Genomic DNA, 144,179 nt, shown 5'->3' on the forward strand with positions numbered 1-144,179 from the left:
ACATAGTCAACGCCTAGAGACGATGGTACAGGAGTATCTCCAAGTAAACATTGAAGCCACGACTGTGTCACTGGACCCTTGCTCTTTTTGGGCTTCCAATCTGGATAAATGGCCGGAGCTAGCCACTTACGCCTTGGAGATCTTGTCATGCCCCGCAGCCAGCGTTCTGTCTGAACGTGTGTTCAGCGCTGCTGGTGGTGTGCTGACAGATAAGCGCACGCGGCTCTCCACTGATAATGTAGACAGACTCACGTTCATAAAGATGAACAAATCATGGATCCGAAACGACTTTTCTACCCCTGTGTCATCCTGGGGAGAGTAAAAGCATGATGATTGGTTAAAATCACCCTACCAACCGTTTTAAGCTTTCAAATTACTAATCATGTTTATCTGTATCTTGACTGGAAAATAATTTGGGCTTTGTAGCAGTGTGCAGCACTGATCCTATTAGGCCATCTATAATAAGCTTCACCAGATTTAAAATTAAAAATAATTTTTAGCTGCATCTAGCCCGGAAAATAATTTTGGGGCTCCGAGATGCGCAAGACACATAAGTGCCTTCTTGCTGCACTACCTGCAGCATGACCCTCATATTGTCAGAATTCGAAGTAATCATGACTACTGGGTTGCCACACTCTTAGATCCCCCAAACTTTTCGATCAACCTTTTCATTTTAATAAAGACCAAAAAAATGGTCATTTTTGAAATTATAAGCATTAGCAGGTTGTTGGAAACTGAAATCAAACAGTTTTCAACTCAAAACTTTATTCTAGGTGATATTACATTTTCACATAGGACCCCTTGTTCGAAAGGAGCTTCTGAACTCTCTCGTCCATTGAATTTGTCAGGTTTTGGATGGTTTCTGCTTCAATTGTTTTGCATGAGGACAGAATACCCTCCCAGAGCTGTTGCTTAGATGTGAACTGCCTCCCGCCATCATAGACACTCCTTTTAATGATGCTCCAAAGGTTCTGAATGGGGTAGAGGTCAGGGGAGCATGGGGGTCACACCATAAGTTTGTCCCCTTTTATGCCCATATCAGCCAGAGATGCAGATGTTTTATGTGCAGCCTGAGATGGTGCATTATCATGCAGAAAAATGATCTTGCTGTGAAATACACGGTTCTTCTTCTTGAACCATGGCAGGAAGTGCTGTTTGAGAAAATCCACATACATTATGGAGTTCATCTTTAGCGCCTTCAGGGATCCTAAAGGGGCCGACAATCTCTCTCCCCATGATTCCAGCCCAAAACATTACTCCACCTCCTCCTTGTTGGCGCTGTAGCCGTGTTTGCGTGGGGTGTCCATCAACCAGCCATCCTCCACTCCATTCATCTGGACCATCGAGCGCTGCACGGCACTCATCCGTGAACAAAACAGTTTTGAAATCAGTCTTCATGTAATGTTTGGCCCACTGGAGCCGTTTCTGCTTGTGTGAAGTGGATAGAGGAGGTCGACAGGATGGCGTATGCACAGCTGCAAACCTCTGAAGGACCCTGCATCTTATTGTTCGGGGGACGTTGGAGGCACAAGCAGCTTCAAAAACTTGTCTGCTGCTATGACAAGGCTTTTTTGCCGCTGCTCTTTCAACCTGACGTAATTGCCTGTAGGAAAGAGTCCTCAATTTGCCCTTATCAGCACGCACACGTGTGTACTGTGAATCAGCTACATACTTCTTGATTGCCAAGACACTTCATCCTGATCATCGCACAATGTTGATTGTAGTCATGCCTTGACCTAAACACTCCACAATTTGTTGCTTCTCAGCAGCCGACACATCCTTTTTCTTTCCCATTTTGGCAGAAAATGTAGGCTGCTTAATAATGTGAGAGAGCCTTCTTAAGTAGTCTTGCCTTTCATTGGACACACCTGCCAAACTAATTAGCACAGGTGTCTGCAATTGCTTACAGTGATATAAAGAGCCCTGACACACATCACCATCAATGAGTTGAACTGACAAACAAACAAATTCTTCCCTTATCACTCCTAAACACTTTTTGCATAATAAATTGGAACGCGGTGTACATGTGCTTTTCCACAAAACACCAGTGGTTCACGTAGTGAATCTTACAGTTCTAACTTGCCAACCGTGGTCTGTATGGAATTGTTCAATAAAGGGCCCAAAATTAAGATAACATAGATGGGAGAGGTCTCTATGAATAGGAATTCCTAAGTATTTGATACCCTGTGAGGGCCAGGCAAAGGGAAAGTTGGACTGGATGGAATCCTATATGGATTTAGGGAGGGAGACATCGAGGGCCTCAGACTTCGCTGCATTGATTTTAAAATTTTACCATGTAACAAAGTGATCTATTTCAGCCATAACAGCAGGGATGGATATATGTGATTGAGTGATATATACTAGGACATCATCAGCAAATAGAGAGCACTTGTACTCGGTGCCTCCCACCTCAATCCACCTAATATTGGGGTTATGGCGAATTGATGAGAGCAGGTGCTCCGTCACTAGGATGTATAAGAGAGGGGACAGAGGACATCCCTGCCTTGTCCCATTGGTGATTGTGAAAGGTGATGAAAATGTTCTGACGCACCCCCTGGGCCTTGGGACACCCGGAGCCGGACCCTTTTTGGTGGATGCTGGTGGTTGTAGTCTTCGTGGCGGCGATCCGGTTCCGTGGCTCAGGGCGGTCAAACCAGTGGCGGAACTATTTATGTGGTTTTGATGTTTAAATGTCCGACTACGCCACCCGTGGATTGCGGTCAGAGTGAACCGCCGCTACAGGGCAGACCGCTAAGGCTGGTGTTGTGGGTGCAGCAGAGCGTAGCATAACTCCCCACGGGAGGAGTATAGCCTCAGGGCAGTGTATGCGGAGGATGGGGGTGATGGTGCAGGGCTGCAGCAGTAACGACACTGAGTCAGTGATGCAGTTCAGGGCCTTTACTCACAGTTCTTATTATCCAGACCACGTCTGCAGGTAACGGCTGCCCACGTCGTACTGTGCTCACCAGGTGAGGGGCTCAGACAACTCCCAGATAACTTTGGAGCGCTTCACAGGACCCCCTTTGTGTGTCCTTTGTCTGGCCTTTCTTACCAACACTTCTGTCCGGCTGCCTCGGGCCTCCTCTTGGTAAACTTGGCGCCAGTTTCCCTGACCCTATGTGGTGCCTTCCTAGCGGGTGGAGCAAGGGGCTGCGCCACATAAAATGTCAGAGCCTCCGGTTTCTAGCTGAGGATCGTTTCCTGCCTCCACTAATTCGGGGACCGGTCTCCCCCTTTGGCCTGACCCCTCCACGCAGGTGGATTCGGGCGTGCGGTGGCGACTCGCCCGTCCGCACCCCTGGGATCCCTTCATTCCTCGTTCCTGGAGCCTTCTCCGCTCCTCTTCCTTCCTTCTCCCTCTTGCAGGCCTGGGCCTCTGTTACTAGGCCCGCCTCCGGAGCAGAGCTCATGCAGAGCCCCTGCTCCCTGCCACTTCTGCTCAGACTTCTCTGCACTGAACTAAGATGGTGCCCACCTTTTATACTCCCTTCTCAATGCACCCAGGAACTGCTTCCTCCCTGCTCCTGCACTGCAGGGTTCCCCTTCCTCAGTGTTCCCTCCCCCCACTCCAGCCAGGGACAGGGACTGTCGTGCCCATCTCAGGGGCATATTGGTCGCCCTGCCCCACGGCAATGTGGTGTAATGCATGCAGGTGTCGGGTCCTGATCCACACTCCATCCTTATCTGAGAGTGTGATATCACACCTCTGGGTGAGGTGCAATACGTCTGTAGCAACCGAGCCCTCGGTGCTACAGTTCCATTTATCTTCAGCCTAGGTGACGTATTGTGATACAGGGCCGTGATTTTGGCTATAAAAGGGTCCCCTAGACCCCTACCCCAAGCTTTTTAAGAGAATCATATAAGGCGTGCCAGGAGACTCTATGGAATGCTTTCTCAGCATCCAACGAGAGTATCTACTTACAAATTTTTAACTGCATCTAGCCCAGGAAATACTTTGTGCCTAGTAGCAGTGTCTGCTAGTCAGCGGATTATCCCGGCTGTTAAGCAAGCTACACCACCTGTAGTTTGGACACTTAATTTTTTCAAAGGAAATGCTTCGGGACCACGGGATACTCAGTGAAGAGCATCAGGAGGCACCCCAAGGCATAGGGGCTGGGACTGGCACTAGGATGCCTTGCGGTGGACAGCCGAGCTCGATCCTTATAAAAGCTTTTTAACTGCAGCAGCTTTAGTGGACGCTACTGGAGCTGGAATTACGCGGCTGCTGGCATGAGACTTGCCCTCCAATAGATCCTTGTAAATGGATTTAAAGTGTATTCATTCAAATTAGAGGGACAATTTAAATTAAAAAGCTTAGAGCTGCCTCCACCACAGGGGGGCTCTCTCGACCCACCAGCGGACAGGCACCAGTATTGGGAGAGGGGGGCTGGCCATCAGGGTTCACCGCGGCTCTGGCACAAACCCGGCGACACGGAGGTGGCACGGGCAGGAGCGGACTGGCCGTCTCGGCTTCTCACTTTTTGGATTTTAGAAGGGCATGACATGCCTATATCTGTGTCTCCCCCTCCTTTTACTCCTCCACCTCTTTTCTTTTCGCATGACTATATGTACTTGTCACTTTTCCATGTGTTAGTTGTGTCTTCTGAGCAGTTTGTCAGCTTTTGGACACCTTTGAAGGTGTTTTCTATGTGTTTCTATGTGTTTTTGTTTGCCTGCCATTGGTTTTAACGGTGTTCGAAGGTGTTCGACGAACAGTTCGACGAACAGTTCGGCGAACACACGGGTGTTCGACGAACCGAACCGAACTCGAACTCTACGGGGGTGGCTCAACACTAGTCATGATTACTTCGAATTCTGACAATATGAGGGTCATGTTGCAGGTAGTGCAGCAAGAAGGCACTTATGTGTCTTGCGCATCTCGGAGCCCCAAAATTATTTTCCGGGCTAGATGCAGCTAAAAATTATTATTAATTTTAAATCTGGTGGAGCTTAGTATAGATGGCCTAATAGGATCAGTGCTGCACACTGCTACAAAGCCCAAATTATTTTCCAGCCAAGATACAGATAAACATGATTAGTAATTTTAAATCTGGTGGAGCTTATTATAGATGGCCTAATAGAATCAGTGCTGCACACTGCTACAAAGCCCAAATTATTTTCCAGCCAAGATACAGATAAACATGATTAATAATTTGAAAGCTTAAAACGGTTGGTAGGGTGATTTTAACCAATCATCAAGCTTTTACTCTCCCCAGGATGACACAGGGGTAGAAAAGTCGTTTCGGATCCATGATTTGTTCATCTTTATGAACGTGAGTCTGTCTACATTATCAGTGGAGAGCCACGTGTGCTTATCTGTCAGCACACCACCAGCAGCGCTGAACACACGTTCAGACAGAACGCTGGCTGCGGGGCATGACAAGATCTCCAAGGCGTAAGTGGCTAGCTCCGGCCATTTATCCAGATTGGAAGCCCAAAAAGAGCAAGGGTCCAGTGACACAGTCATGGCTTCAAAGTTTACTTGGAGATACTCCTGTACCATCGTCTCTAGGCGTTGACTATGTGTCAGACTTCTTGTCTCCTGTGGCCTTGCAAAGGATGGGCTAAAAAAGTGGTGAAATGATTCCGCAAAATTGATGTTACCAGCAGATACTGTGGTTCTGTTACGGTTTGAGTGCTGAACACTTGACGGTCCCACGGTTGGCAAGTTGGAACTGTGAGATTCACTACGTGCGCCACTGGTGTTTTGTGGAAAAGCACATGTAAGATTCTGCAACAGTCTCTGCTGATACTCCTGCATGCGTGCATCCCTTTCTATGGCAGGAATAATTTCGGTAAATTTACTTTTGTACCGGGGATCTAACAGTGTGGCAACCCAGTAGTCAGGATTATTTCTAATTCTCACAATTCGAGGGTCATGTTGCAGGTAGTGCAGCAAGAAGGCACTCATGTGTGTTGCGCATCCAGGAGCACCAAGTCCCTGTTGTGTTGGTGGTGAGGTAACAATCATGCTTCCTTCCTCTGTCCTCTCCCCCCAACCTCGCACAACAGAAATGTGATCAAGGTCTCCCTCATCTGATGAGTCTTCCATCAGTTCGTCCTCCACTTGTTCCTGGGCTCCTGCACCTTCCTCACTAGTTTGGCTGCTACCATGCGCCCTGGTAAAACCATCTCCCCCACCCTCACATGCCTGCCGCCTTGGTGCTGCCGACCGTCTGGACCTTGCAGATGTTAGCCCTTCCGCATACAACTCCTCCTCCTCTACTTCCTCCACCTCCTCTTGTGCCACTACCTGACTCCGAATTCTGTTTAACATGTGCTCCAGCATGTAAATCACCGGAATAGTCATGCTGATAATGGCATCGTCAGCACTAAACATCTTCGTCGCCATTTCAAAACTGTGCAGAAGGGTGCATAGGTCCCTGATCTGAGACCACTCCTCCAGCGTGATTTGCCCCACCTCTGGATCTCGTTGGCCCAGGCTATACGTCAGAACGTATTGCACCAGGGCTTGTCGGTGCTGCCACAGTCGCTGCAACATGTGCAGAGTTGAATTCCACCAGGTAGGCACATCGCATTTTAGCCGGTGAAGTGGCAGGCCCAACGACTTCTGTAGAGATGTAAGTCGCTGAGCTGCGGGATGCGAACGGCGGAAGTGAGCACACAGAGACCGTGCCCTCTGCAGAAGGCCATCTAGTCTGGGATAGTGGGCTAAAAATTGCTGGACAACCAGGTTCAACACGTGAGCCATACAAGGCACGTGTGTGACATTGCCCCGGCGAAGGGCCGCACCCAGGTTTGCAGCATTGTCGCACACGGCCTTCCCTGGTTTCAGGTCCAGTGGAGACAACCATTCATGAAATTGGTTCTCCAGAGCTGACCACAACTCCTCAGCTGTGTGACTCACATTTCCCAGACATTTCAAAGTAAAAACCGCCTGATGACGTTGAGCCCTACTGCCAGCATAGTAAGGAGGTGTGCAGGATCCCTTCTGCGCAGTTAGAAAGCTTGTGGCATGACCAGACAGGCTTTGTGTGCAGGTTGAAGACCGAGAGGAGGTTGAGGAGGCAGAAGCAGTGGAGGAACTTTGACATAAAGAGGATTGACGCACAACTCGTGGGGACGGCAAGTCTTGGACAGCAGCCCCTTGTCCTGCTGTCACCATAGTTACCCAGTGCCCAGTCAGCGACATGTAACGCCCCTGTCCATGCCTACTCGTCCAAGTGTCTGTGGTGAAATGCTCCCTGTCACACACAGAGTTTCTCAAAGAAGCGGTGATGTTGTGTGCGACATGCTGGTGGAGCGCAGGCACACCTTTCTTTGAGAAGTAGTGCCGACTGGGCATCTGGTACTGGGGCACTGCGACGGACATAAGGTCTCGAAAATCCTCTGTGTCCACCAGGCGGAAAGGCAGCATTTCTGTAGCCAAGAGCTTGCAGATGGTGAAATTCAACCTCTTAGCTTTCTCATGGCTAGGAGGAAATGGTCTTTTACTTGTCCACATCTGAGGGACCGAGGGCTGGCTATTGTGCTTAGACGGGGTTGATAAGGGTGTCCCCGGCAAACTGCCGGTCTGTGAGGAAGATGCAGGCGGACATGTTAGGTTGCCTTGATCCAAAGGTGGTGCTATCGATGTCGGACAGCGCTCAACACCAGCTGGTGTTACCACCTCCAAAGAAAATGATGACCTGCCAATCACGCTGGCTGTTGCGGGTAAAGAGGTGGCAGGTCTGCGCCCCAAAACAGGTGTGACTGCTGTCCCCCCAGTCACAGAGGATGAAGAGGCCGCGGATGCACAAGATATGGCAGACGGTGGTTGGCCCGGCCGGCTAGGCCGCATTGTAGCACACTGAGCTTCCCACTGCAACTTATGCTTCATGTCCATGTGCCGGTTCATGCATGAAGTACTCAAACTATGTATTTTTTGGCCTCTACTTAGCTTTTGCTGACAAATGTTACAGATAACACGAGTTGGGTCATCTTTATCAATCTGAAAAAATGCCCAGGCTATGCAAGGCTTAGCACCCATGCGACCTGAAGAGCCACCAAGACTTGTGGTGAGAGGCAGAGTTGTGTTTGAGGATGCAGTTGTTGACGTGCTTCCAGTACTACGTCTCTGTCCAGGAAGGCACAACCTGACCTCGTCGTCACTAGCATCTTCCTCCACCTCCTCTGCTGACCTCATCTCTTGGCTGACTGTGGGTTGACAGTAAGTGGGATCTCCAACCTCATCATCATCACCCTGTGCGTTATCACACCCGTCGTCCTCAGAGCCAACCTGTTCCTGCCCTGACAAAAAACTAAAGTTGTCGCTCCAATCAGGTATTTGAGTATCATCATCGTCTTCCTCATTGTCTCCACCAACAGGAGTTACAGTTTGGGAATGAGGGTCTACATTATGGTCAGATCCTTCTGCGTCTGGTCCTGGATCCGACTCATAAAGATTCTGGGCATCAGTGCAGATCATTTCCTCGTCTGGATTCACAGAAGCGCTGGAGTCGACCTCTGATTCCCAGGCTATAGTATGAGTAAACAGCTCTGCAGACTCAACCATCTGTTCTACCTCATACTCAGACAGGCAGCTGGAGATTTGGGAGCTGTGAGGAAGCAAGTGCGATTTGGGTGACACCTTTGAAGACTGGAGTATTTGTGATGTTGAAGTTGATGTGGAGGAGAGCCCACTTAACGGAGCACTTGATATCCGTTGAAGCACCTGCTGTTTTTGTGCCTCATCTGGAATTTGTAGCGATTGGCGTGGCCGTAAGAAAGGGATCTTATCACATTGTCCGCTAAAAGAAGTAGACATTTTAGTTTGGCTGGAAGATGGTCTTTCTTCTGCAGATGTTACTGTTGCTTTAACAGCTACCCCACGGACACAACCTTTTTTCCCCTTCCCAACACGCCTATTCCCCTTTCCACCAGCAGCAGGCCTTTTTCCACTCATTTTGGTGGTTAACTAATTCACAACTCTGGAGTTGTTTGCACAAAAAAACAATGGATGGTAACCGAGCAGAGCTGAGTGGCCAAACTGTGGTATTAGGCCAAAACTATTGGCTGGGTTAGATGCAGAAAAAAATTATTTTTAATTTGCAACCTGATGGAGGTCAGTATAGATGGACTAATAGACCAAGTCCCACACACCGCTAGAAGCCCAAATATTTTTTCAGAGCTAGATGCAGAAAATTTTTTTATTCAATTTGCAACCTGATGGAGGTCAGTATAGATGGACTAATAGACCAAGTCCCACACACTGCTAGAAGCCCAAATATTTTTTCAGAGCTAGATGCAGAAAAAAATTATTTTTAATTTGCAACCTGATGGAGGTCAGTATAGATGGACTAATAGACCAAGTCCCACACACTGCTAGAAGCCCAAATATTTTTTCAGAGCTAGATGCAGAAAAAAATTATTTTTAATTTGCAACCTGATGGAGGTCAGTATAGATGGACTAATAGACCAAGTCCCACACACTGCTAGAAGCCCAAATATTTTTTCAGAGCTAGATGCAGAAAAAAATTATTTTTAATTTGCAACCTGATGGAGGTCAGTATAGATGGACTAATAGACCAAGTCCCACACACCGCTAGAAGCCCAAATATTTTTTCAGAGCTAGATGCAGAAAAAAATTATATTCAATTTGCAACCTGATGGAGGTCAGTATAGATGGACTAATAGAACAAGTCCCACACACAGCTAGAAGCCCAAATATTTTTTCAGAGGTAGAGTAAGATAAAAATTATTTTTAATTTGCAACCTGATGGAGGTCAGTATAGAGGGACTAATAGAGAAAGTCCCACACACTGCTAGAAGGCCAAATATTTTTTCAGAGCTAGATGCAGAAAAAAATTATATTCAGTTTGCAACCTGATGGAGGTCAGTATAGATGGACTAATAGAACAAGTCCCACACACTGCTAGAAGCCCAAATATTTTTTCAGAGCTAGATGCAGAAAAAATTATATTCAATTTGCAACCTGATGGAGGTCAGTATAGATGGACTAATAGAATGATGCTATGCCCAAAAGATTTTACTTCACTAGGTGCAGTAAAAAAATTGGTATTCTATACACAGGTGGTATATCTTGCAACACAGATAGCCTACTCCACTGACTAACACACTCTGCAATAGGCCAAAAAGGATTAGCTTTGCTAGATTCAGCCAAATGCTGTGAAAAAAACTTGCACAGCACTGGCACAGACCTGCCTGGCAAAAACTGATAGGAACTCATGTAACCTAGTCCTGAAAAGGACTCCAATTACAATTAGTCTTTACTCCCACAATCTATCTATTTAAGAGCACAGACCTGCCTGATAAAAGTCGTAGGAAATGCTGTAACCTAGTCCTTAAAAGGACTGCAATCACAACTCTTCCCTACTCCCAAGCTATCTGTAGATTTGTGCGAAAATTGGCTTGAAATTAACAAGGTATAGCGCACACAGCAACAGCGGTGCCGTCTAACACGCAGCTGCAGCAGTGAGAAAATGGTGGCGACGGGGAAAATGGCTTGGTCTTATAGGGCAAGGACATGTGACATACACTGCCAATGACACATGCCCTTGCTTGTGTGAAAAACAGCAGTTCGCTCCATGTGTGCACTGCTGATAGGCTGACAGACTGCACCTCCCCACTGCAAATGCGGGAAAGAGAAAAAAAAATGGAGATCTTCATTATTCCTGCAGAGATCCATCCCCTGCCCCTCCCCAGGCCCCGCTGTACACTCAAACTGCGTATTAACATTAATTTTCATCATTACTGAGAAAAAATCCAGTTATGATTTTGATGCACGAACAGTTACCGAACATAACCTCGAACAGCCGAATTTTTCTCAAATCGTTTGTGTTCGCCGAACGGCTCGAACAACGCTCAAAACAGCTCGAATTTGAGATTGGCGAACAGTTCGAGTAGAACAACGCTCATCTCTAATAAACACAGTGATTTCACAGTACAGAGATTATACACACAGTGATGGCACAGTACAGGGATAGTACACACAGTGATGTCATAGTACAGGGATAGTAAACACAGTGATGTCACAGCACAGAGGAAATATACACAGTGATGTCACAACAGAAGGAAAATGAACACAGTGAAGCAACAGTACAGAAATAATATGTACAGGGATAATAAACAGTGATGTCACAGTACAGAGATAATATACACAGTGATGTCACAGTACAGAGATAATATACACAGTGATGTCACTGGACAGGGATAATATACACAGTGATGTCACAGAACAGAGATAATAAACAATGATGTCACAATACAGAGATAATACACACAATGATGTCAGAGTACCGAGATAATACATACAGTGAAGTTACAGTACAGGGATAATACACAATGATGTCACAGTACAGAGATAACACACAGTGATGTCACAGTGCAGTGATAATACACAGTAATGTCAGAGTACAGAGGTAATAAACACAGTGATGTCACAGTATAGGGATCATACACACAGTGATCTCACAGTACAGAGATAATAAACAATGATGTCCCAGTTCAGAGATAATAATCACAGTGATGTCACAGTACAGGGATAATACACACAGTGATGTCACAGTACAGATATAATAAACACAGTGCTGTCAACGTACAGAGATAAAACACACAGTGATGTCATAGTACAGGGATAATGCACAATGATGTCACAGTACAGAGATAATAAACAATGATGTCACAGTACAGGGATAATAAACACAGTGACGTCACAGTATAGGGATAATATACACAGTGATGTAACAGAACAGGGATAATACACACTGTGATGTCACAGTACAGGGAGAATAAACACAGTGATGTCACAGTACAGGGATAATGCACAAAGTTATATCACAGTACAGGGATAATAAGCACAGTGATGTCACAGTAAAGAAATAATAAACACAGTGATGTCACAGTATAGGGATAATAATCACAGCGATGTCACAGTACAGAGATAATATACACAGTGATTTCACAGTACAGGGATAATAAACACAGTGAGGTCACAGTATGGAGATAATACACACAGTAATGTCACAGTACAGAGATAGTGAACACAGTGATATCACAGTGCAGGGATAATAATTACAGTGATGTCACAGTACAGGGACAATAAACACAGTGATGTCACAGTACAGGGAAAATACACAAAGTGATGTCACAGCACAGAGAAAATAAACAATGATGTCAGAGTACAGAGATAATAATCACAGTGATGTCACAGTAAAGGGATAACACACAATGATGTCATAGTACAGAGATAATACACACAGTGATGTCATAGTACAGGGATAATACACACAGTGATATCACAGTACAGAGATAATAAACAATGATGTCAGAGTACAAAGATAATAATCACAGTGATGTCACAGTACAGGGGTAATACACACAGTGATGTCACAGTACACAGATAAAAGACACAATGATGTCACAGTACAGAGATAAAAAACACAGTGATGTCAGAGTACAAAGATAATACACACAGTGATGTCACAGTGCAGGTATTACAAACACAGTGATGTCACAGTACAGAGGTAATACACACAGTGATGTCACAGTACAGACATAATACACAGTGATGTCAGAGTACAGGGATAATAAACAATGATGTCACAGTACAGAGATAATACACACAGTGATGTCACAGTACAGACATAATACACAGTGATGTCAGAGTACAGGGATAATAAACAATGATGTCACAGTACAGAGATAATATGCACAGTGATGTCACAGTGCATGTATATAAATCACAGTGATGTCACAGTACACAGATAAAAGACACAATGATGTCACAGTACAGAGACAAAAAACACAGTGATGTCAGAGTACAAAGATAATACACACAGTGATGTCACAGTGCAGGTATAATACACACAGTGATTTCACAGTACAGGGATAATGCACAATGTTGTCACAGTACAGAGATAATACACACAGTGATGTCACAGTACAGGGATAATAAACAATGATGTCACAGTACAGAGATAATAATCACAGTGATGTCACAGTAAAGGGATATTACACACAGTGATGTCACAGTACAGAGATAATATGCACAGTGATGTCACAGTGCAGGTATATAAATCACAGTGATGTCACAGTGCACAGATAAAAGACACAATGATGTCACAGTACAGAGATAAAAAACATAGTGATGTCAGAGTACAAAGATAATACACACAGTGATGTCACAGTGCAGGTATAATAAACACAGTGATGTCACAGTACAGGGATAAAGGACACAGTGATGTCACAGTACAGAGATAATACACACAGTGATTTCACAGCACAGGGATAATGTACAATGTTGTCACAGTACAGAGATAATACACACAGTGATGTCACAGTACAGAGATAATACACAGTGATGTCAGAGTACAGAGATAATACACAGTGATGTCAGAGTACAGAGATAATAAACACAGTGATGTCACAGTACAGGGATAATACACAATGATGTCACAGTACAGAGATAATAAACAAATAAAGTAGCACACTGTAACACTGAGTATATAGATATGAAATGTGAAATATGAATAGCTTAACTGCTGTAGAAAATAGAAATAAATGAAAAAAATTTTTTGAAAATTTTTTTTGCGCATGTAAATATGAAGTATGGAAAATGAATAGCATTACTGCTGTAAATAAATGAGAAATCTTAGCGCATAAATTGGCCAATTCATGTGTACCTGACAGCCGCGGTAAGGCGTTTCTCGATGTCAGGACCTATAATGTGAATACCTCTCTAAGAGACCTCCGTCTGCTTATGTATGGGAAAGACAGATCCTGATGCATTTAAAACCACCTGCGGCATGGGGGTGGGGGTGGAGTGCTCAGTCAACGCTAAATCTAGTAACAAAGAAAATGACGGCACTTCCACTACAAAAACTAGGTGTGAACAGGTGCTTACTAAGAGCAGCTACCTCCATATATAATGAACAAATAAAGTAGCACACTGTAACACTGAGTATATAGATATGAAATATGAAATATGAATAGCTTAACTGCTGTATAAAATAGAAATAAATGAAAAAAATTTTTTGAAAATTTTTTTTGCGCATGTAAATATGAAGTATGGAAAATGAATAGCATTACTGCTGTAAATAAATGAGAAATCTTAGCGCATAAATTGGCCAATTCATGTGTACCTGACAGCCGCGGTAAGGCGTTTCTCGATGTCAGGACCTATAATGTGAATACCTCTCTAAGAGACCTCCGTCTGCTTATGTATGGGAAAGACAGATCCTGATGCATTTAAAACCACCTGCGGCATGGGGGTGGGGGTGGAGTGCTCAGTCAACGCTAAATCTAGTAACAAAGAAAATGACGGCACTTCCACTACAAAAACTAGGTGTGAACAGGTGCTTACTAAGAGCAGCTACCTCCATATATAATGAACAAATAAAGTAGCACACTGTAACACTGAGTATATAGATATGAAATATGAAATATGAATAGCTTAACTGCTGTAGAAAATAGAACAGAGATAAGATACACAGTAATGTCACAGCACAGTGATAATAAACACAGTGATTTCACAGTACAGAGATAATATACACAGTGATGTCACAGCACAGGGAAAATAAACACAGTGATGTCACAGTACAGGGATAATACACACAGTGATGTCACAGTACAGGGATAATAAACACAGTGAAGTCACAGTACAGAGATAATACGTACAGGGATAATAAACATAGTGATGTCACAGTACAGAGATTATATACACAGTGATGTCACAGTACAGAAATAATATACACAGTGATGTCACAGGACAGGGAAAATAAACACAGAGATGTCACAGTACAGGGATAATAAACACAGTGATGTCACAGTACAGAGATAATAATCACAGTGATGTCACACTACAGGGATAATAAACACAGCGATGTCACTGTACAGAGATAATAAACATTGATGTCACAGTACAGAGATAATAATCACAGTGATGTCACAGTACAGGGATAACACACACAGTGATGTCACAGTACAGAGATAATACACACAGTGATGTCACAGTGCAGGTATTACAAACACAGTGATGTCACAGTACAGAGATAATATATACAGTGATGTCACAGTACAGGGATAACAAACAGTGATGTCACAGTGCAGGGATAAAAAACATAGTGATGTCACAGTACAGAGATAATGTACACAGTGATGTCACAGTACAGGGATAATATACACAGTGATGTCACAGTGCAGGGATAATAAACAATGATGTAACAATACAGAGATAATAATAACAGTTTTGTCACAGTACAGGGATAATACACTCAGTGATGTCACGGTACAGGGATAATACACACAGTGATGTCACAGTACAGGGATAATAAACAATGATGTCACAGTACAGAGATAATAATCACAGTGATGTCACAGTACAGGGATAATACACACAGAGATTTCACAGAACACAGTTAATATACACAGTGATGTCACAGTGCAGGTATAATAAACACAGTGGTGTCACAGTACAGAGATAATACACACAGTGATGTCACAGTACAGAGATAACAAACACAGTGATGTCAGAGTACAGAGATAATACACACAGTGATGTCACAGCACAGGGATAATACACATTGATGTCACAAAACAAAGATAATACACAAAGTGATGTCACAGAACAGAGATACTAAACACTGTGATGTCAGAGTACAGAGATAATACACACAGTGATGTCACAGTACAGGAATAATACAAAATGATGTCACAGTACAGAGATAATACACACAGTAATATCACAGTGCAGGTATTACAAACACAGTGATGTCACAGTACAGAGATAATATATACAGTGATGTCACAGTACAGAGATAAGATACACAGTAATGTCACAGCACAGTGATAATAAACACAGTGATGTCACAGTACAGAGATAATATACACAGTGATGTCACAGCACAGGGAAAATAAACACAGTGATGTCACAGTACAGGGATAATACACACAGTGATGTCACAGTACAGGGATAATAAACACAGTGAAGTCACAGTACAGAGATAATAAGTACAGGGATAATAAACATAGTGATGTCACAGTACAGAAATAATATACACAGTGATGTCACAGTACAGAGATAATAAACACAGTGATGTCACAGTACAGGGACAATACACACAGGGATGTCACTGTACAGGGATAATATACACAGTGATGACAACAATAAAAGGGATATTATAAGGAGTGATGTCACAGTACAGGATAATATACACAGTGATGTCACAGTATAGGGAAAATACACACAGTGATGTCACAGTGCAGGGATAATAAACAGTGATGTCACAGTACAGGGAAAATACACACAGTGATGTCACAGTATTGGGATAATAAACACAGCAATGTCACAGTACAGAGATAATATACACAGTGATGTCACAGTACAGGGATAATACACACAGTGATGTCACAGTACAGGGATAATACACACAGTGATGTCACAGTACAGGGATAATACAAACAGCGATGTCACAGTACAGGGATAATACACACAGCGATGCAATAGTACAGGGATAATAAACACAGTGATGTCACAGTACAGGTATAATACACACAGTGATGTCACAGTACAGAGATAATAACCACAGTGATGTCACAGTACAGGGATAATACACACAGTGATGTCACAGTACAGGGATAATAAACACAGTGATGTCACAGTACAAGGATAATAGAAACATTAATGTCACTGTACAGAGATAATAAACACAGTGATGTCACAGTACAGGGATAATACACACAGTGATGTCACAGCACATAGATAAAAAACACAGTGATGTCACATCACAGAGAAAATATACACAGTGATGTCACATCACAGAGATAACATACACAGTGATGTCACAGCACAGGGATAATAAACACAGTGATGTCACAGTACAGAGATAATACAAACAGTGATGTCACTGCACAGGGACAATGAAAACAGTTATGTCACAGTACAGGGATAACAAATATAGTGATGTCACAGTACAGAGATAATAAACAGATTGATGTCACAGTACAGAGATAATGCACACAGTGATGTCACAGTATAGAGATAATAAACATAGTGATGTCACAGTACAGAGATAAAATATACAGTGATGTAACAGAACAGGGATAATACACACAGTGATGTCAGAGTACAGGGACAATAATTACAGTGAAGTCACAGTACAGGGACAATAAACATAGTGATGTCACAGTTCAGGGATAATAAACACAGTGATGTCACAGTACAGGGATAATCCACACAGTGATGTCACAGTACAGGGATAATAAACACAGTGATGTCACAGTACAGAAATATTAAACACAGTGATGTCAGAGTTCATAGATAATAAACACAGTGATGTCACAGTACAGGGATAATAAACACAGTGATGACACAGTACAGGGATAGTACGCACAGTGATGTCACAGTACAGAGATAATAAACAGAGTGATGTTAAAGTGTAGAGATAATGTACACAGTGATGTCACAGCAAAGGAGTAATAAACACAGCGATGTCACAGTAGAGATAATAAACACAGTGATGTCACAGCACAGAGATACTATACACAGTGAGGTCACAGCACAGGGAAAATAAACACAGTGAAGGAACAGTACAGAGATAATACGTTCAGGGATAATAAACATTGTGATGTCACAGTACAGACATAATATACACAGTGTTGTCACAGGACAGGGAAAATAAACACAGTGATGTCACAGTACAGGGATAATAAACACAGTGATGTCACAGTACAGGGAAAATACACAGTGATGTCACATTACAGAGATAATCAACAATGATGTCACTGTACAGAGATAATAATCACAGTGATGTTACAGTACAGGGATAATAAACACAGTGATGTCACAGTACAGAGATAATAAACAATGATGTCACAGTGCAGAGATAATAATCACAGTTATGTCACAGTACAGGGATAATACACATAGTGATGTCACAGTACAGAGATAATATATACAGTGATGTCACAGTACAGGGATAACAAAGAGTGATGTCATAGTACAGCGATAAAAACACATTGATGTCACAGTACACAGAAAATATACACAGTGATGTCACAGCACAGGGATAATATACACATTGATGTCACAGTGCAGGTAAAATAAAAAATGATGTGACAGCATAGAGATAATAATCACAGTGTTGTCACAGTACAGGGAAAATACACACATTGATGTCACAGTACATGGATAATACACACAGTGAAGTCACAGTACAGAGATAATAAACAATGATTTCACAATACAGAGATAATAATCACAGTGATGTCACAGAACAGGGATAATACACACAGTGATGTCACAGTACAGAGATAATACACACAGTGATGTCACAGTGCAGAGATAATAAACACAGTGATGTCAGAGTACAGAGATAATACAAACAGTTATGTCACAGTACAGGGAAAATACACAGTGATGTCACAATAGAGATATAATACACACAGTGATGTCACAGTACAGAGATAATACACACAGTAATGTCAGAGCACAGAGATAACACACACAGTGATGTCAAAGTGCAGAGATAATACACAATGTTGTCACAGTACAGAGATAATACACACAGTGATGTAACAGTACAGGGATAATACACACAGTGATGTCACAGTACAGGGATAATACACAAAGTTATGTCACAGTGCAGGGATAATAAACACAGTTATGTCACTGTAAAGAAATAATAAACACAGTGATGTCACAGTACAGGGATAATAAACACAGTGATATCACAGTACAGGGAAAATACAAACAGTGATGTCACAGTATAGGGATAAGAAACACAGCGATGTCACAGTACAGAGATAACAGTACAGGGATAATACACACAGTGATGTCACAGTACAGGGATAATACACAAAGTTATGTCACAGTGCAGGGATAATAAACACAGTTATTTCACAGTAAAGAAATAATAAACACAGTGATGTCACAGTACAGGGATAATAAACACAGTGATATCACAGTACAGGGAAAATACAAACAGTGATGTCACAGTATAGGGATAAGAAACACAGCGATGTCACAGTACAGAGATAACATACACAGTGATGTCACAGTACAGGCATAATACACACAGTGATGTCACAGTACAGGAATAATAAACACAGTGATGTCACAGTAAAGGGATAATACACACAGCGATGTCACAGTACAGGGATAATACACACAGCGATGTCACAGTTCAGGGGTAATACACACAGTGATGTCATAGTACAGGGATAATAAACACAGTGATGTCACAGTATAAAGATAATACACACAGTAATGTCACAGTACAGAGATAATAAACACATTGATGTCAAAGTACAGGGACAATAATTTCAGTGAAGTCACAGTACAGGGACAATAAACACAGTGATGTCACAGTACATGGATAATAAACACAGTGATGTCACATTACAGGTATAATACACACAGTGATGTCACAGTACAGGGATAATACACACAGTGATTTCACAGTACAGGGATAATAAACACAGTGATGTCACAGTACAGAGATAATAAAAACAGTGATCTCACAGTACAGAGAAAATAAACACAGTGATGTCACAGTACAGGGATAATAAACACAGTAATGACACAGTACAGAGATAATACACACAGTGATGGAAAAGTACAGGGATAGTACGCACAGTGATGTCATAGTACAGGGATAATATACACAGTGATGTCACAGTACAGAGATAATAAACACAGTGATGTCACAGTACAGAGATAATATACACAGTGATGTCACAGCACAGGGATAATAAACACAGTGAAGTCACAGCACCGAGATAATAAACACAGTGATGTTACAGCACAGAGATAATATACACAGTGATGTCACAGCACAGGGATAATAAACACAGTGATGTCACAGTACAGAGATAATAAACACAGTGATGTCACAGCACAGAGATAATATACACAGTGATGTCACAGCACAGGGATAATAAACATAGTGTTGTCACATTACAGAGATAATATAAACAGTGATGTCACAGTAGAGAGATAATAGACACAGTGATGTCACAGGACAGGGAAAATAAACACAGTGATGTCACAGTACAGGGATAATAAACACAGTGATGTCACAGTACAGGGATAATACACAATGATGTCACATTACACTAATAATAAACATAGTGATGTCACAGTACAGAGATAATAAACAATGATGTCACAGTGCAGAGATAATAATCACAGTGATGTCACAGTACAGGGATAATACACACAGTGATGTGAAAGTACAGATATAATACACACAGTGATGTCACAGTGCAGGGATAATACACACAGTGATGTCACAGTACAGGGATAATACACATAGTGATGTGAAAGTACAGAGATAATAAACACAGTGATGTCACAGTACAGAGATAATATACACAGTGAAGTTACAGCACAGGGATAATAAACACAGTGAAGTCACAGCACCGAGATAATAAACACAGTGATGTTACAGCACAGAGATAATATACACAGTGATGTCACAGCACAGGGATAATAAACACAGTGATGTCACAGTACAGAGATAATAAACACAGTGATGTCACAGCACAGAGATAATATACACAGTGATGTCACAGTACAGGGATAATAAACATAGTGTTGTCACATTACAGAGATAATATAAACAGTGATGTCACAGTAGAGAGATAATATACACAGTGATGTCACAGGACAGGGAAAATAAACACAGTGATGTCACAGTACAGGGATAATAAACACAGTGATGTCACAGTACAGGGATAATACACAGTGATGTCACATTACACTAATAATAAACATAGTGATGTCACAGTACAGGGATAATACACACAGTGATGTGAAAGTACAGAGATAATACACACAGTGATGTGACAGTGCAGGGATAATACACACAGTGATGTCATAGTACAGGGAAAATAAACACAGTGTTGTCACAGTATAAAGATAATACACACAGTAATGTCACAGTACAGAGATAATAAACACAGTGATGTCACAGTACAGGGGCAATAATAACAGTGAAATCACAGTACAGGGACAATAAACACAGTGATGTCACAGTACAGGGATAATAAACACAGTGATGTCACAGTACAGGGATAATACACACAGTGATGTCACAGTACAGGGATAATAAACACAGTGATGTCACAGTACAGAGATAATAAACACAGTGATGTCACAGTACAGAGATAATAAAAACAGTGATGTCACAGTACAGGGATAATAAACACAGTGATGACACAGTACAGAGTTAATACACACAGTGATGGCACAGTAAAGGGATAGTACGCACAGTGATGTCATAGTGCAGGGATAATATACACAGTGATGTCACAGTTCAGAGATAATAAACAAAGTGATGTCACAGTACAGGGAAAATACACAAAGTGATGTCACAGCACAGAGAAAATAAAAAATGATGTCAGAGTACAGAGATAATAATCACAGTGATGTCACAGTAAAGGGATAACACACAATGATGTCATAGTACAGAGATAATACACACAGTGATGTCATAGTACAGGGATAATACACACAGTGATATCACAGTACAGAGATAATAAACAATGATGTCAGAGTACAAAGATAATAATCACAGTGATGTCACAGTACAGGGGTAATACACACAGTGATGTCACAGTACACAGATAAAAGACACAATGATGTCACAGTACAGAGATAAAAAACACAGTGATGTCAGAGTACAAAGATAATACACACAGTGATGTCACAGTGCAGGTATTACAAACACAGTGATGTCACAGTACAGAGATAATACACACAGTGATGTCACAGTACAGACATAATACACAGTGATGTCAGAGTACAGGGATAATAAACAATGATGTCACAGTACAGAGATAATACACACAGTGATGTCACAGTACAGACATAATACACAGTGATGTCACAGTACAGACATAATACACAGTGATGTCAGAGTACAGGGATAATAAACAATGATGTCACAGTACAGAGATAATATGCACAGTGATGTCACAGTGCATGTATATAAATCACAGTGATGTCACAGTACACAGATAAAAGACACAATGATGTCACAGTACAGAGATAAAAAACACAGTGATGTCAGAGTACAAAGATAATACACACAGTGATGTCACAGTGCAGGTATAATACACACAGTGATTTCACAGTACAGGAATAATGCACAATGTTGTCACAGTACAGAGATAATACACACAGTGATGTCAGAGTACAGAGATAATAAACACAGTGATGTCACAGTACAGGGATAATAAACAATGATGTCACAGTACAGAGATAATAATCACAGTGATGTCACAGTAAAGGGATATTACACACAGTGATGTCACAGTACAGAGATAATATGCACAGTGATGTCACAGTGCAGGTATATAAATCACAGTGATGTCACAGTGCACAGATAAAAGACACAATGATGTCACAGTACAGAGATAAAAAACATAGTGATGTCAGAGTACAAAGATAATACACACAGTGATGTCACAGTGCAGGTATAATAAACACAGTGATGTCACAGTACAGGGATAAAGGACACAGTGATGTCACAGTACAGAGATAATACACACAGTGATTTCACAGCACAGGGATAATGTACAATGTTGTCACAGTACAGAGATAATACACACAGTGATGTCACAGTACAGAGATAATAAACACAGTGATGTCACAGTACAGGGATAATACACAATGATGTCACAGTACAGAGATAATAAACAAATAAAGTAGCACACTGTAACACTGAGTATATAGATATGAAATGTGAAATATGAATAGCTTAACTGCTGTAGAAAATAGAAATAAATGAAAAAAATTTTTTGAAAAATTTTTTTGCGCATGTAAATATGAAGTATGGAAAATAAATAGCATTACTGCTGTAAATAAATGAGAAATCTTAGCGCATAAATTGGCCAATTCATGTGTACCTGACAGCCGCGGTAAGGCGTTTCTCGATGTCAGGACCTATAATGTGAATACCTCTCTAAGAGACCTCCGTCTGCTTATGTATGGGAAAGACAGATCCTGATGCATTTAAAACCACCTGCGGCATGGGGGTGGGGGTGGAGTGCTCAGTCAACGCTAAATCTAGTAACAAAGAAAATGACGGCACTTCCACTACAAAAACTAGGTGTGAACAGGTGCTTACTAAGAGCAGCTACCTCCATATATAATGAACAAATAAAGTAGCACACTGTAACACTGAGTATATAGATATGAAATATGAAATATGAATAGCTTAACTGCTGTATAAAATAGAAATAAATGAAAAAAATTTTTTGAAAAATTTTTTTGCGCATGTAAATATGAAGTATGGAAAATGAATAGCATTACTGCTGTAAATAAATGAGAAATCTTAGCGCATAAATTGGCCAATTCATGTGTACCTGACAGCCGCGGTAAGGCGTTTCTCGATGTCAGGACCTATAATGTGAATACCTCTCTAAGAGACCTCCGTCTGCTTATGTATGGGAAAGACAGATCCTGATGCATTTAAAACCACCTGCGGCATGGGGATGGGGGTGGGGGTGGAGTGCTCAGTCAACGCTAAATCTAGTAACAAAGAAAATGACGGCACTTCCACTACAAAAACTAGGTGTGAACAGGTGCTTACTAAGAGCAGCTACTTCCATATATAATGAACAAATAAAGTAGCACACTGTAACACTGAGTATATAGATATGAAATATGAAATATGAATAGCTTAACTGCTGTAGAAAATAGAACAGAGATAAGATACACAGTAATGTCACAGCACAGTGATAATAAACACAGTGATTTCACAGTACAGAGATAATATACACAGTGATGTCACAGCACAGGGAAAATAAACACAGTGATGTCACAGTACAGGGATAATACACACAGTGATGTCACAGTACAGGGATAATAAACACAGTGAAGTCACAGTACAGGGATAATACACACAGTGATGTCACAGTACAGGGATAATAAACAGAGTGAAGTCACAGTACAGAGATAATACGTACAGGGATAATAAACATAGTGATGTCACAGTACAGAGATTATATACACAGTGATGTCACAGTACAGAAATAATATACACAGTGATGTCACAGGACAGGGAAAATAAACACAGAGATGTCACAGTACAGGGATAATAAACACAGTGATGTCACAGTACAGAGATAATACACACAGTGATGTCACTCTACAGAGATAATAAACAATGATGTCACAGTACAGAGATAATAATCACAGTGATGTCACACTACAGGGATAATAAACACAGCGATGTCACTGTACAGAGATAATAAACATTGATGTCACAGTACAGAGATAATAATCACAGTGATGTCACAGTACAGGGATAACACACACAGTGATGTCACAGTACAGAGATAATACACACAGTGATGTCACAGTGCAGGTATTACAAACACAGTGATGTCACAGTACAGAGATAATATATACAGTGATGTCACAGTACAGGGATAATATACACAGTGATGTCACAGTGCAGGGATAATAAACAATGATGTAACAATACAGAGATAATAATAACAGTTTTGTCACAGTACAGGGATAATACACTCAGTGATGTCACGGTACAGGGATAATACACACAGTGATGTCACAGTACAGGGATAATAAACAATGATGTCACAGTACAGAGATAATAATCACAGTGATGTCACAGTACAGGGATAATACACACAGAGATTTCACAGAACACAGTTAATATACACAGTGATGTCACAGTGCAGGTATAATAAACACAGTGGTGTCACAGTACAGAGATAATACACACAGTGATGTCACAGTACAGAGATAACAAACACAGTGATGTCAGAGTACAGAGATAATACACACAGTGATGTCACAGCACAGGGATAATACACATTGATGTCACAAAACAAAGATAATACACACAGTGATGTCACAGAACAGAGATACTAAACACTGTGATGTCAGAGTACAGAGATAATACACACAGTGATGTCACAGTACAGGAATAATACAAAATGATGTCACAGTACAGAGATAATACACACAGTAATATCACAGTGCAGGTATTACAAACACAGTGATGTCACAGTACAGAGATAATATATACAGTGATGTCACAGTACAGAGATAAGATACACAGTAATGTCACAGCACAGTGATAATAAACACAGTGATGTCACAGTACAGAGATAATATACACAGTGATGTCACAGCACAGGGAAAATAAACACAGTGATGTCACAGTACAGGGATAATACACACAGTGATGTCACAGTACAGGGATAATAAACACAGTGAAGTCACAGTACAGAGATATTAAGTACAGGGATAATAAACATAGTGATGTCACAGTACAGAAATAATATACACAGTGATGTCACAGTACAGAGATAATATACACAGTGATGTCACAGGACAGGGAAAATAAACACAGAGATGTCACAGTACAGGGATAATAAACACAGTGATGTCACAATTCAGGGATAATACACACAGTGATGTCACAATACAGAGATAATAAACAATGATGTCACAGTACAGAGATAATAATCACAGTGATGTCACAGTACAGGGATAATGCACACAGTGATGTCACAATACAGAGATAATAAAAAATGATGTCACAGTACAGAGATAATAAACACAGTGATGTCACAGTACAGGGATAATGCACACAGTGATGTCACAGTAGAGAGATAATACACACAGTGATGTCACAGTGCAGTTACAATAAACACAGTGATGTCACAGTACAGAGATAAAACACAACGTGATGTCACAGTGCTGGTATAATAAACACAGTGATTTCACAGTAGACGGGTTAATGCACAATGATGTCACAGTACAGAGGTAATACATAGTGATGTCACAACACAGAGATAATACACAATGATGTCAGAGTACAGAGATAATAAACACAGTGATGTCACAGTACAGGGACAATACACACAGGGATGTCACAGTACAGAGATAATAAACAATGATGTCACAGTACAGAGTTAATAATCACAGTGATTTCCCAGTATAGGTATAATACACACAGTGATGTCACAGTACAAAGATAATACACACAGTGATATCAGAGTACAGAGATATTAAACACAGTGATGTTAGAGTACAGAGATAATACACACAGTGATGTCACAGTACAGTTATAATAAACACAGTGATGTCACATTACAGAGATTATACACACAGTGATGTCACAGTACAGAGATAATAAACACAGTGATGTCAGAGTACAGAGATAATACACACAGTGATGTCACACTGCAGGGATAATGCAAAATGATGTCACAGTACAAAGATAATACACACAGTGATGTCACAGTACAGGATATTACACAGTGATGTCATAGTACAGAGATAATAAACACAGTGATGTCACAGTACAGGGATAATACACACAGTGATGTCACAGTACAGAGATAATAAACTATGATGTCACAGTACAGAGATAATAATCATAATGATGTCACAGCACAGGGATAATAAACACAGTGATGTCAGAGTACAGAGATAATACACATAGTGATGTCACAGTACAGGGATATTACACATTGATGTCAGAGTACAGAGATAATATACACAGTGATGTCACAGTGCATGTATAATAAACACAGTGATGTCACAGTACAGAGATAATACTCAACGTGATGTCACAGTGCAGGTATAATAAACACAGTGATGTCACAGTACAGAGATAATACACAACGTGATGTCTTAGTACTGGGTTAATGCACAATGATGTCACAGTACAGATAATACACAGTGATGTCACAATACAGAGATAATACACAGTGAGTTCAGAGTACAGAGATAATAAACACATTGATGTCACAGTACAGGGATAATACACACAGTAATGTCACAGTACAGAGATAGCACACACCGTGATGTCAGAGTACAGAGATAATAAACACAGTGATGTCATAGTACAGGGATAATATACACAGTGATGTCACAGTACAGAGATAATATACACAGTGATGTCACAGCACAGGGATAATAAACACAGTGAAGTCACAGCACCGAGATAATAAACACAGTGATGTTACAGCACAGAGATAATATACACAGTGATGTCACAGCACAGGGATAATAAACACAGTGATGTCACAGTACAGAGATAATAAACACAGTGATGTCACAGCACAGAGATAATATACACAGTGATGTCACAGCACAGGGATAATAAACATAGTGTTGTCACATTACAGAGATAATATAAACAGTGATGTCACAGTAGAGAGATAATAGACACAGTGATGTCACAGGACAGGGAAAATAAACACAGTGATGTCACAGTACAGGGATAATAAACACAGTGATGTCACAGTACAGGGATAATACACAATGATGTCACATTACACTAATAATAAACATAGTGATGTCACAGTACAGAGATAATAAACAATGATGTCACAGTGCAGAGATAATAATCACAGTGATGTCACAGTACAGGGATAATACACACAGTGATGTGAAAGTACAGATATAATACACACAGTGATGTCACAGTGCAGGGATAATACACACAGTGATGTCATAGTACAGGGAAAATAAACACAGTGATGTCACAGTATAAAGATAATACACACAGTAATGTCACAGTACAGAGATAATAAACACAGTGATGTCACAGTACAGGGATAATACACACAGTGATGTGAAAGTACAGAGATAATAAACACAGTGATGTCACAGTACAGAGATAATATACACAGTGAAGTTACAGCACAGGGATAATAAACACAGTGAAGTCACAGCACCGAGATAATAAACACAGTGATGTTACAGCACAGAGATAATATACACAGTGATGTCACAGCACAGGGATAATAAACACAGTGATGTCACAGTACAGAGATAATAAACACAGTGATGTCACAGCACAGAGATAATATACACAGTGATGTCACAGTACAGGGATAATAAACAGTGTTGTCACATTACAGAGATAATATAAACAGTGATGTCACAGTAGAGAGATAATATACACAGTGATGTCACAGGACAGGGAAAATAAACACAGTGATGTCACAGTACAGGGATAATAAACACAGTGATGTCACAGTACAGGGATAATACACAGTGATGTCACATTACACTAATAATAAACATAGTGATGTCACAGTACAGGGATAATACACACAGTGATGTGAAAGTACAGAGATAATACACACAGTGATGTGACAGTGCAGGGATAATACACACAGTGATGTCATAGTACAGGGAAAATAAACACAGTGTTGTCACAGTATAAAGATAATACACACAGTAATGTCACAGTACAGAGATAATAAAAACAGTGATGTCACAGTACAGGGGCAATAATAACAGTGAAATCACAGTACAGGGACAATAAACACAGTGATGTCACAGTACAGGGATAATAAACACAGTGATGTCACAGTACAGGGATAATACACACAGTGATGTCACAGTACAGGGATAATAAACACAGTGATGTCACAGTACAGAGATAATAAACACAGTGATGTCACAGTACAGAGATAATAAAAACAGTGATGTCACAGTACAGGGATAATAAACACAGTGATGACACAGTACAGAGTTAATACACACAGTGATGGCACAGTAAAGGGATAGTACACACAGTGATGTCATAGTGCAGGGATAATAAACAAAGTGATGTCACAGTACAGAGATAATAAAAAGAGTGATGTCACAGTGCAGAGAAAATGTACACAGTGATGTCACAGCACAGGGATAATAAACACAGCGATGTCACAGCACAGATATAATACACACAGTGATGTTACAGCACGGAGATAATATACACAGTGATGTCATAGCACAGGGATAATAAACACAGTGATGTCACAGTAGAGATAATAAACACAGTGATTTCACAGCACAGAGATAATATACACAGTGATGTCACAGCACAGGGAAAATAAACACAGTGAAGTCAAAGTACAGAGATAATACGTATAGGGACATTAAACATAGTGAAGTCACAGTACAGAGATAATATAAACAGTGATGTCACAGTACAGAGATAATATACACAGTGATGTCACAGGACAGGGAAAATAAACACAGTGATGTCACAGTACAGGGATAATAAACACAATGATGTCACAGTACAGGGATAATACACAGTGATGTCACAATACAGAGATAATAAACAATGATGTCACAGTACAGAGATAATAATCACAGTGATGTCACAGTACAGGGATAATAAACACAGTGATGTCACAGTACAGAGATAACAAACAATGATGTCACAGTGCATAGATAATAATCACAGTTATGTCACAGTACAGGGATAATACACACAGTGATGTCACAGTACCGAGATAATACACACAGTGATGTCACAGTGCAGGTATAATAAACACAGTGATGTCACAGTACAGAGATAATATATACAGTGATGTCACAGTACAGGGATAACAAACAGTGATGTCACAGTATAGCGATAAAAACACAGTGATGTCACAGTACACAGATAATATACACAGTGATGTGACAGTACAGGGATAACATACACATTTATGTCAAAGTGCAAGTAAAATAAACACAGTGATGTCACAGTACAGAGATAATAAACAATGATTTCACAGTACAGAGATAATAATCACAGTGATGTCACAGTACAGGGATAATACACACAGTGATGTCACAGTACAGAGATAATACACACAGTGATGTCACAGTGCAGGTATAATAAACACAGTGATGTCACAGTACGGAGATAATATACACAGTGATGTCACAGTACAGAGATAATAAACGCAGTGAAGTCATAGTACAGTGATAACACACACAGTGATGTCACAGTACAGGGAAAATACAGAGTGATGTCACAATAGAGAGATAATACGCACAGTGATGTCAAAGTACAGGGAAAATACACAGTGATGTCATAATAGAGAGATAATACACACAGTGATGTCACAGTACAGAGATAATACACACAGTAATGTCAGGGCACAGGGATAATGCACACAGTGATGTCACAGTACAGGGATAATACACAATGTTGTCACAGTACAGAGATAATACACACAGTAATGTCACAGTACAGGGATAATACCCAGTGATGTCAGAGTATAGAGATAATAAACACAGTGATGTCACAGTACAGGGATAATACACACAGTGATGTCACAGTACAAAGATAATAAACAATGATGTCACAGTACAGAGGTAATAATCACAGTGATGTCACAGTACAGGGATAATACACACAGTGATGTCACAGTACAGAGATAATAAACACATTGATGTCACAGTACAGAGAAAATACACAACGTGATGTCACAGTACAGAGATAATAAACACAGTGATGTCAGAGTGCAGAGATAATAAACACAGTGATGTCACAGTACAGGGTTAATGCATAATGATGTCACTGTACAGAGATAATACACAGTGATCTCACAGTACAAAGATGATACACAGTGATGTCAGAGTACAGGGATAATAAACACAGTGATGTCACAGTACAGGAATAATACACACAGTGATGTCACAGAACAGAGATAATGAACAATTATGTCACAGTACAGAGATAATAATAACAGTGATGTCACAGGACAGGGATGATAAACACAGTGATGTCACAGTACAGAGATAATAAACAATAATGTCACAGTACAGAGATAATAGTCACAGTGATGTCACAGTACAGGGATAATACATACAGTGATGTCACAGTACAGAGATAATACATACAGTGATGTCACAGTACAGCTATAATACACAGTGATGTCACAGTACAGAGATAATACACACAGTGATGTCACAGAGCAGAGATAATAAACACAGTGATGTCAGAGTACAGAAATAATACATACAGTGATGTCACAGTACAGGGATAATACACAATTATGTCACAGTACAGAGATTATAAACAATAATGTCACAGTACAGAGATAATAATCACAGTGATGTCACAGTACATGGATAATAAACACAGTGATGTCACAGTACAGGTATAATAAACACAGTGATGTCACAGTATAGGGATAATATACACACTGATTTCACAGTACAGGGATAATACAAACAGTGATGTCACAGTACAGAGATAATAAACACATTGATGTCATAGTACAGAGATAATACACACAGTGCTGTCACAGTGCATGTATAATAAACACAGTGATGTCACAGTACAGAGATAATACACAACGTGATGTCACAGTACAGAGATAATAAACACAGTGATGTCAGAGTGCAGAGATAATACACACAGTGATGTCACAGTACAGGGTTAATGCACAATGATGTCACTTTACAGAGATAATACACAGTGCTGTCACAGTACAGAGATGATACACAGTGATGTCAGAGTACAGAGATAATAGACACAATGATGTCACAGTACAGGAATAACACACAGTGATGTCACAGTACAGAGATAATAAACAATGATGTCACAGTACAGAGATAATAATCACAGTGATGTCACAGTACAGGGATAATAAACACAGTGATGTCACAGTACAGAGATAATAAACAATGATGTCACAGTACAGAGATAATAGTCACAGTGATGTCACAGTACAGGGATAATACACAGAGTGATGTCACAGTACAGAGATAATAAACAATGATGTCACAGTACAGAGATAATAGTCACAGTGATGTCACAGTACAGGGATAATACACACAGTGATGTCACAGTACAGAGATAATACACACAGCGATGTCACAGTGCAGGTATAATAAACACAGTGATGTCACAGTTCAGAGATAATACACACAGTGATCTCACAGTACAGGGATAAAACACACAGTGATGTCACAGTACAGAGATAATACACTCAGTGATGTCAGAGTACAGAGATAAGAAACACAGTGATGTCAGAGTACAGAGATAATACACACAGTGTTGTCGCAGTACAGGGATTATGCACTATGATGTCACAGTACAGAGATAATGCACACAGTGATGTCACAGTATACGGATATTGCACAGTGATGTCAGAGTACAGAGATAATAAACACAGTGATGTCACAGTACAGAGATATTAAACAATGATGTCACAGTACAGAGATAATAATCACAGTGATGTCACAGTACAGGGATAATAAACACAGTGATGTCACAGCATAGGGATAATATACATATTGATGTCACAGTACAGGGATAATACACACAGTGATGTCACAGTACAGGGACAATATACACAGTGATGTCACCATACAGGGATATTATGTAGAGTAATGTCACACTGCAGGGATAATATACACAGTGATGTCACAGCACAGGGAAAATAAACACAGTGAAGTCAAAGTACAGAGATAATACGTATAGGGACAATAAACATAGTGAAGTCACAGTACAGAGATAATATAAACAGTGATGTCACAGTACAGAGATAATATACACAGTGATGTCACAGGACAGGGATAATAAACACAGTGATGTCACAGTACAGGGATAATACACAGTGATGTCACAATACAGAGATAATAAACAATGATGTCACAGTACAGAGATAATAATCACAGTGATGTCACAGTACAGGGATAATAAACACAGTGATGTCACAGTACAGAGATAACAAACAATGATGTCACAGTGCAGAGATAATAATCACAGTTATGTCACAGTACAGGGATAATACACACAGTGATGTCACAGTACCGAGATAATACACACAGTGATGTCACAGTGCAGGTATAATAAACACAGTGATGTCACAGTACAGAGATAATATATACAGTGATGTCACAGTACAGGGATAACAAACAGTGATGTCACAGTATAGCGATAAAAAACACAGTGATGTCACAGTACACAGATAATATACACAGTGATGTGACAGTACAGGGATAACATACACATTTATGTCAAAGTGCAAGTAAAATAAACACAGTGATGTCACAGTACAGAGATAATAAACAATGACTTCACAGTACTGAGATAATAATCACAGTGAAGTCACAGTACAGGGATAATACACACAGTGATGTCACAGTACAGAGATAATACACACAGTGATGTCACAGTGCAGGTATAATAAACACAGTGATGTCACAATACGGAGATAATATACACAGTGATGTCACAGTACAGAGATAATAAACGCAGTGAAGTCATAGTACAGTGAAAACACACACAGTGATGTCACATTACAGGGAAAATACACAGTGATGTCACAATAGAGAGATAATACGCACAGTGATGTCAAAGTACAGGGAAAATACACAGTGATGTCACTATAGAGAGATAATACACACAGTGATGTCACAGTACAGAGATAATACACACAGTAATGTCAGGGCACAGAGATAATGCACACAGTGATGTCACAGTACAGGGATAATACACAATGTTGTCACAGTACAGAGATAATACACACAGTAATGTCACAGTACAGTGATAATACCCAGTGATGTCAGAGTATAGAGATAATAAACACAGTGATGTCACAGTACAGGGATAATACACACAGTGATGTCACAGTACAGAGATAATAAACAATGATGTCACAGTACAGAGGTAATAATCACAGTGATGTCACAGTACAGGGATAATACACACAGTGATGTCACAGTACAGAGATAATAAACACATTGATGTCACAGTACAGAGAAAATACACAACGTGATGTCACAGTACAGAGATAATAAACACAGTGATGTCAGAGTGCAGAGATAATAAACACAGTGATGTCACAGTACAGGGTTAATGCATAATGATGTCACTGTACAGAGATAATACACAGTGATCTCACAGTACAAAGATGATACACAGTGATGTCAGAGTACAGAGATAATAAACACAGTGATGTCACAGTACAGGAATAATACACACAGTGATGTCACAGAACAGAGATAATGAACAATTATGTCACAGTACAGAGATAATAATAACAGTGATGTCACAGTACAGGGATGATAAACACAGTGATGTCACAGTACAGAGATAATAAACAATAATGTCACAGTACAGAGATAATAGTCACAGTGATGTCACAGTACAGGGATAATACATACAGTGATGTCACAGTACAGAGATAATACATACAGTGATGTCACAGTACAGCTATAATACACAGTGATGTCACAGTACAGAGATAATACACACAGAGATGTCACAGCACAGAGATAATAACACAGTAATGTCACAGTACAGGGATAATACCCAGTGATGTCAAAGTATAGAGATAATAAACACAGTGATGTCACAGTGCAGGGATAATACACACAGTGATGTCACAGTACAGAGATAATAAACAATGATGTCACAGTACAGAGGTAATAATCACAGTGATGTCACAGTACAGGGAAAAAAAGCACAGTGATGTCACAGTACAGGGATAATACACAAAGTGATGTCACAGTAGAGGGATAATAAACACAGTGAAGTTACAGTACAGAGATAATACGTACAGGGATAATAAAGATGGTGATGACACAGTACTGAGATAATATACACAGTTATGCCACAGTACAGAGATAATATACAGAGTGATGTCACAGGACAGGGATAATAAAGACAGTGATGTCACAGTACAGAGATAACATACACAGTGATGTCACTGTACAGGGATAATACACACAGTGATATCACAGTACAGATATAATATACACAGTGATGTCACAGTACAGGGATAATATACACAGTGATGTCACAGTACAGGGATAATAAACACAGTGATGTCACAGTACAGAGATAATAGACACAGTGATGTCACAGTACAGGGATAATACATACAGTGATTTCACAGTACAGGGATAATAAACAATAATGTAACAGTACATAGATAACAATCACAGTGATGTCACAGTACAGCGATAATACACACAGTGATGTCACAGTGCAGGGATAATATACACAGTGATGTCAAAGTACAGAAATAATAACCACAGTGATGTTACAGTACAGGGATAATATACACAGTGATGTCACTGTACAGGGATAATACACACAGTGATATCACAGTACAGATATAATATACAGAGTGATGTCACAGTTCAGGAATAATATACACAGTGTTGTCACAGTACAGGGATAATTTACACTGTGATATCACAGTACAGGGATACTACATGCAGTGATGTCACAGTACAGGAATAATAAACACAGTGAAGTTACAGTACAGAGATAATATGTACAGGGATAATAAAGATAGTGATGTCACAGTACTGAGATAATATACACAGTGATGTCACAGTACAAAGGTAATATACACAGTGATGTCACAGGACAGGGATAATAAACACAGTGATGTCACAGTACAGAGACAACACACACAGTGTTGTCACAGTATAGAGATAATTAACACAGGGTTGCCACAGTGCAGGGATAATAAACACAGTGATGTCACAGTACAGAGAGAACACACAGTGATGTCACAGTACAGGGATAATTAACACAGTGATGTCAGAGTACAGAGATAATACACACAGTGATGTCACAGTACAGGGATAATACACAATGATGTCACAGTACAGAGATAATAAACACAGGGAAGCCAAAGTGCAGGGATAATACACACAGTGATGTCACAGTACAGAGATAAAAAACAATGATGTCACAGTACAGAGATAATACACACAGTGATGTCACAGTACAAAGATGATACACACAGTGATGTCACAGTACAGAGATCATAAACACAGTGATGTCACAGAACAGAGATATTAAACACAATGATGTCACAGTACTGGGATAATAAACACAGAGATGTCACAGTACAATAATAATACCACAGAGATGTCACAGTACAGGTATAATAAACAAAGTGATGTCACAGTATAGGGATAATATACACAGTGATGTCACAGCACAGGGATAATAAACAGCAATGTCACAGTGCAGAGATAATATGCACAGTGATGTCACAGTACAGGGATAATAAACACAGTGATGTCACAGTAAAGGGCTAATAAACAGAGTGATGTCAGAGTATAGGGATAATATACACAGTGATGTCACAGTACAGGGATAATACACACAGTGATGTCACAGTACAGGGATAATACACACAGTGATGCCACAGTACAGGGATAATAAAAACAGTGATGTCACAGCACAGTGATAATAAACACAGTGAAGTCACAGCACAGGGATAATATACACAGTAATGTCACAGCACTGGGATAATAAACATAGTGATGTCACAGTACAGGGAGAATAAACACAGTGATGTCACAGTACAGGGATAATAAACACAGTGATGTCACAGTACAGGGATAATACACACAGTGATGTCACAGTACAGGTAAAATAAACACAGTGATGTCACAGTACAGAGATAATAAACACAGTGATGTCACAGTGCAGAGATAATAAACACAGTGATGTCACAGTACAGGGATAATAAACACAGTGATGACACAGTACAGAGATAATACACACATTGATGGCACAGTACAGGGATAGTACACACAGTGATGTCACAATACAGGGATAATATACACAGTGATTTCACACTACAGAGATCATAAACACAGTGATGTCACAGTACAGAGATAATAAACAGAGTGATTTCACATTACAGAGATAATGTACACAGTGATCTAACAGCACAGGGATAATAAACACAGCAAGGTCACAGCACAGAGATAATACAAACAGTGATGTCACAGCACAGGGATAATAAACACAGTGATGTCACAGCACAGAGATAATAAACACAATGATATCACAGCACAGGGATAATAAACACAGTAATGTCACAATACAGAGATAATAAACACAGTGATGTCACAGCACAGGGATAATAAACACAGTAATGTCACAATACAGGAATAATACACACAGTGATGGCACAGTTAGTGTTGAGCCACCCCCGTAGTGTTCGAGTTCGGTTCGGTTCGTCGAACACCCGTGTGTTCGCCGAACTGTTCGTCGAACTGTTCGTCGAACACCTTCGAACACCGTTAAAACCAATGGCAGGCAAACAAAAACACATAGAAACACATAGAAAACACCTTCAAAGGTGTCCAAAAGCTGACAAACTGCTCAGAAGACACAACTAACACATGGAAAAGTGACAAGTACATATAGTCATGCGAAAAGAAAAGAGGTGGAGGAGTAAAAAGGAGGGGGAGACACAGATATAGGCATGTCATGCCCTTCTAAAATCCAAAAAGTGAGAAGCCGAGACGGCCAGTCCGCTCCTGCCCGTGCCACCTCCGTGTCGCCGGGTTTGTGCCAGAGCCGCGGTGAACCCTGACGGCCAGCCCCCCTCTCCCGATACTGGTGCCTGTCCGCTGGTGGGTCGAGAGAGCCCCCCTGTGGTGGAGGCAGCTCTAAGCTTTTTAATTTAAATTGTCCCTCTAATTTGAATGAATACACTTTAAATCCATTTACAAGGATCTATTGGAGGGCAAGTCTCATGCCAGCAGCCACGTAATTCCAGCTCCAGTAGCGTCCACTAAAGCTGCTGCAGTTAAAAAGCTTTTATAAGGATCGAGCTCGGCTGTCCACCGCAAGGCATCCTAGTGCCAGTCCCAGCCCCTATGCCTTGGGGTGCCTCCTGATGCTCTTCACTAAGTATCCCGTGGTCCCGAAGCATTTCCTTTGAAAAAATTAAGTGTCCAAACTACAGGTGGTGTAGCTTGCTTAACAGCCGGGATAATCCGCTGACTAGCAGACACTGCTACTAGGCACAAAGTATTTCCTGGGCTAGATGCAGTTAAAAATTTGTAAGTAGATACTCTCGTTGGATGCTGAGAAAGCATTCCATAGAGTCTCCTGGCACGCCATATATGATTCTCTTAAAAAGCTTGGGGTAGGGGTCTAGGGGACCCTTTTATAGCCAAAATCATGGCCCTGTATCACAATACGTCACCTAGGCTGAAGATAAATGGAACTGTAGCACCGAGGGCTCGGTTGCTACAGACGTATTGCACCTCACCCAGAGGTGTGATATCTCACTCTCAGATAAGGATGGAGTGTGGATCAGGACCCGACACCTGCATGCATTACACCACATTGCCGTGGGGCAGGGCGACCAATATGCCCCTGAGATGGGCACGACAGTCCCTGTCCCTGGCTGGAGTGGGGGGAGGGAACACTGAGGAAGGGGAACCCTGCAGTGCAGGAGCAGGGAGGAAGCAGTTCCTGGGTGCATTGAGAAGGGAGTATAAAAGGTGGGCACCATCTTAGTTCAGTGCAGAGAAGTCTGAGCAGAAGTGGCAGGGAGCAGGGGCTCTGCATGAGCTCTGCTCCGGAGGCGGGCCTAGTAACAGAGGCCCAGGCCTGCAAGAGGGAGAAGGAAGGAAGAGGAGCGGAGAAGGCTCCAGGAACGAGGAATGAAGGGATCCCAGGGGTGCGGACGGGCGAGTCGCCACCGCACGCCCGAATCCACCTGCGTGGAGGGGTCAGGCCAAAGGGGGAGACCGGTCCCCGAACTAGTGGAGGCAGGAAACGACCCTCAGCTAGAAACAGGAGGCTCTGACATTTTATGTGGCGCAGCCTCTTGCTCCACCCGCTAGGAAGGCACCACATAGGGTCAGGGAAACTGGCGCCAAGTTTACCAAGAGGAGGCCCGAGGCAGCCGGACAGAAGTGTTGGTAAGAAAGGCCAGACAAAGGACACACAAAGGGGGTCCTGTGAAGCACTCCAAAGTTATCTGGGAGTTGTCTGAGCCCCTCACCTGGTGAGCACAGTACGACGTGGGCAGCCGTTACCTGCAGACGTGGTCTGGATAATAAGAACTGTGAGTAAAGGCCCTGAACTGCATTACTGACTCCGTGTCGTTACTGCTGCTGCCCTGCACCATCACCCCCATCCTCCGCATACACTGCCCTGAGGCTATACTCCTCCCGTGGGGAGTTATAAGACGCTTTGCTGCACCCACAACACCAGCCTTAGCGGTCTGCCCTGTAGCGGCGGTTCACTCTGACCGCAATCCACGAGTGGCGTAGTCGGACATTTAAACATCAAAACCACATAAATAGTTCCGCCACTGGTTTGACCGCCCTGAGCCACGGAACCGGATCGCCGCCACGAAGACTACAACCACCAGCATCCACCAAAAAGGGTCCGGCTCCGGGTGTCCCAAGGCCCAGGGGGTGTGTCAGAACATTTTCATCACCTTTCACAATCACCAATGGGACAAGGCAGGGATGTCCTCTGTCCCCTCTCTTATACATCCTAGTGACGGAGCACCTGCTCTCATCAATTCGCCATAACCCCAATATTAGGTGGATTGAGGTGGGAGGCACCGAGTACAAGTGCTCTCTATTTGCTGATGATGTCCTAGTATATATCACTCAATCACATATATCCATCCCTGCTGTTATGGCTGAAATAGATCACTTTGTTACATGGTAAAATTTTAAAATCAATGCAGCGAAGTCTGAGGCCCTCGATGTCTCCCTCCCTAAATCCATATAGGATTCCATCCAGTCCAACTTTCCCTTTGCCTGGCCCTCACAGGGTATCAAATACTTAGGAATTCCTATTCATAGAGACCTCTCCCATCTATGTTATCTTAATTTTGGGCCCTTTATTGAACAATTCCATACAGACCACGGTTGGCAAGTTGGAATTGTGAGATTCACTACGTGCACCACTGGTATTTTGTGGAAAAGCACATGTAAGATTCTGCAACAGTCTCTGCTGATACTCCTGCATGCGTGCATCCCTTTCTATGGCAGGAATAATTTCTGCAAATTTACTTTTGTACCGGGGATCTAACAGTGTGGCAACCCAGTAGTCAGGATTATTTCTAATTCTCACAATTCGAGGGTCATGTTGCAGGTAGTGCAGCAAGAAGGCACTCATGTGTGTTGCGCATCCAGGAGCACCAAGTCCCTGTTGTGTTGGTGGCGAGGTAACAATCATGCTTCCTTCCTCTGTCCTCTCCCCCCAACCTCGCACAACAGAAATGTGATCAAGGTCTCCCTCATCTGATGAGTCTTCCATCAGTTCGTCCTCCACTTCTTCCTGGGCTCCTGCACCTTCCTCACTAGTTTGGCTGCTACCATGCGCCCTGGTAAAATCATCTCCCCCACCCTCACATGCCTGCCGCCCTGGTGCTGCCGACCGTCTGGACCTTGCAGATGCTAGCCCTTCCGCATACAACTCCTCCTCCTCTACTTCCTCCACCTCCTCTTGTGCCACCACCTGACTCCGAATTCTGTTTAACTTGTGCTCCAGCATGTAAATCACCGGAATAGTCATGCTGATAATGGCATCGTCAGCACTAAACATCTTCGTCGCCATTTCAAAACTGTGCAGAAGGGTGCATAGGTCCCTGATCTGAGACCACTCCTCCAGCGTGATTTGCCCCACCTCTGAATCTCGTTGGCCCAGGCTATACGTCAGAACGTATTGCACCAGGGCTTGTCGGTGCTGCCACAGTCGCTGCAACATGTGCAGAGTTGAATTCCACCGGGTAGGCACATCGCATTTTAACCGGTGAAGTGGCAGGCCCAACGACTTCTGTAGAGATGTAAGTCGCTGAGCTGCGGGATGCGAACGGCGGAAGTGAGCACACAGCGACCGTGCCTTCTGCAGAAGGCCATCTAGTCTGGGATAGTGGGCTAAAAATTGCTGGACAACCAGGTTCAACATGTGAGCCATACAAGGCACGTGTGTGACATTGCCCCGGCGAAGGGCCGCACCCAGGTTTGCAGCATTGTCGCACACGGCCTTCCCTGGTTTCAGGTCCAGTGGAGACAACCATTCATGAAATTGGTTCTCCAGAGCTGATCACAACTCCTCAGCTGTGTGACTCACATTTCCCAGACATTTCAATGTAAAAACCGCCTGATGACGTTGAGCCCTACTGCCAGCATAGTAAGGAGGTGTGCAGGATCCCTTCTGCGCAGTTAGAAAGCTTGTGGCATGACCAGACAGGCTTTGGGTGCAGGTGGAAGACCGAGAGGAGGTTGAGGAGGCAGAAGCAGTGGAGGAAAAATGACATAAAGAGGATTGACGCACAACTCGTGGGGACGGCAAGACTTGGACAGCAGCCCCTTGTCCTGCTGTCACCATAGTTACCCAGTGCCCAGTCAGCGACATGTAACGCCCCTGTCCATGCCTACTCGTCCAAGTGTCTGTGGTGAAATGCACCCTGTCACACACAGAGTTTCTCAAAGAAGCGGTGATGTTGTGTGCGACATGCTGGTGGAGCGCAGGCACACCTTTCTTTGAGAAGTAGTGCCGACTGGGCATCTGGTACTGGGGCACTGCGACGGACATAAGGTCTCGAAAATCCTCTGTGTCCACCAGGCGGAAAGGCAGCATTTCTGTAGCCAAGAGCTTGCAGATGGTGAAATTCAACCTCTTAGCTTTCTCATGGCTAGGAGGAAATGGTCTTTTACTTGTCCACATCTGAGGGACCGAGGGCTGGCTATTGTGCTTAGACGGGGTTGATAAGGGTGTCCCCGGCAAACTGCCGGTCTGTGAGGAAGATGCAGGCGGACATGTTAGGTTGCCTTGATCCAAAGGTGGTGCTATCGATGTCGGACAGCGCTCAAGACCAGCTGGTGTTACCACCTCCAAAGAAAATGATGACCTGCCAATCACGCTGGCTGTTGCGGGTAAAGAGGTGGCAGGTCTGCGCCCCAAAACAGGTGTGACTGCTGTCCCCCCAGTCACAGCGGATGCACAAAATATGGCAGACGGTGGTTGGCCCGGCCGGCTAGACCGCATTGTAGCACACTGAGCTTCCCACTGCAACTTATGCTTCATGTCCATGTGCCGGTTCATGCATGAAGTACTCAAACTATGTATTTTTTGGCCTCTACTTAGCTTTTGCTGACAAATGTTACAGATAACACGAGTTGGGTCATCTTTATCGATCTGAAAAAATGCCCAGGCTATGCAAGGCTTAGCACCCATGCGACCTGAAGAGCCACCACGACTTGTGGTGAGAGGCAGAGTTGTGTTTGAGGATGCAGTTGTTGACGTGCTTCCAGTACTACGTCTCTGTCCAGGAAGGCGCAACCTGACCTCGTCGTCACTAGCATCTTCCTCCACCTCCTCTGCTGACCTCATCTCTTGGCTGACTGTGGGTTGACAGTAAGTGGGATCTCCGACCTCATCATCATCACCCTGTGCGTTATCACACCCGTCGTCCTCAGAGCCAACCTGTTCCTGCCCTGACAAAAAACTAAAGTTGTCGCTCCAATCAGGTATTTGAGTCTTATCATCGTCTTCCTCATTGTCTCCACCAACAGGAGTTACAGTTTGGGAATGAGGGTCTACATTATGGTCAGAACCTTCTGCGTCTGGTCCTGGATCCGACTCATAAAGATTCTGGGCATCAGTGCAGATCATTTCCTCGTCTGGATTCACAGAAGCGCTGGAGTCGACCTCTGATTCCCAGGCTATAGTATGAGTAAACAGCTCTGCAGACTCAACCATCTGTTCTACCTCATACTCAGACGGGCAGCTGGAGATTTGGGAGCTGTGAGGAAGCAAGTGCGATTTGGGTGACACCTTTGAGGACTGGAGTATTTGTGATGTTGAAGTTGATGTGGAGGAGAGCCCACTTAAAGGAGCACTTGATATCCGTTGAAGCACCTGCTGTTTTTGTGCCTCATCTGGAATTTGTAGCGATTGGCGTGGCCGTAAGAAAGGGATCTTATCACATTGTCCGCTAAAAGAAGTAGACATTTTAGTTTGGCTGGAAGATGGTCTTTCTTCTGCACCTACCCCACGGACACAACCTTTTTTCCCTTTCCTAACACGCCTATTCCCCTTTCCACCAGCAGCAGGCCTTTTTCCACTCATTTTGGTGGTTAACTAATTCACAACTCTGGAGTTGTTTGCACAAAAAAACAATGGATGGTAACCGAGCAGAGCTGAGTGGCCAAACTGTGGTATTAGGCCAAAACTATTGGCTGGGTTAGATGCAGAAAAAAATTATTTTTAATTTGCAACCTGATGGAGGTCAGTATAGATGGACTAATAGACCAAGTCCCACACACCGCTAGAAGCCCAAATATTTTTTCAGAGCTAGATGCAGAAATTTTTTTTATTCAATTTGCAACCTGATGGAGGTCAGTATAGATGGACTAATAGAACAAGTCCCACACACTGCTAGAAGCCCAAATATTTTTTCAGAGCTAGATGCAGAAAAAAATTATTTTTAATTTGCAACCTGATGGAGGTCAGTATAGATGGACTAATAGACCAAGTCCCACACACAGCTAGAAGCCCAAATATTTTTTCAGAGCTAGATGCAGAAAAAAAATATTTTTAATTTGCAACCTGATGGAGGTCAGTATAGATGGACTAATAGAACAAGTCCCACACGCTGCTAGAAGCCCAAATATTTTTTCAGAGATAAATGAAGAAAAAAATTATTTTTAATTTGCAACCTGATGGAGGTCAGTATAGATGGACTAATAGACCAAGTCCCACACACTGCTAGAAGCCCAAATATTTTTTCAGAGCTAGATGCAGAAAAAAATTATTTTTAATTTGCAACCTGATGGAGGTCAGTATAGATGGACTAATAGACCAAGTCCCACACACCGCTAGAAGCCCAAATATTTTTTCAGAGCTAGATGCAGAAAAAAATTATATTCAATTTGCAACCTGATGGAGGTCAGTATAGAAGGACTAATAGAACAAGTCCCACACACTGCTAGAAGCCCAAATATTTTTTCAGAGCTAAATGAAGAAAAAAATTATTTTTAATTTGCAACCTGATGGAGGTCAGTATAGATGGACTAATAGACCAAGTCCCACACACTGCTAGAAGCCCAAATATTTTTTCAGAGCTAGATGCAGAAAAAAATTATATTCAGTTTGCAACCTGATGGAGGTCAGTATAGATGGACTAATAGAATGATGCTATGCCCAAAAGATTTTACTTCACTAGGTGCAGTAAAAAAATTGGTATTCTATACACAGGTGGTATATCTTGCAACACAGATAGGCTACTCCACTGACTAACACACTCTGCAATAGGCCAAAAAGGATTAGCTTTGCTAGATTCAGCCAAATGCTGAGAAAAAAACTTGCACAGCACTGGCACAGACCTGCCTGGCAAAAACTGATAGGAACTGATGTAACCTAGTCCTGAAAAGGACTCCAATTACAATTAGTCTTTACTCCCACAATCTATCTATTTAAGAGCACAGACCTGCCTGATAAAAGTCGTAGGAAATGCTGTAACCTAGTCCTTAAAAGGACTGCAATCACAACTATTCCCTACTCCCAAGCTATCTGTATATTTGTGCGAAAATTGGCTTAAAATTAACAAGGTATAGCGCACTCAGCAACAGCGGTGCCGTCTAACACGCAGCTGCAGCAGTGAGAAAATGGTGGCGACGGGGAAAATGGCTTCGTCTTATAGGGCAAGGACATGTGACATACACTGCCAATCACACATGCCCTTGCTTGTGTGAAAAAAAGCACTTCGCTCCGTGTGTGCGCTGCTGATAGGCTGACAGATTGCACCTCCCCACTGCAAATGCGGGAAAGAGAAAAAAAAATGGAGATCTTCATTGTTCCTGCAGAGATCCATCCCCTGCCCCTCCCCCCGCCCCGCTGTACACTCAAACTGCGTATTAACATTAATTTTCATCATTACTGAGAAAAAATCCAGTTATGATTTTGGTGCACGAACAGTTATCGAACATAACCTCGAACAGCCGAATTTTTCTCAAATTGTTCGTGTTCGCCGACCGGCTCGAACACCGCCCAAAACAGCTCGAATTTGAGATTGGCGAACAGTTCGAGTAGAACAACGCTCATCTCTAGTAATAACGTCCATGTCAAATCAAATAAGGGCGCTGACTAACCTAACAGACACACTCAGAACCATGTTGGATGACCTGGAAAACTGCTCCAGGAGGAGCAATTTAAGAATTGTGGGCCTCCCAGAATCAGTAACGGAGTGGCAGCTAGACAACATTTTTGAGGTTCAGCTACCCCAGGTACTAGGTATCAAACATAACTGTCGAGTAGAGAGAGCACACCGTGTGGGCCCCCTGAGAGATCAAGAGGGAATAAGAGGCAATGTCAACTCTGATAAGAGACAAGTATCACATCCAAGACCCAGACAGGCCATTGCCAAGTACCTGGATTATAAGCACAAGGAAGAGATTCTAAGAGCATTTGTGGCACCCCTGAGGGTCCAGTCGCCACAGAGGTACTGCATCTCACCCAGAGGTGTGGTATCTCACCCTCAGGTAAGGAAGGAGTACAGCTCAGGACCCTAACACCTGCATTCACTACACCACGTTTCCGGGGGACAGGGCGAGATTGCTCCGACGGGAGAGCACAGTCCCTGGTCCCTGGCTGGAGTGGGGGGAACCACCTAGAGAGGGGGAACCATGTAGTGGGTGTGGGTGGAGAACATAGATCCAGGGAGCACATGACAAGGAGGTATAAAAGAGAGACACCATCTTAGATCAGTGTTCAGTCAGAGGAGGAAGGTGACAGGAGCATAGGCTCTGCACGAGCTCTGCTCCGGAGGCGGGCCTAGCACTGAGGCCCAAGTCTGAGAGGAGAGGGAGCAGGACGGCTCCAGGAATGAGGAGTGAAGGGACCCTAGGGGTACGGGCTGTGCAGCAAGCCACCCGTACGCCCGCTGCTACCAGGAGATAGAGGGGTCAGACAAGATAAGGGAAACCAGTCCCTCAACTAGTGGAGAAAACTACTAAGGCTCAACTAGAAACCGGAGGCTGCAGCACTTTATGTACTGTAAGCCAGAAGTCCACGCCAGCTTCACTAAGAAGGTAGCCACATAGGACCCAGGGGCCGGAACATACGTCGCCCGCCAAGGCCCGAGGGTACCGGATAGAAGTGTCGCTAGGTGTGAGGTGCAGGGAGAAGGCCAGAGAAAGGACACATAGAAAGGGGTCCTGTTAAGTGTTCTGGAAATACCTGAGGGTGGACTGAGCCCCTCACTGCGTACGCACAGCACGACGGGGGAGATTGCTCTGGTACCTGTAATCTGGACTGCAACAACTGTGAGTAAAGACCCTGGGATTGCACTATCTTGTCTCTGTGTTCCTTGCTGCGCGAGCACTCACTGCACTGGAACGCCCTGCACAACCACCATCATCCACGCACACTGCCCTGAAGCTACACTATTCCTGTGGGGAGTTATATCACCCTTGCTTCCAAACCATCAGCTTCAGAGGACTGCTCCGCAGCGGCGGCCTCACTAGCCGCACTCCACAGGTGGCATAGTCGGACATTTACACCCATATATATATAAATACGCCTTGGATTGACCGTCCTGGGTCACAGACCGGGTCACCGCCACAGTGACTACAACCCCCAGTGTCTACCGGCCCGGCTCTGGGTACCCCATGGCCCAGGGGGCACGTCACATTCAGAGAAAGGCGCCTGCAAATCAATGGACACAAGATTTTGGTCTTTGGAGACTACTCGGCAGAGGTGACGAAGAAGAGAAAGGCATTTAACAAGGTGTGCACGGCCCTATACCATAAAAAGATACCTTTTCAACTTCTATACCCCGCTACTCTGAAGATGAAGAGTCCAGATGGTACCTTCAAGTTCTACAAGGACCACATAGAAGCAGAAAGATTATATCTATCGGAGAGAGAGAAAACCAGAGAAACACCGAGAAGAGGGAATGACGTCAGCCCAAGAGAGTCAAGGAACAGATCACAGGCCAAGAGAGGTGCAGATGGAGACAGGCCTGGGGAACAAAGATCACCAGTCGGAGCTCGCAAGACATCAAATAAAGGTCCCTGAAAAAGACTCGGGAAAGATAAAGAAATTACTACGTGTTGACTAAGCTTCAACAGCATGAGAGATCTGGACGAAATATATATATATATGTTTCTCTTCTCCTTTTTTTTTTTTTCTCTATTATCTAACATGATAAGTTGCTCTTCGCTGGACAAATCTCGAGAAAGGTCGTATTACCTTTGCTTTCTGAAGTTAAAAATTTAAGAGATTGGTAGGGGGAGGAAGAGGAGGGAGCTGAAAATGGTAGAGCTCGGGAAAGATACAAGAATAAGAATGAAGGGGTTATGGGATGCAAGTAGTGTGGCCAGAATAATGGAAGTTACAAAAAGATATGTAAAATATTATAATTATGTTTATGGGGAAGTTGTGGATATATTTGGGGGAGGGGAGGGAGGGATAAATTGCAGCTACATCACCAACCAAAGATCAGACATTAGGCTTGTAAAACTCTCACAGAAATTTCAGGATAAGAACAACATACCACTAGACTATGGTTAAGATCGTATCATGGAACATTAAAGAACTCAGGTCCCCGGGAATGAAAGCAATGGTCCTAAGACACTTGAAGAAACTAAAGACAGACATAGCCTTACGGCAGGAATCACACTTGGGGAGAGAAGACTTTTTCAGGATGCAGAAAACATGGGTGGGTTCGATATATGGATCTCCGGCACAAGGGAGGAAAGCCGGCACATTGATACTTATGAGAAAACACTTTAATGATTCTCTTATTCTACAAGAAGATGACTCTGAGGGAAGGTGGCAACATTTAGTGATCACAGGGACATCGGGTACTCTGAGCATACATAACGTATATGCACCTAACACAAAACAAGAGGAATTTTTTAGAGAATTAGAAACAAACATTGCTAAAGATAATGAAACACACATAATAGTCGGAGGGGACTTTAATGGGGTCCCTAACCACAGGGAAGACAGGAAACAAAAACCAGGAAAGACTTTAATGATAGAGGAGAATGACCAACATAAGGACATGCCATGGGAGGGTTCGGGTCTAAAAGACGTATGGAGGTTACAAAATCCAAGTGAGCGGGAATTTACCCACCACTCACATCCACGTGACAGTTGGTCGCGTATCGACTAAGTCTGGTTGAGTGACCCCCTGATTTCTAGAACATATGAAAGTGTGATTGAAGACCTTGTGATATCTGACCACAGTCCAATCAGCATTAAGATACAGGATAGATGTCAAAGAGGAACAGACATCTTGTGGCGGTTTCCGACGTTTTTACTTAGAGAGGAGAATTTTCACAGGATACTGAAGGAATGGTGGGTGGAGTTTGCAGAAACTAACAGAGAACGTGAATTAAATGTCCAACTATACTGGGAAACAGCTAAAGCAGTTTTGAGAGGGCGCCTAGTGGGATATGCATCCATGTTCAAAAGAAGAACAATTGAGCAATATACTAAGACCAGCGGACTTTTGAGGGAAGCATACACAGCATTTTTGGCGGACCACTCCACCCTGACAAAAGAGAGATGGATAACAGCAAAAAAAGAGTTTGAGCTTCGGGCGGAGAGAAAAGAACAAATGACACGGGCACAACAAGAGGTAGATCTAAATAGGTTCGGTGGCAAGGCAGGGAAAATGCTAGTTAATTTGGCAAGGGGATGTAGACCCCTGACATTAATCCCTAGCCTGAATAAGAGAACAGGAGGCACCACCTCAGATCCTGGGGAAATAAGCAAGATTCTGGGCGATTACTATAGAAATCTATATGATACAAATCAAGAGAAAGGGAGAGGGGGACAGGAATGGTTAAAGAAGACTCACATGCAAAGTTTTACAGGAACTAGAGCTTTTGAATGCAGAGATCTCGGTGGAAGAGGTTAAGACTGTGATTGGGGGATTGAGAAATGGCAAGGCCCCGGGACCTGACGGGTTTGTAGGAGAATTTTATAAGGCCCTAGGAGAACAAGTATCGCCAGTGCTGACGGCTTGGTTTAATGCAATAGTGGGAGGAGAGGCATTACCTCAGTATGACAATTTGGCCTACATCAAATTACTGCCAAAAAATGCCAAAGACTTAGGTGATCCCTCCAATTACTGACCAATATCGCTTATTAATCAAGACCTAAAAATGCTGTCAAAGATCCTGGCTGATCAGTTAGCAGTGGTCTTGCCTAGAATAATTACGCCCCACCAAGTCGGGGAGAAGGGTAAGGGGGGTTTTCTATCTTTGAGTATTCATGTAAAGCTTTGATGTGAATTCTTTGTACTCATGCTTTATCCAAATGTGAAAACCTTTAATAAAAATGATTGTTTAAAAAATGGGCAAGGTGCGTGGCAAGGGGCTGGGAAGTGGACGTGATGGTGATGGTGCATGCAGAGGTCGAGGCCGAGGCCGTGGCCATGGGCAAGCTGAAATTGTGCCACAATAAACACCCACATCTTGTCGCTCGAACTTCCTGTCCCAATTACTAGGGGACCGCAGACCACTATTGAACATAGAGCAGTGTCAAAATGTTGTTGGTTGGATAGCAGATGCTTCCAGTCACTTTGCCACCACCACCACCACCCTGTCTTTGACATGGTCAAGTCTCAGTAGCCGTGAGTCTGGACCACATATTCCTCACCCTGATCCTCCTTCCTCCAACCATGCTGAGTGCCCGGAGACAACTGATTCCATACTTGGACACTTGAACAGAGCTGTTAATTTTCCATTTATGGATTCGGGCCTCTCGCCTGGCCAGCTTCAAGCGGGTCAAGAGGAGAACACGTGTAGCGATGCCCAAATATTTGAGCAGCCAATGTCACACAAAGGCAATGGTGGGAAAGTGCAATTACTGTCGCAAGAGGTGGATGATGATGAGACACAATTGCCAGAAAGTCAGGAGGAGGACCAGGGTGCGGAAGTGGAAGAGGAGGTGGTGGGTGATATAGTATCTGACCCAACCTGGCAGGGGGACATACAGAGCGAGGACAGCAGCACACAGGGGGAGGGAGGCGTAGCACCACAACAGGCAGAAAGAAGCAGTGTGCTGGCTGCAGACACAAGGCGGGAAAGCGTTCCCCATAACGCCAACACAACGGAAGTTGCCAGTACAACTATTAGGTCTTCCCGAGTCTGGTTGTTTTTTAAAGACTCTGCAGATAACGCCAAAAAGGTCATTTGCACCACCTGCCAGACAAGCAGGGGTAGCAAAACTAGCAGCCTGACCACCACCAGCATGATCAGGCACATGGCAGCAAAGCACCCGACTAAGTGGGCCGAACCACAGGGTCCAGAAACAGTGTCTGTGGGTGACATCACTGCTTCTTCCACTGTTGTGCATGCACACCAATCCCCTGTCCATGGCGCATGCCAAGATGCCTCCCGCTCTGCACCTGTCATTGCATACTCTCAATTAGCACCATCAGCAAGCACGTCCACGTCCCAGCGCAGTGTTCAGTTGTCCCTGCCCCAGTCCTTGGAACGCAAGCGCAAAAACGCAGCCGACACCCCACAGGCCACACTACTAATTCACACATTTCGCAAATGCTTGTGCTTTTAGGCTCCTGGAGACGGAAGCTTTCCGTAACCTGATGGTGGCGGCTGTCCCTTGGTACTCTGTCCCCAGCCGCCACTATTTCTCCCGGTGTGCTGTCCTCGCATTACATGAGCATGTGTCCCACAACAGAAGCCGTGCCCTCAACAACGCAGTTACTGGGAAAGTCCACCCAGCAACGGACACGTGGACAAGTGCTTCAGCTGCGTTTGCAGCTTCCAGCTTATCGACTGGTGTGCGATGTCCCCACGCATTGGAACTCTACATTGCAGATGTTGGGAAGGATTTGTGAGCAGAAGAGGGCAGTTGTTGATACCAGCATCAGCAAGGCTGTCGGTATTTAGGTCAGACTGTACACATAAGACCTCCGGAGTGGACATGGATGTCAGACATATGTACCAACCTCCAAAACTTTGAGGACTCCACTAAGATGGTGAGCGGCGATGACGCCATAATTAGCTTCTCTGTCTTCTGAAACGCTCTCTGCTCACAATTAAAGAGGATGCATTGCAGACGGAGCACGATGAGATGGAGCAAGGAACCATACAGGGTGATTCCACACAGCCCGGCCTCATCTTATCCCAACGTGGATTGGGTGACAATGAGGAAGAGGAGGAGGAATAACAGAAGCTAGCTTCCTGCGCTATAGACAGAACTGTCATACTGTCTGTTCAGTGTGGATGGCCTGAGAACAGGGAGGAAGAGAAGGAGGAGGAGAGCATGGTCAGTTGTCCTCTTGGTGAGGACACAGAAGTCTTGCCTGTTAGCAGTCTGGCACACATGGTTGATTTATGTTACGCTGCCTTTCACGTGACCCTCGCGTTGTCCAAATTTTGGGTGACAGTCATTACTGGTTGGTGACACTTCTAGACCCAAGCTACAAGGAGAACTTTCTGTCTTTTATTCCCATGCTGGACAGGCCTAATAAAATGAGCCCTTGTTGCAGAATTATTAAAAAAATTCCCATCTGAAAACGCTGGCGGCAGAGGTCACAGTTCGTTGGACAAGCAAAGAATACAGGAGAGAGAAACACAAGTCCAATCCAGCCGAGGCAGGGTAACACTGTCAAAGTTCTGGGACAGTTTTCTCAGACCCTCCCATCGCACAGGCCCTGATGCGTGGGGTACTCTCACAAGGAGGGAAAAGTTTGGGAAGATGCTGAGGGAGTACCTTGCTGACCATACCAATGTCATCCGTGATTCCTCTGTGCCTTATAATTATTGGATATCCAAGCTGGACACGTGGCATGAACTGGCTCTCTACGCCTTGGAGGTCCTGGCCTGCCCTGCCGCTAGCATTTTGTCAGTGCTGGTTTTTAGTGCCGCTGGTGGAATTATAACCAATAGGCACATCCGCCTGTCAACTGAAAATGCTGACAGACTGACTCTTATAAAAATTAACAAGGGCTGGATTGGGCCAGACTTCTCAACACCACCGAATGATACAGCGTAACAAACTCAAATACTGTCTTTATTTTGGGAGGACTAACTCTATTCCCATGCACCTCTGTCTTCACACCCAGACATGGGTATACGCTTCCTGATTTCGTTTATTTGCTCTTGTCCTCCTCCTCCTCATCCACCACCACCATATCACCACCATGTCTACGTCTCTTGCAAGGGGCATTGGAGTTCCTTCAAATTTTTGGCAGCCATTGCATTCACTGCATAGGCAAACAGTATGGGAGACCCACTTCCTAATAATGGTAAAAAAAAATTCAGGAGGGCCTCCTCTACGTCTCTTGTAAGAGGCATTGGAGCATCTCTAAATTTTTGGCAGCCGTTGCAGTCACTGCATACTCAAGAACAGTATGGGAGACCCTCTCCTTTCTAAGGTGAACATGTCGTTTATGAGGCCCACCTCTGTTTTTCACAAAATTTGGCAGCTGTTGTACTCGCTGCATACCCTATAACTGTAAAGCAGAACAGCTCCTTTCTAGGAACATGTCGTTACTGAGGCCCACCTCTATATGTCTTTAAATTGGTATTGGGGTTTTTCCCAAATTTTGTCAGCCCTTGCAGTCATAACATAGGCATTACCACTATAGGAGACCCGCTCCTTTATAATGGAAATATTTTTTTACTGAGGCCCTCCTCTATGTCTCTTCAAAGGGGTATTGGGGCACTTCCAAATTTTTGGCGGCCCTTGCAGTCACTGCATATGCAATAACAGTATAGGAGACCCACTCTTTAATAATCGGAACAACAAAGCATAGCTGGCTGATGTCTCTCTAACAATAGCGAGGGCCGACTGCTGGCCCTTTAACCCCTTTTTGGCCCATGGCATACTAATACGTATCTGTGTCCTAGGCCGTATGGCCAGATATGTATTAGCACACCCTGGCGATTGTCACAGCTGACACCAGGTGCTAAGTGCTGGCAGCGGTCCCGCACCGCTCCCAGCACATTAACCCCCGAAATGCTGCGATAGAAGTCGATCGCAGCATTCCGATGGCAAGAGGAAGTAAGCGCCGGTACTCACCTTCTCTCCAGCGTCCCGTGGTGTCTGTGGACGGGTCCCGTGGTTGTCATGTGACCGGGATGTCATCATGATGACATCTGGGTCACCAGACAGCAGGAAGATACTTTGATCATGCGCAGTGCGCGATCAAAGTGTCTTCTGCCTGTGCAGCGCTGACAGGCTGTATAGCTCAGGGATGCTGCTGCATTTCTGTGCTATACAGGAGATCAGCATGTTAAAGGTGAAAGTCCCATAGTGGGACAAAGTATAAAAGTAAGAAAAGTGTCAGAAAGTAAAAAAAAAAATAAAAAAAATTGTAAAAATATAAAAAGCTACCTTATCAATTTTACCACATGCAGAACGGCATAAAAAAAAAATGAAAAAAAAAAATTCCTGAGTTGTTGTTTTTTGCTTATTCTGCCTCCCAAAATCGGAATAGAAAGAGATAAAAAAAAGTCACGTGCCTAAAAATGGTACCAATAAAAATGTCAACTTGTCCCGCAAAAAACAAGCTGTCACATGACTCTGTCGGCCGAAATATGGAAAAATTATAGCTCTCAAAATATGACGATGCAAAAACTAGTCTTTGCAAAAAAAAGCGTCTTTTAGTGTGACAGCTGTCAATCATAAAAACCCGATATAAATCTGGCATCGCTGTAATCGCACCGACCTGAAGAATAAAGTCGTCTAATCACTGATACCACACGAGGAAAGGCATAAAAAATAAACTCTAGGGTTTAGGTTGTCCTAGGGTTAGAGATAGGGTTGTGCTAGGGTTAGGGTTATGCTAAGGTTAGGGTCAGGGTTGTGCTAGGGTTAGTGTTAGGGTTGTGCTAGGGTTAGGGTTATGGTTGTGCTAGGGTTAGGGTTGTGCTAGGGTTAGGGTTGGGCTAGGGTTAGGATTAGGCTTGTGTTAGGGTTAGGGTTGTGCTAGGGTTAGAGTTGTGCTAGGGCTAGGGTTGTGCTAGGGTTAGGGTTGTACTAGGGTTGTGTTGGGGTTGGGATTTTTTCAAAAGTAAAGAAAAAAAAATGATGACGATATGGGAACTAATGTTGAGCGCAAGTGCTCGCTACTTGAGTTTGCATCGGGTGCTCGGGTATGCACTGAGTATCGCGGGTGCTCGAGTGACATGCTCGAGTCTCCGCCCCATATGCTTCGCGGCCAAAAAACCTTGCGGGGATTGCCTGCCATGCACGAGCGATCCCCGTATATTTTGTTTTGGGTGTCTAACAACCGTGAAACATGTGGGGCGGGGACTCGAGCATTTCACTCGAGCACCCGCGATACATGATGCATACCTGAGTACTCGATGCAAACTCAATAGCGAGAACTTGCGCTCAAGACTAATGACAACTTATTCAATATGATGACCTAATGTTATCAATTTCTGTGTCATACCTCTGTGTTCAAAATGTTCACTGTTCCCCGTGATAAAACCCTTGAAGGGTCTAGTTTCCAAAATGGTGTCACTTGTGAAGGGTTTCCACTCTTTAGGCACATCAGGGGCTCCCCAAATGCTACATAGCATCCGCTAATTATTCAAGCAAATTTTACATTCAAAAAGTCAAATGGCGCTCCTTCCCGTCCAAACCCTGCCGTGCGCCCAAACAGTGGTTTTCAACCACATATGGGGTATCAGCGTACTCAGGAGAAATTGCACAACAAATGGTATGGTGCAATTTCTCCTGTTGCCCTTATGAAAATGCAAAATTAGGGGCTGAAAAACATTTTTGTGGGAAAAATGTGAAAATTTTATTTTTACGGCTCAATGTTATAAACTTCTGTGAAGCACCTGGGGGTTCAAGGTGCTCACCACACATCTAGATAAGTTTCCTCAGGGGTCTAGTTTCCAAAATGGTGTCACTTGTGGGCGGTTCCCACTGTTTAGGCACATCAGGGGCTCTTCAAACGCAACATGTTATCCGCTAATTATTCAAGCAGATTTTACATTCAAAAAGTCAATTGGCGCTCTTTCCCTTCCAAACCCTGCCGCGCTCCCAAACTGTGGTTTTCCCCAACATATGGGGTATTGATGTGCTCAGGAGAAATTGCACAACAAATTTTGGGCCCATTTTTTCCTGTTACCCTTGCAAAAATAAAATAGTGACAGTAGTCAGAATTGTAAAAATTGGCCTGGTTATTAACGTACGTACAAACCGCCCTCGAGGGTAAAGGGGTTAAGAATAGTAAGGACCACCTGATTGCCCTATAAAAATAGGCTTTTTGACTTTCAGATTCCCTCCATCATAAATGAAACAGGATGTGTCTGATGATGTCTCACATACCACATTGCTAGATAAGATTGTAAAATGTTAAAATGACATTTCCCGGTCAATGCATTTGTCTTGGTTGAAGGCAATTCAAAACTGCAAAAACGCTACGTGTGAACATAGCCCAAGGTGTGGAGGTGCATTTTTGTTTTGGTTATTTATTTTGCCTTATATACCCTGGAAGGGATGTTCCTTAACATTTTTCCCAGGAAAATCCATTTTGGTTTCCTTTTTGTATGTTTTATTGTGAGTCCGTAAAAGTGGTGTAATACTCTGACAACGCTGTTGACAGCAGTGACCTGGGAGTCAGAAATGCTTCCAGGGGTCTTCCCCATGCTGTCCCCATGTCATTTGAGCACTGGTCCCATCGATTTGGGAAATTTTTAGGCCCTCTGCAGACCGCCGGGGGGGGCCACCAGAAAAATCCTTGAGTCTCCTATAGACTTGCATTGGGCTCGTTGCTCGGGTCGAGCACCCGAGTATTCCAAATTGACCGACCCGAGCAACGAGTACACGAGTATTTTAGTGCTCGCTCATCACTAATCTAAACAGCTCATTTACATATTAAGAAAAATGTGGATTTCACAGAAATAAGACATCAGATCGCAGATGTCAAGGTATCATTGTATTTGTTATGAGGGCGGTTGCAGACAACTTTAATATAATGGAACGCAACCGACCCCGGGGTCCGCGATGCAGCCTGGTGGACTGCTGCCGAACACTTTCCGGGTGGAAAGGAAAGCAACCAACTTAAATGTAAAACCCTTCTGTGTTTCTGCACACTGGAACGGGTATAGCAATTCGCACTATCTCCGTTAGCTGCACGAGAGATAGGTGGAGAAAAACTATCTGTAGTCCTGTTACAGCACAGGGACTACAGTGGCGGCGCTAGGATGCGTGTGGGACTACGCCGATGGGTACACGTGCCTCCAGCCGGCGTGCTACCAGTCTGAAGGGTACTACTCCACGTGGCTGACAGGCGATAGCCGTGGATAGGACATCTGCAGGCTAGCCAGGGTGTTAGGCGACCCCTTTGGCAGAGCCAGACTGCTAGAAAAACTACCTGCCTCTATTGAACTAGCCTGCCTCTATGGAACTAGCCCGCCTGACAGAAACTACTCGTGGAGCACAGTCGTCCACACAATCGCATCACTGCTCAATGATCAGAGCGCGCCGCCATGTTTGTGGGCGGGCCTTTTAAAGACTAAGCCCTGCCCACCGATGCACCATTGGTGACACCACCTGTGGACCAATCAGGCGGTGCCAGGTGGGTGCCAAACCACCAATCACGATCCGCCAGGTCACGGGCATGCTCAGTGCGGCGAATCCTGGACTTAGACTCCAAACGCCCAGTCGCCCTCTGCAACCCATGCTTAACATTGCTAGGTACCAATACATGGGAGACAATCTATATGTCTCGTGGACCAGCTAGGTGTTGGGGCTGACATTAATGCTAAGCAGTATCATCCCTGGCTGGACTGAAATGGGAGACCACAGAAGGTCCTGGACACATTTCAAATCCAGCCACAGACCAATGCTTAACAGTATTTAACTTTCTATGTGCCCATATCTATGGCTTAGGAGGGTTGATCCTCCTGACAGATTCTTGCAAATATTGAGCTCTGTAGTGCTATAAAGGGCATTTTTTATGATACTTGTCCAGACAACAAAAGTGGATGAACTGAGACTGTATACACACTCAATAAAGTGATCAGACCTTTGAATTTTGAGCAGCAAGATCAGAACGTGGTAATTTTTAGTTAATTTTAGTAAAACAGTAAGCAGATGTGCAGCAAAATTTCACATGTTTCAACAGACTAATGTGAATTTATTATTGAGTTCAATGGGGACTGTATACATTTGTAGACAGTGATCTCCCCCTAGTGATGACTACAGGCTACTAGAATGTTATTTAACTTTTACAGTGGTGTGAGGGAGTCTTGTCCAAAGTCTGTATGAAAGCATTGTCTGGTCAGGAAGATGCATTTGTGGCACCCCAGAAGTCCAGTTGCCACAGTGGCATTGCCTCCCTCACAAGAAGTGATGCCATGCCAGGAAGCAAGCAGGGGTCCCCTAATCAGGTATACTAGCATGCAACACATTCCTGGCTCCAGACCAGCAAGGGGAGCTCCTCCCCTTAGCAACTGGGATCTGGAGGCGGGGTTAGTTAGACTTTGTGAGAGGAGTTGAAGTCAGGACATCAACGAGGAAAGACCTGGGGAGTGGAGCTGCACGGCAGTTCACCCCTGAGGATAGGAGCACGGAAGAGCTGGATACCGGAGTCCGAGGTTGTGGGGCACCGAAGGCCCAGCAGAAGAAACCGGAGGGCAGGAGACTGCAGGTCTCCTAGCCCCATCAGACGCCCGGAGGCTTAGCAGCACCGCAGGGCCCAGCACCGCCACGTGGGAGCGACGCATCAGCAAGGCCCGAGCTGCCTGCCATACGGGTGAGCGCAAAGACGTTGTACTCAGGGACGAGGGCCACCGCACAGCTACAAGCAGCAGGGCCAGAGAGATTAGTGCAAAAGGGAAGGCCTACAACTCCACCTGGCGAGGTGGATTTCTTACTTGCTTCCAGGCTGCCCGGACTTCCACTTCTAGCAGCATCCGTGTCCTGGTCTGCCTAATCACCGCAAGTAAACATAAGAGGAAACCGTCATTGAGTTGTGGACTGATTATTAACTGCGCCATCCCCTGCACTACACCGCCCAGCATCATCTACTTCACTACAACATCCACACAGCCCTGGAGCTAAGCTCTACCTGTAGAGAGCCAAACCAACTCTGCTGCATTAACAACAGCTTCAGAGGACCTGCGCTGCAGCAGTGGCTACCTATAGCCGCATACCACAGGTGGCGTCACAAATTGCATACATAAAAACTATAAAATTCTCATTTTTACTGATCGCCCTGGGTCATGGACCGGGTCACCGCCACTGTGACATCTTCCCTAGCAACTACCGGCCTGGCACTGAGTACCCCACGGCCCAGGGGGCGGGTCACATTTATTTAGGGGGTTTGTGCCTGTAATTTTGTGTCTTTATTTGGGGAGGGTCAGGACTGAGGTGTATATTAGTTTAAAGAAGTTGTCCACTACTTGGATAAGTCCTTGTCATACCCCACTCTTGGCCCCGATAAAATAAAAAAGCTTATACTCCACCTTCCATGCTGGTGCTGTTCCCGCGGTGTCAGCACTCACTCTCCCGGAAGACCCATGCTGTTGTTGTGACACGTGACCCCAGCACCCAATCAGCGCTGGCATCCACTGTCCCCGCCTCCTGTCGAATTGAGCATGAAGAGGAAGTGAGAGAGCAGTTGCAACCCGGACTACCTCTTGATGTTCGATTTGTCCAAAGGCGGAGACAGTGACACCAGTGCTGATTGGGCGCTGGGGTCACATTTCACAACAAAAGCACCAGAGCCCCGGAACTGCAAGTGCTGACACTGCTGGAACGGCACCAGTACCGGAAGTGAGTATACGCTTTTTTATTTTATCGGAGCCAGATATTTAGATCAAGAAGGGGTGGTCCAAGTAGTGGACAACCCCTTTAAGGGTCTATATTCTGGGATCTACCGTACATTCATTTTGGGGTGCAATATATATTCATATACATTATTTGCCATTTTAATGCTGTAGGCTGACTTATACATGTGTGGAGACAGCCAGCTTCTTTTTATGCCAGTTTTGGTAATATCAGTGATGTCCTTCTTCAACACACTAGAAGTCACAGATGTAGTATAAACTTACCATTGTTTGCTCATAATATAAGAAGATTTTATTGTTCTAGGTAAAAGCAGCATGGGAGTAGAGTAATTGCTGAGCTGAACTAGACTGGTGAATGATTGACAGCGCACAGCTTCTAGTGGACTGTATAACCCCAACATCAAGTGCATATTTAGAGATAATTTCTAAAAATTATTTTTTAAAAAATAATTTGTAAAAAAGAGTAAATCAGTAATCAAATACAAATGTACAGTATACTGACAACACAGCACAGGCTGGACAATATTTAAGTCACACCCCAAGGAACACCCAGAAAAGTTTACTGGATTGTCCTAGCAAAATTGGAGCTTTTGACAAGTATGCGCCAGTACAATGAATATCATGCTTATGCTTTGTTTTACTACAGCAGAAATCACACACAGAATTTCAAAGTTCATTTTTCAAGGATTCCAACAAGGCACTCTCAAAAGTAGTGTAAGGGAGTTTTCATAGTAAATCACCAGTATTTTAAAAGTATTTTCGAAGTCTGGAAAATCCCTCTCACAGGGTGCAGTTTTAAAAGAAAAAAAACTAAGCTTTGCTCAACCTCCCTGATTCCGGCGCTAAGTCTCCGCCACTGCTCCTGGTGTCTGTTATTGTCTCCAGTGCTGACATTGCCTCAATAAGTGAGCACAGCGGCTCTTAGCTGCTCATGAAATCAACTCGGGCAGACCATCTGAGCTCAATCATTGGCTGCAGCATTGCAGATGTGACATCAGCGCTGCAGACATTAACAGACAACAGGAGCAGCAGCAGAGACTCAGCACTGGGAAGGGTAAGTAAAGCTCAGTTTTTTATTTAGAAACATACTGTACCAAGTGAGAGGGTTTTCTGAAACTAGAAACCCCTTTTAATTAAAGACATTTTGTACGTCATGGTGCCTTAAAGGGTTAAACTGAATTTCCACCTTTTAATACTATGTTGTGTTTAGGTCCAAGTTTTTGCGCTGATACACTTCATAATATATCGCTATATTCATTGAGCCGATACTTTAAATCTTACAGTGCTCCAAAGTTCTTACATGAAATAATCCCATTCAAATTGCAGCCACCACTAGGGGGAGCTTAGGGGGTAACTGCATACAGTACATGGGCTTACAGAATATTTGTATATGTCAAATACTCAACAAAGAAATCAAATGGATGTATTTTGGGACCGCAAAGAAGCCCATCGCAGTACCTTGTGGCGGTCTAAAATAGGATGATTTAAAGGGTAGACTTCCAAGTTGTGATAAAAAACATTAATATGGTGAAACTTCATTATCTATGACCATCTTAATACCATATTCAATTAAGTTGTAGAATTATGGGAATCACAGGATTGATAGACATGTTAATGGTATGCAAATGATGAAAAAATGGAAACACATTTTCAACATATTTAGTAGCGAGTAAGAGCACCACACCTAGAAATATATGGAGACACACGCCTTGGTTTGATATCAATTACGTTTTTCATGGTTGTCTGACTAAGTTCTGCCATTCTAAATGCACTTGGGCTCGCAAATTATCATCAATGATGTCCCAGATATGCTTGCTGGAAGACAAGTCTGGAGACGCCACAGGCCATAGAAGCCCATTTGGACAACAAAGGCTTCTCATAGTAGCATGGGCAGCATGCAGCCTGGTGTGGTCATGCTGAAAAATGGCTCCTTGGACAATTTGGAGAACTGGTCCTTCCTCTGGTTCCACAACCAAATCAATGTAACACTGATCTGTTAGTGTGCCACAGTCAAATCCAATTGGAGTAAAATATAAAAAAATAACTTTTATTCAATATTTTTTTTAAAAAATTTTAAGTGTCCAAACTCCGTGACAAATTTCCTAAAATTATCCTAAACATAGGACTATTGTGTGTGATTTTAATTTATCTCACCAGCTTCCCATTAATATATACTGTCTTGTTAGGAGGTCAGGGATTAGTCAAGATTCAAAGGGTATCTTTTTCTTTATATTTATAACTCCCTTTTCAATTTAGCCTCTGGCTATTAGAAGTTATGCCATCTCATTTCACCTCATTGTGAGTCTGCAGTCTGATAATGGCATTAGTAATATTCATTTTACTATGTCCTGTGCTATTATCTTCAGAACAGCTTTATAGTCCTGCCGTCATATGCAAGTGCGGTGCTTGTTTCTCCTGATCTAGGAGTTTTATATTGAGATAGCCTGGCTAATCATCTCTTATAGTCCTTAGTACTTTCTATGTAAATGCATTTCATCATTCTTGTATGAGACTGTCATGATCATCAGGGGCTCACATATTATTATGGGCGAGGTACATTGATGACGTCTTCATCCTATGGACAGATACAGAAACGAGATTCAATGAATTTGTTGATTGCCTCAACCAGAACCAGTTAGGCTTGTATTTTACCAGTGAGATTCAAAAACACAATCTAAACTTCCTTGACATTACAATAATAAATACCAACCAAGGCCAGTTAACCAAACACTGTTTCGAAAACCGACAGCCACATGTGGGTTACTATCCTGGCAGAGTTACCACCCGGCCCCCTACATACTGCGGAATTATCTTGGAGCATATTTATACTATATAAAACAGTGAAGTGTTTGAATTTTGAGAAATCTGTAGGACATGGCAGGATTCTTATCAAAAGACATCAATACAGACCAATGGTTCACAGAGGCTAGAGAAGTCCGTTCATTCAGCTATACTCAATCCATTAAAACCGCATTTGCAGCACTTACAACATCATACAAAGATAGTATACGTTCCAGGTGGGAAGTCCAAAGTCTGGACAATTATATTAAAAGCTAGCTGTACTACCCGGCTTCGCCCGGGTTAATAACTGCTGTTAGCAAAATAGAATGTGTTAATAAAAATTTATTCTCCACACAAAAACCACAAAACAAATAGATAGAAATGTAATTATTAACAGGCAAAAACTAAGCTAATAGAAGCATTTCACAACATATATTTCAACACCAGAGATATTCCACACAGATTTAACTAAATTGGCCAAGTAATGTGAAGTACTCTTCTACTCCTTATTCGAGAGCCTTTTGATAAACGACATTCTTAGTTCTTCCTTCAGATGCAAACACGAACAGATTTTTGGCTGTTCCAACTTTTGAAGAGGCCACATAAAGTTGACTATGAGAAAAGCATGGAGATTGTAAATCGATTCCAACTACTTTCAAGGACTGTCCCTCTCCTCAGAAAGTTCATTGGCCCTTGAGGAAGCAGCTCTTGTTTTCATGTCTGCACTGCAAGCCTCGCTTCCCTCTCCTCAGAAAGTTCATTGGCTCTTGAGGAAGCAGCTCTTGTTTTCAGGTCTGCAAGCCTCGCTTCCCTCTCCTCAGAAAGTTCATTGGCTCTTGAGGAAGCAGCTATTGTTTTCATGTCTGCAAGCCTCGCTTCCCTCTCCTCAGAAAGTTCATTGGCCCTTGAGGAAGCAGCTCTTGTTCTCTTATCTGCAAGCCTCGCTTCCCTCTGCTCAGAAAGTTCATTGGCTCTTGAGGAAGCAGATGCTGTTCTCATGTGTGTCAACCTTGTTTATCGGTCTTCACATTTTTCATTGGCCCGTAATGCACCTTTTCTTTTCGCATCAGCTGACATTCGTCCCATGAAATTCCTTTTCTTATGAGGCATTATTGTGGTAAAAATAGTCTGTAACTGGCAGTTTCTATATCCTCTCACATAGAAGTAATGTGACTGACATCAGCCTTTCCACCAACACACCCTAACTGACATCTTATTACCTAACACAAGCTTTGTTATACTGAGAATGTCCTTTGTTGCCTTTATTAACCAATCACAGCTCAGATTAATTAACTGTAGCAAAATAGAAGCTGAGCTGTGATTGGTTGCTATTGGCAGCCTGATAAATCTTATGAGATGCGTTTTGTGTGTGCTGAGGGTGGTATATGTGTTCAAGCACATGGTAGTGTGTAGCGCATTTTGTGTGTATGTTCATATCCCCGTGTGTGGTGAGTATGATTATCCCATGTCGGGGTCCCACCTTAGCAACTGTACGGTATATATGTAGCACCCTGAGGATTCGGCTGCTACAGGGGTATTGCACCTCAACCCAGAGGTGTGATATTCCACTCCCGGGTAAGGATGGAGTGTGGAACTGAGCTCAGTTAGCTGCATGCACTACACACATCCCATTTCCGAGGAGCAGACCAACGGTACTCCCACTTAGAAATGTGCAGGTACGACCGAGTCTGTTCCTGGCTGGAGTGGGAGGGGGGTGGTACATCCCAGTAGTGTAGGGGCAGATAGGGGGAGCAGCCTGGGTAAAGATAGGAGCTCATTGGGTGCTGGTCACTTGAGCTCACACATAGAGGGAGTATTTAAGGTGGGCACCATCTAAGATCAGGGTCAGTCAGTCAGTCAGTCAGCCAGTCTTTGCAGAGAAGCCAGAGGAGAGGAAGAGAGCAGAAGAGCAGAGCAGCCCCAGCCCAAGAGTGAGAGAGGAGAGCAAGAAAGACCCAGAGGGGGAGAAAGAAGGAACTCTGAGAACCCAAGTACAACCCTAGGGTGAAGAGTTGGCAACAGGGTACCGGATCCCAAACTGTTGGGGGCTAAAGCATACCTCAGCCAGAGACCGGAGGCCGTGGGCAGGATCTGCCACGGCCACCCACCACATCCACCCTGAAGGCAAACCACGTGTAGGGTCAGGGAACCCAAGGCCAAGGGTCTCCCAACAGAAGGCCCGAGGGAGCTGGACCTAGGTGGATCCCTGGTGGGGACGGCCAGAAGAAAGGACAAGAAGGAGGGCTCAGGGACACGCTCCGGACTTGCTTGGGGGTTGGCTGAATCCAGGACCTGGTGGACGCAGCACGGCTCGGGTGGTCACTCAAGGCCGGAGTGACCGGAATATCTGCAGTAAGTAAACACCCTGAACTGCACAACCCGACTCTGTCTTTAATTATCATCTACGCTGCACCACCACAACCCCCATCCTCTGCACCTGACCCCCTGAGGCCATACCCCTCCCGTTGGGGGTTATACTATCTAAAGCTGCACCAACACCATCAGCCTCAGCGGACCCTGCTGCAGCGGCGGCCGTAGTGACCGCAATCCAACGGGTGGCGTAGTCGACATAACGAACTTTGTAACATCTGTAGGACTGCCACATACTCTGAGCTTGACACCCTGGGCACGGACCGGGTCACAGCCACTCGGAGACTACAACCCCCATCTGATCCGGCTCCGGGTATTCCCCTAAAGAATATGGCCCAGGGGGCGCGTCAACTTTGGCGTAGTCGGCAGGATCACGTGCCCGCAACACCCGGGTACTGCGTGCCTGAAGAAAAGAACAAGTTTACCTCAAAAAGAAGTCTCCTGCCGGTTCCGGAGGGTCCCCGCCATCGGACTCCATCACAGGTCGATTCCCGCCGGTTGTCCGCCATTAACAGCTTTTTCCCGCCATCTGCAGAGTTTCCCGCCACTGGGAGACGATTCCCGCCATTTCCAAAGGTTTCCCGCCTTGTCAGAGCGGACGCCATTATGGGCGTGCCAGAGGATGGCAAGAGGCCGCCTCCCATCGTGGGCCAGGACCGAAAATGGCGCCAAAAGTGGAAACCGCCCCCACCAACAGAGACTGTGATGCTAGAGGTGTCTGTCAGCGTGAAAGAACTGCCCCTGGAGCTGACAATCACCAAGTGGCCCCGGGACCGCCCTCGAAGTGGGAGGACTGAGAAGAAGAGAGCAAAGATGGGTGTCGCCTGGAGCAGTCTGGAGAGAGCGCACCCGGAGACAAGAAGCCTAGAGCTGAGTCCAGAAGAAGCTTACCCGGAGAAGGAAGAAGAGCAGAGCAGCACCGGCCCGCTGGCCAGGAGCCTGCTGGAGACAACGGAAGGAGAGCAGAGCAGCACCGACCCGTTGGTCAGGAGCCTGCTAGAAGCAACGACCCCACTAGGCTTAGTGGAGGTCTTGGCACAGCTCCCCCGAGATCGGGAGTGTGCACAGACCGCGCTGGAGAGCCTCGCACGGAGGATGGCCCGGGTGCAGCGAGAGACGTTGGCGGAGTGGAGCCGTGAGATGGCCCAGCAGACAAGAACTCGTCAGCGGAGCACGCCACCCGAGACGAGGAGACAGACCGCCTCTGAGGATGGCGCAGGAGGACTGAAGGCCGGAGACGGCGCCGAGAAGGGAGCCGAATGAAAGGAGGCAGGTAAAGGGGACATCTCTACCCCAAACCGGGAAACCGCGTACCTGCCCCAGCTCCCCGTCGCAGAGCCCGAAGTACCCCCTGCCGTGCCCGTAACCGCAACGTCACCGCCACAGACTAGGCCTCAACCGGAAGCCGCAGCCGCGACCCCTGTGACGTCACACGCCTCGACCCCGAGCGTGACCAAGCAGGAAGTACCACCAGCCTGGTCGCAAGGCCTAGTACCCCCGGGCGCCGCAATACCAACAGCGCCTCCTACCTCCGCGGAGCCACCGGCCTGGTCGCAGGGCCAAGTAGCCCAGGGCGCCGCCGTCCTTACGGTGCCCTTCACTTTCCAGGTGCCCCAGGCCTGGCCGCAAGGCCTGGGCAACCCGGGCGCCACCACCACCGCGCCCATAAAACCAAGAGTGCCGCATCTGGGAGAAGATTTGTTCGCCCAACATACGTGCCCGGATGGGCAGCCCTTTATATGGCCACCGGAGTTTCACCATCCCCGACTCCGGAAAGAGAGACCCCTAGACGAGCCCCTGATTCCGGTTCCAAAGCCCGTAAAGAGGATCTCGCCCCCGCTAGAGGAGGCACAGTTTGAGTGGGACCCCACCGGAGAAGATCTCATGGGGTTCACTCAGGAGACTCGGGCAGCCGCAGCGGAGCGGGCAGAGTGCTGCCGCCAGCAGCTCGAGGTCTTTGAGAGGGAGCGGAGAGAGAGGCGGGTCCGAGAACAACAAGCGCAGATAAGGAGCGCGGAGCAGAAGAGCCGGGCCAGGAGGAGTCCCCGTGCAGCTCACGGTCCCCCTTCCACCGGGACTGTGATCAAGTTTAATATGCAGCACGGGTGGGGCTTCATCCGAGATCACCGCACCCCAGGCGACGTCTTCGTGACAAGAAGAGACGTTGAGTCCCACCTACCGGAGGGACACAGAGGAACGTGACCTGTATATAGGGGACGAGGTCACCTTCACCCGGCACAAGTGTGCCAAAGGACCCTACGCCCTCCATGTGCATCGCCTGACGGAGGAGGAGCTGCGGTGTGAGGAGGAGCAAGAGGACCGGACGGGTCTGAAGCTAAAGGTAACCACAAAGAAAGAGCAGGAGGACGTCGTCGTTGAGTACAGCAGAGTACAAGCTGTATATAGTTGCCCGTCGGGGCACAGTGAACTGTTGCTAATATAGTCCCCGTTGGGACCAGCGAATTGAACTGTTACCCGTATTTCCCTTAATCCCTCTGACCGAGGACTGAGAGCGGTCATCCCTATTCCCATTACCTGGCCGAGGACTGAGAGCGGCCATACCTCCCCTTGTATATAGTTGCGCTTTCCAAAGCGCCCTCTACCGGTTTTATAGGAAGACCATTTTTCTAGAGAAACTGTTGCACTTTTCCCGGGCACACGTTGCACAGTGTCCGGAGGAGGAGCTAGAAGACGAGAATGTTATTTATAAAAAAAAAACAAAAAGTTTTATTGCTGATATATATGTTTTATATGTTTTTATTATGTTGTTTATGCAAAAATTGTATGTTTTGGTGTTTTTATATCTTACAGCCCGAGGACGTGCTGTGATTTACCAGGGGGGAATGTAGCACCCTGAGGATTCGGCTGCTACAGGGGTATTGCACCTCAACCCAGAGGTGTGATATTCCACTCCCGGGTAAGGATGGAGTGTGGAACTGAGCTCAGTTAGCTGCATGCACTACACACATCCCATTTCCGAGGAGCAGACCAACGGTACTCCCACTTAGAAATGTGCAGGTACGACCGAGTCTGTTCCTGGCTGGAGTGGGAGGGGGGTGGTACATCCCAGTAGTGTAGGGGCAGATAGGGGGAGCAGTCTGGGTAAAGATAGGAGCTCATTGGGTGCTGGTCACCTGAGCTCACACATAGAGGGAGTATTTAAGGTGGGCACCATCTAAGATCAGGGTCAGTCAGTCAGTCAGTCAGCCAGTCTTTGCAGAGAAGCCAGAGGAGAGGAAGAGAGCAGAAGAGCAGAGCAGCCCCAGCCCAAGAGTGAGAGAGGAGAGCAAGAAAGACCCAGAGGGGGAGAAAGAAGGAACTCTGAGAACCCAAGTACAACCCTAGGGTGAAGAGTTGGCAACAGGGTACCGGATCCCAAACTGGTGGAGGCTAAAGCATACCTCAGCCAGAGACCGGAGGCCGTGGGCAGGATCTGCCACGGCCACCCACCACATCCACCCTGAAGGCAAACCACGTGTAGGGTCAGGGAACCCAAGGCCAAGGGTCTCCCAACAGAAGGCCCGAGGGAGCTGGACCTAGGTGGATCCCTGGTGGGGACGGCCAGAAGAAAGGACAAGAAGGAGGGCTCAGGGACACGCTCTGGACTTGCTTGGGGGTTGGCTGAATCCAGGACCTGGTGGACGCAGCACGGCTCGGGTGGTCACTCAAGGCCGGAGTGACCGGAATATCTGCAGTAAGTAAACACCCTGAACTGCACAACCCGACTCTGTCTTTAATTATCATCTACGCTGCACCACCACAACCCCCATCCTCTGCACCTGACCCCCTGAGGCCATACCCCTCCCGCTGGGGGTTATACTATCTAAAGCTGCACCAACACCATCAGCCTCAGCGGACCCTGCTGCAGCGGCGGCCGTAGTGACCGCAATCCAACGGGTGGCGTAGTCGACATAACGAACTTTGTAACATCTGTAGGACTGCCACATACTCTGAGCTTGACACCCTGGGCACGGACCGGGTCACAGCCACTCGGAGACTGCAACCCCCATCTGATCCGGCTCCGGGTATTCCCCTAAAGAATATGGCCCAGGGGGCGCGTCATATACTCTTTGGCACCATCGCTCTCATTCTTTAATTCTCCCTTGTTCACATGTGGCAGCTGTCAATTTGCCTACGACACTTTTCCTTTCACTTTTTCCCCATTATGTAGATAGGGGCAAAATTGTTTGGTGAATTGGAACGTGCGGGGTTAAAATTTCACCTCACAACATAGCCTATGACGCTCTCGGGGTCCAGACGTGTGACTGTGCAAAATTTTGTGGCTGTAGCTGCGACGGTGCAGATGCCAATCCCGGACATACATAAATACATACACACATACTGTACATACAGTACATACACACACACACACATTCAGCTTTCTGCACCCCAGAATTTCTCGCTAAATGGGAGAGGGAAGCAACTGAAAGCTCCATAAGATTCATGAGATTACTCCTGGAACAGGAGAAGAAAACCATTGAAATCTCTACCCAAACCCTCAAAGAGCCGATTGAAGGCATAAAAAAATTCAAAAATGACAAAGAATTTGAAAAGCTTGAAGCCACATTACAACAAACAATAGAGAAACAACAGTGCTCAATAAAAGAAAGAAAACATAATCAATTTACGCGTGATTTAGCTGAATTTAGAGACAAAACTGCTTACAACTTTAATCATAACCAGAGCAGAGAAAATCAATCAGAAATTTCATCATCAGAGGGTGAAACATCAGAAAGTGAGGCATCAGGACAAGTGTTTCAATATCAGAGATCTCATCCCCCCCACTATAGAGGCACATACAAGCCATCCAATTGAGGTAGATATTAGAGAGCAAAAAACACCCAGGGAACCAACAGAGGTTTTTTAGATCAAGAATATCCAATACTATCAGACTACAAAATCCAAACCAGATATACCAAGAGATAAATCAGGATATGGAGGACTCGAATAACATCATTAATTTATCTTCTCATCAACTAACAAAAGACGAAGAACTCCTATTATCCCAAGGTCTATCATTTGTACCAACCACACGATATAATGCTTTTGATTGGATGATAGATGTGAACCTCTATGCATGCAAACTAAAATGGAAAAAATGTTAGAAAAATTCCAATAGACAGCAATGTATGGCTCTTAATATTGAGGAGGAAGACTTAGATAGATTTGATACACTTGTACAACTATCAAAAGAAGGACAAAAAGAGGAAGGAAAAGGTCCCTTTGCAGACCTTAAAAAGAAAAGTTCAAAAAATCCACCACCCGCTGAAACCACGCACCTAGATCTCTTTGTTGAATTAGTCACACAGAGACTAGAACAATTAGATCAACAGAAACATGAATGCGGACTAGAGAAAAATCTGAGTCCGGATACCCTCAAAGCCCTTCAATCATTAACATCAAATAAGCAAATTACAATAAAACAGGCCAACAAAGGAGGTAATCTGGTTATCATGGACACTGAGACATATAAAACAGTGTGTCTCAATATCCTTAAAGATAAAAAATTCTACCGTAAGGCTATGTGCCCACGATGCAGAAATGCTGCATATTTTTTCCGCTTCTCCCTGGCAGGAAAAACGCATGCGGATTTTACATGCGGTTTTCCCGCCAGGTAGAAGCGTTTCAAACGTTGTTGCATGCATTTCTGCATGCGGGTTATCAATCGCTTTTCCAAGCGATTTTAGCATCACTTGGAAAAGTGATTGACAACTAGTTCACACTATATAAATCCATGCAACCGGCATGGATTTATAGTAGTGTGACCAAGTTAGTTAAAAAAAAGAATAAGAATAGTAAAAAATAAAAAAAATAAAGTTTATACTCACCTTCCGTTGTCCTCCCGGTGTTTTGTCTGCTCCGTACAGTGTCTTGCACTGCTCGCGGTGGTGTGAAGGACCTGCGGTGACGTCATTGAGCCATGTGATGGGTCACATGACTCAGTGACGTCATGGCAGGTCCTTCACAACAACGTGATCATTGCAAGACACTGGACGGAGCAGACAAAACACCGGGAAGACATCGGAAGGTGAGTATAAACTTTATTTTTTATTTTAAATTCTTTTTTTTACAGTTTCTATGGTACTCAGGTCTGGATGAGAGTCTCCTCTCCTCCAGACTTGGGTACCATCCGCACATAGAAAAGCATAATATCCGTGTGTACAAATGTACTGACACGGATATTATGCGTTTCAATGCAAGTCAATGGCGGCGATTACGCTGCGTGTCCACAAAATTAATGGACATGCTGCGGATTTTTGAGCGCAGCATAAACGCTGCGGAAAAATCCGCAACAAGGGCATTGAAAGTGCGGCTTGTCATTGGGGACCATGGGGGGCGGATTACCAAGCGTTTCCCAAGCGTTTATGCTGCGGAAATTCCGCAGCATAAACGCTTGTAAAACGCTACGTGGGCACACAGCCTTAAATTGACCATAATCCAATATATATACACCAGGAAGAACTGAAAAATATTCTAGCTGAGGCAAGAATAAAGGGCCTCATAGACAAAAAGGAACATGAATTCCTATTAATTGGACACCTACAGATATTGACGTTCTATGGGGTCCCTAAAGTACATAAAGGACTACAAAATTTAAAAGGACGTCCCATAGTTTCAGGAATAAGGAGCATAACTCAAAATATTAGCATCTATGTAGAAAAGATCGTAAAAAATTTCGTGACCAGTTTACCATCTCACGTAGGAGATACAATGGACATTTTAAAGAAATTAGAAGACCTGGAAATTCCACCAGGGACCTTCTTGGCGAGACTCGATGTAAAACAACTTTACAGCTCTATTCCCCATGATTTGGGATGTAAAACAGTCCAATCTTTCTTGAATACAAGAGGTGTACAATATCGAGAACACAACATCTTCATCATTAAACTATTGAAATTCACCTTGACCAAAAATATCTTCACTAGTGTTGAGCGAACATGCTCTACACTGCTCGGTACTCGCCCGAGCATCACGCTACTCAGGATGTTCGGCGAGCACAGAGCATTTCCGGGTTACTCGGGCGGGAGCTCGGGTCTCCGCCCTGCATATTTGGCGCTCTTTACAGAGCCAATGAACATGCAGGGATTGCCAGCCAGTCACTGTAATGCCGCAGCCATGTTGTTTGGGGGCATTACAGTGATTGGTTGACCGCACAGCGTCACCTCGAGTATTTAAAACCGGGCGTCGCCATCTTGGACACAGTCGCTCCGGATCAGACAGTGTAGGGACAGCGCTGCTGATTTAGGGAGAGATATATCCTGCAAAATAGCTAGTGTAGGGTCTGTAAAGGCTGCCAGATCAAACAAACAGTCCTTCTCAGGACTAATATCCATCCCAGGTATATCAGGCAGGCAGGCAGGCAGGCTGTATAGGAGACGCAGTGGTTATACCAGCAAATGCTGCATTACAGCCCTGTGTGCTGCTCCTGTTGCTGAAATTGCTGGACTTAGCTCCAGGTCCCGGGGGCAAGGAAAAATCCTTTTTTTTTTATCTAAATCCTCTTTTTTTTTTCCTCCTTCACAATGTACAAATACCCATCTTATTAACCTTTTGGTACCCCCCCCCCAAAAAAAAAAGTGTGCCTCTGATTTTTCAGACACAAATATATCTGTTGAAAATAGTCTGGTGTAGGCTAGAGAAATAGAAGTGTGGTTTTGCAGTTCTATGGGCCATTTGTATCTAAAAAAAACAGTTTGAGTGTGTCGCTCACTGTTCAGCCGCAAATATATATATATTTTAAAAAGCCTGGTATACACCAGTAAATTATTACTGTGGTTTTGATGTTCCACGATAAAACATCTCTATTATCCTGTTTTTGGCATTTTTTGCTGTATAAAAATAATAAGTGTCTCCCTGATTTTTCAGACACAAATATATCTGTTGAAAATAGTCTGGTGTAGGCCAGTGAGACAGAAGTGTGCTTTTGCTGTTCCACGGTAAAAAATCTCTATTATCCTGCTTTTTGTATTTTTTGCTGTAAAAAAAAAAAAAATAGTGTCTCCCTGATTTTTCAGACACAAATATATCTGTTGAAAATAGTCTGGTGTAGGCCCGAGAAATACAAGTGTGGTTTTGCAGTTCCACGGTACAAACCTCTGTATTATCCACTTTTGGGCCATTTGTATCTAAAAAAAACAGTTTGAGTGTGTCGCTCACTGTTCAGCCGCAAATATATATATATTTTAAAAAGCCTGGTATACACCAGTAAATTATTACTGTGGTTTTGATGTTCCACGGTAAAACATCTCTATTATCCTGTTTTTGGCATTTTTTGCTGTATAAAAATAATAATAGTGTCTCTCTGATTTTTCAGACACAAATATATCTGTTGAAAATAGTCTGGTGTAGGCCAGAGAGACAGAAGTGTGCTTTTGCTGTTCCACGGTAAAAAATCTCTATTATCCTGCTTTTTGCATTTTTTGCTGTAAAAAAAAAAAAAAATAGTGTCTCCCTGATTTTTCAGACACAAATATATCTGTTGAAAATAGTCTGGTGTAGGCCCGAGAAATACAAGTGTGGTTTTGCAGTTCCACGGTACAAACCTCTGTATTATCCACTTTTGGGCCATTTGTATCTAAAAAAAACAGTTTGAGTGTGTCGCTCACTGTTCAGCCGCAAATATATATATATTTTAAAAAGCCTGGTATACACCAGTAAATTATAACTGTGGTTTTGCTGTTCCACGGTAAAAAATCTCTATTATTCAGGTTTTGGTATTTTTTTCCGTAAAGAAAAACAGTAGTGTCTCCTGACTGTTGTGACACAAAAATATATCTGTTGAAAATAGTCTTGTGTGGGCCCGACATCCCAGTGTGGTTTCGCAGTTCCACGGGTCAAATCACTGTACTATCCAGTTTTGGGCCTTTGGTATCTAAAAAAAAAGCAGTTTGAGTGTGTCGCTCACTGTTCAGCCGCAAATATCTCTATTTAAAAAAGTGTGGTATACCCCAGTAAACAATAACTGTGGTTTTCCTCTTCCACAGTTCTAATCTACTCTTTATTACCCTTTTTCCATTGATAGTGCAAGTGTAAGCTATTTTACTTCATTTACAATGGGCAAGGCGCGTGGCAAGGGACGTGGAAGTGGACGTTCTGGTGATGGTTCGTGCAGAGGATGGGGCCGTGGCCAAGGTGAAAATGTGCCACAACGAACAGCCACATCTTCTCGCTCCCACTCCTTGACCGAATTACTAGGGAAGCACAGAACAACACCAGTATTGAGAACTGATCAGTGTGAACAGGTTATTAATTGGATAGCAGACAATACTTCCAGTTACCTGGGCACCACCACCTCCGGTCTGTCTTCCACACGGTCAACTCTTAGTAGCCGTGAGTCTTGACCGCATACTCCTCCTCACCCTGATGCTCCTTCCTCTCACCATGCCGAGTGTCGTCAGACAGCAAGTGATCCCACACTTGGACACTCTGAAGAGCTGTTCACTGGTCCATTTCCATATTTGGGCCCCTCGCCTGATACGCTTGAAGTGGTGGAAGAGGAGATCCCATGTTGCGATGCCCAAATATTTGAACAGCCACGGCCACAGGAAGTCGACGTTGGCAATCTGCAACAAGAGGTGGACGATGACGAGACACAATTGCCAGGAAGTGAGGAGGAGGATCGTGGTGCGCAAGTGGAAGAGGAGGAGGTGGTGGATGATCTAGTAACTGACCCAACGTGGAAGGAGGACATGCAGAGTGAGGCCAGCAGCACACAGGGGGAGGGAGGCAGAGTACCCCAACAGGCAGGAAGAAGCAGTGTGGTGGCCGCAGACAGAAGGCAGGCAACCGTTACCCGTAACACCAACACGAGGGACGTTGCCAGTACAAGCGGTAGGTCTTCCAGAGTCTGGAATTTTTTTAAAGACTCTGCTGATAACCCCAAAAAGGCCATATGTTCAACCTGCCATGCCAGCATCAGCAGGGGTGACAAAACTACCAGCCTGACCACCACCAGCATGATCAGGCACATGGCAGCAAAGCACCCGACTTTGTGGGGCGAAACCCAGGGTCCACGACCAGTGTCAGCGGGTGTCACCACTGCTTCTTCCACTGTTGTGCGTGCAATAGAACCCCCTGTTGTGTGTGCAAGGCAATCCCCTGTCCATACTGCACGTAAAGATGCCCCCTCCTCTCAGTCTTCACTTGTTATGGCAGTTTCTCAAGAAACAGCATCAACGTCCACGTCCACGTCCCACCGCAGCGTTCAATTGTCCATATCCCAGACCTTTGAACGAAAGCGGAAATTCGCAGCTAACGCCCCACAGGCCACAGTCCTAAATTCGCACATTTCACGACTGCTTGCATTGGAAATGCTGCCTTTTAGGCTGGTGGAGACGGAATCCTTCCGCAATCTTATGGCAGTGGCGGTCCATCGGTACTCGAACCCCAGCCGACACTATTTTTATTTTGCCCGGTGTGCCATCCCCGCACTACACAAGCACGTGTCCCAAAGCATCTGCCGTGCCCTCAACAACGCAGTTACTGGGAGAGTCCACCTGACAACAGACACGTGGACAAGTGCTTGTGGCCAGGGACGGTACATCTCTCTGACGGCACACTGGGTAAACATAGTGGAAGCCGGGACCCAGTCGGACCTTGGGACGGAACACATCCTCCCCACACCTAGGATTGCGGGCCCTATGTCAGTCAGAGTTGCCCCCACAGTGTACAGCTCCTGCGCATCCTCCTCCTCCTCCTCCTCCTCATGTTCAGCCTCCATCTCAGATATCACCACATCAGTTACAAGCTGGAAGCATTGCAGTACTGCCTCCGCCAAGCGGCAACAGGCTGTGCTGAAACTCATAAGCTTAGGTGATAAACCTCACACTGCTTGTGAGTTGTGGACAGCTGTGAAAGAGCAGGCAGATCTGTGGCTGAGACCGCTGAACCTACATCCCGGCATGGTCGTGTGTGACAATGGCCGTAACCTGGTGGCGGCTCTGAGGCGAGGTGAGATCACACACGTACCATGCCTGGCTCATGTGCTTAACCTCGTGGTTCAGCGGTTTCTTAAATCGTACCCCGAGTTGCCAGATCTGCTCGTGAAAGTACGCCGCCTGTCAGCTCATTTTCGCAAGTCGGCTACAGCTTCCGCCGCCCTTGCTGTGTTGCAGCAGCGTTTGCAGCTTCCGGCACACCGACTGGTGTGTGATGTCCCCACACGTTGGAACTCTACCCTCCACATGTTGCAAAGGATTTGTGAGCAGAAGAGAGCAGTTGTGGAGTACCAGCTGCAACAAGGCCGTCGATATTCAGGTCAGACTCCACACATAAGACCTCAGGAGTGGACCTGGATGTCTGACATATGTACCATCCTGACAAACTTTGAGGAGGCCACCAAGATGGTGAGTGGCGATGACGCCATCATTAGTGTCAGCATCCCACTTGTCTGTCTTTTGCAACGCTCTCTGCAGAGAATTAAAGAGGAGGCATTGCAGCCAGAGTATGATGAGATGGATCAAGAAGCCGTAGCGGGCGATTACACACAGCCCAGCCTCAACTCATCCCAACGTGCATTGGGGGACAATGAGGGAGAGGAGGAGGAGGAGGAGGAAGAACAGGAGCTGCTATCATGCGTTGTAGACGGTAGTACCTGTACAAGTGTCATACCGTCGGTTCAGCGTGGGTGGCCTGAGGACAGGGGGGAGGAGGAAGAGGAGGAGGAGAGCATGGTCAGTCGTCATCTTGGTGAGGACACGGAAATCTTGCCCGTTACCAGTCTGGCACGCATGGCTGACTTTATGTTACGCTGCCTTAACCGTGACCCTCCCGTTGTCAAAATGTTGGGTGACAGTCATTACTAGTTGGTGACACTTGTAGACCTCCGCTACAAGGAGAACTTTCACTCTCTTATTCCTGAGGTGGAGAGGTCTACAAAAATGGGGCAATACCAGAAGGCCCTTGCTGCAGAACTCTTAAAAAAATTCCCATCTGAACACACTAGCGGCAGAGGTCACAGTTCGTTGCCCAACCAAGTCATACAGGCGAGAGAGATGCAACTCCAATCCAGCAGAGGCAGGGGAACACTGTCAACGTTCTGGAACAGTTTTCTGACACTCGCCCAGCTTACAGGCCCTGAGGCACGGGGTGCTCTCACAAGGAGTGGAAAGTTTCAAAAGATGGTGAGGGAGTACCTTGCCGATCGTACCAGCGTCCTCCGTGATTCCTCTGTGTCTTTTAATTATTGGATATCAAAGCTGGACACTTGGAATGCACTCGATCTGTACGCCTTGGAGGTCCTGGCCTGCCCTGCCACTAGCGTGCTATCGGAGCGTGTTTTTAGTGCCGCTGGGGGAATTATAACTGATAAGCGCACTCGCCTGTCAACTGACAATGCTGACAAGCTGACCCTTATCAAAATGAACAAGGGCTGGATTGGGCCAGACTTCTCATCACCACCAAATGACAGCAGAGTAACATAAAGTCAAATCCACTGTGTTATTTCCGGAGGTGTATTCCCATGCATCGCTTCACATCCACACATGGGTATACGCTTCCTCATTTCGGCTGCTTTTTGCTCTTCTCCTTATCCTCAGCCTCCACGACCACTATACCACCAGGGTGACCGTGGTCCATGTTGCTAGCATTGCAAGTTCCTCTGTCCTAATTTTTGGCAGCTTTTGCTTGGAAGGCATAGGCAAAGACTATGGGAGACCCACTCCCCAATAATGGGAATAATGTTTTTAATATGCTGTACTGCATGGCTCTTGTAAGGGACATTGCAAGTTCCCCCTTCCTAATTTTTGGCAGCTTTTGCTTGGATGGCATAGGCAAAGACTATGGGAGACCCACTCCCCAATAATGGGAATAATGTTTTTAATATGCTGTACTGCATGGCTCTTGTAAGGGGCATTAAAATCGTCTTGTTAAGCTCTCTTCCAAGGGTCGTTAATATTGTCTTTTTATTCCACTGCGACCTCCACCACTCTTCCAAGGGGCATTAAAAGCGTCTTGTTAAGCTACTGTGACCTCCACGTCTCTTCCACAGGGCGTTGATATTGTCTTTTTATTCCACTGTAACCTCCACCACTCTTCCAAGGGGCATTGATATTGTCTTTTTATTCCACTGCGACCTCCACCACTCTTCCAAGGGGCATTAAAACCGTCTTGTTAAGCTACTGTGACCTCCACATCTCTTCCACGGGGCATTGATATTGTCTTTTTATTCCACTGTAACCTCCACCACTCTTCCAAGGGGCATTAAAACTGTCTTGTTAAACCACTATGAACTCCACGTCTCTTCCAAGGGGCATTAAAACCATCTTGTTAAGCTACTGTGACCTCCACATCTCTTCCAAGGGGCATTAAAACTGTCTTGTTAAACCACTCTGAACTCCACGTCTCTTCTAAGGGGCATTAAAACCGTCTTCTTAAACCACTCTGAACTCCACAGCTCTTCCAAGGGGCATTGACATGTTGTTTTTAATTACCTCTAACCTCCACGACTCTTGCAACGGGCATTGCATTTCCTCCTAATTTTTGTCAGCTTTTGCTTTTCAATGCATAGGCGAACACTAAGGGAGACCCACTCCCCAATAATGGGTAGAAGGTTTTTAATACGCTGTAATCCACGTCTGTTTCAAGGGGCATTGCAGTGGCTAATAATTTTTGGAAAGCCTTCCATTCCCTGCTTAGGCCAACAGTGTACCGGAGACCCAGTTGATATAAATGGAAAAAATGTTTTAATTAAGGCCCTCTGACCTCCATGTCACTTCCAAGGGGCATTGGAGTGGCTCGAAATTTTTGGTAGGCATTGCATTCACTGTATGCCTTATAACTGTGTAGCTGAACCGCTCCTTTTGGAACGGAAACATATCCTACAAGACGTGTGGTTGGCTGGCCTGATATTGATGTGAATGGTCCCTGTTCCTCCTGCTCTTTCCCCTTTGCCACCACCTCATCCATCATTCATCACCTGAAGCTTTGTTTTAGTGGGAGTCATAGAACTGGGATAGTAGCAGGAAAACATCCAGCAATCCTCGAAGGAGGTAGAATATGCGCCAAAACGCTGACCACCTCAGGCCTAGCTGCTACTACATACATGCGCTTGCATTCCAAGGAACAGAAAGCTAAGGAGGTGGATGGCCTCATGATCATGAATAATTTACTCGTTGTGTAGGAGGCCGACCACTGCTGCTGTCTACCTTCTAAACTTTGTGTTGAAGCCTGATTGACCCAGGACCCGCAATCCTCTATGTCTGGAGGACGTGTTGCATCCCAGTGTCCAACTGTGTCCCGGCTTCCACAATATTAACCCAGTGTGAAGGCGTCAGTGAGATGGACCATTCCTGGCCACATTCACTTGTCCACGTGTTTGTGGTTAGGCTGTCCTTCCCACTAAATGCACTGGGGAGGGCACAGGTAATGTTTTGGTATGTGCGCTTGTGTATAAGGCGCACCGGGACAAATAGGGACGGCTGGGGACCGTTTATGGACACCCGGCCACCCCCACGCGGCTGGGGACTGTGTGTGGGCACCCGGCCGCGGGGCGGCTGGGGACTGAGAATGGACACCCGGCCGCCCCCTGGCGGCTGGGGACCAAGCGTGGACACCCGGCCGCCGGGCGGCTGGGGACTGAGTATGAATACCAGGCTACCGACGCAGCCATGACGTGGTGGCCAGATTCCACCTCCACATGCCTAAAAGGCCCAATTTCAAGTGCAAGCAAGCTAGCAGTATGGTATTGCAGCCTGGGGGGTGGGTAGGTGGCAGGCTGCATACTTGCGCTTGTATTGCAAGTTATGGGGGAGGTACAATTGAACACTGCCCTGGGACAAGGACTTGCATGGGGATAGTTGCAAGTCTGCATCTTCTGATGCGGCAAGGATCACTTCTGATGGGCACACTTTTAGGCAGTGACCTGGGTGTCAGAGATGCTTCCAGGGGTCTTCCCCATGCTGTTCCCATGTCTTTTTAGCACTGTATGCATGTGTCACACAGCACATGGCCAGATAAGGTTGTAAAATGTTAAAATGACATTTCCCGGTGAATGCATTTGTCACGGTTGAAAGCAATACAAACGTGCAAAAACGCATAAAAAATGCTACTTGTGAACATAGCCCAAGGTGTGGAGGAGTATTTTTGTTTTTGGTTATTTATTTTACCTTATACACAAGTCTTTACCCTGGAAAGGATGTTCCTTAACCCCTTTCCGACCTGGTCAGTAATAGTACGCACCAGGTCGGGAAGGCCGGTTCAGCTGATTATTGAAATCGCAATCCACCCGCGGCTGTTAATATGTTAAATCTCTGACAGTGGCATTTAACTCGCGCTTCCGGGAGTCCTAAGCCCCGCCCATCAGTGACCCCGTCACGTGATCGCGGGTCACCAATGGGTGGGCATGACAACTCAGGGTCTGCAGCAGACGCCTGTGGCTGTCATGTCTCAATTGCTATGAGCGCCACCTAGTGGTCAGCGCTCATAGCAAGTGAGCATTTCTCCTGCATACAAGCGATCTGCTCATCGCTTGTATGCAGTAGAAGCAATCAGACAACTGCTGCTTCTAGTCTCCTCTGGAGACTATAGAAGCAAGCAGAAAGTGTAAAAAAAAGTTTTAAAAAAAATAAAAAAAATAAAAAATATATAAAAGTTTAAGTCACCCCCCTTTCGCCCCATTCAAAATAAAATATATATATATAAAAAAAAACCACATACACATATTTGGTATCGCCGCGTTCAGAATCGCCCGATCTATCAATATAAAAGAAGAATTAATACAATCAGTAAACGGCGTAACGAGAAAAAAAATTTAAACGCCAGAATTAAGTTTTTTTGGTCGCTACAACTTTGCAATAAAATTCAATAACGGGCGATCAAAACATCGAATCTACCCCAAAATGGTATCAATAAAAACGTCAGCCCGGCACTCAAAAAATAAGCCCTCACCTGGCCCCAGATCCCGAAAAATGGAGAAGCTAAGGGTCTCGGAAAATGGCGTCATTTTTTTTTGTTTTTTTAGCAAGCTTTGGATTTTTTTTTCACCACTTAAATAAAAAAGAACCTATACATGTTTGGTGTCTATGAACTTGTAACGACCTGGTAAATAATGATGGCAGGTCAGTTTTAGCAATCTGTGAACGTGGTAAAAAAAGGACCCAAAAAACAACTGTGGAATGGCATTTTTTTTGCAGTTTCACTGCACTTGGAATTTTTTTCCCATTTTCCAGCACACGATATGGTAAAACCAGTGATGGTGTTTAAAAGTACAACTCGTCCCGCAAAAAATAAGCCCTCACATGGCCATATTGAACGAAAATTAAAAAAGTTCTGGCTCTGGGAAGAAGAGGAGCAAAAAAGGAAAACACAAAAACAGAGAGAACCATGGTCGTTAAGGGGTTAACATATTTCACAGGAAAGCACTTTCACTTTCGTTTTTGAACGTTTCATTGTGAGCCTGTAAAAGTGGCTTAATACCTCTGACCACGTTGTTGACAGCAGTGACCTGGGGGTCAGAAATGCTTCCAGGGGCGATCCCCATGCTGTCCCCATGTCATTTGAGCACTGTCACTATCGTTTTGGGCACTTTTTAGGCTGTCTACAGACTGCCGTGGGAGCTGCCGCAAAAATGTTCGGGTCTCCCATAGACTAACATTGGGCTCATTGCTCGGGTCGAGCACCCGAGTATCACAGTGAGCTCGGCCCGAGCTTCGAGCACCCGAGCATTTTAGTGCTCGCTCAACACTAATCTTCACCTTTGTAGGCCACTTCTACCATCAACAAATTGGGACTGCCATGGGCAGTCTCTGTGCATGTAGTTTTGCAAATCTCGATCTAGGCTTGTGGGAAAACCAAATTGTGTTCTCAGAACAGATGGACCAATATATCTCGCCCATATTAATATATACTGTCTTGTTAGGAGGCCAGGGATTAGTCAAGATTCAAAGGGGTATCTTTTTGTTTATATTTATAACTCCCTTTTCAATTTAGCCTCTGGCTATTAGAAGTTATTCCATCTCATTTTGCCTCATTGTGAGTCTGCAGTCTGATAATGGCATTAGTAATATTCATTTTATTATGTCATGTATTCATTCATCGTTGAACAATTTCTCCTTAGGCGTATATATTGGCTTTTTGGTATTCCTCTACGTAGGGGAGCCGGATGGTAACTCTGCCAGGATAGTAGCCCATTTGTGGCTGTCGGTGTTCGAAACAGTGTTGTGGTTAACTGGCCTCGGTTGGTATTTATTATTGTAATGTCAAGGAAGTTTAGATTGTGTTTTTGAATCTCACTGGTAAAATACAAGCCTAACTGGTTCTGGTTGAGAGAATCAACAAATTCATTGAATCTCATTTCTGTATCTGTCCATAGGATGAAGACGTCATCAATGTACCTCGCCCATAATAATATGTGAACCCCTGATCATCATGACAGTCTCATACAAGAATGATGAAATGCATTTACATAGAAAGTACTAAGGACTATAAGAGATGATTAGCCAGGCTATCTCAATATAAAACTCCTAGATCAGGAGAAACAAGCACCGCACCTGTATATGATGGCAGGACTATAAAGCCGTTCTGAAGAAAATAGCACAGGACATAGTAAAATGAATATTACTAATGCCATTATCAGACTGCAGACTCACAATGAGGCAAAATGAGATGGAATAACTTCTAATAGCCAGAGGCTAAATTGAAAAGGGAGTTATAAATATAAACAAAAAGATACCCCTTTGAATCTTGACTAATCCCTGGCCTTCTAACAAGACAGTATATATTAATATGGGTGAGGTATATTGGTCCATTTGTTCTGAGAACACAATTTGGTTTTCCCACCAGCCTAGATCGAGATTTGCAAAACTACACACACAGAGACTGCCCATGGCAGTCCCAATTTGTTGATGGTAGAAGTGGTCTACAAAGGTGAAGATATTTTTGGTCAAGATGAATTGCAATAGTTTGATGATGAAGATGTTGTGTTCTCGATATTGTACACCTCTTGTATTCAAGAAAGATTGGACTGCAGCAGGGATGGTGTGGCTCTCCACAGGTAGAGCAAGCTCCAGGGCAGCGTGGGGTGTAATGGATGGTGGTGCCGGGGAGAGATGGCAGGACGGTCCCGGAGGAAAGACGGACACTCACACGGGGGTAAGCTTCAGTAACTTTACTGGTGATGTTGCAGGCATGGTCCAGGGACTACAGCTATCTCTTATTACCCCTGCCTTCCTCATGTCATGCAACATTTCCTTCGCTTTCTGGTAGTGTGCTGGTGGGATTGGCCTGTAAGTTCTTTGACGGGTGGATGGTCACCTGTGGGTATATCGTGTTGTATCCCTTTAATCCTCCCAAAATCAAGTGGGTGTTTGCTGAATACCTGCTTGTATTCCTGGACCACCCTGTATACACCTTGTTTTTGATGGACGGGAGTGGCGTCAGTCCCAACATGGAGCTGTTGACACCAATCCCCCACCTGGGTTTCTGAGTCATTACCCTCCACTGTGTCTGATGAGGTTAAGGACTCTACTGTGTGTATGGCCTCATCATTCACAGTATTCAACCTGGCAACAGTGGCGTATCTTGGTAATTTAACTTCATCCTCCCCACAATTTAGGAGACGTACGGGTACCCTCCCATTGCGTACATCAACTACCCCTCTGGCAGTTAAGAGTGTAGGTCTGTGCTCTGAGCTAATGGGCTACACTACCGCCTCAGAGTTCTGTCCCTTGAGACCTATTGCTGCCCTACACCAAATCAGCATTTCACTCATCGGGGGAATCACAATGGGTATCGGGTCGGTCACCCATACATTACCAATTTCACCACCTGTTAGCTTTACCGGTTGCTGGTACAGGAGGGCTCGTATCTTTCTCTGGAGCACCTTCCTGTGCCCTGGTTTGGCGGTGTCAGCAATCTGTTGGAGCAAAAACAACACTTCTCCCAAACAGTTACCGACAACATTTGTACCAAGTATCATATACAAGTCTGTATCACCAGGATTAGACTCCACTACAATTAGTCCTTCGTCCTTTAGTTCCGCTCTCCCAACCTTCACTGTCACATTCTTAACCCCTACTAGGTTAAGAGGAAGGCCGTTAGAGGCATACATGGAGAGGTTCGGGGCTGGTGGCTGGAGCTCATCTATGGACCAGAACCTTTTGTAGAGGACATCAGGTATGATGGTTACCTGAGATCCAGGTTGGGCATCAGGAGCATTAACCGGTACTCCGGCGGCTTGCTGGTTGTCGGCCATGGTTGCGCCCCCCTAGTGAACCGGAGCCTACCTTCTTCACTTTCTTTTTCAGGTAGGCCGCAGCTCCGCGGGCGACGGCCTTCTTCAGGACCTTGCGTCGCTCGCGTCTGACGTCAGAGCGTCCTCTGGGCTCCTTCCAGGACCTGACGCTTCCTGGTTCGACCTCAGGGGCAGCGCGTGTCCTGGGCTTCGCGCGCTTCCAGCGGTTACGCCTCTCCGATTCCCGCGGTTATGCCCCTCTTCTTCCTGCGCGGCGACAGGAAGATGGCGGGGAATGGCGGGAAATCTCGGGAATGGCGGGAAAACTTCAACACAGTGAGTACTTCAGTCTTTTAAGGTGCACAGTACCCGGAGGCAACGGGCACGGAATCCTGTTCGTGACGCCAAGGCTGACGCGCGCCCTGGGCCATGGGATACTTGGCAGCCGGGCCTCTTACGGATGCCGGTATGGGGAATATCACGGTGGCTGGCCCGGTCCGTGACCCAGGGCGGTCAGTAAAAAGGGGGATTTGATAGGGGATTTGGAAAGTTCGTGACGCCACCTGTGGAATTCGGCCAATGGGAGCCGCCGCTGCGGAGCAGTCCTCTGGAGCTGGTGTTACGGTAGCAGGTATAGTGTGGCTCTCCACAGGTAGAGCTAGCTCCAGGGCAGTGTAGGGGTAGATGGTGGATGCTAGGGAGAGACGGCAGGACGGTCCCGGAGGAAAGACGGACACACACGGGGGTAAGCTTCAGTACCTTTACTGGTGATGATGCAGGCACGGTCCAGGGTACTCTAGGCGAAGGGTGCACTTTTGGACTCTCCCCAGTGAGCGGGTATAGGGCCTCCTGATCCGTGGCTTTACTCGCTAAGCTTATGGCCTGCCTGGAACTAGGCCTAGCTTGTTACTGTCTCTCTCCTTGCACCTGCTGACCTGGTGGTAGGGCCTTCTTTTGGAGATCACTCTCCCTGGATGCTGGGGCCTCCGTGACTCCTAGCCCTGGTACTGTAGTCAGCGTTTGGTAAACCTGGGACCTGTAGTCCTCCAGGGGTTCCGGTGGTTCCTACTGGGTATAAATGTCCCTGTAGGCGCGGACCCGGTGTCCGGTATATATCTCAGGGTGAGCCTGGTATGCTCCTCTGCCCCCTCGCTACTTCATCCTTCTCCTCTCGCCTTCGGCCACACTGCTGTAGGCCTTGGCTCGCCTAAGCACGGCAGCCAGCGTGCTGCCTCTTCGCTGCTCCCTGAGCGCCAGCATGCTCTCAGACCCTCTCTCAGTCTGACTGAACACTAAACTGAAACTGAGCTGCCTGGCTCCACGCTCCCTATATATATCCCTAACGGGCTCCCTCTGCTGGTCTGAGGTGGTAGGGTGGAGGTGTGTGAATGTGTGAGGGCCTCTTGTGGAGAAGTCCATCCATGCACCCTTCTGGGTTCTGTGGCACCAATGCGCAGCAGGGCGCCACACATGCTCTCCGAGCAGGTATAATTTCCTTACGAAGTTCTTTGGAAATGATATTATTTTTAATATAATTGTCCAGACTTTGGACTTCCCACCTGGAACGTATATTATCTTTGTATGATGTTGTAAGTGCTGCAAATGTTGTTTTAATGGATTGAGTATAGCTGAATGGAAGGGACTTCTCTATCCGAGAATCCTTCTCTAGCCTCTGTGAACCATTGGTCTGTATTGATGTCTTTTGATAAGAATCCTGCCATGTCCTACAGATTTCTCAAAATTCAAACACTTCACTGTTTTATATAGTATAAATATGCTCCAAGATAATTACGCAGTATGTAGGGAGCCGGGTGGTAACTCTGCCAGGATAGTAGCCCATTTGTGGCTGTCAGTTTTCGAAACAGTGTTGTGGTTAACTGGCCTTGGTTGGTATTTATTATTGTAATGTCAAGGAAGTTTAGATTGTGTTTTTGAATCTCACTGGTAAAATACAAGCCTAACTGGTTCTGGTTGAGGAAATCAACAACTTCATTGAATCTCGTTTCTGTATCTGTCCATAGGATGAAGACGTCATCAATGTACCTCGCCCATAATAATATGTGAACCCCTGATGATCATGACAGTCTCATACAAGAATGATGAAATGCATTTACATAGAAAGTACTAAGGACTATAAGAGATGATTAGCCAGGCTATCTCAATATAAAACTCCTAGATCAGGAGAAACAAGCACCGCACCAGTATATGATGGCAGGACTATAAAGCCGTTCTGAAGATAATAGCACAGGACATAGTAAAATGAATATTACTAATGCCATTATCAGACTGCAGACTCACAATGAGGCGAAATGAGATGGCATAACTTCTAATAGCCAGAGGCTAAATTGAAAAGGGAGTTATAAATATAAAGAAAAAGATACCCTTTGAATCTTGACTAATCCCTGGCCTCCTAACAGGACAGTATATATTAATTGGAAGCCGGTGAGATAAATTAAAATCACACACAATAGTCCTATGTTTAGGATAATTTTAGGAAATCTGTCACGGATTTTGGACAGATAAATGAATAAAAGTTATTTTTTATATTTTACTCCAATTGGATTTGACTGTGAAATACTGCGTAATTATCTTGGAGCATATTTATACTATTTAAAACAGTGAAGTGATCTGTTAGTGTGCCTGTAATGAAAACTAGGGAAGTTCGGCTACCATACATTATGCCACCCAATAATATAATCCTGGGAGTAGGACCAGCGTGATCTTCCCCAGTGAAAGCCTCTTTATGGCATTGCCCACGTGCTCTCAAGACCAATATTCAGATATCATTGAGTTCAAGACAAAAGCAGGATTCATCGCCAAAGATGATAGACCTCTATTCCTGCCTGCATTGCTGTCTTGCTCTTCACCATGATAACCATTGAGAGCATAGGTTTCAGGTCAACAAAGAGGCTTTCTGTAATCTGAAAGGGCAGCTTTGGAAAAAGGGGCACAGGGAAGCATTGTAGCATTTGACTACTATGAGAGACAATTACCTTTCACAACTGGTTCAGGACCCAACAAGAAGGGGGGCACTGCTAGACCTAATATTAACCAATAGGCCAGACCGCATATCAAATATACGAGTTGGGGGTCACTTGGGTAATAGTGATCACAAAATAATACGTTTTTATGTAACCTTTAATAAGATGTGTAGTAGAGGGGTTACAAGGACATTAAACTTCAGGAAGGCAAATTTCCAACGGTTAAGAGATGATCTTAGTGCAATAAACTGGGACGATATCCTGAGACATAAAGCTACACAAAGCAAATGGGAGACATTTATTAACATCCTGAATAGGACCTGTGTACAATATATACCCTATGGGAATAAACATGCTAGAAATAGGAGGAAAACACTATGGCTAAATAGAGCTGTAAGGGGCGCAATAAGTGACAAAAAGAAAGCATTTAGAGAACTAATGTAAGTAGGTAGTGATGAGGCATTAAATAAATATAGAAAATTAAATAAATTATGTAAAAAACAAATCAATGCAGCAACGATAGAGGCAGAGAGAATCATTGCCAGAGAAAGTAAAAATAACCCCAAAATATTCTTTAACTACATAAATAGTAAAAAACTAAAAAATGATAGTGTTGGCCCCCTTAAAAATAGTCTGGGTGAAATGGTGGATGAGGATGAGGAAAAAGCCAATATGCTAAATGATTTTTTTTCAACCGTATTTACACAAGAAAATCGCATGACAGAAAACATGATTAGTGATAACAAAAATTCTCCAGTAAATGTCACTTGCTTAACCCAGCAGGAAGTACGGCGGCGTCTAAAAATAACTAAAGTTGACAAATCCTTGGGCCCGGATGGATAACACCCGCGAGTACTGCAGGAATTAAGTAACGTCATAGATAGACCATTATTTTTAATCTTTAAAGATTCCATAATAACAGGGTCTGTACCACAGGACTGGCGTATAGCAAATGTGGTGCCAATATTCAAAAAGGGGACAAAAACCGAACTTGGAAATTATAGGCCGGTAAGCTTAACCTCTACTGTGGGTAAAATCCTGGAGGGTTTCCTAAGAGATGCTATACTAGAGTATCTGAAGAAGAATAACCTCATGACCCAATATCAACATAGGTTTACGAGGGACCGTTCCTGTCAAACTAATCTGATCAGTTTTTATGAGGAGGCAAGTTCTGGACTGGACCAAGGAAATGCAGTGGATGTTGTGTATATGGACTTTTCAAAAGCTTTTGATACGGTTCCACACAAAAGGTTGATACATAAAATGAGAACAATGGGGATAGGGGAAAATATATGTATGTGGGTTAAGAATTGGCTCAGTGATAGGAAACAAAGGGTGGTTATTAATGGAAAACACTCAGACTGGGTCTCAGTTAACAGTGGGGTACCACAGGGGTCAGTATTGGGCACCCTTCTTTTTAACATATTTATTAATGACCTTGTAGGGGGCATACAGAGTAATATTTCAATATTTGCAGATGACACTAAACTCTGCAGGGTAATCAATACAGAGGAGGATAATTTTATATTACAGGAGGATCTATGTAAACTAGAAGCTTGGGCTGATAAATGGCAAATGAGCTTTAATGGGGATAAATATAAGGTAATGCACTTGGGCAGAGGAAATAAAATGTATAATTATGTGCTTAATTGTAAAACACTGGGCAAAACTGTAACTGAAAAAGACCTGAGTGTATTGGTGGACGACAAGCTCACGTTTAGTGGCCAGTGTCAGGCTGCTGCTGCAAAGGCAAATAAAATAATGGGATGCATTAAAAGAGGCATAGATGATCATGAGGAGAACATAATTTTACCTCTATACAAGTCATTAGTGCGACGACACTTAGAATACTGTGTACAGTTCTGGTCTCCGGTGTATAAGAAAGACATAGCTGAACTAGAGCGGGTGCAGAGAAGAGTGACCAAGGTTATTAGAGGATTGGGGGGTCTGCAATACCAAGACAGGTTATTACACTTGGGGTTATTTACTGTGGAAAAAAGAAGGCTTAGGGGTGATCTTATTACTATGTACAAGTATATGAGGGGACAGTACAAAGACCTTTCTACTGATCTTTTTACTCTGAGGCCTGAGACTGGGACAAGGGGGCATCTTCTACGTCTGGAGGAAAGAAGATTTAAACATAATCACAGACGGGGATTCTTTACTGTAAGAGCAGTGAGACTATGGAACTCTCTGCCGCATGATGTTGTAATGAGTGATTCACTGTTAAAATTTAAGAAGGGCCTGGATGCCTTTCTTGAAAAGTATAATATTACAGGTTATATATACTAGATTCCTTGATAGGGCGTTGATCCAGGGAACTAGTCTGATTGTCGTATGGAGTCGGGAAGGAATTTTTTTCCCCAATGTGGAGCTTAGTGTTTGCCACATGGTTTTTTTTTGCCTTCTTCTGGATCAACAAGTTAGGCTATGGGTTGAACTAGATGGACTTAGTCTTCCTTCAACCTTAAAAACTATGTTACTATGTTACTATGTTAGTCTAAGTCAAACTGATCCATCAGAACAACAGATAGGCTGCATGCCCACTATGTGTTTTTCAAGCGTTTTTGCGGCAGAATTTCCTCTGTGAAAAAGCTTAAAAAACGCTTTCTTAATACGTGCCCCATGCTGTGCACATGCTGCGGAAATTTCCGCTGCGGATTATCATTGTGGAAAAATACGCAGCATGTCCATTAATTTTGCGGACACGCAGCGTAATTGCCGCCATTGACTTGCATTGAATCGCATAATATCCGCATGACTATATGTGCCCATCCGGATATCATGCGGTTCAATGCGCGGATGGTACCCAGGTCTTGAGAAGAGGAGACTCTTATCCAGACCCAGGTACCATATTACCTGTTAAAAAAAAGAATTTAAAATAAAAAATACAGATTATACTTACCTTCCGATGGCCCCTGGTGTTTTCTACGCTAATTCCGGTCGATTGTACATCTCGCAATGGTCTAAAAGGACCTGCGGTGGCATCATTTAGTTATGTGACAGGTCACGCGACCGCTGACGTCGGTGTTCGCGTGACCTATCACATGGCTAAATGACGTCACTGCAGGTCCTTTCACACCACCGCGAGCTGTACAAGAAACCGGACGTAGCGGAGAAAACACCGGGGGCCATCAGAAGGTAAGTATAATCTTTATTTTTTACCATTCTTATTCTTTTTTTCAACTATTACTTGGTCACACTATATAAATCCATGCCGGATGCATGAATTTATATAGTGTGACCAAGTTGTCAAGCACTTTTCCAACTGATGCTAAAATCTCTTGGAGAAGCGCTTGATAACCCGCATGCAGAAATGTTTGCAAAAACGCTTGACAAACGCTTCTACCAGGCAGGAAAAACGAATGTAAAATCCGCATGCGTTTTTCCTGCCAGGGAGAAGCGGAAAAAATATGCTGCATTTCTGCATCGTGGGCACTTAGCCATAATCCTCAAGTGGGCTATGGCTCTCACACAGTAATGGACTTCTGTTAAAACATGGTCCAGAAAAATGTAGCTGAACATACCCACGTGTAGAGATTAGTTTAGAGCCAATCACTTTAATGTCTATTTATTATTCGAAGATGGAAAAATAACTTACCCAGGGAAAACCCAGAACTGCATTAAAAATGTCAACTTTAGGGCATGGGATGTTAAATACCACCCTTTTTTAGTTCAATTCATGGGATTGTTTTAGCAAAATTAGAACTGTTGGTAAGCATAGTTACAGAGGTTATACATTATACATTATACATTATTTATCTACAGATTAAATGCAATGAATAAACAAAACGCTATTCTTTGTGAGCAAAGAATATATATTTTTTTTAGATGCTGATAAAGTGTCTGCTATTTCTACCTCTTATGGTAGTGCAATCCCATAGTTTGACTACGCTAACTGTAAAACTACAAGAGTACAATAAATATCTCACACTTGTATTATAGTACAACATCATAAAGACATTGCATGCAATAACAAGTAATAGACAAATGACAGTGGATGGGGCAGGGGAAAAGATGAGGGGAGAGGAAAAAAATCACAGGTTGAACCCCCAAATAAATTTTCCAAGGTATCCAATATGGTTTACACAAATTGGCACTTTCAGAAAAGGTTGGTTGTTTTTTACAATAAATAGAAAGTATCTTAGCTAAATTCATTCCATGGAATACCTGTAAGTCGTGGTGCCTTAAGATGTTAAAGTAAATATCTAACTTTTAGCAAGATGTTGGACCTAAGTTCAAGATTTTTTTGCAACTTACTAATGGTTGAAGCATTGCTTTTCTCTTACAGTGCTCTAAAATCTTCAGCTCTCAAATCCACAGCAATAACTAATCACATTTTACCTGCAGCCACCACTAGGGAGAGCTTAGGAGCTCACTGCATACACTGTATGGGTATTCAGGATATTGCATGTATCAAATACTCAACATAGAAGTTGAATGGATGTGTCTGGGAGCCACAAATGACCCCATCGCAGTACCTTATAACAATTTCTAATATAATTATTTAAGCAGCAAATTCCAATAGAGAAATATAAACTTAGTCAAAATCCTTTATCTCTGACCCTGTTAATACTATATTGTATTTAGGTTCAAGATTTTGCACTGATATATTTCATAATATATTGATTTCACTGATGCCCAAGATAGACTATTAAATAAGGAGCTTTTGCCCCTCCTGATAATTAATTCTCTGATCCACAAAGGGAATAATATCTAAAATGTATATACTTTATTAGGTACACATTAAAATCCAAAAGAAAGCATACAGTGTCAATAGTGTGTATTTTAATTAAAATATATTTTGCTGCTTTAGCTCTCTTGGTGATGAGCAGCAGGTATTAAACAGAGTCTTCCCTCATTTATTCATTCACTGAAGACATCTCTAATACAATGCTGTTAGATAAGCTAAATCTGAAACTCTTGTCATTTTTCATTGAAGGCTACTAGCATGACCTTACATGTTTCTAGCAGCCTCTATCTAGTGGGGATGTGATTAGTGATGGGGGAGGAGTGAAACTTATAAATATTTAGTGTAAAGTGAAGCTCTTGGCAAATATCAATGTCTGATACTGTGCACAAGACAATCAACATACTATATACTGAAAAAACCCAAATTCAAAATAGTAGCAATAGATAGTTATTTTGAGTTCATGCTTATTACCAAAATGAGAAACAGGAGTTTAAATAGCCAATAAAAATACTTCTTATTTAAACATAGTTAAAAAAGAAAACAAATATTATCACAAAAATAGAGCAGAGGCTGCTGCTCAAAGCAGGGGCATTGAACATATAGGCGTTCTATTGTTCTATTTTGTGCTGAAATTTGTTTATTCTTAACTATATTTAAATAAAACTTATTTTTATTGGCTTTTTAAACTCTCATTTTTGTAATAATCAACATACTATGCACAGCTTAGAAAATGATAAATTACATAACCAACAATGAGCCCTGATGATAGAGGCTACTGTGGTGCCCCTGAGGGTTAAGTCGCCACAGAGGTACTGCACCTCACCCAGAGGTGTGGTGTCTCCTTCTCTCAGGTAAGGAGGGAGTACTGCCCGGAACCCCAACACCTGCATCCAACACTACACTGCTCCAGGCCGGCTGGAAGGGCAACATGCATGCGTAGAGCTGAGCCCTGACACTAGCTGGAGTGGGGGGAACCCAAAGGTAGGGGGAACCAGTAGTGGGTGTAGGTGGAGGAAGCAGTTTAGGCGAGCACCATAGTAGTAGGCATATAAAGGGAAGCCATCTTAGGAGGTCAGAACAGATCAGTGAGTGAGGACAGTCAGTCAGGGAGCAGAGTCTCTTTAGATACCAGTAATTGTTAAGCCATTTCTTTTCTCTTACTCTGCTCACATTCTAACTGCAGCCACCACAAGAGGGATCTTCAGATCTAACTGTGTACAAAGCATGGGCAGTGACATGTATCAAATATTTGATTAAGAAGCTCTATAGATGTATCTATGGGCCAAGGTTGACCCCATCGCAGTACCTTATAACTGTTTAAAACAGAATGATTTATTGTTTACCTACTAAAAAATTCCCATGGTCCCATTAGAAGCAAAATCATATCATTGGTCAAACTCCTTTTTATCTGACCCATTGCATTGAACATCCTGAGACATTTGTATGTAAATCTTTGACATGAAAAGTGCACACATCTTCCACATCTACAAACTTGTAGACAGCTTTGAAAGTTCTTTGATTGCCATTGAATGAATCAATGTAAATAGCGAAAGGCTGTAAAAAATATTTAATTACCAATACGATTAGACAACCTTAAGGTTTTAAAAAGGTCTGTACATACTTAAAGTGACACCAAACTTACAAATGAATGTGTAAATTGAATAAGAAGTATAGTCACCTTGACTGTTTGTTAGTCTATATTGTGTATGATCATGTCCTATTGCACACAAGGCAGGGAGGGGAGGCTCCTGCTGCAGTTAGTTGTCTTAAAGCTGAGGGACAGTGAGTAGGAGGCGTGCATGGTTGAGCTTTTAAGACATATAGATTTCTTTATATATTTATAAGTCTTAATTGTATTGTGAGAAAAAATTGGATCAAAGAAAAAGAGGAGTTAAAGTGAGAAAGCGCTGAGGTTTTTTATTTGCTTTTTTTTGTATATGGAATTATGTTTAGTGTCTTTTAAAGTTCTGCATGTGAAGAAGCTTTACTTTTAGGAGTAAATAGATGCACCATATGGCAGCACATGTTTCCCAAAATATACTCCAATAAAGATTACATGTGCCGCAGTCCAAGAGCCAAACTACACTGTGTGCAGAATTATTAGCCAAGTTGTATTTTAGAGGATTATTTTTATTATTGATCAACAACTATGTTCTCAATCAACCCAAAAGACTCATAAATATCCAAGCTTAATATTTTTGGAAGTTGGAGTGGGTTTTTTTTTAGATTTGGCTATCTTAGGAGGATATCTGTTTGTGCAGGTAACTATTACTGTGCGGAATTATTAGGCAACTTAATAAAACCAAAATATAATCCCATCTCACTTGTTCATTTTCACCAGGTAAACCAATATCAGTGCACAAAATTTAGAAATAAACATTTCTGACATGCAAAAACAAAAACAAAAAAAATTAGTGATCAATATAGCCACCTTTCTTTATGATGACACTCAACAGCCTTCCATCCATAGATTCTGTCAGTTGCTTGATCTGTTTTCGATCAACATTGCGTGCAGCAGCCACCACAGCCTCCCAGACACTGTTCCGAGAGGTGTACTGTTTTCCCTCCCTGTAGATCTCACATTTTATGATGGACCACAGGTTCTCTATGGGGTTCAGATCAGGTGAACAAGGGGGCCATGTCATTATTTTTTATTCTTTTAGACCTTTACTGGCCAGCCACGCTGTGGAGTAGTTGGATACATGTGATGGAGCATTGTCCTGCATGAAAATCATGTTTTTCTTGAATGATACCGACTTCTTCCTGTACCACTGCTTGAAGAAGTTGTCTACCAGAAACTGGCAGTAGGTCTGGGAGTTGAGTTTCACTCCATCCTCAACCCAAAAAGGTCCCACAAGTTAATATTTGATGATACCAGCCCATACCAGTACTCCACCTCCACCTTGCTGGCATCTGAGTCGGAGTGGAGCTCTCTGCCCTTTACTGATCCAGCCTCTGGCCCATCCATTTGGCCCATCAAGAGTCACTCTCATTTCATCAGTCCATAAAACCTTTGAAAAATCAGTCTTAAGATATTTCTTGGCCCATTCTTGACATTTTATCTTATGTTTCTTGTTCAAAGGTGGTCGTTTTTCAGCCTTCCTTACCTTGGCCATGTCCCTGAGTATCGCACACCTTGTGCTTTTTGATACTCCAGTAACGTTGCAGCTCTGAAATATGGCAAAACTGGTGGCAAATGGCATCTTGGCAGCTTCATGCTTGATTTTCCTCAATTCATGGGCAGTTATTTTGTGCCTTTTTTGGCCAACACGCTTCTTGCGACCCTTTTGGCTATTTGCCATGAAACGCTTGATTGTTCGGTGATCACGCTTCAAAAGTTTGGAAATTTCAAGACTGCTGCATCCCTCTGCAAGACATCTCACAATTTTGGACTTTTCAGAGCCCGTCAAATCTCTCTTCTGACCCATTTTGCCAAAGGAAAGGAAGTTGCCTAATAATTAAGCACACCTTATATAGGGAGTTGATGTCATAGTCAACACCCCTCCTCATTACAGAGATGCACATCACCATATTTACTTAATTGGTAGTTGGCTCTCAAGCCTATGCAGCTTGGAGTAGGATAACATGTATAAAAAGTATCATGTGATCAAAATACTCATTTGCCTAATAATTCTGCACACAGTGTAGTGTAAATGCTATTGAATCTGTAGCTAAGAAATATAAATTCTTTGTAATATATTGCATCTTCATTCATTTACTATTTACTTTTATACTTTGTCCATTGGGTTTCTTGCCTTTGTTCTGTTCAGGCCAAACTTCCTTAGGCGCTCATAATGTATATCTGCTCAACATTTGGTGCCAATGGAAGTTAGATTACTCATCAAGAATATGTAGAAAAAATGAATCAGTTGCTGGGTGGAACTCTGATATTATTTTACACCTTTATTTCTATAATTTACAAGATTAAAAGTCATAATGTTTGCACATTCATAATTCCAGGATACAATTTTTCATGGAAAAAGTTAAATATTAATTTTTCGCATACCAATGTTATAAACTTTTGTGATTTACTTGTAGTACCAAAATGGTTACTACACCCCTAAATTAACTCCTTGAGAAGTGTAGTTTCTTTATTAGGGTCATTTGTGGGGGTTTTCTGCTGTTTTGGGACCTCAGGGACTCCTCAAATGCACATGGCACCTGCTTTCTGTTCCAGCAAAAATTGCACTCCTAAAGTCAAAAAGTATTCCTTCCCTTCTGGGCATTGCCTTGTATGCCTTGTAAAGAGTAGATTCTGACCATATTTCAGCATGCTAAGGAGAAACTGCACAACAAATTGTGGTATCTATTTATTCCTTTTACCCCTGTGTTAATGAAAAATTTTGGGCTAAAGTAACATTTTCCTAGAACAAAATTTTTCATTCTTTAATTTTAAAAAGTGACGTTCATTTCAGTGAACCATTTGAAGGGTTAACAAACTTTTTGAATACCTTGAGGTGTTCAGTTTTGAAACAGGCTTTTATGTGGAGATTTTATGACACATAATCCTGTAAAAGTCTTCATAACCTATAAAAATATGACTTGTAAATTTTGTAGAAAAAATGAAAAAAATGCTGCTAAAAAACAATAAAAAAATTGATGATGACATAAAAAAGACATATGGTAAATGTTATTTATTATTAACTATTTTGGTCAGTAGGACAATCTGTTTTAAGGGAATAGAAATTTATAGATATAAAAAAAATCTAATTATTCAAAAAAAAAATTGTCAAATGTCTAATATTTTTATAAATGAATGCAAATCATATTGATCTAAATTTACCACTAACATAAAGCACAATACATCACGAAGAAGCAGTCTGATAATCACTGGAAGATGTAGATGCTCCAGGGTTACCACTTAAAGTGACACACGTTCTATTTGAAAAATGGGGCTCTGTGAGGAAGATAAAACCAGGCTTTAGCAAGAAGGGGTTAAGTGGTTATAACCCGTGAGGATCCATTGTATTACTAGCCTTCTTAACGTCTGCCATGCATGCATGGTGCATGTTGTGTGTGGGTGTATGGAGTGGTCTTGGGAGCTGAGCCCATTTCATAAATGGTGTGTGGCAACTGTATTATACAGACGGTATCAGCCGCTAACATCACTGACTAAGACTGAAGGACTAATATCCATCCCAGGTATATCAGGCAGGCAGGCAGGCAGGCTGTATAGGAGACGCAGTGGTTATACCAGCAAACGCTGCATTACAGTCCTGTGTGCTGCTCCTGTTGCTGAAATTGCTGGACTTAGCTCCAGGTCCCGGGGGCCAGGAAAAATCCTTTTTTTTTATCTAAATCCTCTTTTTTTTTTCCTCCTTCACAATGTACAAATACCCATCTTATTAACCTTTTGGTGCCCCCCCCCAAAAAAAAAGTGTGCCTCTGATTTTTCAGACACAAATATATCTGTTGAAAATAGTCTGGTGTAGGCCAGAGAAATAGAAGTGTGGTTTTGCAGTTCTATGGGCCATTTGTATCTAAAAAAAACAGTTTGAGTGTGTCGCTCACTGTTCAGCCGCAAATATATATATATTTTAAAAAGCCTGGTATACACCAGTAAATTATTACTGTGGTTTTGATGTTCCATGGTAAAACATCTCTATTATCCTGTTTTTGGCATTTTTTGCTGTATAAAAATAATAATAGTGTCTCCCTGATTTTTCAGACACAAATATATCTGTTGAAAATAGTCTGGTGTAGGCCAGAGAGACAGAAGTGTGCTTTTGCTGTTCCATGGTAAAAAATCTCTATTATCCTGCTTTTTGCATTTTTTTGCTGTAAAAAAAAAAAAAATTGTGTCTCCCTGATTTTTCAGACACAAATATATCTGTTGAAAATAGTCTGGTATAGGCCCGAGAAATACAAGTGTGGTTTTGCAGTTCCACGGTACAAACCTCTGTATTATCCACTTTTGGGCCATTTGTATCTAAAAAAAACAGTTTGAGTGTGTCGCTCACTGTTCAGCCGCAAATATATATATATTTTAAAAAGCCTGGTATACACCAGTAAATTATTACTGTGGTTTTGATGTTCCACGGTAAAACATCTCTATTATCCTGTTTTTGGCATTTTTTGCTGTATAAAAATAATAATAGTGTCTCCCTGATTTTTGAGACACAAATATATCTGTTGAAAATAGTCTGGTGTAGGCCAGAGAGACAGAAGTGTGCTTTTGCTGTTCCACGGTAAAAAATCTCTATTATCCTGCTTTTTGCATTTTTTGCTGTAAAAAAAAAAAAATAGTGTCTCCCTGTCTCCCTGATTTTTCAGACACAAATATATCTGTTGAAAATAGTCTGGTGTAGGCCCGAGAAATACAAGTGTGGTTTTGCAGTTCCATCGTACAAACCTCTGTATTATCCACTTTTGGGCCATTTGTATCTAAAAAAAACAGTTTGAGTGTGTCGCTCACTGTTCAGCCGCAAATATATATATATTTTAAAAAGTCTGGTATAAACCAGTAAATTATTACTGTGGTTTTGATGTTCCACGGTAAAACATCTCTATTATCCTGTTTTTGGCATTTTTTGCTGTATAAAAATAATAATAGTGTCTCCCTGATTTTTCAGACACAAATATATCTGTTGAAAATAGTCTAGTGTAGGCCAGAGAGACAGAAGTGTGCTTTTGCTGTTCCACGGTAAAAAATCTCTATTATCCTGCTTTTGGCATTTTTTGCTGTAAAAAAAAAAAAAAATAGTGTCTCCCTGATTTTTCAGACACAAATATATCTGTTGAAAATAGTCTGGTGTAGGCCCGAGAAATACAAGTGTGGTTTTGCAGTTCCACGATACAAACCTCTGTATTATCCACTTTTGGGCCATTTGTATCTAAAAAAAACAGTTTGAGTGTGTCGCTCACTGTTCAGCCGCAAATATATATATATTTTAAAAAGCCTGGTATACACCAGTAAATTATTACTGTGGTTTTGATGTTCCACGGTAAAACATCTCTATTATCCTTTTTTTGGCATTTTTTGCTGTATAAAAATAATAATAGTGTCTCCCTGATTTTTCAGACACAAATATATCTGTTGAAAATAGTCTGGTGTAGGCCAGAGAGACAGAAGTGTGCTTTTGCTGTTCCACGGTAAAAAATCTCTATTATCCTGCTTTTTGCATTTTTTGCTGTAAAAAAAAAAAATAGTGTCTCCCTGTCTCCCTGATTTTTCAGACACAAATATATCTGTTGAAAATAGTCTGGTGTAGGCCCGAGAAATACATGTGTGGTTTTGCAGTTCCACGGTACAAACCTCTGTATTATCCACTTTTGGGCCATTTGTATCTAAAAAAAACAGTTTGAGTGTGTCGCTCACTGTTCAGCCGCAAATATATATATATTTTAAAAAGCCTGGAATACACCAGTAAATTATTACTGTGGTTTTGATGTTCCACGGTAAAACATCTCTATTATCCTGTTTTTGGCATTTTTTGCTGTATAAAAATAATAATAGTGTCTCTCTGATTTTTCAGACACAAATATATCTGTTGAAAATAGTCTAGTGTAGGCCAGAGAGACAGAAGTGTGCTTTTGCTGTTCCACGGTAAAAAATCTCTATTATCCTGCTTTTTGCATTTTTTGCTGTACAAAAAAAAAAAAATAGTGTCTCCCTGATTTTTCAGACACAAATATATCTGTTGAAAATAGTCTGGTGTAGGCCCGAGAAATACATGTGTGGTTTTGCAGTTCCACGGTACAAACCTCTGTATTATCCACTTTTGGGCCATTTGTATCTAAAAAAAACAGTTTGAGTGTGTCGCTCACTGTTCAGCCGCAAATATATATATATTTTAAAAAGCCTGGAATACACCAGTAAATTATTACTGTGGTTTTGATGTTCCACGGTAAAACATCTCTATTATCCTGTTTTTGGCATTTTTTGCTGTATAAAAATAATAATAGTGTCTCTCTGATTTTTCAGACACAAATATATCTGTTGAAAATAGTCTAGTGTAGGCCAGAGAGACAGAAGTGTGCTTTTGCTGTTCCACGGTAAAAAATCTCTATTATCCTGCTTTTTGCATTTTTTGCTGTACAAAAAAAAAAAAATAGTGTCTCCCTGATTTTTCAGACACAAATATATCTGTTGAAAATAGTCTGGTGTAGGCCCGAGAAATACAAGTGTGGTTTTGCAGTTCCACGGTACAAACCTCTGTATTATCCACTTTTGGGCCATTTGTATCTAAAAAAAACAGTTTGAGTGTGTCGCTCACTGTTCAGCCGCAAATATATATATATTTTAAAAAGCCTGGTATACACCAGTAAATTATTACTGTGGTTTTGATGTTCCACGGTAAAACATCTCTATTATCCTGTTTTTGGCATTTTTTGCTGTATAAAAATAATAATAGTGTCTCCCTGATTTTTCAGGCACAAATATATCTGTTGAAAATAGTCTGGTGTAGGCCAGAGAGACAGAAGTGTGCTTTTGCTGTTCCACGGTAAAAAATCTCTATTATCCTGCTTTTTGCATTTTTTGCTGTAAAAAAAAAAAAAAGAGTGTCTCCCTGATTTTTCAGACACAAATATATCTGTTGAAAATAGTCTGGTGTAGGCCAGAGAGACAGAAGTGTGCTTTTGCTGTTCCACGGTAAAAAATCTCTATTATCCTGCTTTTTGCATTTTTTGCTGTAAAAAAAAAAAAAAAATAGTGTCTCCCTGATTTTTCAGACACAAATATATCTGTTGAAAATAGTCTGGTGTAGGCCCGAGAAATACAAGTGTGGTTTTGCAGTTCCACGGTACAAACCTCTGTATTATCCACTTTTGGGCCATTTGTATCTAAAAAAAACAGTTTGAGTGTGTCGCTCACTGTTCAGCCGCAAATATATATGTATTTTAAAAAGCCTGGTATACACCAGTAAATTATTACTGTGGTTTTGATGTTCCACGATAAAACATCTCTATTATCCTGTTTTTGGCATTTTTTGCTGTATAAAAATAATAATAGTGTGTCCCTGATTTTTCAGACACAAATATATCTGTTGAAAATAGTCTGGTGTATGCCAGAGAGACAGAAGTGTGCTTTTGCTGTTCCACGGTAAAAAATCTCTATTATCCTGCTTTTTGCATTTTTTGCTGTAAAAAAAAAAAAAAATAGTGTCTCCCTGATTTTTCAGACACAAATATATCTGTTGAAAATAGTCTGGTGTAGGCCCGAGAAATACAAGTGTGGTTTTGCAGTTCCACGGTACAAACCTCTGTATTATCCACTTTTGGGCCATTTGTATCTAAAAAAAACAGTTTGAGTATGTCGCTCACTGTTCAGCCGCAAATATATATATATTTTAAAAAGCCTGGTATACACCAGTAAATTATAACTGTGGTTTTGCTGTTCCACGGTAAAAAATCTCTATTATTCAGGTTTTGGTAGTTTTTTCCGTAAAGAAAAACAGTAGTGTCTCCTGACTGTTGTGACACAAAAATATTTCTGTTGAAAATAGTCTTGTGTAGGCCCGACATCCCAGTGTGGTTTCGCAGTTCCACGGGTCAAATCGCTGTACTATCCAGTTTTGGGCCTTTGGTATCTAAAAAAAAAGCAATTTGAGTGTGTCGCTCACTGTTCAGCCGCAAATATCTCTATTTAAAAAAGTGTGGTATACCCCAGTAAACAATAACTGTGGTTTTCCTCTTCCACTGTTCTAATCTACTCTTTATTACCCTTTTTCCATTGATAGTGCAAGTGTAAGCTATTTTACTTCATTTACAATGGGCAAGGCGCGTGGCAAGGGACGTGGAAGTGGACGTTCTGGTGATGGTTCGTGCAGAGGACGGGGCCGTGGCCAAGGTGAAAATGTGCCACAACCAACAGCCACATCTTCTCGCTCCCACTTCTTGACCGAATTACTAGGGAAGCACAGAACAACACCAGTATTGAGAACTGATCAGTGTGAACAGGTTATTAATTGGATAGCAGACAATACTTCCAGTTACCTGGGCACCACCACCTCCGGTCTGTCTTCCACACGGTCAACTCTTAGTAGCCGTGAGTCTCGACCGCATACTCCTCCTCACCCTGATGCTCCTTCCTCCCACCATGCCGAGTGTCGTCAGACAGCAAGTGATCCCACACTTGGACACTCTGAAGAGCTGTTCACTGGTCCATTTCCATATTTGGGCCCCTCGTATATTTGATACGCTTGAAGTGGTGGAAGAGGAGATCCCATGTTGCGATGCCCAAATATTTGAACAGCCACGGCCACAGGAAGTCGATGACGAGACACAATTGCCAGGAAGTGAGGAGGAGGATCGTGGTGCGCAAGTGGAAGAGGAGGAGGTGGTGGATGATCTAGTAACTGACCCAACGTGGAAGGAGGACATGCAGAGTGAGGCCAGCAGCACACAGGGGGAGGGAGGCAGAGTACCCCAACAGGCAGGAAGAAGCAGTGTGGTGGCCACAGACAGGAGGCAGGCAACCGTTCCCCGTAACACCAACACGAGGGACGTTGCCAGTACAAGCGGTAGGTCTTCCAGAGTCTGGAATTTTTTTAAAGACTCTTCTGATAACCCCAAAAAGGCCATATGTTCCACCTGCCATGCAAGGATCAGCAGGGGTGACAAAACTACCAGCCTGACCACCACCAGCATGATCAGGCACATGGCAGCAAAGCACCCGACTTTGTGGGGCGAAACCCAGGGTCCACGACCAGTGTCAGCGGGTGTCACCACTGCTTCTTCCACTGTTGTGCGTGCAATAGAACCTCCTGTTGTGTGTGCAAGGCAATCCCCTGTCCATACTGCATGTAAAGATGCCCCCTCCTCTCAGTCTTCACTTGTTATGGCAGTTTCTCAAGAAACAGCATCAACGTCCACGTCCACGTCCCACCGCAGAATTCAATTGTCCATATCCCAGACCTTTGAACGAAAGCGGAAATTCGCAGCTAACGCCCCACAGGGCACAGTCCTAAATTCGCACATTTCACGACTGCTTGCATTGGAAATGCTGCCTTTTAGGCTGGTGGAGACGGAATCCTTCCGCAATCTTATGGCGGTGGCCGTCCCACGGTACTCGGTCCCCAGCCGACACTATTTTGCCCGGTGTGCCATCCCCGCACTACACAAACACGTGTCCCAAAGCATCTGCCGTGCCCTCAACAACGCAGTTACTGGGAGAGTCCACCTGACAACGGACACGTGGACAAGTGCTTGTGGCCAGGGACGGTACATCTCTCTGACGGCACACTGGGTAAACATAGTGGAAGCCGGGACCCAGTCGGACCTTAGGACGGAACACATCCTCCCCACACCGAGGATTGCGGGCCCTATGTCAATCAGAGTTGCCCCCACAGTGTACAGCTCCTGCGCATCCTCCTCCTCCTCCTCCTCATGTTCAGCCTCCATCTCAGATATCACCACATCAGTTACAAGCTGGAAGCATTGCAGTACTGCCTCCGCCAAGCGGCAACAGGCTGTGCTGAAACTCATAAGCTTAGGTGATAAACCTCACACTGCTTGTGAGTTGTGGACAGCTGTGAAAGAGCAGGCAGATCTGTGGCTGAGACCGCTGAACCTACATCCCGGCATGGTCGTGTGTGACAATGGCCGTAACCTGGTGGCGGCTCTGAGGCGAGGTGAGATTACACACGTACCATGCCTGGCTCATGTGCTTAACCTCGTGGTTCAGCGGTTTCTTAAATCGTACCCCGAGTTGCCAGATCTGCTCGTGAAAGTACGCCGCCTATCAGCTCATTTTCGCAAGTCGACTACAGCTTCCGCCGCCCTTGCTGTGTTGCAGCAGCGTTTGCAGCTTCCGGCACACCGACTGGTGTGTGATGTCCCCACACGTTGGAACTCTACCCTCCACATGTTGCAAAGGATTTGTGAGCAGAAGAGAGCAGTTGTGGAGTACCAGCTGCAACAAGGCCGTCGATATTCAGGTCAGACTCCACACATAAGACCTCAGGAGTGGACCTGGATGTCTGACATATGTACCATCCTGACAAACTTTGAGGAGGCCACCAAGATGGTGAGTGGCGATGACGCCATCATTAGTGTCAGCATCCCACTTGTCTGTCTTTTGCAACGCTCTCTGCAGAGAATTAAAGAGGAGGCATTGCAGCCAGAGTATGATGAGATGGATCAAGAAGCCGTAGCGGGCGATTACACACAGCCCAGCCTCATCTCATCCCAACATGCATTGGGGGACAATGAGGGAGAGGAGGAGGAGGAGGAGGAGGAGGAAGAACAGGAGCTGCTATCATGCGTTGTAGATGGTAGTACCTGTACAAGTGTCATACCGTCGGTTCAGCGTGGGTGGCCTGAGGACAGGGGGGAGGAGGAAGAGGAGGAGGAGGAGGAGAGCATGGTCAGTCATCATCTTGGTGAGGACACGGAAATCTTGCCCGTTACCAGTCTGGCACGCATGGCTGACCTTATGTTACGCTGCCTTAACCGTGACCCTCGCGTTGTCAAAATGTTGGGTGACAGTCATTACTGGTTGGTGACACTTGTAGACCCCCGCTACAAGGAGAACTTTCACTCTCTTATTCCTGAGGTGGAGAGGTCTACAAAAATGGGGCAATACCAGAAGGCCCTTGCTGCAGAACTCTTAAAAAAATTCCCATCTGAACACGCTAGCGGCAGAGGTCACAGTTCGTTGCCCAACCAAGGTGTACAGGCGAGAGAGATGCAACTCCAATCCAGCAGAGGCAGGGGAACACTGTCAACATTCTGGGACAGTTTTCTGACACCCACCCAGCTTACAGGACCTGAGGCGCGGGGTACTCTCACAAGGAGTGGAAAGTTTCAAAAGATGGTGAGGGAGTACCTTGCCGATCGTACCAGCGTCCTCCGTGATTCCTCTGTGCCTTTTAATTATTGGGTATCCAAGCTGGACACTTGGAATGAACTCACTCTGTATGCCTTGGAGGTCCTGGTTGACCTGCCGCCTGCGTGTTATCGGAGCGTGTTTTTAGTGCCGCTGGGGGCATTATAACTGATAAGCGCACTCGCCTGTCAACTGACAATGCTGACAAGCTGACCCTTATCAAAATGAACAAGGGCTGGATTGGGCCAGACTTCTCATCACCACCAAATGACAGCAGAGTAACATAAAGTCAAATCCACTGTGTTATTTCGGGAGGTGTATTCCCATGCATCGCTTCACACCCACACATGGGTATACGCTTCCTCATTTCGGCTGTTTTTTGCTCTTCTCCTTATCCTCAGCCTCCACGACCACTATACCACCAGGGTGACCGTGGTCCATGTTGCCAGCATTGCAAGTTCCTCTGTCCTAATTTTTGGCAGCTTTTGCTTGGAAGGAATAGGCAAAGACTATGGGAGACCCACTCCCCAATAATGGGAATAATGTTTTTAATATGCTGTACTGCATGGCTCTTGTAAGGGACATTGCAAGTTCCCCCTTCCTAATTTTTGGCAGCTTTTGCTTGGATGGCATAGGCAAAGACTATGGGAGACCCACTCCCCAATAATGGGAATAATGTTTTTAATATGCTGTAGTGCATGGCTCTTGTAAGGGGCATTAACCCCTTAAGCCCCGCGGGTGGTTTGCACGTTAATGACCGGGCCAATTTTTACAATTCTGACCACTGTCACTTTATGAGGTAATTACTCTCGAACGCTTCAACGGATCCCCCTGATTCTGAGATTGTTTTTTCGTGACATATTGTACTTCATGATTGTGGAAAAATTTCTTCGATATCACTTGCGTTTATTTGTGAAAAAAACGGAAATTTGGCGAAAATTTTGAAAATTTTGCAATTTTCAAAATTTGAATTTTTAAGCCCTGAAATCAGAGCGATATGTCACACAAAAGAGTTAATAAATAACATTTCCCACATGTCTACTTTACATCAGCACAATTTTGGAACCAAAATTTTTTTTTGTTAGGGAGCTATAAGGGTTAAAAGTTGACCAGCGATTTCTCATTTTTCCAACAAAATTTACAAAACCATTTTTTTAGGGACCACATCACATTTGAAGTCACTTTGAGAGGTCTTTATGACAGAAAATACCCAAAAGTGACACCATTCTAAAAACTGCACCCCTCAAGGTGCTCAAAACCACATTCAAGAACTTTATTAACCCTTCAGGTGCTTCACAGGAATTTTTTGAATGTGGAAGAAAAAAATGAACATTTAACTTTTTTCACAAAAATGTTAATTTAGACCCAATTTTTTTTATTTTCACAGGGGTAACAAGAAAAAATGGACCCCAAAATTTGTTGTGCAATTTCCCCTGGGCACGCAGATACCCAATATTTGGGGAAAAAATACTGTTTGGGCGCACGGCAGGGCTCGGAAGGGAAGGAGCGCTATTTGACTTTTTGATTGTAAAATTTGCTTGAATAATTAGCGGACGCCATGTTGTGTTTGGAGAGCCCATGTGTGCCCAAACTTTGGAGCTCCCCCACAAGTGACCCCATTTTGGAAACTAGACCCCCCAAGGCACCTTTCTAGATGCATAGTGAGCACTTGGAACCCCCAGGTGCTTCACAAATTGATTCGTAACAATGAAAAAGTGAAAAAAAAAAACACTTTTTCATTTTTATGAATCAATTTGTGAAGCACCTGAGTGTTCCAAGTGCTCACAATGCATCTAGATAGGTGCCTTGGGGGGTCTAGTTTCCAAAATGGGGTCACTTGTGGGGGAGCTCCAATGTTTGGGCACACAGCGGCTCTCCAAACGCAACATGGTGTCGCTAACAATTTGAGCCGATTTTCCGTTAAATTTGTTAGAGGACACCATGTTGCATTTAGAGAGTCCCTGTGTGCCCAAACATTGGAGCTCCCCCACAAGTCACCCCATTTTGGAAACTAGACCCCCCAAGGCACCTATCTAGATGCATAGTGAGCACTTGGAACCCCCAGGTGCTTCACAAATTGATTCGTAACAATGAAAAAGTGAAAAAAAAAACACTTTTTCATTTTTATGAATCAATTTGTGAAGCACCTGGGGGTTCCAACTGCTCACTATGCATCTAGATAGGTGCCTTGGGGGGTCTAGTTTCCAAAATGGGGTCACTTGTGGGAGAGCTCCAATGTTTGGGCACACAGGGACTCTCTAAATGCAACATGGTATCCGCTAACAAATTGAATGGAAAATCGGCTCAAATTGTTAGCGGACACCACATTGCGTTTGGAGAGCTTCTCTGTGCCCAAACTTTGGAGCTCCCCCACAAGTGACCCCATTTTGGAAACTAGACCCCCCAAGGCACCTTTCTAGATGCATAGTGAGCACTTGGAACCCCCAGGTGCTTCACAAATTGATTCGTAATAATGAAAAAGTGAAAAAAAAAACACTTTTTCATTTTTACGAATCAATTTGTGAAGCACCTAGGGGTTCCAAGTGCTCACTATGCATCTAGATAGGTGCCTTGGGGGGTCTAGTTTCCAAAATGGGGTCACTTGTGGGGGAGCTCCAAAGTTTGGGCACAGAGGGGCTCTCCAAACGCAATGTGGTGTCCGCTAACAATTTGAGCCGATTTTCCATTTAATTTGTTAGCGGATACCATGTTGCATTTAGAGAGTCCCTGTGTGCCCAAACATTGGAGCTCCCCCACAAGTGACCCCATTTTGGAAACTAGACCCCCCAAGGCACCTATCTAGATTCATAGTGAGCACTTGGAACCCCAGGTGCTTCACAAATTGATTCATAAAAATGAAAAAGTGTTTTTTTTTTCACTTTTTCATTTTTACGAATCAATTTGTGAAGCACCTGGGGGTTCCAAGTGCTCACTATGCATCTAGAAAGGTGCCTTGGGGGGTCTAGTTTCCAAAATGGGGTCACTTGTGGGGGAGCTCCAAAGTTTGGGCACAGAGGGGCTCTCCAAACGCAATGTGGTGTCCGCTAACAATTTGAGCCGATTTTCCATTTAATTTGTTAGCGGATACCATGTTGCATTTAGAGAGTCCCTGTGTGCCCAAACATTGGAGCTCCCCCACAAGTGACCCCATTTTGGAAACTAGACCCCCCAAGGCACCTATCTAGATTCATAGTGAGCACTTGGAACCCCAGGTGCTTCACAAATTGATTCATAAAAATGAAAAAGTGTTTTTTTTTTCACTTTTTCATTTTTACGAATCAATTTGTGAAGCACCTGGGGGTTCCAAGTGCTCACTATGCATCTAGAAAGGTGCCTTGGGGGGTCTAGTTTCCAAAATGGGGTCACTTGTGGGGGAGCTCCAAAGTTTGGGCACAGAGGGGCTCTCCAAACGCAATGTGGTGTCCGCTAACAATTTGAGCCGATTTTCCATTCAATTTGTTAGCGGATACCATGTTGCATTTAGAGAGTCCCTGTGTGCCCAAACATTGGAGCTCCCCCACAAGTGACCCCATTTTGGAAACTAGACCCCCCAAGGCACCTATCTAGATTCATAGTGAGCACTTGGAACCCCAGGTGCTTCACAAATTGATTCATAAAAATGAAAAAGTGTTTTATTTTCACTTTTTCATTTTTACGAATCAATTTGTGAAGCACCTGGGGGTTCTAAGTGCTCACTATGCATCTAGATAGGTGCCTTGGGGGGTCTAGTTTCCAAAATGGGGTCACTTGTGGGGGAGCTCCAATGTTTGGACACACAGGGGCTCTCCAAACGCAACATGGCGTCCGCTAACAATTTGAGCCGATTTTCCATTCAATTTGTTAGCGGACACCATGTCGCGTTTGGAGAGCCCGTGATGTGCCTAAACAGTGGAGCTCCCCCACAAGTGTCCCCATTTTGGAAACTATACCCCTCAAAGATTTTATTAAGGTGTATAGTGAACATTTTGAACCCAGAGGTACGGCACATTATTTGTTTACATTAGGTCATCATATTGAATAAGTTTTCATTATTCTTGAGCGCAAGTGCTCGCTACTTGAGTTTGCATCGGGTACTCAGGTATGCACCATGTACAGCGTGTGCTCGAGTGACATGCTCGAGTCCCTGCTCCGCATGTTTCACGGTTATTAGACACCCAAAAAAAAACATGCGGGGATCGCTCGTGCATGGCAGGCAATCCCCGTAAAGTTTTTTGGCCGCGAAGCATATGGGGCAGAGACTCGAGCATGTCACTCAAATACCCACGATACTAAATGCATACCAGAGCACCCGATGCAAACTCAAGTAGCGAGCACTTGCTCTCAACACTAGTCGCCATATCGTCATCTTTTTTTCTTACTTTTGAAAAAAATCCCAACCCCAGCCCTAACCCTAGCACAACCCTAGCCCCAGCACAACCCTAGCCCCAGCACAACCCTAGCCCCAGCACAACCCTAGCCCCAGCACAACCCTAGCCCCAGCACAACCCTAGCCCCAAACCCAGCCCTAACCCTAGCCCAATCCTAACTCAAGAGTTTATTTTTGACGCCGTTGCTTGTGCGGTATAAGTGATTAGACGACTTTATTCTTCGGGTCGGTGTGATTACAGCAATGCCAGAATCATATGGGGTTTTTATGACTGACAGCTGTCACACACTAAAAGACGCATTTTTTGTAAAATCTAGTTTTTGCATCGCCATATTTTGAGAGCTATAATTTTTCCAAATTTTGGCAGACAGTCATGTGACGGCTCGTTTTTTGCGGGATGACTTGACGTTGTTATTGGTGCCATTTTCAGGCACGTGACATTTTTTGATCGCTTTCTATTCCGATTTTTGGGAGGGAGAATAAACAAAAACCAACAATTCAGGAATTGTTTTTTTTTTATTTTTTTTATTCTGTTCCGCGTGTGGTAAAATTGATGAGGCAGCTTTACTCTTCGGGTCAGTACGTTTACAGCGGTACCACATTTGTATAATTTTTCTATGTTTTGGCGCTTATACACAATAAAAGCTATTTTATAGAAAAAAATATTTTTTAGTATCGCTTTATTCTGAGAGCTATAACTTTTTTATTTTTCGGCTGATGGAGCTATATGGCAGCTTGTTTTTTGCGGGACGAGATGACGTTTTCAGCGGTATCATTTTTATTTATATGCGTCTTTTTGATCGCGTGTTATTCCACTTTTTGTTTGGCGGTATGGTGATAAAGCATTGTTTTTTGCTTGTTTTTTTTTTTTTTTTTTTTTACCGTGTTCACTGAAGGGGTTAACTAGTGGGACAGTTTTATAGGTCAGGTTGTTCCGGACGCGGCGATACCAAATATGTGTACTTTTATTGTTTTTTTTTTATTTTTTTTATAATAATATTTATTGATGGGTACATTATATTTTTATTTTTGGTGTATTATTTTTTTTATTTTTTTATAATATTTTTGCACATTTTTTTTTTTTTTTTTTTCCACTTTCACACAGTTTATACACTTTATTACTTTGTCCCACTCTGGGACTTTCACTTTTTTTTTTCTGATCGCCTGCATGGCACAGGAATGGAGCACCATCCCTATGCCATGAAGGCTGTCAGAAGTGCACAGTGTGAAGATTGCTTGGAGATGCACTGCGCATGTCCAAGCAATCTTCCTGCTCTCTGGTGACCCGGATGTTGTCATGACGACATCGGGTCGTCATGGCAACACCCGGGAAGCCTTTGCAGACTGCGCTGGAAGCCGGAAGAGGAGGTGAGTATCGGCGATCACCTCCCCTTGCCCCCGCAATGCCGCGATCGACTTCGATCGACTTCGATCGCAGCATCGCGGGGGTTAATGTGCTGGGAGCGGTGCGTGACCGCTCCCTGCACATAGTACCGGGTGTCAGCTGTGACAATCAGCTGACACCCGGCGGCGATCGCGCCTGCACAGCCTGTGTGCGCGCGCGATCGCCATGACGTACTAATACGGGTCTGGCTCTTAAGTCCCAGGGCACAGACGCGTATTAGTACGTCAGATGTTATTAAGGGGTTAAAATCGTCTTGTTAAGTTACTGTGACCTCCACGTCTCTTCCAAGGGTCGTTAATATTGTCTTTTTATTCCACTGCGACCTCCACCACTCTTCCAGGGGGCATTAAAAGCATCTTGTTAAGCTACTGTGACCTCCACGTCTCTTCCACAGGGCGTTGATATTGTCTTTTTATTCCACTGTAACCTCCACCACTCTTCCAAGGGGCATTGATATTGTCTTTTTATTCCTCTGCGACCTCCACCACTCTTCCAAGGGGCATTAAAACCGTCTTGTTAAGCTACGGTGACCTCCACGTCTCTTCCACGGGGCATTGATATTGTCTTTTTATTCCACTGTAACCTCCACCACTCTTCCAAGGGGCATTAAAACTGTTTTGTTAAACCACTCTGAACTCCACGTCTCTTCCAAGGGGCGTTAAAACCATCTTGTTAAGCTACTGTGACCTCCACATCTCTGCCAAGGGGCATTAAAACTGTCTTGTTAAACCATTCTGAACTCCACGTCTCTTCTAAGGGGCATTAAAACCATCTTGTTAAACCACTCTGAACTCCACAGATCTTCCAAGGGGCATTGACATGTTGTTTTTAATTACCTCTAACCTCCAAGACTCTTGCAACGGGCATTGCATTTCCTCCTAATTTTTGTCAGCTTTTGCTTTTCAATGCATAGGCGAACACTAAGGGAGACCCACTCCCCAATAATGGGTAGAAGGTTTTTAATACTCTGTAATCCACGTCTGTTTCAAGGGGCATTGCAGTGCCTAATAATTTTTGGAAAGCCTTCCATTCCCTGCTTAGGCCAACAGTGTACAGGAGACCCAGTTGCTATAAATGGAAAAAACGGTTTAGTTAAGGCCCTCTGACCTCCATGTCACTTCCAAGGGGCATTGGAGTGGCTCGAAATTTTTGGTAGGCATTGCATTCACTGTATGCCTTATAACTGTGTAGCTGAACCGCTCCTTTTGGTACAGAAACATATCCTACAAGACATGTGTGGTTGGCTGGCCTTATATTGATGTGAATGGTCCCTGTTCCTCCTGCTCTTTCTCCTTTGCCACCACCTCATCCATCATTCATCACCTGAAGCTTTGTTTTAACGGGAGTCATAGAACTGGGATAGTAGCAGGAAAACATCCAGCAATCCTCGAAGGAGGTAGAATATGCGCCAAAACGCTGACCACCTCAGGCCTAGCTACTACTACATACATGCGCTTGCATTCCAAGGAACAGAAAGCTAAGGAGGTGGATGGCCTCATGATCATGAATAATTTACTCGTTGTGTAGGAGGCCGACCACTGCTGCTGTCTACCTTCTGAACTTTGTGTTGAAGCCTGATTGACCCAGGACCCGCAATCCTCTATGTCTGGAGGCCGTGTTGCATCCCAGTGTCCAACTGTGTCCCGGCTTCCACAATATTAACCCAGTGTGAAGGTGTCAGTGAGATGGACCATTCCTGGCCACATTCACTTGTCCACGTGTTTGTGGTTAGGCTGTCCTTCCCACTAAATGCACTGGGGAGGGCACAGGTAATGTTTTGGTATGCGCGCTTCTGTATAAGGCGCACCGGGACAAATAGGGGTGGCTGGGGACCGTTTATGGACACCCGGCCACCCCCACGCGGCTGGGGACTGTGTGTGGGCACCCGGCCGCGGGGCGGTTGGGGACTGAGTATGGACACCCGGCCGCCCCCTGCTGGGGACCAAGCGTGGACACCCGGCCACCGGGTGGCTGGGGACTGAGTATGAATACCAGGCTACCGACGCAGCCATGATGTGGTGGCCAGATTCCACCTCCACATGCCTAAATGGCCCAATTTCAAGTGCAAGTAAGCTAGCAGTATGGTATTGCAGCCTGGGGGTGGGTGGGTGGCAGGCTGCATACTTGCGCTTGTATTGCAAGTTATGGGGGAGGTACAATTGAACACTGCCCTGGGACAAGGACGCGCTTAATCTTATGTATAAGGCACACCAGGACAAATAGGGGCAGCTGGGGACTGAGTATGGATACCTCGCTGCCGAAGCAGCCATGAGGTAGTGGCCAGCTTCGGCCTCCTCCAAACTAAAAGGCCCCATTTCAAGTGCAAGCTAGCAGTATGGAATTGCAGTCTGGGGGTGGGTGGGTGTCAGGCTGCACACTTACACTTGCATTAAAAGAAAACATAGCAGATGCTAACTTCTGTCATCATCATCATGCTCCTCACCTTGGCACTCTCAACTCCACCGATGGAAAAGTCAGGGCCCACCGGAGGAGTCTGGTTCTCTGGTGGGCTCGTCCAATGCTGCCTAAAGCAGGCCGGGCTAAGAAAAGTGTGTGGGGGGATGTTCCAAGGAGAAATAGGGGCGGCTGGGGACCGTTTATGGACACCCGGCTGCCCCCAGGCGGATGGGGACCGTGTGTGGACACCCGGCCGCAGGGTGGCTGGGGACCGAGTATGGACACCCGGCCGCCGGGCAGCTGGGGAATGAGTATGGATTCCAGGCCGCCAACACAGCCATGACGTGGTGGCCAGATTCCGCCTCCACATGCCTAAAAGGCCCAATTTCAAGTTCAAGCAAGCAAGCAGTATGGTATTGCAGCCTGGAGGTGGGTGGCAGGCTGCATACTTGCGCTTGCATTGCAAGGAATGGGGGAGGTACAATTGAACACTGCCCTGGGACTAGAACTTGCATGGGGATAGTTGCAAGTCTGCATCTTCTGATGCGGCAAGGATCACTTCTGATGGGCACACTTTTAGGCAGTGACCTGGGTGTCAGAGATGCTTCCAGGGGTCTTCCCCATGCTGTTCCCATGTCTTTTTAGCACTGTATGCATGTGTCACACAGCACATGGCCAGATAAGGTTGTAAAATGTTAAAATGACATTTCCCGGTGAATGCATTTGTCACGGTTGAAAGCAATACAAACGTGCAAAAACGCATAAAAAATGCTACTTGTGAACATAGCCCAAGGTGTGGAGGAGTATTTTTGTTTTGGGTTATTTATTTTACCTTATACACAAGTCTTTACCCTGGAAAGGATGTTCCTTAACCCCTTTCCGACCTGGTCAGTAATAGTACGCACCAGGTCGGGAAGGCCGGTTCAGCGGGGGCTCCGGTGGTGAGCCCGCACTGAAGCGAGCACATGTCAGCTGATTATTGGAATCGCAATCCACCCGCGGCTGTTAACATGTTAAATCTCTGACAGTGGCATTTAACTCGCGCTTCCGGGAGTCCTAAGCCCCGCCCATCAGTGACCCCGTCACGTGATCGCGGGTCACCAATGGGTGGGCATGACAACTCAGGGTCTGCAGCAGACGCCTGTGGTTGTCATGTCTCAATTGCTATGAGCGCCACCTAGTGGTCAGCGCTCATAGCAAGTGAGCATTTCTCCTGCATACAAGCGATCTGCTCATCGCTTGTATGCAGTAGAAGCAATCAGACAACTGCTGCTTCTAGTCTCCTCTGGAGACTATAGAAGCAAGCAGAAAGTGTAAAAAAAAAGTTTTTTAAAAAAATAAATAAAAAATATATAAAAGTTTAAGTCACCCCCCTTTCGCCCCATTCAAAATAAAATATATATATATATAAAAAAAAACCCACATACACATATTTGGTATCGCCGCGTTCAGAATCGCCCGATCTATCAATATCAAAGAAGAATTAATACAATTAGTAAACGGTGTAACGAGAAAAAAATTTTAAACGCCAGAATTAAGTTTTTTTGGTCGCTACAACTTTGCAATAAAATGCAATAACGGGCGATCAAAACATCGTATCTACCCCAAAATGGTATCAATAAAAACGTCAGCCCGGCACGCAAAAAATAAGCCCTCACCTGGCCCCAGATCCCGAAAAATGGAGAAGCTAAGGGTCTCGGAAAATGGCGTCATTTTTTTTGTTTTTTTTAGCAAGCTTTGGATTTTTTTTTCACCACTTAAATAAAAAAGAACCTATACATGTTTGGTGTCTATGAACTCGTAACAACCTGGAAAATAATGATGGCAGGTCAGTTTTAGCAATCTGTGAACGTGGTAAAAAAAGGACCCAAAAAACAACTGTGGAATTGCATTTTTTTTGCAGTTTCACTGCACTTGGAATTTTTTTCCCATTTTCCAGCACACGATATGGTAAAACCAGTGATGGTGTTTAGAAGTACAACTCGTCCCGCAAAAAATAAGCCCTCACATGGCCATATTGAACGAAAATTAAAAAAGTTCTGGCTCTGGGAAGAAGGGGAGCAAAAAAGGAAAACACAAAAACAGAAAGACCCATGGTCGTTAAGGGGTTAACATATTTCACAGGAAAGCACTTTCACTTTCGTTTTTGAACGTTTTATTGTGAGCCTGTAAAAGTGGCTTAATACCTCTGACCACGTTGTTGACAGCAGTGACTTGGGGGTCAGAAATGCTTCCAGGGGTGATCCCCATGCTGTCCCCATGTCATTTGAGCACTGTCACTATCGTTTTGGGCACTTTTTAGGCTTTCTACAGACTGCCGGTGGTGCCGCCGCAAAAATGTTCGGGTCTCCCATAGACTAACATTGGGCTCGTTGCTCGGGTCGAGCACCCGAGTATCACAGTGAGCTCGGCCCGAGCTTCGAGCACCCGAGCATTTTAGTGCTCGCTCAACACTAGTAATGATCAATCTTAGAAAATGGCGACACAAACAAAAACATTTTATTTACAAGCGTGAGAACCAAAAAATAAATGAAACTAGAACAACCTCCCAGAAACCTAATAGTGGTAAAAGGAAAATGTGCTGGGAAGGTAGACAAACAGACACACAGCAAGGATGTAAATGGTGTAAGATTAGCAGGGTAAATCCCTTCACTAAAGGGCTTAAACTCCTTATCACAAATCCACCCGTCACACATAACGAGATCGCTAGCGAGATCGTTGATACGTCACGGTTTTTGTGACGCAATAGCGATCTTGCTAGTGATCTCGTTATGTCTGACAGGTAGCAACGATCGGGCCCCTGCTGTGAGATTGCTGATCGTTACAAAGCTTCCTGGACCATTCCTGGGTCGTTGCGCTCCCGCTGGGCAGTGTGCATCGCTGTATTTGACACCTTATCAACGACCTCGTTAGCGATTCAGAACTGAGACACGTAGGCGTGCATAAATTGGACTTTTCCACGCCCCTCGTCCCCGATTGGTGGTCGCTACAGCGTTCTCATTTTCCGCCGTGCATAAAGAAGGCAACAGAATAGCGATTCCATCCTTTGTTTCTGACCTCATTCTGGATTGCAGATCCTAGCAGAATTCTCCGGGCTGTTGATATCCGTTCATTTGACTGAGTCCTGATTTTGCGTAATTTTACGCACGCCTTTGTGACACAGTACAGTCCCTATCAAGGTGTGGATCGTTGAAATAGCTGCTGTGTGAAAGCGTCCCAACGACCGCCGAGATCGTTAGTTAGATCGCTAGGGCGGCCGAAATCGTTGGGAAGTTCTGCATGTTTGACAGCTCCCCAGCGATCATGAAACGACTCTCCAGCAATCCCAAAACCGTGACGTAATAACGATCTCGCTAGCGATCTCGTTATGTGTGACGGGGCCTTTAAGCCAGCAAGGGAATGCAGTGAAGGGATAATATATAAAGCCCCACCAAGAACGTGATAGGGCAAGCCAAAATGGGAAAATGGAAAACACCTGCAAACCAAGAAGGGAGAATAAAGACAATATGAACAGACAGAAGAACCAACCACGAAGCAACAGGTCACCAAATCAAATCCCCAAACCATGTCTCCTGTGTCTGTCACAAATGGTAATATTATTTTAAAACTATTGTTTTTCTTAGTGATCAGTATGGTGTTATTATTTGGTCATCATTGTATATGCTGGTAATATGTGGTCATGTTGCTTTGTGGTAATATTTGTCCCATGTTTGAGATATTAATGGTACACTAAAAGTAGAAAGTTAACCGCAGCACTCTATACGGACTTCCAGGAACCAGGTCATCATACCCACATGGATGCAGCATCCTGATCTCCAAGGAGCTCACTTGAATAAATGAATCATCAGTAGAATAGAATGACAGTATCCAAACTTGAGTGAAGTAAAAATACAGTGCAACATTTCGACAATACTAGTCTTTATCAAACATTAAGGTATATTAGTCTTGATATAGTGGATTTTATTTAGTTAGAGGATGATGGTTATATTTAGACACTGGTGTAATATATTGTCACGGTGTAGCGGCAATATTTGCTGTTGTATAGTGATATTGGTCGTCATATTGTGAACTTTGCTCAGCAACAGTATATTTATGAAAATATTTATAATTTCATAATTGCATAACTTGTTTAGAAGTATTATTAAAAACAATCTTATTGCTGCATTTTCTATGAGATTTTTGCTACATACAGTATATAAATATATTCAACATAAATACTCATCATAACCAAGAGGCGCTTTTCAGAAATTTACAGATATGTCAGCTTCACATAACTTTTATGCATTTTGGGCCTGGCATACATTGGTTGGGGTAAACTTTACATATTTTGCATTCAGGTACAAGAACCTCAAATTATGTCACTGGGCACTGCTTATCATTATGTACATGTTAGGATGGTAAATAATATAGACTGGTGACATTTACTGTCAAAGGTTTTTGATAATTTCTTTATTTTTTTTACAATTTCCTTCATTTTACAGAAATCTTCATGAGATTTTGATCTTCGGAGGACAACATGAATGGCCAAATCTGCTCCCTGAAATTTCTTACCTTGTTATTAGTGATTTTTATGTTCCTATCCGGATACTTATCCCACTACAAAAGCAAAAAAATAATAATCAACGAATGGATTGAAGATTCCGTAAAATTACAGGAGAGAAAAAAGCCTGTGAATAATTTGACTTACCCAGCGTTCAAGCACCCATTGGCTCCTCCGTACCCATATCCATACCAGTTCCTCATTAACCAGCCAGACAAGTGCAAGAACAGGAAACCTTTCCTTGTTATAATGGTGGTTGTACGGTGCCAGGACTTGAAGTCTAGACATACAATCCGAGAAACATGGGGTAATGAAAGTATTTATGATGTTGAGGTGGTCAGGATTTTTCTGGTGGGTCTACCTCAGAATGCTATTGACCAAAACCAGGATTTGTTAGAAGAGGAAAGTGCAACCTTTGGGGACATCGTACAACAAGACTTCATGGACACCTATTACAATTTGACCTTGAAAACCTTAATGGGTATGGAGTGGGTGACCAAATTCTGTCCTTCTGCCAGCTACATCATGAAGGTAGACAGTGACATGTTTCTTAATATAGACTATTTGATTCATAACATTATTTATCCAAATTTACCCATTCATACAAATTACTTCACTGGACACATATTTACCTACTCTAGACCTCTTAGGATAACATCTTCTAAATGGTATGTACCTAAGGAAATCTATCCAAATAATACATACCCACCCTATTGCTCAGGTACTGGATATGTGTTTTCAGCTGACATGGCAACAAAAATCTATGATGTGGCACAAGAACTTAGGCTCATCCCCATTGAAGATTCTTTTATGGGAATTTGTTTGTTTGAGCTCCACATTCCACCTAGAAAATCCCCTAGAGGTGCATTTAACATCGAAAAGTTAGATTATAACCATTGCAAATTTAGGAAAGTTGTCACAGTGCACCATTATGGTGGAGAAGAGCTCCGGAATATATGGGCAGACTTTTGGGCTAAGAAATCTCAGAAGTGCTAAGAAAACAGAAAATAAAAATAAACTGGAGAAAAAAAAATATTATTTGTGGAGAATTTTGCATAGTGATGAGACTCTTTTTAGAAATTGAAAAATCAAATATATATCTATTAGTTTTACAGGATTTATATAAAATTTTAAACGCTGTATATTTTTTATTTATTTAAAAGCAATGGACACTTTTGTACTCATTTACTTATTGCTACTTTAATTATCTAAATGTAAAGCTAAGCAACTTTCAAAGCAAATGAATTAAAAAATATTTACCATTTTGATGCTGCAGATACTGTGCACCTGCTTCACATAGCTGGCTTTTCTGATGCTCATTATATAGATTACCTGGTTGTGTGAGCTCTCTCTGCTCTCGCTCTTTACTCAGTGTTTGAGATAGAGAGCAGACACACTGAATGTCATATACCAGCAAATATACAAAAATTTTAATCTATGCCAAACTATCAGAGTATGTATGTGTAGCACCCTGAGGATTCGGCTGCTACAGGGGTATTGCACCTCAACCCAGAGGTGTGATATTCCACTCCCGGGTAAGGATGGAGTGTGGAACTGAGCTAGTAGGCTGCATGCACTACACACATCCCATTTCCGGGGAACAGACCGATGGTACTCCCACTAGAGAAATGTGCAGGTACGACAGTGTCTGTTCCTGGCTGGAGTGGGAGGGGGGTGGAACATCCCAGTAGTGTAGGGGCAGATAGGGGGAGCAGCCTGGGTAAAGTTAGGAGCTCATTGGGTGCTGGTCACCTGAGCTCACACATAGAGGGAGTATATAAGGTGGGAACCATCTTAGATCAGGGTCAGTCAGTCAGTTGTCAGTCTGTGAGACGTCAGTCGGTTGTCAGTCAGCCAGTCAGACAGTCTGTCTGAGAGCCTGAGAAGCAGAGCAGAGGAGAAGAGAGAGAGACCCAGAGGCGCAGAGGGGACCCCAAGAGCCCATAAGAGAGCTAATAGGGTGAAGGGTCGGCAACAGGGTACCGGATCCCAAGCTGGCAGAGGCTACAGCACACCTTAGCCAGGAACCGGAGGTCGTGGGCAGGATCTGCCACGATCACCCACTAAATCCACCCGGAAGGCAGACCAAGAATAGGGTCAGGGAGCCCAGAGGAGGCTTGACCAACAAGAGGCCCGAGGGAGCCGGACTTAGGTGGATCCCTGGTGGGAACGGCCAGAAGAAGGGAGAGACAGAAAGGAGCTCAGGACCACACTCCGGAGTTGCCTGGGAGTTGACCAAGTCCAGGACCTGGTGGACGCAGCACGGCTTGGGTGGTCACTGCTGTACACAGTGACCCGAGCAACACCAGTAAGTAAAACCCTGGAACTGCATTTTATGCCTCTGAGTCTCCTTGCTGCACCTTCACAACCACCATCCTCCACGGCTGACCCCCTGAGGCTATACCCCTCCCGTTGGGGGTTATACTACCTAAGCTGCACACACATCACCAGCCTCAGTGGACCCTGCTGCAGCGGCGGCCGTATTGACCGCAAATCAACGGGTGGCGTAGTCGACACAAAAGAACATCTAGTAACATCATAAGGACTGCCACACACTGAGTTTGACACCCTGGGCACGGACCGGGTCACAGCCACTCGGAGACTACAACCCCCATCTGATCCGGCTCCGGGTATCCCCAACAACACTGGCCCAGGGGGCGTGTCAACTTTGGCGTAGTCGGCAGGATAACATGCCCGCAACAACCGGGTACTGCGTGCCTGAAGAAAAGTTCACCGTTACCTCAAAAAGAAGTCTCCTGCCGGTTCCGGAGGGTCCCCGCCAACGGACCCCATCACAGGTCGTTTCCCGCCGGTTGTCCGCCATTTGCAGCTTTTTCCCGCCATCCATGGAGTTTCCCGCCACTGGGAGACGATTCCCGCCATTTCCAAAGATTTCCCGCCTTGGAAGAGCGGACGCCATTATGGGCGTGCCAGAGGGTGGCAAGAGGCCACCTCCCATCGTGGGCCAGGTCGAAGAATGGCGCCAAAAGCGGAAACCGCGCCCACCAACAGAGACTGTGATGCTGGAAGTGTCCATCAGCGTGAGAGAACTGCCCCTGGAACTGACAATCACAAAGTTGCCCCGGGACCACCCTCGATGTGGGCGGAGACAGAACAAGAGAACAAAGATGGGTGTCGCCTGGAGCAGTCTGGAGAGAGCGCACCCGGAGACAAGACGTCTGGAAGAGAGTCCAGAGAGAGCCTACCCGGAGATGGAGGGAGAGTCAGGCAGCACCGACCCAGTGGTCAGGAGCCTGCTGCAAGCAACGACCCCACTAGGCTTAGTGGAGATCCTAGCACAGCTCCCCCGAGACCGGGAGTGTGCACAGACTGCGCTGGAGAGCCTCGCACGGAGGATGGCCCGGGTACAGCGAGAGACGTTGGCGGAGTGGAGCCGAGAGATGGCCCAGCAGACCGAAACCCGTCAGCGGAGCACGCCACCCGAGACGAGGAGACAGACCGCCTCTGAGGATGGCGCAGGAGGAATGAAGGCAGGAGACGGCGCCGAGAAGGGAGCTGAACGGACGGAGGCAGGTAAAGGGGACGTCTCTACCCCGAGCCGGGAAACCGCGTGCCTGCCCCAGCTCCCCGTCGCAGAGCCCGAAATTCCCCCTGCCGTGCCCGTCGCTGCATCGTCACCGCCGCCGACTAGGCCTCAACCGGAAACCGCGGCCGCGACCCCTGTGACGTCACACGCCTCGACCTCGAGCGTGGCCAAGCAGGAAATACCACCGGCCTGGTCGCAAGGCCTAGTACCTCCGGGCGCCGCAATACCAACAGCGCCCCCTACCTCCGCGGAGCCACCGGCCTGGCCGCAGGGCCGAGTAACCACGGGCGCCGCCGTTCTTACGGTGCCCTTTGCCTTTAGGGTGCCCCAAGCCTGGTCGCAAGGCCTGGTCGACCCGGGCGCCACTACCATCAACGCGCCCTCAACATCTAGAGTGCCGCACCTGGGTGAAAATCTATTTGCCCAGCATATGTGCCCGGATGGGCAGCCCTTCATATGGCCACCGGAGTTTCACCATCCCCGACTCCGGAAAGAGAGACCCCTAGACGAGCCCCTGATTCCGGCTCCGAAGCCCGTAAAGAGGACCTCGCCCCCGCTGGAGGAGGCACAGTTTGAGTGGGACCCCACTGGAGAAGACCTCATGGGGTTCACTCAGGAGACTCGGGCGGCCGCAGCGGAGCGTGCAGAGTGCTGCCGGCAGCAGCTCGAGGTCTTCGAGAGGGAGCGGAGAGAGAGGCGGGTCCGGGAACAGCAAGCGCAGATAAGGAGCGCGGAGCAGAAGAGCCGGACCAGGAGGAACCCCCGTGCAGCTCATGGTCCCCCTTCCACCGGGACTGTGATAAAATTCAACATGCAGCATGGGTGGGGCTTCATTAGAGACCATCAGACCCCCGGCGACGTCTTTGTAACCCGCAGAGACATAGAAAGCCATCTGCCGGAGGGACACAGAGGTCGTGACCTGTACGTAGGGGACGAGGTCACCTTCACCCGGCAGAAGTGTGCCAAAGGACCCTACGCCCTCCATGTGCATCGCCTGACGGAGGAGGAGCTGCGGTGTGAGGAGGAGCAAGAGGACCCGGACGGGTCTGAAACTGAAACCAACCAACAAGAAAGAGCAGGAGGACGCCGTCGTTGAAGTACGGTAGAGAGAGACTGTACATAGTTACCCGTCAGGGTATAAGAACTGTTCTAGTTAAAATATAGTCCCCGTTGGGACCAGCCAATTGAACTGATGCCCGTGTGTCCCTAGTTCCTAATACCTGGCCGAGGACTGAGAGCGGCCATATCCCCTTGTATATAGTTGCGCCTCCTAAAGCGCCCCCTACCGGCTTTATAGGAAACTGTTTTCTTCACGAGACTGTCGCACTTTACCCGGTCACAAGTTGCACCGTGACCGGAGGAACCAGAAACAAGAATGTTATATATGAAAAGTTTATTGCTGATATATATATATGATGTTTTATATGTTTATGTTTTGAAAAAAAAATTTGTATGTTTTGGATGTTTATATTTTACAGCCCGAGGACGTGCTGTGATTTACCAGGGGGGAATGTAGCACCCTGAGGATTCGGCTGCTACAGGGGTATTGCACCTCAACCCAGAGGTGTGATATTCCACTCCCGGGTAAGGATGGAGTGTGGAACTGAGCTAGTAGGCTGCATGCACTACACACATCCCATTTCCGGGGAACAGACCGATGGTACTCCCACTAGAGAAATGTGCAGGTACGACAGTGTCTGTTCCTGGCTGGAGTGGGAGGGGGGTGGAACATCCCAGTAGTGTAGGGGCAGATAGGGGGAGCAGCCTGGGTAAAATTAGGAGCTCATTGGGTGCTGGTCACCTGAGCTCACACATAGAGGGAGTATATAAGGTGGGAACCATCTTAGATCAGGGTCAGTCAGTCAGTTGTCAGTCTGTGAGACGTCAGTCGGTTGTCAGTCAGCCAGTCAGACAGTCTGTCTGAGAGCCTGAGAAGCAGAGCAGAGGAGAAGAGAGAGAGACCCAGAGGCGCAGAGGGGACCCCAAGAGCCCATAAGAGAGCTAATAGGTTGAAGGGTCGGCAACAGGGTACCGGATCCCAAGCTGGCAGAGGCTACAGCACACCTTAGCCAGGAACCGGAGGTCGTGGGCAGGATCTGCCACGATCACCCACTAAATCCACCCGGAAGGCAGACCAAGAATAGGGTCAGGGAGCCCAGAGGAGGCTTGACCAACAAGAGGCCCGAGGGAGCCGGACTTAGGTGGATCCCTGGTGGGAACGGCCAGAAGAAGGGAGAGACAGAAAGGAGCTCAGGACCACACTCCGGAGTTGCCTGGGAGTTGACCGAGTCCAGGACCTGGTGGACGCAGCACGGCTTGGGTGGTCACTGCTGTACACAGTGACCCGAGCAACACCAGTAAGTAAAACCCTGGAACTGCATTTTATGCCTCTGAGTCTCCTTGCTGCACCTTCACAACCACCATCCTCCACGGCTGACCCCCTGAGGCTATACCCCTCCCGTTGGGGGTTAAACTACCTAAGCTGCACACACATCACCAGCCTCAGTGGACCCTGCTGCAGCGGCGGCCGTATTGACCGCAAATCAACGGGTGGCGTAGTCGACACAAAAGAACATCTAGTAACATCATAAGGACTGCCACACACTGAGTTTGACACCCTGGGCACGGACCGGGTCACAGCCACTCGGAGACTACAACCCCCATCTGATCCGGCTCCGGGTATCCCCAACAACACTGGCCCAGGGGGCGCGTCATATGTTTGCTTAACAGACCAATGAATGGCAGACCATTCAGATGAAATAAGAACAAAAAAGAGGACTACCGAACCTGGGGTCCAAAGAATAGAAAAAACAATGAGTTAGAAGCATAAAAAAACTATTATGTGAATGGTTAGGTGGCACTACAGGCACGAAAAGTACTCGCACTACAAACATGATATAATGAAACTTTATGTAAAACCTGTATTCAGAAGGGGACCACACAAAGCATATTAGAAAAGCCTAAATGGAATCTATTAGGGATACTACAAACCTTGTTACATATAAAACATTCACTGGGCACAAAAAGACATAGAATTATATGGCAACACTAGTATGTGCAACACATGGCACAAAGGTCCAGAAAATGACACCTCTCAGCACAGGTAGGTAATGTATATGTATGGTAAAAAATAAAAGATAATCCACAGACCTAATTTATCAATATGAATAAGTTGATTTTTTACACATAATCTATTCTCATTAATCTTCTCTTCTGTCATGCGCAATGTTCCTTCATTGTAGGACCCTATGGTCTGAAATGCGTCTGCCCAGGAATTTTCTCTCCCCCCTACCTCTGAATTTGTGACATATTGCCGTGAGATGCATGTTTTTTAATCTTTATCTAATAAAACTTGGATTTTACATACTTCTGAGGCTGGATCTATTACTGCTGCACTGCTGGTGTTCGGTGTCCTGGATTCTACTATAGCTGAGCTGACTTAAATCCCTTTTTTTTTTCTTCCATATTCACAATGCAGTTATATAATCAATATGGACTTAAAGTGCAGACTCACAGCTTTAATTTGAGGGTATCCACATCCTAACTGGGGTAATTGCTTAGGAATTACAGCTCTTTCATTCGCAGCTGCCTCTTTTAAGGCTTGGGTAATACGGCCATCGATACTCTCATGCGAAAGAATCGGTGCAATTACGCTAATGTCACTCAGATCAAACTATGTCAAAGTTTGATCCGAGTGTCACCTTAGTGTGGCTCGACTCTCACATGCGAGAATCGCAGCATAGGTGCGGAGAAGACAGAGAACTTAAGGAGGTTGTCCACTACTTTTACATTCATGGACTATCCTTGGGACCATCCTTGGGAATTAGACTATCCTTGGGATAGGCCATCAATGCCTTATTGGTCGGGGTCCGAAGTACTTACTTGCCGAGCTTGGACGTCTACTTGTAGTGGCTGCCACGGGACACTGTACATCCGCCTCCTATCCGCCTCCTATTCAAATCAATAGGAGGCAGATGTGCAGTACCTCGCGGCTGCCACTACAAGTAAACGGCCAAGCTCAGCAATTAATCACTTCTGGCTGGCGGCCGACGCTGGCACCGGTGCCAGCTGATCGGCGGGGGTGCCGGGTGTCGGACACCGGCTGATCAGACATTGATGGCATGTCCTAAGGATGGATCCCCTACAAAGAATTAAAAATGAACATTTTATTTATGGTAAAGTTAAATTGTCCTTTAAACAGGAGGCTTTGTAGAAAAATGGTTGCAATTCCTAAATGTTTCACAGAATATTTTTGTGCAACCTCTTTAATTAAACCTGAAAGTCTACACTTCAATTGCATCTTAGTTATTTCATTTTGAATAAAAAATATTAGCCTGCAGAGATGAAATCACAAAGATTCGGTCACTAACCAAATATTTCTGCACCTGACTGTACAGTATATTGCAGGGATTTGCTGCTCTATATGGAGAATGTGTCAGGTGAAGACTATGAAAGTCTGCAAGTGGCAGCAGTGACTTGTGGAGGTTTCTTTGGGCCTGACATTTCTTTTGCGTATCCCTGGGCTCTGGACCACTTCCAATATTCATTTTATAAAAGGTCTGAGTGCTTTCAGACCACCCCTGGTGCATCTTGCATTATCCTGACCAAGTGACTTTGGAGTATAAATATGTGGTTTATTATATGTTCAAATACAATGTATTAAAAAATCACAAAATACAAAAAATTGGAGATTGACATATGAACAAAGTTCAGCAACTACACACGTCATCTCAAAGTAGTTGGTGATTCATACAGATGCCTATGTAAGTGGGAACTAGAGAAAGAAGTGTTCTTATAATGACAAAATTGTATAGACAAATATACTCTAAGGAGCACATGCAAGGTCTGCTCACCTTGCCCAACACACACACAGACAGACTGAGACAGGCGCAGCTGTCTTAAATCAGCCTTCCAAGACCTGAACTGGAGGTAAGTGAGCAGCTGTTCCCCCCCAGCTCTTTCAGCTGCTCGTAAAACCCGGCCCTGTAATTTGGGCCCATTAAATTCCTCTCAGCACTATTTGTGCTGGAGCCTGCTTCTCCGGGTCCTACATCACCGAAGCTTGGTACTTCGGGAACACATACCTCCCGACCACGACCTGTCCGGCAGCCACCTTACATACCCCCCCCTCTGCCCAAAGCCGGGGGGCTTGGCACCTTCTGTCACCATACAATAAACCTTTGACAAGACATCAGCATTCCATGTTGTTTCCCAGGCCTATGCTGGAAACGAAAATCTTGTAGAGCTTGGAACCACAAATCACTCTGGCATTGTTCCCCTTCTTTTCTCGCATCCACCTCAATGGGGCATGTTCTGACACTAACCTGAACCTTCTACCTAACAGGTAATACCTCAGAGTGTCTAACGCCCTCTTAATGGCAAACATTCTTTTTCTACAATGGAGTAGTTCTTCTCTCAAGTGGAGAGCTGAAAACTGAGGTATATTACAGGGTGTTCTTCTCAATTAATCTCCTGGGACAAGACAGCTCCCAGCCCGACATTCGATGCATCCGTCTGGACCACAAACTCCTTGGAGAAGTTGGTCACCACCAAGACTGGCTGTTTACAGAGGACCAGTTTCAGTTCCTGGATGGCCGCTTCTGCTTCCGGGGACCACTTGGCTATAGCCGACTTCGTCCCTTTCAGAAGATCCGTCAGCGGGGCTGCTATCAGGGCAAAGTTAGAGACAAATCTTCGATAGTAGCTCACAATGCCTAGAAACGCCCTGACCTGCTTATTCGAGAGGGTCTGTGGCCAGTTCAAAATCGCCTCAACCTTATTTATTTGTGGTTTTATTTCCCCTCTACCAACCACATACCTTAGGTACTTGGCTTCCTCCATTCCCATGGCACATTTCTTTGGGTTGATAGTAAAGCCCGCCTTCCTTAGGGCATCAAGTATGGCTTGAACTTTGTCCAGATGACTTTCCCAGTCCTGGCTGAATATGACGATGTCATTTGGTAGGCCGCTGCATACTTTTTGTGGGGTGCTAAGGTCCGGTCCATGGCTCTCTGGAAGGTGGCCGGAGTTCCCTGTAACCCAAACGGCATCCTGATGAATGGATAACATCCGTCTGGCGTCCAGAAGGCTGTCTTCTCCTTGGCCTCTTTGGACAGGGGAATTTGCCAATATCCTTTGGTGAGGTCCAGAGTGTTGATGTACCGAGCGGGTCCTAGCCTTTCGATAAGCTCATCTACCCTAGGCATTGGGTACGCGTCGAACTTCAAGACCTCGGTAAGCTTCCTATAGTCGTTGCAAAACCGCCATTCCCCATCTGGTTTCGGCACTAAGACTATAGGACTGGACCATCCACTTTTGGACTCTTCAATGACTCCCAGGTTAAGCATCCGCCTCACTTCTTTTGAGATCACCTCTCTGTGGGCCTCGGGGATCTGGTATGGCTTTAGATTGATGCAAACATGAGGCTCTGTGAGAACCTCATGCTCTATGACCTGAGTGAGTCCGGGCAATTCCGAAAACAGGTCTTTATTTTGCTGTAGTAACTCTTTGCACTGTTGCTTTTGGGCACGTGACAGTGACTCTGCTACCTTGACCTCTTTCACATCAGCCTCAGCCACTAAACAGGGAGCTTCCATGGGCTCTCTATCTTGCCATGGCTTAATTAAGTTAGCATGGTAAATTTGGTAGGGCTTCCTCTTCCCCGGTTGGTGGATTTTATAGTTGACTTCCCCCACTTTCTCTACCACTGCATAGGGGCCTTGCCACTTGCTCTCTACTCTGGGCACTAGTACAAGCACTCGATCTCCTGGGTTGAATGATTTCACCCTTGCCTACCTATTATACACCCTGGACTGTGCCTCTTGTGCCTTGAGGAGGTGCTCCCTCACAATGGGCATCATGTGGGCAATCCTCTCTTGCATCTGGGTAACGTGCTCCACCACCCTTCTATAAGGAGTGGTCTCAGCTTCCCAAGACTCTTTCGCCACATCCAGGAGTCCTCGAGGGTGTCATCCATAGAGTAGTTCAAATGAGGAGAAACCTGTGGAAGCTTGGGGAACTTCCCTGATGGCGAACAACAGATAAGGAAGCAGACAGTCCTAGTCTCGGCCATCATTTTCCACTGCTTTCCTCAACATTGCTTTCAAGACTTTGCTAAACCTTTCCACTAGTCTGTCCGTCTGGGGATGGTACACGGAGGTTCTCAGTTGTACAATCTGCAATGTCTTGCACAATTCCCTCATGACCTTTGACATAAATGGAGTTCCTTGGTCTGTTAGGATCTCCTTAGGCAACCCCATTCTTGAAAACATGTGGACTAACTCCCGGACTATTCAGCTGGCGGAGGAGTTTCGTAGTGGTAAGGCCTCCGGATACTGTGTAGCATAATCTAATACTACCAGGATATACTGATGCCCTCGGGCGGACTTGACCAGAGGCCCCACTAGATCCATTGCTATGCGTTCGAATGGACCTCGATGACGGGTAGGGCACTAGGGGACTGCGGAAGTTGGCCACTGGGGAGGTTATCTGGCATGTGGGGCAGGAACAACAATAACTCTTTATTTCTCTATAGCAACCTGGCCAGTAGAATCTCTGGAGGATCCGTTCCTGAGTCTTGTCTGCACCCAGGTGACCACCCAACACATGAGAATGAGCCATGTCTAACACTCTGCGTCTATAGGGCTCTGGCACCAGCAACTGTTCTATTACCTCACCATTTGGCTTGGTTACTCTGTACAGTAAATCCCCATTCACAGCAAAATGAGGGAACCGAGTGTCAGCCCCCGGTTCCTGAGGAACCCCATTTAACACAGTAACATTTTCAAAGGCCCCTTTCAGAGCTAAATCCCTGAGTTGGGCAGTTCCAAAGTTTCCCTCGGCCACCACCAGCTCAGGGATATTGGCCTCAGGGGATATTGCCTCATCCTCATCGTCCACAAACACACACATGGGAAACTCATCTACTATGTTCTGCGGGTAAGTTTTCTTAGGAGCGATCTGGCTGCCGTCCGAGCAACCAGGTGTTTTCCCCCACATTTCCCAGAATAATGCAAAGTCACGTCCAATTATTATGGGATTCAATAGGTCCTTAACGACCGCCTTCATGAGATGTGGTGCCACAGTCCGGGTTTACATCCACCTGGGCCACAGAATAGTTCTTAGCGTCCCCATGGATACACCGGACACCCACCACCTTCCCAGGAACCAGTCGATGAGGGAGTGTGGTCCTTATCAGGGTCACCAAACTTCCTGAGTCCAATAGTCCAGAGACTTGTACCCTGTTTACTGACACTGAGCATGCCTGAGGGCCCTCGCCATGTTGAGGAACCGCGCTGCAGGCAGGGTAGGCAAAATAGGAGCAACGCTGGCCCATGTTGCAGTCCATTGGCTCAGAGTTTATGGGACACCGGGCTGCAATATGGCCAGGGGTATGACATCTCCAACACACTATATTATGGGGTGGGACCTTGGGCAGCAACTCAGACCTCTCCTGAACTCAAGGACGCCCCCCAGGTGTGGCGCTAGCTCTCTTCTTTTGGGTGTCCGCCACCTTTTGGGAACCCCAGTATTGAGAGGTTACGACCCCTTGTTTTCCCAACGGACTCTCAACCGCCTGGTATCTTTCCACCAACCCCACCAAGTCATCGGCATTATGGGGATCTCTCTGGGAAGCCCAGGATTTCACCGACTTCGGGAGAGAGTGTATAAACCTGTCTATAACGACCTTCTCCATCATCTGTACTGGGGAGGAAGATTCAGGTTGCAACAACTTTTGGACCAGGTGTAGGAGGTCGAACATCTGGGACCGGGGAGGTTTGTCACTTCAATAGGCCCAGTGGTGCACCCGTTGCACCCTGACAGTCAGAGTCACTCCCAAGCGTGCCAAAATCTCAGTTTTCAACTTAGCGTGCTCTTTCGCGTCCTACAAGGCCAAGTCATAATAGGCCTTCTGCGGCTCGCCTGTCAAATATGGCGCCAGTACCTCCGCCCACTGTTCTGGAGGCAATTTCTCCCGCTCTGCCACCCTCTCAAAGACCGTCAGGAACGCCTCAACGTCATCACCCGGGGTCATCTTTTGTAATGCTCTTCTTACTGTCTTCCTGACATGTGAGTCATCACCTGGATCTGAGGATGTGGATGTCGTCCTGTCACGGATCTGCTCTGCCAAGATTTCCATTTGTATTTGCTGCTGTTGGATCTGCTGCATCAGAAGTTTATTTGTTTCCTGCTGCTGCATGCTCTGCTGGCTCTGCAGGTACTGCTGCGGGTGCTGCACTTGTTGCGCCTGCTGTGCCTGCAACAGATGTTTAAGCAGGTCCTCCATTTTGTCCGGCGATACTTGCTGGCTTATGGCCGACTTCACTCAGGACATATGCGTCTTCTTGTAGCAGTCACACTGCCGCTTGGGATCTTATGCCCGCATTCTCCACCAATTCAAATGATTTGTACTCACAAAGCTGCATTTTAGGTAGGCACAGGTTCACACAATGATGCAGTTCGCAGGTTCAAACAAACTGGTGGTTTATTTAGTGTCCATACACCAGTGAGGAAACAAAAGTAACAGCCTTTTCCTGGCACAAAAAGGAATAACAGAACAAAGCTCAAAATAATAAGTCCATGCAGCTCGGCCTCAGCTGTTTAAACAAAGTGCCTTCCCCTGCCTCCTGCAGAGTCTAAGGAGCACATGCAAGGTCTACTCACCTTGCCCAACACACACAGACAGACTGAGATTTAAGCTGTCTTAAATCAGCCTTCCAAGACCAGGACTGGAGGTAAGTGTGCAGCTGTTCCCCCCCAGCTCTTTCATCTGCTCGTAAAACCCGGCCCTGTAATCCGGGCCCATTAAATTCCTCTCAGCACTATGTGTGCTGGAGCCTGCTTCTCCGGGTCCTACATCACCAAAGCCTGGTACTTCGGGGACACATACCTCCTGTCCACGACCTGTCCGGGAGCCACCTTACAAGTCATATAATTGTTCAAACAAATTACTGAAATAAAGTGTTTACTAAGTAATTGACTCGCCCCCTGGGCCGTGGGGCACTCGGGACCGTGCTTCAGGGCAATGCTGGGAGTAGTAGTGGCGACTCGGTCCCGTGGCTCAGGGTGGTCAGACCATATGCGGTGGCAGTGTATTTGTAGGTTTTGAAAGTCCGACTACGCCACACGTGGATTGCGGTCAGGGAGGACCACCGCTGCAAGGCAGACCGCTGAGGCTGGTGTTGGGGATGCAGCAGGGAATAGTACAACTCCCCACGGGAGGAGTGTAGCCTCAGGGCAGTGTAATAGGATGTTGGGGGTGATGGTGCAGGCGCCGCAGTAATCACACAGAGTCCAATAATGCAGTCCAGGGTCTTTTACTGCAGATCTTATCACAGACCCACCAGGAGTACAAGGTAGGAATGGGCCTGGGTGTCTGAGGGCATTCGGGCAAGCTCCACTGGCCAGGGTGAGCGGGTAGGCCTACCGTTCTCTCTCTGCCCTTGCTGACTATCTCCCCCTTTAGTGGTATGATAGCCCACGTCCCTGAGCTTGCCGTGTACTACGCCTGTATGGCTTGCGACTCGGGCCTTAGGTACCTGTAGCTTCTCCGTGCTGTACCAGTCCCTATGTGTGGCGGAGCCTCCAGGCTTCTTAGGCCAAGGGACCTAAAATCCCTCACAGGTAGGTGCTCTGCTGCAGGACTTGCAACCCTGACAGCCTCGGACCCCAGTGTCCGGTTGTGTAGTTCTCTCTCTGCCAGGACCGGCTCTCGTCGCCTCTGTCGCTGGCTTTCTGTTCCTTCTTTGCCTCCTGGACTCCTCATCTGCGGCTGACCTGTCCCTCTCTTCTGGGAACCCTTCTGGATGCTTCAGAAGTGGGTCCAGGTCTCTCTAACCCTGCCCTCAGTTCCAGCTTTTATAGGGGCAGCCTGCTCCCCCTACTGGCCTGGGATAGGAGGTGCTGCATGCAAATGGTCCCTGACCATAGAACCTCCCTCCTGCTCTCAGACACAGCCTTACAAGTTTGTGGCATCCAGGCCTGGGGTGGCACATTCCCCCCTAGTAAAGCTTAGTACTCCGGGACTAAACAAGAAACATGAATACAGGGTATAAATTATAAACACAACAGAGAAGAAAACAACAAACAATACCACATATTGAGTTTTTAGGTCACAGTGTGGTCTGTGACCGGGTGTCCGTTTCACCCAACAAGGTGAAGTCTTAAACGGTGCGGGGACCTGTCCAAAGCAAACCCCAAGCGTTGGCCCTGGGCGTGGCTGCAAGGCGAAGCAAACTACTTTGGACCACTCGGGGCCACGCCAGACAGGTTTTTCTTCTATGGCCATCTTCGCAAAAGGCACCAAGTGCAACTATTTACAACGTAGTTCCGGTTATCCAAAGTTCATAACCTGTCAGTCCATATATCTAGAAAAACTGGAGAAAACACTATTAGTTACAGGTAACAAACATATTAAATATATACAGGGTACATTTAGATCTTGTACCTATATCCTCCAGCGAGCTGGTGTTTGACCCCTAGTGCTCCTGGATGACCTCCTTAACCCACTGTCTGGTGGTGGACCAACCTGGCTTTCCTCACTCTCATTGAGGGTACCGCTACTAGCGAGGTTCATAGGCAGGGCAGGCAGCTGTCCGCAGGTTCTTTGGCTTGCCGCAAGTATGGCAGGCTCACTGTCAGCAGAGGGTTGACTCTCCTGGGCTGCTGGCGTGGGTTCTTCTGCCTCTGGGGCCGCTTGCTCTTCTTGTTCTTCCTGCCCTCCTGTAGGCTCCTGCTGGGTAGGCTGAAGGAAGTGTAGGACGGGTACCACTATTGCGCCATTTATCTGAGTCCAGGTCCGGGTGAACTCTCCGAGAACTGTGCTGATCATCTCTTCCTTGTCCTCTGCGGGTTCAAGGTCATCTTGATCTTCACTTGGACTCTGCAGTTGCTTGGGGCACCATTTTAGGTGGTCTCTGGAGATGGTGCTAGTGGTTTCTCCTCCATCCTTGGTAATCACACATACCTTCGGGTTGTCGTGGTCGGACTGCAGTACTGTGTACGGGTGTCTTTCCCACTGGTCATCCAGCTTGTGAAGCCTTCTCTTCCGCTTCAGGACCTGCTCACCAGGTTCCAGGGGACCAGCAGGGGCGTGTTGGTTGACTCTCTTGCTTTTCTCTCGCTTGAGCCAGACTCCTCTCCACACTCTCCTGTACCTTCTTGTACTGTAGCCGCCGTTCCGTATCCCAGAGGTGTCCTCAGGTGTCAGGACTCCCATTTCCAGGTCGATCGGCAGCTTACCTGGTCTTGCTCGCATCAGGTAAGCCGGGGTGCAATTTGTAGCATTCACCGGGATATGGTTGTACAAGTCAATCAGGTCTGGCAGCTTCTCCGGCCACAGGCTGCGTTCTTCCAGGGGTAACATCTTGAGGAGATCGATGACGATATTGTTCATTTTCTCACACAGCCCGTTGGTTTGCAGGTGGTAAGGCGTTATCCGAATCTTCCTACAGTCGTAGAGGTTGCAGAACTCCTGGAATACTTCAGCCTCAAACGCTGGACCTTGATCTGTCAAGACCTGTTCCGGATACCCATGTGGACGGCAGAAGTGCTGCTGGAAGGCTCTGGCCGCTGTTTGGGCTGTCAAGTCTTTAACAGGAACCACTACCAGGAACCGAGAGTAATGGTCCACAATTGTCAAGGTATAGACGTAGCCCGACCGGCTTGGAGCCAATTTCACATGGTCCAGAGCTACCAGCTCAAGAGGCTGCCTGGTGACGATGGGCCTCAAGGGTGTCTGCTGGCTGGTACGGTCCTTCCTTCTGAGGTGACATGGGCCGCAGTCCCTGCTCCACTTCTCGATGGCCCTTCTCATGCCGACCCAGTAGAACCGCTCTCTCAGTAGGAACTCCAGTTTCTTCCACCCGAAGTGTCCCGCTCTGTCATGGTAGGCCTCCAGGACCATTGCTGCATCTCGCCTTGGGACCACTATCTGCTAGGTCAGCTCGTGCATCCGGTGGTTGACAAGCCTTCTGCACAGCTTACCCATGTAGAGGAATAGCCTGCTTTTCTCCTTCCATATCTGCTTGGCTTCCTCTGGAGCATCCGGGCCAGGGCTAGCGTCTTCCTGGGTTAACATGTCCTTCACCAGGCGTATTGCAGGGTCGCTATTTTGCGTTTCAGCCCAGCCGTGGTGGGGTAAGGGGTTGAACATGAAGATGGTTAAGTCTTTGTCTCTTACCCGGTGAGAATACTGAGTGGCCCCATACCGGTGGAACGCAGGGAGCTCTATTTCCTCCAGCTCTTCCGAGTCGTCTTTTACTTCAGGTAGGTGGGGCATTCTTGATAGGGCGTCTGCGTTGGCGTTGATTCTACCTGCCCGGTATTTGATTGTGAATTCATAATTGGATAGCCAGGCCATCCACCGCTGTTCTAGGGCACCTAGTCTTGCATTGTCCAGATGTGTCAACGGGTTGTTGTCCGTGTACACGGTGAACTTTGCGGAGGCCAGGTAATGCTTAAACCGCTCTGTGATGGCCCACACCACTGCCAAGAATTCTAGCTTGAAGGAGCTCTAGTTCTCCGGGTTTCTTTCAGTGGGCCTCAGCTTCCGGCTGGCATACGCGATCACCCTTTCTCTGCCCTGTTGGTTCTGTGACAGTACGGCTCCCAGCCCCACATTACTGGTATCTGTGTGGAGGATAAAAGGCTGGCCATAATCGGGGTAGGCCAGGATCTCATCCCCCGTGAGGGCCATCTTCAACTGGCGGTAGGACTCCTCTTCCGGCTTGTCCCACTTGAAGGGTGGCTTGTGACTTCTGGATTTACATTGCCCTATCAGGAGGTCCTGCATAGGGGCTGCCATCTTAGTGAACCCGAGGATGAACCTTCGGTAGTAGCCTACCAACCCGAGGAATTGCCTCACTTCCTTGACGTTAGAGGGGCTTGGCCAGCTCTTGATGGCTGTAACTTTGTCGGGGTCGGTAGCTACTCCCTCTGCACTCACCACGTGTCCTAGGTATTGGACCTTCGGTTTTAACAGGTGGCACTTTGAAGGCTTCACTTTCAGGCCATAGCCTGCCAGGGCTTCGAACACCTCGGCCAGGTGCTTTAGATGGTCCTCGTAAGTCTTTGAATAGACGATTACGTCGTCAAGGTAAAGGAGGACCGTCTTGAAGTTTCGGTGCCCTAGACAGCATTCCATCAGCCTCTGGAAGGTCCCTGGTGCGTTTCAGAGCCCAAAGGGCATACAGTTGAACTCACTCAGTCCCATCGGGGTGGTAAAGGCGGTCTTCTCCTTTTCAGCCTCTGCCACAGGAACCTGCCAGTACCCGCTAGTAAGGTCCAAAGTAGAGAAGAAATTAGCTGATTTTAGAGCTGATAAAGACTCCTCTATCCTAGGTAACGGGTATGCATCTTTATGGGTGATACGATTGATTTGTCTATAGTCCACGCACATTCTCATGGTACCGTCTTTCTTTTTTACCAAAACTAAGGGAGCTGCCCAGGGGCTACAGCTATCTCTAATGACCCCAGCTTCTTTCATTTCTCTCAGCATACCCTTTGCGTTTTGATAATGTGCAGGAGGTACTGGTCTGTGTCTCTCTTTTATTGGTGGGTGGCTCCCTGTGGGGATATGGTGTTCTATCCCTTTTACTCTGCCGAAGTCTAGCGGGTGCTTACTAAAAATTCTCTCGTACTCCTGAACCACCCGGTAGGCTCCTTGTTTTTGGTGCAGGGGAGTTTCTGGCACCAGTCCTCCTTTTGTTTCTGGGAGCCATTACCCTCCGCCTGTGCAGATGGAGGCAACGGTTCCACGGCCCTGATAGCTTTGTGCTCAACAGCAAACAGTTTGGCAAGTGTAGCGTACCTGGGTAAGTGTACTTCCCTCTCCCCAATATTGAGAATGCGAACGGGCACCCTCCCATGACGGACATCAACCACCCCCCGGGCTGTCAAAATGGTGGGCCTGCTGTCTGAGTACACGGGTTCTACCATGGCTTGGTAGTCTCTTCCTCTTAACCCGATTGCAGTCCGACACCAGATTATCATTTCACTTTTGGGAGGCATGGAAATGGGGAATGGGTCACTCATTCTTACGCTACCGATCTCACCACCAGACAGTTCTACCTGTTGCCGTCTCATCAGGGCTCTTATCTCTTTCTGGAGGACCCTCTGTTGGCTGGAGCTCGCATTCATCGCCACCTGCTGTAAAATCACAATTACTTCTGAAAGACAGTTTTCAATCATATTAGTACCCAAGGTTATTTTAAGGTGACTTTCACGACGGTCAATGTCCACAATGATCACTCCCTGTAACGGCAGTTCCACCTTACCAATCTTGATGGTCATCTCTCTGAACCCCACCTGCGGCACGGGTTGGCCATTGCTGGCAATGATGCTTAAGTCATCGTCTGGATAGCGGGTTATGTCAGCGTCACTCCAGTACCGCTTGAAAAGTACGTAGGGGATGGTAGTCACTCGAGACCCGGTGTCCAGCAGTGCACTCATGGGGATACTGTCCAGCACTAGGGGTAAGACCGGGCACCCCCCCCACGTACTTATCACGCCAATTAGACGGGCCTGATGACCTTATGCCTGGGGGTTGGCCCTCTGCCCCAGGTCGGACCCATTTAAAGTACAGTACCTTGATATGTGTCCTGGCTGACTGCAACGGCGGCAAATCGGCTGTCCATCCTCAGTGTAGCAGTCGGCGGGCCTCCCTCTGAACGGCGGGATCCTGCTCTGTCGACGCCACGGGACATCCTCCGGACTAGAAGCCAGCTTGATTGGTCTTGACGGTTCCACCTGCAACGACTGTACGGTCCTGGTCAATGCAGCCTCACTCTTTGTTAGCTCCTGAACCTGATGGTTGCAGGCTGGGATGGATTTAGGGCCTGTGCATCAGCCCCCACAAGGCCGGGAAGCTATAGCGCCACATGGTGCGGGTTCTCTTGAACTGCGCAAAAGTCAAATCGGGGTTCTGTAGGGCCATGAGGCGCAGCTGAGTCCTGTGGGCGCTGGACAGCAAACCTTCTATGAACTGGTCAGTCAACAGTTTATCAGTATCCTGCACGCTGCCAGGGTCAGCTTGTTTGATAGCTCTCAGGGCTTCTTGCAGGTTCAAGGAATAGTCTCTGATACTATCCTGGGCCCGCTGCTTACAGCCATAGAACCGCATTTTGATTTCTGCTGAGGTACGGGTATCAAAGGTACTCCGCAGCCGGGTCAGAATGTCCTTTACAGTCCTTTTCTCCTCATCTGACCATGATTTCACTTCCCGCTGGGCTGCACCGGTGAGCTGCCCCGTTAGAATGCTCACTTTCTGTTCTTCTGTCAGGGGATAAACCTTAAATAAACTGTGCAGTCTTTCTCTAAAGTCTGTTAAGGTATGGGAGTCCCCTGAGTATTGGGGCAGCCAGGCTGCTCCGGGGATGTAGGGCATAGAGAACGGCATCACCGCTGCTGCAGCCCCGCCGGTTATAGAAGGCCCCTCCGCGTCCGTCATCTTTCTCCCCCTAGTTAAGCGTGGCCTACCTTCCGACGATCCTCTTCTGTAGGCCACGGCTCCACTGGTGCTGCTCCGTGCGAGGACCTTGCGTCGCGTCCTGGTGACGTCAGCGTCGCTCTCTCTCCCTTCCAGGACCTTGCGCAGCGTCGGTGCGTAGGGTGGGGCTTCAAGTCTCACGCGCTTTGGACGTCCACAACCCTCTTCTTCCCGCGCGGCGTCCTGCAGATGGCGTCCGATGGCGGGAAAACGGCTGAAGATGGCGGGAAACAGCTGAAGATGGCGGGAGACGGCTGAAAATGGCGGGAAACGGCTCCGGATGGCGGGAGACCTCCTTTTAAGGTTTTGTACAGTCTTTTTCAGGCATGCAATACCCGTTTGTGGCGGGTTGGTCACAATCCTGCCGACTACGCCAAAAGCTGACTCGCCCCCTGGGCCGTGGGGCACTCGGGACCGGGCTTCAGGGCAATGCTGGGAGTAGTAGTGGCGACCCGGTCCCGTGGCTCAGGGTGGTCAGAACATATGCGGTAGCAGTGTATTTGTAGGTTTTGAAAGTCCGACTACGCCACCCGTGGATTGCGGTCAGGGAGGACCGCCACTGCAAGGCAGACCGCTGAGGCTGGTGTTGGGGATGCAGCAGGGAATAGTACAACTCCCCACGGGAAGAGTGTAGCCTCAGGGCAGTGTAATAGGATGTTGGGGATGATGGTGCAGGCGCCACACAGAGTCCAATAATGCAGTCCAGGGTCTTTTACTGCAGATCTTATCACAGACCCACCAGGAGTACAGGGTAGGAATGGGCCTGGGTGTCTGAGGGCATTCGGGCGAGCTCCACTGGCCAGGGTGAGTGGGTAGGCCTACCGTTCTCTCTCTGCCCTTGCTGACTATCTCCCCCTTTAGTGGTATGATAGCCCACGTCCCTGAGCTTGCCGTGTCCTATGCCTGTATGGCTTGCGACTCGGGCCTTAGGTACCTGTAGCCTCTCTGTGCTGTACCGGTCCCTCTGTGTGGCGGAGCCTCCAGGCTTCTTAGGCCAAGGGACCTAAAATCCCTCGCAGGTAGGTGATCTGCTGCAGGACTTGCAACCCTGACAACCTCGGACCCCAGTGTCCGGTTGTGTAGTTCTCTCTGTGTCAGGACCGGCTCTCGTCGCCTCTGTCCCTGGCTTTCTGTTCCTCCTTTGCCTCCTGGACTCCTCAGCTGCGGCTGACCTGTCCCTCTCTTCTGGGAACCCTTCTGGATGCTTCAGTAGTGGGTCCTGGTCTCTCTAACCCTGCCCTCAGTTCCAGCTTTTATAGGGGCAGCCTTCTCCCCCTACTGGCCTGGGATAGGAGGTGCTGCATGCAAATGGTCCCTGACCATAGAACCTCCCTCCTGCTCTCAGACACAGCCTTACAAGTTTGCGGCATCCAGGCCTGGGGTGACACATAATCACGTGTAGCAATTCAACTGCAAAGTAACAAAGATTTAAAGAAAGGTTTAACTATAAAATTATTGCAATGGAAAATTTTAAGAGCGGCCATATGCACAAAAAACAATTTGCTCAAGGACCTGTGTTTTAAAGGGTTTTCCAAATTTCAAATATTAATGGCTTACCAAAGATTGTAGATGATTGGATCACTAGAAATTCGAATTTGCTAGCTTAGCTGTATTTTCCCAAAAGGTTTGATTCAAGGGAAATTATAGAATATATGGCAATCAATCATGTCAATCACATTAAGATGATGTTACTGTACCTCTGACAGAGACACCGTCAGTTTAAAGGAAACCTGTCAGGTCCCCCATGCTCTCCAACTTAGTAGTATTCACATATTTATTACTAAATTCCTGAGTAACCATGCCTTTATACCCTTAGTCACTTAAATCCATGTTTAAAAAAAGTATTTATAAGGTATATTTTTCTTATGATAATTAGGGCATTGACTAGTCGATGGGGCATTAGATTTTCCAGACTAGTCAACCCTCTTCGCATGTTATCACGCCGCTGTGGTTGTGATAACATGATTTGCAAGAGCCGTTGTCATCTCCAGCTCCCTGCAAATCTAGCTCAACTCAGCAGTGTCAATGCGCATCTGAAGCCGGGTGTACGCTTCCCGCCTTCAGAGGCGCACTGTACATGACTGGAAGTACAGAGGATGTACGTGAGGCATCTTCAGCACTTCCGGTCATGCACAGAGCGCCTTTGAAGCTGGAAAACTTACACCTGGCTTCAGATGGGCACCCGGCTCTTTGCTAAATTAAGTAGCAATAGCTTTTTCACATGCTGTCCAAAAATTTTCCCTCTATATAGACAAAACAGGTGTACTGTTTTAAATGTGAAAAAGTAATGGCTTCTCAACTAGGAGTGAAAAAATTATCCCTTTTTGGGATACACAACAGGTTTTCTATTCACAAAATGATTAAACAATTATGAAGGCTTTTTATCAAGCTGTCCAAAAATTATGCTTTTTTCAGAGAGCAGGAGCAGTCTAGCTGTTTTCAAAGCGCAGAAGCTGTAAAGTAGAAAATTAGAACAGGACAGGGAAGGAGATGTCCGGCTGTGTAGAACCAGCAACAGAATCCTTGCAGCAGCTGTATAGTCTAGCACTATAAGACACAGTAGGCCAAGGTGTGTGGTTGGCGTGTCTATACAGAGGCAGCGGCAGAAGCTGCATCCCTATTAGCCATATAGTAGGATCTGGGATAAAAAGTGACTCCAGCTCACAGAGGCATGCAAATACATTTCATTTATTAAGACGTGGTAAAATTACAAAATCATTAAAAACAGGAATAGAAAAGGGTAAATGCGTGTCTTAATAAATTAAATAATAATTAGTAGTGCTGCATATTTTTCCGCAATGATAATCCGCAGCAGAAATTTCCGCAGCATGTGCACAGCACATGCGGATTATCATTGGAGAACATGGCAGGCCTTCTACCAAGCGATTTTTAAGCGTTTCTGCAGAGGAATTGCCCCTGCGGAAACGCTTAAAAAACGCATCGTGGGCACACAGCCTCACAAGATATACGTAAGACTTACCACAAGAGAACTCAAAGTACGGGTAAAAGAGCATGTCCTCGACATAGAAAAAGCCAAAATAGTGGAAGATACATATACCCTCAAAACCATCCAACGTCGCTTCAAGCAATTTCATAACTGCTGTGCAAGAGATCTTATCATGAGAGCTATTGATCAGGTGGAGATGGGTTTCAGAGGGGGAGATTTGGGGAAAACCTAATGGAAAGCCGGTGGATATACTGATTGGGGAGTTTGGCACCACAAAGCCTAAATGAGTCTTCCGGTTTTGGGTCTTTCTTATAGAATATGTGGCTGGGTTCTCCATCCTTTCTATAGAATATGAGGCTTTCAGTATTATAAGGGGCTTTCTCTGTAATACTTTTTAATATTGATGTTATTGGTTTTTAAACCCCTTCCCTACTAGTTCCTACAAAGGGAATCTGTCACCACTTTGGAGTTATCAGACCTCTACTATAGCCATACAGGGTATAGAAAAGTAAATCTATTCAAACCTGTATGGCCCATAGTAGAGGTTTGATTGCAGAGAAAAGCGCTTTAATCAATTCTATTTTGTAGAATTGATAGTGGTGACAGATTCCCTTTAATGGATGTCAATTTCACTAATTTATATTTGACATCCACTTCACTATACACCCAATATCACTTTATCAATTCACTTCATTAATTCTCACCTTTCTTCCATTTACACCCTCACCAAATCAGATTGTTAATCCATCCTCCCCCTCCCCCTTCCTCCTTCCTTCTTCTCGTTCAATCACTTTGTAATTCCCATTTCACATTCCTGTACTATTTCCCAACTCATACTCACCCACACATTCATCACTCATTTACTCACACTTCCACATTCTTTCATTTACTGAAATACTTACCTGCTTACCAATGCTATAAATGTCTGTACTCACCTTTACTTTCTATTCTTACCACACATTTATTTACACAACCCACACCTTTTACACCTTAAAGTTTCACCAACACATTTATTAATGTCCGTAATGCTCATACCTATCGATATACGTCTTTACATGCCCACACCCACCTGCCTATCATTACACATTTATCCACACTCCTAACACCCTCACCTGATATACTGTATACTATCCAACATGTTTCTTTATCCCTTGCATCACTTCCTTCCCCTTGCATCTACCTACTTTTCATCATTAAACATTCATTATTATGTACTTTTATGCCTTATGTATTTAATCCCCTTTCCTTTATGTTCATCCCCACTACACTCCCAGTCCTCTTCCCATATTCCTTCATTTTGTGTATTTCTTACCCTATACTTCACTTATTAATTCTCACCTTTTTCATATAATATTATATTCCCTGGGGCATCCATATTAGTGTATTGGTCTCTTTATCCCTTCATCCTCACTAATCATGCCACCCATTAATTTTCATATTTACCATTCTATACCATATGCACTGGTGCATCCATATTAGCCAATAGGTCTCCTGCTCCCCTCATCCGCACCAATCTTCCCAATTTTGAGCATTAAATTGTGTTTGTATTATGGGATATGTGTGCTGCCAGATGTGTGTGTGGCACCCTGCTATCACAGGTACCACAGGACCCAAAAGAGTGCATGGACGGACTTCACCACCAGGGGGAGCCCTGTTAGGGATATATATACTGGAGGGTGGAGTTAGGTAGTGAGAGTGTGCTGACACTTTAGATCAGTGAAGGAGCAGCACGTCTGCTGCTGAGCTGAGGGCCCTGAGTGTGGCCGAGGCAAGGAGAGAGGAGAGAGGAGTTAAGGGGGCAGAGGAGCATCTGAAGCTCACCCCAGGACACAAGCCGGACACCGGGTCCACGCCTACAGGGTCCTCTACACCCAGTAGGGACAACCGGCATACCAGGAGGATTCCAGACCCCTGGTCAACCTGAAGCGACCATCATTTACAGAACTAGGAATCACGAAGGCCCCAGCGTCCAGGGATAGTGGTTGCCAGAGAAAAAGTTCTATTATCAAGCAGACAGGTGAGAGAGTGAAACAGCATAGAAGCTAGGCCTAGTTCCAGGCTCGCCAGAAGCTTTAGAGAGAGGAGGAAACAGACCATGAGGCCTACTACCCGCTCACTGGGGAGAGTCCAGAAGTGCACCCTTCCTACTAGGTACCCTGGACCATACCTGCCGTTACACCAGTAAAGGTACTGAAGTGAATCCCCTGTGTGCATGTCCGTCATTCCCCCTGACCCGACCGGGCCACCTCTCACCTGCATCCCTTCCATCAACCCTGCCCCGGGGGGCCCTCTCCACCTGTGGGGAGCAGAAACATCCCAGCTACCATCCCATCACCCCCGGAGGTTTGCAGCAGCGCTGGTACGCATTACCAGGAGCCACAGGTGGCGTCACCAGACAAAACTGTTAACAAACCCCTTTTTAAAGAGTGACCCCAGGGTATGGGTCCGGGAGCCGACTGCCGTGACATCCCAAGAAGGTAAAGGCCCGGGTGCCGAGTTTCCCCCATATCCCCCTGGGCGGGTCAAGTACATGCGTGACCTGACGTTCCTGACAGGACTTCCAGAAGTGCCTCCATGATAACCGCCTGCATTCCAGCATGCGGTTCACCTTGGCACAAATACAGAAGTCAAAATTGCACAAAAGAGGACGGTCCAGACACATGATGCGCCAGTCAATGCTGGCAAGCTCCTCCCATCTCATTGGCTACTGCTTGATATATAACATACCGGCCCCTTACAATAGGTACACACCGCCAGAAGAAGCGACAGTGAAACGGCATCAGGACGAGGGCGACGCGGCGCCTTACCACATACCCCTGGTCCATCGGTAGCTATATTGTGCTAATATACACTGCTCAAAAAAATAAAGGGAACACTTAAACAACAGAATATAACTCCAAGTAAATCAAACTTCTGTGAAATCAAACTGTCCACTTAGGAAGCAACACTGATTGACAATCACTTTCACATGCTGTTGTGCAAATGGAATTAACAATAGATGGAAATTATTGGCAATTATCAAGACACCCTCAATAAAGGAGTGGTTCTGCAGGTGGGGACCACAAACCACATCTCAGTACCAATGCTTTCTGGCTGATATCTTGGTCACTTTTGAATGTTGGTTGTGCTTTCACACTTGTGGTATCATGAGACGGACTCTACAACCCACAGAAGTTGCTCAGGTAGTGCAGCTCATCCAGGATGGCACATCAATGCGAGCTGAGGCAAGAAGGTTTGCTGTGTCTGTCAGCGTTGTGTCCAAAGGCTGGAGGCGCTACCAGGAGACAGGCCAGTACACCAGGAGACGTGGCGGGGGCTGTAGGAGGGCAACAACCCAGCAGCAGGACCGCTACCTCTGCTTTTGTGCAAGGAGGAAAAGGAAGAGCACTGCCAGAGCCCTGCAAAATGACCTCCAGCAGGCCACAAATGTGCATGTGTCTGCACAAACGGTTAGAAACCGACTCCATGAGGGTGGTATGAGGGCCCGACGTCCACAGATGGGGGTTGTGTTCACAGCCCAACACCGTGCAGGACTCTTGGCATTTGCCACAGGATTGGCAAAGTCACCACTGGCGCCCTGTGCTCTTCACAGATGAAAGCAGGTTCACACTGAGCACATGTGACAGACGTGACAGAGTCTGGAGATGCCGTGTAGAGCGATCTGCTGCCAGCAACATCCTTCAGCATGATCGGTTTGGCAGTGGATCAGTAATGGTGTGGGGTGGCATTTCTTTGGAGGGCTGCACAGCCCTCCATGTGCTCGCCAGAGGTACCCTGACTGCCATTAGGTACCGAGATGAGATCCTCAGACCCCTTGTGAGACCATATGTTGGTGCGCTTGGCCCTGGGTTCCTCCTAATGCAGGACAATGCCAGACCTCATGTGGCTGGAGTGTGTCAGCAGTTCCAGCAAGATGAAGGCATTGAAGCTATGGACTGGTCCGCCCGTTCCCCAGACCTGAATCCGATTGAGCACATCTGGGACATCATTTCTCACTCCATCCACCAACATCACGTTGCACCACAGACTGTCCAGGAGTTGGCGGATGCTTTAGTCCAGGTCTGGGAGGAGATCCCACAGGAGACCATCCGCAACCTCATCAGGAGCATGCCCAGGCGTTGTAGGGAGGTCATACAGGCACGTGGAGGCCACACACAATACTGAGCCTCATTTTGACTTGTTTTAAGAACATTACATCAAAGTTGGATCAGCCTGTAGTGTGTTTCTCCACTTTAATTTTGGGGGTGACTGCAAATCCAGGCCTCCATTGGTTAATAAATTTGATTTCCATTGATGATTTTTGTGTGATTTTGTTGTCAGCACATTCAACTTTGTACAGAACAAAGTATTCAATGAGAATATTTCATTCATTCAGATCTAGGAACTTTAACCACCTAAATGCTGCAATCGCAGCATTTAGTAGGCAGGCAGAGAGAGAGGCGCCCCTCTGCTCTTGAACTAGAGACCCCGCAATGTTATCGCGTGGATCAGATCGTTGCCATGGTGACCCAATGTCATCATGACAACATACGGGTCACCAGGCACTAGCAAGGTAGTTAGATCATGCGCAGTGCATGATCTAACTAACTTGTGCCTGCAGGGCTGACAGCTATAAAGCATAGCGATGATCATTATTATTATTATTATTTATTATTATAGCGCCATTTATTCCATGGCGCTTTACATGTGATAGGGGTATACATAACAAAAGCATTTACATAATCTTAACAAAACGAGTCAGCGACTGGTACAGGAGGAGCGAGGACCCTGCCCGCGAGGGCTCACAGTCTACGAGGGATGGGTGAGGATACAGTAGGTGAGGGTAGAGCTGGTCGTGCAGTGGTGATCATGCATAGCTATACCTTATAACTGCAATCAGACTGCAGAAAGTGAAAGTCCTATAGTGGGACTAAGTGAAAAAGTAAAAAAAAAAAGTAAAAATATTTTTTTAGAAATCACAAAATAATTAAATATTTACATATATACAGGTGCTTCTCAAAAAATTAGAATATCATCAAAAAGTAAATTTATTTCAGTTCTTCAATTCAAAAGGTGAAACTCATATTGTAGAGAGTCATTACAAATAGAGTGATCTATTTCAAGTGTTTATTTCTTGTAATGTTGATAATTATGGCTTAAGCCCCCGTTTCACATAGCGAGATTGCTAGCGAGATCGCTGCTGTGTCACGTTTTTGGTGACGCAAAAGTGACCTCACCAGCGATGTCGCTATGTGTGACACTTTGCAGCGATCAGGCCCTTGCTGTGAGGTTGCTGATCGCTGCAAAGTGTCCTGGACCATTTTTTGGTCGTTGGCCTCCCGCTGGCCAGCACACATCGCTGTGTGTGACCAGCGGGAGCAGCAATCAGGCTGGTAACTATGGTAAACATCGGGTTACTAGGGGCACACGAGCACCTAGTAACCCGCTGTTTATCATGGTTACGAGCCTGCTAAAGTGAG

General features: G+C 45.0%; 1 protein-coding gene across 1 annotated transcript; it reads left to right on the top strand.

The window, feature by feature from the left end:
- Positions 1-59,150: 59,150 nt before the first annotated feature.
- On the top strand, positions 59,151-117,461 carry LOC141165344 (beta-1,3-galactosyltransferase 1-like). Its single transcript, XM_073650942.1, has 2 exons — positions 59,151-59,324; positions 115,682-117,461. The coding sequence occupies exon 2, from the start codon at positions 115,717-115,719 to the stop codon at positions 116,734-116,736; it is 1,020 nt and encodes a 339-aa protein (XP_073507043.1). The 5' UTR covers positions 59,151-59,324; positions 115,682-115,716; the 3' UTR covers positions 116,737-117,461.
- The last annotated feature ends 26,718 nt before the right edge of the window (positions 117,462-144,179 follow it).

This window comes from Phyllobates terribilis, unplaced genomic scaffold (assembly GCF_046119375.1).
Source record: "Phyllobates terribilis strain yellow unplaced genomic scaffold, ASM4611937v1 Scaffold_11__3_contigs__length_659146591, whole genome shotgun sequence".
Classification (NCBI taxonomy): Eukaryota; Metazoa; Chordata; class Amphibia; order Anura; family Dendrobatidae; genus Phyllobates; species Phyllobates terribilis.

Excerpts from the sequence above, each read along its gene's own strand:
- LOC141165344 (XM_073650942.1), top strand. The coding sequence starts at position 115,717 with ATGAATGGCCAAATCTGCTCCCTGAAATTTCTTACCTTGTTATTAGTG.